The sequence below is a fragment of the Telopea speciosissima genome, chromosome 6 (assembly GCF_018873765.1).
Source record: "Telopea speciosissima isolate NSW1024214 ecotype Mountain lineage chromosome 6, Tspe_v1, whole genome shotgun sequence".
In the NCBI taxonomy this organism is placed as follows: domain Eukaryota; kingdom Viridiplantae; phylum Streptophyta; class Magnoliopsida; order Proteales; family Proteaceae; genus Telopea; species Telopea speciosissima.
In genome coordinates this window covers 44584834-44690596 of record NC_057921.1, presented here as the reverse complement: position 1 = coordinate 44690596, position 105763 = coordinate 44584834, and the positions used below count along the sequence as shown (strand labels likewise).

The following is a 105763-nucleotide window of genomic DNA, read 5'->3' as shown; positions in this document are numbered from 1 at the left end:
CATTGTAGATAGAAAGAAATGTAATGTTGGAAGAATGACTTAATGATAAGGTAATCAACTTGCTCATGTCATTTTCAGACAATCTACATTCATTTCTTGTAGATTATTGATATTTTGGTATGTTAAATGATAATCTTAGAGATGTTATATAGCATATTATATTATTGTGTTTATTTTAATGAATAAAATCATGATATTATTTTGTTTATTATGTGGTGAATGCATGTTGTATAATGAATATATGTCCGTTTTTTTAAAAGTATTATTATCGTCTATGTCGTATTATACCCGTATTAAACGCGTATCATATTATTATCATATGCGTTTTATGAAACCGAATTTTTTAAAAGTATTACTACCGTCTAGTCCGTTTAATTGCCGTACGTATCCGTTCCCGTTCAATTGCCGTTCCTGAATTTACTAACTAAGGTTACGACTAAACAAGACGAGGACAAATAAATGGTTTCTCGTTTGTGAGATTCCCACCTGCTTCTCTCTCTATTTCTTTTTTATAATGTACGCAGCAAAAAACCTGCAACTTCTTATAAAAGCTTAATATGTTCAATTTTTATCTCTAAAAATCGATCCGATGAGTAATCTACGAAGAACCCTCAAAACCATTCAGTTTTTTCCGCCCAAATCACTTAACCCATCTCATTTGATCCTTTACTCTCTTCAAAGCCAATGCTCTCTTCATCAAATCTATCCATCATCAATACCTGCAGCTTCTGTTTCTTCAGATCGTTCTACAATCGCCAATGAGCTAGTGACCATCTTCACCAAGCGATTGGTTATCCAGAAAAACCACGAATTACGAGCTCTGGGAGCAAAACTAACGCCTGAAACAGTTGAATCTGTCTTGGGCAGTCTCAAGAGTTGGAAGGTCAGTTATGATTTCTTCTCCTGGGCTACAGAACAAGATGGGTACAGACACAACTGTTATACATACAATGTCATGGCTTCAATCCTGGCTCGGGCCCAGAAAATTACCCAGTTAAAGGTTTTGGCAATGGATGTGGTGAAATCTCGGTGCCCAATGACTGCTGGAGCTTGTGGGTTCCTTATCCGCTGTTTGGGTAGCCAGGGATTGGTAGATGAAGCGAATTACGTTTTTGATCAAACCAAATTGATGGGTCTTTGTGTTCCAAATGGTTACACTTATAATTGTCTGGTAGAGGTTCTTGCGAAGTTTGGTTCGATTGATTCGGTTGAGATGAGGTTGAGGGAGATGCAGAGTATGGGTTGGCACTCTGATAAGTTCACCTTGACACCTGTGTTGCAGGCTTACTGCAAAGCTGGGAAGTTTCAGAAGGCTTTGGAGGTTTTCAATCAGATTACCGAGAGGGGTTGGGTTGATGTTCATGTGTTGAGTATATTGGTGGTTTCTTTCACCAAGTGGGGTGAGATAGTTAAGGCTTTTGAGTTGATTGAGAGGATGGAATCTCTCAATATTAGCCTCAACGAGAAAACACTATGTGTTTTGATTCATGGATTTGCCAAGGAGTTCAGGATGGATATGGCCCTCCAACTGTTTGATAAAATGAAGAAGTTGGGTTTTAGGCCTGACCTCCCAATTTATGATGCACTAATTGGGGGGCTTTGTAAGAATAAGGAGCTTAGGAAGGCTTTGGATTTGTATTTAGAAATGAAGGTGTCAGGGATCCTCCCTGATGTGAGCATAATTACTAAACTTATTTCTTTGTTTTGTGGAGATGGAGATCTGGCTATGGCAAGCCAGTTACTTGAAGAAGGCATGGGGCGGTTGGATGCAGAAGCTTCAGTTTTGCTTTTCAATGCTTTTCTACGGGGGCTTGTTAATCATTGTTCGGTAGATAAAGCCTTATTGTTGCTTCAGGCAATGGTAGGGCTTGGATCTAATTATGGTGGTGAAGCCGTTTTTGATAACTTAATTATTCTTAAGAGAAAAGTCAACCCTGATGCTATTTCTTTTAATATTGTTATTGATGGTTTATGCAAGAGCAGTCAATTGGATGTCGCTCTAATGCTCTTCCGGGATATGGTTCAAATGGGTTGTAAAGGTAATCAATTAATTTATAATAATTTAATTGATGCATTTTGCAGTTCGAATAGATTAGAGGAAGGTATGGAGCTTCTGAAAGAGATGAAAGAATCTGGATTCAAACCAACAGAGTTCACCAATAATTCCATATTTGGGTGCCTATGTAGAAGGGAAGATATCTCTGGGGCCCTTGATACAATAAGGGAGATGCGGGAGTATGGGCATGAACCTTGGATAAAACACTCTTCAATGCTAGCAAAACAACTGTGCAAGAATGGGAAGGTAGTGGAAGCAAGTAATTTTCTAAATGATGTGCTGCAAGAAGGCTTTCTTCCTCATATAACTGCATATTCTGCAGTTATAGATGGTTTTTTTAAGACAAGGGAAGTGGATCAAGCTGTAGAGCTATTCCAAGAAATCTGTGCACGTGGATATCGTCCTGATATAGTTGCTTATAACATTCTCATAAATGGGCTATGTAAAGCAGGCAGAATATTGGACGCCCAGAATGTTTTGGATGAAATATTGGAGAAAGGGCTTGTGCCCCCAGTTGTTACCTACAACTTACTGATACATGGATGGTACAAGAAAAATGATATTGCTAGGGCCCTCCTTTGCTTTTCTAGAATGATGGAAGGAGGACAGGAGCCTACATTGATTACTTACACAACATTGATAGCGGGTCTGTGTAATGCTGGAAGACCTGCTGATGCTCTCAGACTTTGGAATGAAATGGTGAATAAGGAGTGTACTCCAAATAGTGTTGCTTATATGACTCTCGTCCATGGACTGTGCAAGTGTGATGCAGCAGATGCAGCTCTAGACTATCTGCATGAGATGGATGAGCCCACGGTAGTTACTTACACAACTGTAGTAGGGGCTTTGTGTAATGCTGGAAGACCTGAAGATGCTCTCAGACTTTGGAATGAAATGGTGGAGAAGGGGTGTTCTCCAAATAGGATTGCTTATATGGCTCTCATCCATGGGCTATGCAAATGTTGTAGGGCAGATTCAGCCCTAGCCTATCTCCATGAGATGGACAAGAAGGAAATGAAACCAGACGCTTATGTCTATGTAGAATTAATATGTGAGTTTGTGTCCAACGACAACTTTCCCATTGCCTTTGAGATTTTGAAAGAGATGGTCCAAAAAGGAAACTTTCCTGATCCCTTGGACAAGAACTATCCAATTGCAATTGATGCACTAGATAAGTTGTCCAAGGATTCCAGTACTTCTACAGATGTAAAGAATCTTATTGCAGAGGGTCGCATTCCAATGAGTTGCAGGATTTTGGATCCTGGGAGCAAAGATGGGGAAGAGCCAGTAAGTTAATGCAGTGGTTCTTTACAACTAACCAGTCAAAAGTTTCAAAGTAAGGAGATTATTTTTTGTTAACCATCTATGGAGGATGGTTTAAAGAAACATTCTTAATTCTGGCTGGGTTGACAGACTGTTTTCCACATTGAAGGCTCATAATCCTTCTATTGCCTAAATGGTCACATCACGCTAACTTTGGCATTTATCTTCCTGCAACATCACTGAACAAGGTATGTTCATCTTTGAATAAATCATTGACTTAAATGGTTAACTGTCTGCTTGCCTATTTGAAATTGTTATTCAATTCATACTTATGCAGCACTGATGTAGTGGATATATGTGTTAGTCTGTTTGATTCCTTTGTACACTGGAAACATGAAGCTTCTGGTTCATAGGCACAGTTGGAACATGTGGATTATCTGTCCAACATATATAACCTTATGAGATGTAGCAATGTGGGAAAACTTTTAACTTTTAAGTAGACTTGAATTACTAAAAAAAGACCATATAACAATTGAACTCCTTAAGGACTTAAAGAACCTTGTTTAAAAACCACCTAACTTAGAACAATTCCCAAATAATTACGTTACTTTGAAATATAATAAAATTATAAAGGGAGAAGTTTCTCTAGGCTGCTTTCCTTGGAAGGAATCTTTTGATGGCCCACCTTGTAACGCCCCAAGAATACGGCTTAGTACCGCCTTGCCTGGGAGATCGTTGAGGTGTCCCCACCAAGACACGGCTGAGTACCAAGGGGTTTGGGATATCGGTGAGGGGGTGCAAACTTAGTCCCACATCGGCTAGGGAGGGAGATCCTGAGCTATTGATAAAGAATAGCCTCCTCTACTTGGTATGACGCGTTTTAAAGCCTTAAGGCCCATTGGGCCAGAGACGTCAATATCATGCCAATAGAGGGGCTGGATCATTCCAATGGTATCAGAGCAAACTCCTGACACCAGTGGTAGGGCCACAACGGGGACGTTGTGCCCGTAAGGGGGGGGGGAGAATGTAACGCCCCAAGAATATGGCTTAGTACCGGCCTGCCTGGGAGATCGTTGAGGTGTCCCCACCAAAACACGGCTGAGTACCAGGGGGTTTGGGAGATCGGTAAGGGGGTGCAAACTTAGTCCTACATCAGCTAGGGAGAGATCCTGAGCTAGTGATAAAGAGTAGCCTCCTCTACTTGGTATGATGCGTTTTAAAGCCTTGAGGCCTATTGGGCTAGAGAGGACAATATCGTGCCAATGGAGGGGCTGGGTCGTTACACACCTCATTTTTGTCATGTAGAAGGGTGATGTTGCAATTCTGACTGTTGGATATTTTGGGAATGATCTGGATTAGCCACATGCTAAGTTTCAGACTCAATTCAATCTTGTACCTCCCATGTATGTCCATGAACCCTCCCGTAGTCTAAGCTCCCTCTTTGTAGTCCCGAATTTTTCAATGCCTTATTTTGCCACTTGGAAAACTCCTTTTAGCACTGAAACTTGACATGTTGGCAAGGTACTTCGGGGTCTACCGGTCCCCAAAATTTGACCCCATCTAAGTTGTCATGTGGCAGATATTTTGGCCACCTGGAAAACCTCTTCCCAATTAACCATATTAACTCGATATTGATCCCACATATCAATTGTACAAAAATTAGATACTGCATGTGGTTGTGTTGATATACATTGCTGTGGTCCATTCCTAACAGCTTGAGCTTTGGGGGTAAGTGATTGTAACACTATCAGACCCAGGAAGTTGAATTTTTTATTCCTGGTATGTACATGAGTCTTGTGTGTTGTGCCCCTACGCTTTGTACCCCACTGTGCCACGTGATAGTGTCACATGCAAAGCCGTGTGTGTGCATGCCTGCACGTGCAGGGGAGTGTTGTTGTGTTGATAATTGATATACATTGTTGTGGTCTATTTCTAACAGCTCGAGATTTTGGGATAAGTGGTGTAACACTTCATATATAAAATTTTTAACACAATTTGAATCGTTTGAAAGAAAAATGCCTTAGAATGCTGAGTCTATTGTATTACAAGTCGTATATGTGATAAGGCTTTTTGGGTGAGTCATGGAGATCTCCTTCTAGATGATCTCTTCAGTTCCAGCAATGTGTATGGACCATCTGGCGTAATTATCTCTCCTCATCAGATACATGACCATATGGATTGACTATATGTTTTATTCTCTTGTCCAAGAATGCTGAATGTCATTAAAATAATTGGACTTTCCCCAAAGAATAACAACATTTTATTTTTGGGGAGGTGAAAATTAAAAACAATCCAGGCATTTGAGTTACTAATTCTATTGTAAACGCCCAGAGAAGTTCACTTGTAGGCCTAATCTTCCTCTAACCATGGGAAATTTTCATTCCAGAAGCCTTACACCCCATGTGGCAGAAAGAAATTCCTTTTATCTTTATGTGGTTAACCTAAAAATTTGAAAATTTTGCATGCTGATTCTGTTGGTAGAATAGACAATTTGACTAAAGTTTGAGTCTTTTATGAGGTTTTGTTGTACAATTTCTTCAAATTCTGGTTTTGCTTCCCTCTTTTTTATTCTGTTGTGATCTAAATTTCTGTTATTGAAATTTGCATTTGATGTACTATTTAAATGATGATTAACTACTTATTAGAGCCAGTATTTCAACTCCTTCCTTGTTATCAGATTGAATTCAGCAACCAAAGTTGACTCATACAGATCTGGCTGGGTCTGTTTCTGAGTGTTTTTTTTTTTTTTTCTTCCTAATATCAATTTCTGCTTGCTGATTCGACTGGCTGTTGCTTGGATTTCATAGAGCTGTGGAATTGCAACCTAGTTCTGAAATTTCACTTTGATTGGAGGCTATATGGTTGGTTGAGTTCTCTCAATCGGCATTCATGTGGATTACTGCTGGTTCACTTCTTCCAGTTTGAGGAAGAAGTTGAGCTCTTTTTATATTTACAATCAAGTCCCAATTGCTGTTATTCTATAAATACCATTATTTTCATGTTATGTTTCTTCTTTATCCTCTCCTTTTAAATTAACTTAAAAAAATGTCCTCTAAATGATCCCCGTGTATTGCCCATGCAACAGTGGTGCGAACTGTGAGCTCTCTCTGCACAACTGAATTGGTCTTCCGGGTTGATGCATAAGCAGTGACCTCTGTGAAGACTTATAGCTAGGAAATTTCTACAATGAATGTGATCAATGAACATGAGGTTCTAGCAAAGTTGGGTCCTTGTGTCTAGAATCATACATATCCATTTAGGAAGTATTTTTTTTACTTTCTAATACCTTCAGTTCATATTGTTGAATATTTTTTTTTTAAGATTTCCTATGTATAGGGATATTGACACTGTTATTTTATATAAACAACGCTATCAAAGCTGTTATATATCCCCCCCCCCCCCAAACCAAAAAGGAGTATATTTCTTTGTTGTCTCAGGATTTTGTTTTAGAGTGCAAGTCTCATCACAGCGCAAGGAGAACCCTGAAGGTCAGGCACCGTCAAGGGTGGAGTTGTTCTTGATGACACATAAGAAGAAGATTGGAGAGGCTGTAGAAGTGTAGATGATGCTTCGAAAGAAGCAATAGTAATTTTTTAATTACCTTCATGCTTGGAACATAATTTTTGGGTCTACTAACAAATGAATTTTGCATACTAATTGGGTTGAGTCTATAAATGTTTTATTTCAATTTCTTTTTAGTACTTCTTTGCATGAGGCCTGCTTATACAGTTATACTTGAAGGGTAAGTGTTCCTGTACATACAATTTGCTTTGATCCAAGCATATTATCTTCTTATACTAGTTTACAAATAATTGTAGGCTAGTTTTGAAGAAAAGTTGAGTCAGATGCCTGAACAGTCAAGGAATGACAAAGCAGCAGCTCATGAGGATTTATTCACTGAGGTTATGGGAAAGGATATCCATGGTTGGGTGCGCATGTATGGAGTTGGCGTAAGCCCAACAGACCTTGATCAGGAAACTGTAAGACGTGCGCAAGCCTTGCATGAGAATGATGGTTTGCGGGCTCAAGTGGCAACTTGGGAAGAAGAATGAAGAAAAGGACAAGAAGTATGAAGAAAAGCACAAGAAGTACGAAGAAAATATCACCGCTCTGCAGTCACAAGTAGCAATGCTCCAGCAACTCCTACTTGGGAACCGACAAGGAAATATAAGTTTGCAAGGCTCAAATTTGGGTAATGATGAGGTAACCATATGCACATTTTATTTTCCACGTCATGGTTAATATTTGACGAAATTCTTTATATCTGACATCTTGAATCATGTGAATCTACAGGCACAACACTAGATGAATACCTGCTTCCTGGGCGAGCCATTGAAGTATTAATTGCTCTTTAGGGACGACAACAGTGTTTCTCCTTTTGATAAAAGGAGACTTTAGTACATTTAAATGTAGCTTTTATCCAATATCCTAGTATGAAACATTGCTTTGAGCAATGAGCAGCTTTTGACATACATTATCTACTTTCTTGTTATTGTCATTATATGTTGCTTTAAGTTTACAAACTATCTCTCGTCTACATTATATCCTTCCAATAACTATTGAGGCAAATTAGTACCTAAAATTGAGCACTCTTCAATTATGGTAAGTTACTCTGCAATGATGGTTCCTCTGATCCTTTAACTTACAGTTTTAACTTCATTTCTTTCTCCTGCTGACATCAACTCTTATATGCAGATGACATTGAAAGGGCTAACCCATTGCCACAAGAAATGGGTTTTGCACATGATATGGATAATTTGAATATGTTACTAATTCTTTTCTTTATTATGACACCAGCTGTGGTTCGCTCCTATCATTTCTTGCATTCTACTTGGGTGAGTACCAACTTGTATTGCATATTTTGTTTGATTCTACATAATCTGACCCATTTTCTCCCTCCGCGAAGGGTAAGAAAAAAGTCGAATTTTTTTTTCTGTAAGTAGTATGTGAGACTTTACTTATGATCTGACCCATTTCCTCCCTCCCCCAGAGAGAACTCTTGCCCTTTTGATTATTAGTCCATTTCATAATTATGATGGTGAATTTTTCAGCCATTTTATGGTTTCACCTCAATCAATTTCACTTATGCATGGGAGACCCCTTCTTTCTTTAGTCCAAAGAGCTCTAATGTTGCATGTTCCTGAGAAAGAAGATTGGTTATGGAGTTTGGAAATGGAAATGCTTCAGTTGTTTGTTCTTGTGGTGTTATTATTGTTCATCAATAAGATTGGCTTGTTTTTATAAATCAGAAACGAAAACTGAAGATTGATGACAGTAGTTATTATATGCCTTAATGGTGCCAGTAATCCTCCAAGCTGCACTTTTTAATCCCCCATGGAAATTCAGAATTTTAATCCTGCATGGCAACTGCACTCTGTCTGCTTTTCTTATTTAATGCTATCCTTATCCTCCAATGGGTGGTTTTGTTTGTAACCTCCTTTGCCACTCTCATGGCTTTCCTAGCCACTCAGAGAGTTTGAAATCCAGCTCATTTGTTTGAATTCCCAAATGGGTTCTGTGGTTCAGCTTCTGGGCTTTATCTTTTCGGTGCTTTTTTTTTCTTTCAGAGTTCCATGACTGTAGTTTCTCAGAATGCAGGAGGTGAAACTGTTAGAGGAACTGTTTTGATTAATGGAAGAGCAGGCATTGGAAGGACGGATGAAGATTTCTTCTATGCCACATTGGATTGGTGGCCACCAGAGAAATGTGATTATGGGACTTGTAGCTGGGGTGTTGCTTCTTTGCTTAATCTAGTAAGTTAGTTCCTCTTTGGTTGGTTTTGATTCAATCTACTAAATTTGTAATCTCTTTCTCTTTTCTCTGTTTGTCAGTACAGATGAATAATTAAATAGTAATCTTTCTCTGCAGAAGCTTCTCTTCCATACACTTTCTTTATGTTTATCATTTGTTGATCTCAAATGTAATAGCAAACACAATGAATTATAAATTTATGCTTCTTCTAGTGCTCTGCTCTTAAGTGGTATATACTGTGCCTCGAGTACTTTGATGGTTTAAACTTTAAAGTGATGTAAACAATGATTTCTGAAAATTTATCTGTTTATTCTTTGGTTTTACATGCAGGATCTTAACAACAAAATTTTGTTAAATGCTGTCAAAGTTACCTACTTCTGATGGTGTTCAGACATTCTCTTACTCTTAATCTGATTTGGCTCTCATATTTTACAACTGTTCAAAGAAAGAATTCCTTAACTCCGTAAAATTTGCAGCTTTTAAGTCAATGAAGCTTAGATTGAGTGGAACCTTGCAAGATAAGGTCATATATGAGATTGGACATCAACAGCAATCCTGTCACCCATTTGTTAAAAACAGCTCTGAGATGTTTGGCTTCACTGGAGATTGCCTACCTATGTCTAGATGGGACGAACTGAACACTTTCTTCAAAGAGACTGAGTAACAAAAGCTTCTCATTATTTTGCAGTTTTGAAAACGCACCCAGTTCTTTTTAATAATGATATGAACAGGACTGGTGCTTTTTTTTGTTACAAAAACTATTTCCTTCTACATATATCTCACTCTCTGTTCCTCATTCAGGGCAGAGGTTATTTCTGTTCTCCTAGTAGCACTAGGAGCTGTCTACACAGGCAATATTAGACATCTTTTTTACTGAAATCTTCTGCAGACACATTCTGCTCATTCACATTCAGATTAACTCCCAACCAGAGAATTAGGCCTTTCCAGTCTCTCTGTATTGAGTAATTAATTTTCTCCCTAAGCTGCTCTATTTCTCTGTTTCGAGTGATCCTGGTTCTATTAATCAGTTCTGGTTCTTCTACTTTGGAACTGTTTGGAACGAATGGAACAGAAATATAATAGAAGACAGGTAACACAATGCCAGAGAAGAGCACCATGTTTAAAACTGGCCTTTCTTGGATATATGCTCATTCCTATGAGTAATCACATGATTAATGGAACAACTCAACTAGTAAAGAAGCAACTAGGAGGTAATCACATGATTAATCCTGGCTCCCCTAATTATTAACCAACACAACTAGGATTGATATTCACTCCACGTAGAAGACAATTGGCCATTGTTCATCTTTTTAATGATTATTGACCTTATAGGTACATGTAGATACCGAATCCATCAAAATGGACAATATTGAGAGAAATTTTACAGCTCATTGTTTAGTATGGGATCACAGAGCTTGTCATGAGAGCAACAATAGACAAACATTATTCAAAGTTGAGAGATGGATTTTGTTTCTTTTTTTGGAAACTTTGTACAAGGATGTTTTGGATACATTAACAAGGATGATTTTTCTTTTTTTTTTTGAAAATTGTAAACATTTGGTTGTATAGTTTATTTTGAATTGAAATGAAAAAACATCTGGTATGCGTTTAAATTTTTGTAATTAAAGTACATGTACTCTCTTACAGGGAACAAGGAAAAAAAGAGAAAAAAATTAACATTCAATATAATTAGCTGCATTAGTCAATTGCCACTAAAAGATAAGAGAAAAAGTTTTAGAGGCAATAGTAAAACACCTCCAATGTTAACGATAAAAAACATCAAAGGTGGTAGTAATGTCTCTAATATAGATATGAACACCTCAAAAAATCTTTTTTTAATTACTCAATTTGGTATTAGTAATGGTTGGGGAATGGTTTACAGGCATTTCACAAATGCCACTAAAAGCTTTATAGGGATTTCATAAATGTCACTATGAAACACCTCTAAAGGACCCAAAGTAGAGGCATTTCTGCAAACGTCTCTAAACGTCTTTACTCATTTGTGACACGACATATAGAGGCATTCATGTGGCATTAGTAACGCCCCTCAAAGTATAAGAGGCATTTATTTAAGCTTTAGAGGTGTTTCATGAATGCCTCTTAAAGTCAAACTTTGTTGTAGTGATTGGAAGAATGAAGGGGTAACCAAGAATGAATCATTTAAAGACAAAATAAAAATAATTGTTACCAGGATTTAAAAACTTTATAGGAAATGGTCGAGCATGCTGCTGAACTGCTTAGCCATGTGTTTGCCTCTCTCACCCTAATGAAAAAATCCCTCTGCCCATGGTTGTCCTTCCTTCAGTCCTCCCGTTCTACTGCCCACTGACTTACTTGGATCGGGCGGCATGCCCAACCCTCTCCCAAACTTTACATCAAGAATTTTTAATTCCTAAAGGGTAAATTACAGATCACCCCTGGTTTTCAATCGAAACTCAAATCACCCCCTAGTTTAGGAATTTTTCTCCTCTCAGGTTCCCTGCCCGGTTAGGTTTGTAGGTTCCTCTCATAGGGACGATGGAAATGACAACCTCACCACACCCGAGTAGTGTGTTCGGGTAGGGGGTGAGGTCATTTCCGATCCCCTATGAGAGGAACCTACGAACCTGACTGGGCACGGAACCTGAGAGGAATTAAGTCCCTCGTTTAGACCCCAAAATGACAAATTAGTCCCTAACTTTAGTTTTATGTTGTTAAGTAATGATGTCAGCTATTTAAATAAATTTAAATCCCTAAACTACCCTTGACCAATGTTGACGATGAAGGAAAGGTAGTATTGTAAATTTAATTCTAATGTTTTAATACAAGGGTACAATAGCCCTTTCACACCAATAACTAATAGCAGACTAACACCGTTACTGTAGAGGGGGACATTTGAGTTTTTTCAAAAACCAGGGGGTGATCTGAGTTTTGATTGAAAACTAGGGGGTGATCTATAATTTATCCATTCCTAAAACTAACAATAAAAGAACTAATAGTTCAAGTCACCGGCTGACTCAGTGAGTCCTGGTGCTAGTTGTGCAGCCAAGACCTAGGATTTGAGATCCTACTTCACCCTTACGTCACATGGGTTTTCCTAGGTGGCATGTTGCCCATTCCTCCAAACGAAAAAGGCTGTGTATGGTATGCATTCTTGGAATAGAATATGGGTCTAGAACACATTATGAAGTGAAAAAATAGAAAAGAATGGGGTTTCAAAATATGTTTGACCTAGAATCTATTCCAAGAATGCATATAATACACAAAGGGGCTTTCTTTTATATACATATGAGAAAAGAAATTAAGGGTTCTTTTGGTATGATTCTATTTCAATTTCATGAGGTCATAAATTGAAATTATGATGTTTAGTATGAATTTTTTCAGCTTATTTATGAAGAATTGAAATCAATTTCAAGTCTATTTTGCAGTCCACTTTGATGAGCATGTGTAAATAACAAAGGTAAATGTGTCATTTGATATATTTAAAAAGAAACGAAAGCAAAATCACTCTACTTTGCCACCACCACCAGCACGACCACAGCCTTCCCAGTCCCGGCCTTGAACACCCTAATCCCACTCCATATGCTGCAGATATTGGACGAAGAACATCTAACCAAATGACTACCAAACAGTGAAAAGTCTCTTGCATGAAAGCATTCAAAGGTCAACAAAGTCAAACCAGCTATATCAGGTTCGGCAGCTCACGACTAATGTTTGGTAGTATGCAAAAGTTCTCATAACAAGAACTAAAAGCAACTCAGTGCTGAGCTAACATTCATTTGAGTGCTCATCAAGAGGAAATTCTTTTTGAACCAGTTCTCCAGGAGCAAAAGAGTCCTATCGTGCAAATGCAGTTTCAGTTTTGAACGACTGCTGCACCAGAATGCAAAGGAGGCTATCGTGGCAAAAATCCATGACAGGAAATTGCAATTTCAAAGGCTATCATCCTTTCCCCTCGAGCAAAACCGTTGCGGTCGTAAGATGATATTTCATTAATATTAAGATTAACACATGCCTTAACTAGTTCTTCACCAACTCTTTGGGCTGCTTCCTGTAATCATGAAGTGGTAAATAACAATGTGCTTCAATAGTCAGTTTAGTTTACAGTAAAAGCAAAATTTTAAAATTATTAACACACAGAATATAGAGATGAAGCTACAGGATTGATGCATCAGGTGCTTTGGAAATGTCTCCAAATTAATTGGTTAATTTCCAAATGGAACTGGCTAAGAATGAAAGATGAGGAAGAATGAAAACCAGAAGGAATAGAAAAGATGAGACACCGAGGGTGATGACCCAATGGTCCACCAGAGTGAATGTTTTGTTCATCTCCCCCCCCCCCCCCCTTCAGTTGACATTTATAAAAAACATGTCAAACATGCAATTGGTGTATAATAGTGTTTGAGGTGCAATATGATGCTTGATCCAGCATCATTAACTTCAGTATAATCATAGAAGGGAAAATGGAAGGGGTTGGTGGTGGAAGATGAGGAATCAGGGGAACCCCTGTATGCATTCACCTCCTATGAGATCTTTAAATTACATTTGAACAACTGAACTATTTATTTCTCTTGACATCAGCATAATCCCCAGACAAACTGGCAAGTGTGCTGTCCATAAAAAATAATACAAATCAATGTTTTGATCTGTAAGATAAATGTGAGAAATCTTCTGCATAGCATCAGCCTTTGGACAGCAATACAATTGGCATTTGGTTACCACTTTCAGTTGTATTGCTGAATTTCAGAACAAACCTGCTTGATAGATCTAATGACATAAAATGGAAAGGAAATACTTACGACGGTGCTGCAAGAAGGATTATCTCGAATAGATTTCTGTAACGTGCTTGCATAAAACAAGCACTTCTTGTTCTGGTCATCGACCAACATAGCATACAACTGCTTGGCTGAACAGAAAACTGAGAGTCTTGGTCTAACAGATGAGCCATTGAACTGCTTATAACATGAAAAACAACAATTGGTCAGCATATAAAATATATCCAAAAAAGCTTACACAAATGGTAACTGTAGTGTGGCATAAATGCAACACTGTGAACTAATCAGCACCATGGGTTGCTTGCATAAATAGATTTCCTATGTTCATTGATTTGATTAGATGATATCATAACCACCCAATTCTACTGCATTTTTTCAAGTGATCAGAAAATATTTTTGACAGTTAAATTGTCCAAAGGTATATTTACAGCAAAGCTATAGTATAATAGGAATAACCTCCTTGACCCCTTCCTCCCCCGCACCCCACCTTTTTTCAGTACCTTTATACATAGGCAATGCCCTCAGGATCTTCTCAAGGAGTCTGGTTTGAGGGTCTTGTTCTTGGCCTGATCAGCCCAACATTGGACTGAATGGTTGAGTTGGTAACTAATTAAGAAGGAGTTTAAAATAGCCAAAGTAGATAAATAATCCTAAAACATATTAAAAATATAATATATGAAATTAATACACAATTAAATAAAGGTTGAGTGTTTGCTATTATAGTTCTTAATTATATTAGAAGACTTAATAAACCCCTTAAAAATGGACATTCATACTAACGTCGGGCTAGACCCGGTTGGAACCAGGCCACTGAAAAGATCATGAGAACATTATCTATACAGATAAACCGTCAGGGAAAAGAAGGCCGTGGGGGGGGGGGGGGGGAGGGGATTGAGAAAGTTCACAACATTTAGAAGACCTAGTAAACTCCTTAAAAAGAAAGACAGAAAAGGTGCCATGTTCAAACCACAAGCCAATGCCACATCAGGATAATGATTATATAGAATAACAAACTCTTAGCAATGAGTAGAATATAATTACAAATGGAATTCTCCAAACAAGAATGGCTCAAAATCTCAAGAAGGATATATACCATTAAAGACAATGATAATACACTTAATCCTCCAATTTTAAGTTTTTAGATGCTCTTTCACTAGTATTATACACATGTTGTAGATTTGTGTTAGTATTAAATATGCGATTTTTTTTTCGTATATAAATCACTAAGAGATATTTAAGTGAAGAAATAAGGATAGGTCCAATGGGTTCAAGGATTTGGGGGCATAGTTGTCACGGCGTCAAGGCAAACCAAGGTGTTGGAGGGGATCTGAACGCAAGGCGACACCAACAAGGAGACCAAGGTGACCAAAATGCCCGCCTAGGCGACCAAGGCAACACTAGTTGTTAAGGCGCTTGGATGCCAAGGCGGTCACCTAAGCGACCCCTAGGTGACGCCTTGACAATTATGTTTGGGGGACAGGATTCGCAAACATGTATACATTAATGTATCTGCTTTTCTTTCTCATATTTAACATACACATGTAACATAGTGACCATGAACACTAGGCCAGAGTTTGGCCTTTCAAGGTACTTGCCTTGGCTAGCATATGCATTTTGACAACAAGACTAAACTGATCAAATATCAATACTCAAAAGTACTTTCAGCACACCCATTAGTGGAGACGGTAAAAAGAAAAAGATGTAGACTTCTAAAAATGGTTATTGTCTTCACAATCATGACTACTCCAAATGTTGAATGAGAAATTTTTTCTGACCACAACCAGAACTCAATATCGAATCTAATTTTCTCTTTTTTTTTTTTTCTGAGGGCAAAAAATATATCATGACATTACTTCAATATTGTTATACTTATTTAGAAAACTCAATTACTGGTTAACTCCTAAGCTTTCCTCCAAATTGTAGGAAAAAGACTACCAAAGAAGCAAATCATTGCCACATAAAGAAGTTGCAGTCCCTCTCTCTGGCTCACTCTCTTCACACAAAGATCCCATTACTTCTTTTAAACAAAATCTACAATTTGAACAACACGTTTAGAAAATATAAAGTCTATCTTCTGAGAATGAGGAAAACCATGCCTTTGTTTGTAGTCTTCTGTTTCGGACTTTTGCACTTTCCTTTTGAGTGTTTGCTCTTGCTTCTATCATCAATGGCTTTGGAAAGGAATCTACAAGAGTAGGAAGGCAAACACGGTGAGTAAAAAAAAAAAACTTAAAATAGCTAAACAAGATTAAGAAAGACAATAATGCAAGTCATTTTATTCATTTCTGCCTACTTATTGATCCTTTAGTAAATAAAAGAAGGTAACACAAGTTAAATCGCAGATCCCACATATTAAGACTGAGGACACAATGTAAACATTATATTTTTTTGGAATTGGAAAGCTTTAATAGGGAGGGGGGGGGGGGGGGGGATAGGGGATGGGGATAGGCCCCAAGGTGGTTTGAACTCATGACTCTAATTTGAGGAGTTGGTCTTTTGCCAACTGAGCTGACCCCTTGGGGTAATGTAAACATTATATTGGACACGCACAATTACTCGCATTAAGTTGATTAAAGAATGTGTAGGAAGTTCCAACTACAAAAGCAAAGCAGTGGAGGAGGAACAAAGAACAGCCCCCCCCGAAAATAAAAAGGATAAAGGGATCCATCTGACTTACTTCTCCTGCTGATTGGAAGGCAATTAAAAGGATCCGGACGAGATTGAAGAAGACCTGAAGTCCTCAACTGAAATGGAGAGATATTAACAAGAGCCATGTCCTGTGTACCCTTCAATAAAGGAAAACCAAGAAGTTTGCTCGAAACAAGAGCCATGTCCTGTGTACCCTTTAATACAGGAAAACTAAGAAGTTTGCTCGAAGCCCAGACACTAACTCATAGTCTCCTGAAAGTCGGAAACTGAAAATCTAATTAGTAAACCCCTACAACAAGTTCTCAAAATGTAACTCAAGATCAACAGGTACCCATTGAGACCTATATTGAACTGCAAAATCGCAAGGAACTATAAAGTAGTAGAAAAGGAAAATGAACAGGAAACTACATCTAAAACGTGGGTTCTGTGAGATAATTCCGCAAACAGGTAATCGGTATGGTTTATCGTGCTCAAATACTTTCTTCCCACTTGGGAGTTGGGAAAACTGAAGTGAACACTCACCAGAAAAAACCGGAAAATCTACTGTTCTACAGATCATTACCCATCTCTATAAGATCCTTTTTTATTCTCCCATAAATGGAGGTGTGAACGAGCCATGGCGATTCTTTTACTTAGTTTATTTGGTTTTGCAGTTTTGCCTTCCTAGAGACTCAGAAAGACTGTAAGGCAGAAGTGAAACTCTTACAAACATGGACTTACCAGGATAGGAGCAAGTGAGCGACTGAGAAAGACTGATGCATGACTATTCCATTCCATACAGATATGAGTCGTGTCACTTTAGTTAGTCGCGCTCGGTTGGTCTTTAATCGGTCCTTTAACTATTTCGGATAAGGCCAAAATCGACCAATTATTTATCATCTGTTCTAAAATTCTAGAAATTTAATCGTTTTGGACCCATTTTGAGACTAAAATAAGCTCATATGCAGGCCATAGAAGTCAAGACTATGAGCCGTATGTGCCTCCCACATTGGTCTCCCAGAATATATAATACATGAGCGGGCCCCATAATCAATTGACCTCAAATAGACTCTTTTCGTTGCTGGGTCTTGTGATTCTTCTTTCTGCCGTCTTTTCTTCTTCAAGAGTTCTCTTTGTTTTTTCTCAGACATCATCAGTTTGTACCATGGCAAGCCAATCGGACAAGAACCCTGGATCCATTCACGATTTCACTGTCAAGGTTAGTATACTGCTGCTATCCACTCTACTGCTCTGCTCTCTGATTTTAAAGTTGTTTTTTTTGGTAAGATTTCGTTTCTGGGTTTAGTAGTTCCTGATGAATAATTTCCTCTTCTCACAATATTTGATTTTTCTAGATGTTTGATGGTTTTACTTTGTCTTTAAAATTTAAGTGGTGGGCTTTCTTCCTGAGAAAAATGTATGGAATGGGTTTTGAGAAGATTTTTCTCTTACTCCATCTTCTGAAATTCATGAATAGATTAAGAAGTATTTCTTAAATATGGTTTCTTCTGGGATCCGGAAAGTGATGAGTTTATCTTGGAGAAGCGCATTATCTGATGATGTATATTCTGCATATTATTTGTCCTGGTTTCTTTTGGATAATGAACACCTAACATGATTTATGAACTTATTGAGGTAGAAAATCTAAATTGTTACATCTAGGAGAAAGTTATAGTTTGGCAAGACTAGAGACTAGAGAGATTCTCTAGGTAAGCACCAAGTTTTTCCATGTGGAAGAGTGATGTCGTAATTTTAACATATCTAGGAAAATCGCCTATGGATTAGTTTCATGTCAAATTTCAGACAAATTCAATCATACATCCTCCCATGTATCGTCATATTCCTTGGTATTTTTAGCCGTTCATTTCTTTTTAGAAAAGCTTCACTTTTTCACTGGATTTTCAGAGCTTTATTTCACCAATTGTGGGCAGAGGATCTACCTTTTCCCAAAATTTCATCTCTAAACTAGAGAAACTCTCTAGTCTTGGCTGACTATGAAACCTTTTCCTTACATTATTATTCATTTTTTGTTGGGTAAGTAAGTGAAAACCTGTATAAAACGTCAGTATTAAATGATGCATGCTATTCAGAAGGATGTTATTCCTTGATCTTTTGCTTCTACGAGCTTGTCGAATGAGACTTCTCAACAAACATCAGATGCTGATTCATGCATCTGTGTCCAATTCAACACTTGAGAGGGGAAAGAGAGTTTCTTGCAGTTCTGCATCTAAGGGAAGAGGAAAGTAACTTTGAAGATTCCCCGTGTCCTTTAGTTAGACCTCTTACTTAATCCACTCAAGAATAATGTGGGAAAGGATGAAGGGGACTTTCAGAAAAATTCAATGTAGATGAACTGTTGCTCTATTTTTCCTAGAAACAAGTTGCAGTTCAGGTTTACCAGTGAGATTTTTCCCACCTGTGTCTGGATCAGTGGCTTTGTCATGATGGCCATTTGGGGATTTTGTTAATTTTCTTAAGTCAAAATTTCTCTTGCCCTCCCTTGAACATTCACGACTTTTTTATGTGCTTTTTTTTTTTTTTGCTTGATTTCATTTCATTTCCTGCTGTTATGTAAAATTTTTCCAGGATACTAAATGAGTTTTATATTATTTTATAGTTACATAAAGTATAGCTACGTAAAGAAGTATCGCAGATGCATCAGCTCCCATTTACTTTTGACCTAGCATTTTCTGTTTCACCCCTTAATGGTGGAGTTGGATTTTTTTTTTTTTGGCTGACCCCGATGTTGGTGGGATAAGGCTTGTTTGAGTTTCTTGAGATATAAATGTGAAATATACTTATTGCTTGCAGGATGCTAAAGAAAATGATGTAGATCTTAGCACTTACAAGGGAAAGGTTCTGTTGATAGTGAATGTTGCTTCCAAATGGTAGTGTTTTCTTTTTTTACGAACTTAAAAGTTAGGGCTTTATATTTGATAATCATTTGTCTGCTTTTTATACAATCGGACTCCTGTACTTCTGCCTGCCCCTACTGCCGTGTGTGCCCCACACACAAGCAAGGCGGAATGTACTGCCTTACCCCTGCCCGAATGCCTTGCCCGAGCAGGGGTAAGGCGGTACTTTACGCCGCGCTTGTGTGTGGGGGCGCACGGCAGTACTGGGCAGGCGGAAGTAGAGGAGTCGGATCCCTTTTTATATGCTTGTTTACGTACTTTTTTCTCTTTACTCTTGCTACTAATCTATCTTCTCAGCATGAACATGACCGTCCCTTGATGTTTTGCTGCTGTAATTTCTCTTAATTGCTTGTTGTAGTGGGTTGACAAAGTCAAACTATACAGAACTGACTAAGTTATATGAAAAGTACAGGGATCAAGGTATGGATTTCCGTTCATATGGTAGTTTATATTTTATGCGCACATGCATGCATGGGAGGGCGGGCCTTGGTGCAATGGTTAAGGTTGCTCCATTGTGACCAAGTGATCATGGGTTCGAGTCTGGAAACCGCCTCTCTGCGAAAGCAGGGGTCAGGCTGCGTACATTATGACCCTCCCCAAACCCCGCAGTGGCAGGAGCCTCGTGCACTGGGTACGCCCATTTTTGGCAGGTGGTTGGAGAGAGAGAGTGACTTACAATATGCATTGAACCAAAAAGGAGGAAAAGAAAGAACTAGAAAAGGATGAATAAAAAGAATTTGCATTGAATAGCATTTCACCAAAAGAAAAAACTTAGACGCAATCTTTTTTTCTTGTAAACACTAAAATGTTTGGCGTTTCTTTTGTTATTTATTTTATTATTTTGAGACTACAAACGATTGCTATATTTGTTTCTAGTGCAGGTCTAGAGATACTAGCATTTCCATGCAATCAGTTCAGTGAGGAAGAGCCAGGCAGTAATGAGGAGATCTTGGAGTTTGTATGTACTCGCTTCAAAGCTGAGTTTCCAATTTTTGATAAGGTAAGCCCCAAAATGTTTATGGTGATAGCATTGCTTCTAATGGTAATTTTGCAATAATCATCTCATTACATAAAATAAGAAATACAAAGAATTCGTCTTTATTTTCTCTGCCTGCAGATAAAGCACCACTAGAAATCTCAGGAGCTAATGCTTTCCATTTTGTTGCACTTGTAACGTCCCTGTTACATTCTGGTTCAAAAGACCTTATTGAAAAATAGTCTTAACGGAATAAACAAGAGAAGAGAGAGAATGACTATGATGAACACTTGAGTGTATATCCATCCAAAAGGTGAAGGGGAAAAAGAATAATAATAAGAAGCCTGTGTCTTTATCCTGTATTATCCAATTATCAATCTCTTCAGTACATCGATGCGCAGGTATTGCTGCAATTTCCTATTTGATGAATAGAATAAGCTCCAGAGACTTCTCAGATGTGTGGCTTCAATAAATAAACCTTTGAACTCCAATAAGAAATCTAGTTATGAATCTAGAGTATAATACAAACTTGCCGTACTCTTCACAGAAGTGTGTAATCATTTACTATATACACCACAAAACTAGTTTGTTCATTATTGCAAGTTTCATAAAATTTCTCTGACATGTTCTTTATCCAGCAAAACTATGTTCAATATGAACATTTTATGGACAATAATATTTGTCATTGGGTGGATAGTTGAGTTAAGGGACGGGGTGGATGATTAATTTAGGAAAGATCATGGTTGAACCCCAGCACGCTTTCAGGTCTCTAGCCTCTATAAAGAAACACACTTTTTACCGGTCACATTTGACAATTGATGGTTAACAGATCTTCCAGGTCAAGCAATATTATGAATAAAAGAAAGGCATGAGAATCCCAAAGTTATCCATCGTACAATGCTCCCCAAACACCAAAACTGATCCAGTTCAACCATATGAATTATTCTCTAGATGTCCTGCGTTAGAATTTAAAAGGTCATTCGAGATGATTTGGGCATGTACCACAAAGACCAACAAATTCACCTATAAGAAGTTCGTTCCAATTGGAGGTGTTAAAAGGAAAAGGGAGATTCAGAATGCCTAGGTTCTCAGCCAAAGTGGTGAGGTAGGACGCTGATGAATGATGAGTATCATAAGTTAAAACACAAATATGTTTCTCTCATAGAGTGTATGACAGAACAGGATTTGTAAAGCCAGTCCCAAATAATAAGGATAATACTTGGAGAGTTGAACTTTGACATGGAGGATTTCTTATAAAATGTATGGGAGGATCGCTTTTCTTAAACTAAGTAATATATTTATTTTTGTAAAAGATTTATATATTTTTGTGTATTGAGCTTATTAATTTAAAAATTTTAAGAAAATTTCTGTATTGAAAGGTGGACATCTTCTAAGATGTTTTAGAAATAATCTTTTATATTTGTTTTCAGTATTAGCGTTAACTTATTTGAGAAATCCTATGTGCTTTTTGATAAATACTGAAGAAAAAGAAGAAGAAAATGAAGAAGAAGAAGAAGAAGAGAAGCCGAGAGAGAGGAGGAGGCGAGATTCAGCAGAACTGGGAGAGTTCCACAATATGTGTAACTCTCCTCTCAATCTTCATTATATCAATCACTTAAAGGGTAAAATAGTAAACACCTAAATAAAATAAAAGAAACACCCGACCAACATATTAGACTGAAATACCCTTCTCATTATGATCTCGGTATTAGCTCTCTGCGCTAATACCCAGATCACGATAACACTCCCCCTCAAGCTGGAGCATAGATGTCAATCATGCCCAGTTTTTTACAAATATAATCCACTCTTGTACTTCCCAATGACTTTGTGAACACGTCTGCGAGTTGTTCTCCTGTACGGACATGGCTAGGAGAAATCAAACCTTGTTGTAACTTTTCTCGAATGAAATGACAGTCAACTTCAATGTGTTTCGTCCTCTCATGAAACACCGGATTTGAACCAATATGGACAGCAGCTTGATTATCACACCACAGTTTCATTGGAGCACCATCAACAAAGCTAAGTTCAGTCATTAATTGCTTTACCCACATCAACTCACAGGTAACATGTGCCATAGCCCTGTATTCTGACTCTGCACTGGAGCGGACAACAACTGTCTGTTTCTTACTCTTCCAGGACACCAAATTTCTACCAACGAAGACACAGTAACCTGTAGTAGATCGTCTATCAACTGGAGATCCTACCCAGTCAGCATTTGAAAAACCTATTATCCGCCCATGACCATGATCACTGTAGAGAAGACCACGTCCAGGAGCCTTTTTAAGATAGCGTAAAATATGCACAACAGGCTCCCAATGAGTTGTCCGAGGAGCAGACAGAAACTGACTCACCACACTAATCGGAAAAGCTATATCAGGCCTAGTCACTGTGAGATAATTCAATTTACCAACAAGCCTCCGATACTTTTCTGGATCACCTAAAATCTCACCATCCTCTGCAACAAGTTTTAAGTTAGGATCCATAGGAGTATCTAGAGGCTTAGAACCTAGCATTCCTGTCTCTGACAAAAGATCAAGAACATATTTCCATTGTGAGAGCGAGATCCCTTTCTTTGATTGAGCAACTTCCACACCCAAAAAATATTTCAGCTTTCCCAAGTCCTTGGTCTGAAATTTCTGCTGCAAGTGTGCCTTCAAACCATCAATTCCAGAAACATCATCTCCTGTGATGACTATATCATCAACATAAACCACAAGAAACAGTTTTCCACCTCCAGAATAGCGGAAAAATACAGAATGATCACTATCACACCGTGTCAGCCCAAACTCTAACACAACTTCAGTAAACTTGCCGAACCAAGCTCTAGGGGACTCTTTCAGCCCATAGAGAGATTTCTTCAATTTACACACCAAGCCAGACTCCCCCTGAGCAACAAACCCAGGAGGTTGCTCCATATAAACCTCTTCATGCAAATCACCATGCAAGAATGCATTCTTGACATCAAGCTGATATAAGGACCAATGATAAGTAGCAGCAAGAGATATCAAAATACGAACAGAAGTAAGCTTTGCCACGGGTGAAAAGGTATCCAACTAATCCACACCATATACTTGGGCATACCCCTTAGCAACCAGACGGACTTTCAAGCGAGCCAAGGACCCATCAGGATTCACCTTCACCACATACATCCAGCGACAACCAATAGCAGTCTTCCCCGAAGGTAAGGGAACAAGATCCCAAGTCTGATTTTCTTCCAATGCCGATAATTCCTCACCCATAGCAGCCCTCCAACTAGGACTAGACAATGCCTCTGCGACAGACTTAGGAACAGGATGATGCTCAACAGTATGTAAACAAGAATGAAAGGTGGAAGACAAACTACCATAAGAAACAAAGTTAGAAATGGGGTGTTGGGTACAAGCCCTAACCCCTTTACGACGAACAATAGGAATATCAAGATCAGAAGAAGGGTCCAAAGGAGGAGGATCATTACCTATCACAGGATCTGCCGGCAAAGTAGGAGATGGCGTAGAAGTCGATGTAGCATGGGTCCAAGGACGTACTTTCCATTGGTGACGTTGATACACACTAGGTTGAGGTGCCGGTAATGAGGCAGCCTGCGGAGCATGGTGAACAGTAGACCGAACAACAGTAACAGGAATATCATCATCTAAGTTAGACACAGTACTAGAAGAATGAACAAACGGTGTAGACTTAAAGAAAGATACATCAGCGGTAACAAAATATTTTCGCAAGTCAAAAGAATAACAACGATAACCCTTTTGAGTGCGAGAATAACCAACAACCATGCACTTGAGAGCCTTGGGATCCAACTTGGAAACGCCTGGACGATGATCACAAATAAAGCAAACACTACCAAACACACGTGGTGGCAAAACAAACAGTGGCTCAGAAGGAAACAACAAAGAAAAAGGAATACCACCACGTAAAACCGAAGAAGGCATACGATTAATGAGATAACACGAGGTTAAAACAGCATCTGCCCAAAAGGATTTAGGCACTTTCATCTCAAACAAGAGACAACGAGTAACCTCCATCAAATGTCTATTTTTTCTCTCAGCCACACCATTTTGCTGAGGGGTGTAGGCACAAGAGGACTGATGAATAATACCACGCTGAGTCATAAAATAGCAAAAGGAGCAGAGAAATATTCCTTAGCATTATCACTACGAAGAACACGCAAAGAGTGTGAAAACTGATTATTCACTTCATTCACAAATGCACAGAATATAGAAAATAACTCAGAACGATTTTTCATTAAATAGATCTAGGTAACCCTGGAATAATCATCAACAAAAGTTACAAAGTAACGAAAACCCAAAGTGGAAACGACAGGACATGGACCCCAAACATCCAAATGAACTAAAGACAGTGGTTGGTTAGACCGTTTATTGACTCTAGGTGGATAACTCGCACGGTGGAGTTTCCCAAACTGACACGACTCACAATTAAAACTAGAAATAGACCGAAAACGACCATTAAGAAGCTTCAAACTCTCCAACGAAGGATGACCCAAACGATAATGAATCTGGTGGGGTAATGCCACACCGGTACACGCCATAGATGAAGTGTCCTCAAGTATGTAAAGTCCCCCTGATGCACGACCTCTACCAATCATCCTCTTCGACGAAAGATCCTGAAATACACAAGAGTCAGAAGAAAATGTTACAGAACAGTTATGGGATTTAATAAACCGACTAATAGAGAAAAGGTTAAATGAAAAATCAGGAACATAAAGAACGGAAGACAAAGAAAGAGAAGGTGTAATATGGACAGTACCAGTACCAGTCACCTTAGCCAAGGAACCATTAGTTAAAGTAACACTTGAAGAGGATTGCTAAAAAGAAGAAAGTATACCTGAAACACCAGTCATGTGCTCGGAGGCCTCTGAATCAATGATCCAGGGACGGGAAGAGACAGTCGAAAGGCATATGCAGTGGCATTACCTGTCTGAACAAAGGTCGCAGTTGGAGGCTGGACTGGTTGAGAAATCTGAAACTGTGTATAACGGGCATATTCATCATCAGACATCTTCACAGTCTTACCCTCAGTCTGTGGAGAAATAGGAGAATCAGGTGTAGTAGAATTGGCAAACTGTTGCTGAGTTGGTTTGCCATGTAGTTTCCAGCAGAAACGTTGGAAATGTCCTGGACGACCACAATGATGACAAGTGCGCACGGAACCACCAGAAACATCCGAGGTACCCTGAGTACCCAAGGTAGGTGCCTTACTAGAAACACCAGCCCCACCACCACGACCACGGCCACCACCACCACCACCACCACCAGAACTGACATTACCACCACCACCAGCCCCACTGTTGGGCACACGGTTAGATGGAAAAGAAGCCAGGGCTGAAGTATCACCATCAGTAGTGTGTTCCCGAGAGACACGAAGAACCCTGGAAAAGGTTTCAGACAAAGTGGTTTCTTTGTCACTACCAAGAATTTGGGAACGAACAGAGTCAAATTCCTTCCTAAGACCTCCCAAAAAACCCATAACAGCAAGTTGTTCCCGCTGGTTCTGCATCTGTTCCACATTGGCAGTGATAGGAAGTAAGGAATTAAGCTCTTCATACATTCTCTTAAAATCAGCAAAGTACTGGGCCAAAGTACGAGCCTTCCTACCAGCCCTGTAGAACTCTTGGGACAAGTCATAAATACGGGACAGATTGTTTTGTCCAGAATACAAGATATTAAGATACTCCCACAACTCCTTCACTGTGTCAATGTGTGTCACTAGGTCCACAATTTGGTGATCCATAGAATTCAGCATCTGTCCCAATATTCGAGTATCAATTGTCTCCCACGAAGAATCATTCTCAGGCTTGGTTTCGAATAGATGTTTATGCTGATCACGGCCAGTTAACACTAGGCGAACTATTTTCTTCCACTGCAAAGAATTGGTAACCCCTTCCAACTTCTTCTCGGTAATACGATTTGAAGAGGAAGAAAAAATTTCTGTTGTGACTGACTTTGAACCCTCAACAGGTTTCGGCTCATCATCCATGATTTACTTGATGAAGTGAAGACAAAAGAGACTGAAAAATACTGAAAACAGGGACAGAAGTCGATCAAGACTGAAGAACCTTGATAGAAATCAATAAGGACAGCAAATAACTCCCTCAGATAAAACCTTGAAAAATCTGAAACCAACAGTAGAGACAGCAATCGATCTTCTCAACAAAATCCTGACAAAATCTTCACTTCATCTAATAACTCCTTCGAATAATCCTTAAACAAAAAAGGGAGAGACCTAGTTCTGAAATCATATAATGAACTAGTCTCTAAACCAATCCAGAAAACAGCATAGGGTGCTGCACCCCTTCAAACAGAAAATAGGAGAAGCCGCAAGTGCTGCAAATCTTCAAAAAAAATATTTCTTCAATCGAATGCTGTAAAGAAGGGAACCAATGATTCACGAAGTATGTAACAACCCTTACAGCTCTGATACCATGATAAATACTGAAGAAAAAGAAGAAGAAAATGAAGAAGAAGAAGAAGAAGAGAAACCGAGAGAGAGGAGGAGGCGAGATTCAGCAGAACTGGGAGAGTTCCACAATATGTGTAACTCTCCTCTCAATCTTCATTGGATCAATCACTTAAAAGGACAAATAGTAAACACCTAAATAAAATAAAAGAAACACCCTACCAACATATTAGACTGAAATACCCTTCTCATTATGATCTCGGTATTAGCTCTCTGCGCTAATACCCAGATCACGATAACACTTTTGATTATCAATTTTGCTTTTAATTGTGAATGTGCTGTAAAATATTTTAGAATTGTTTATTTTTAGTGAATATTTTGTGGTTAAATTTTTTTAAATCTGAGTTTATTAATATTAAAGAATGACGTGAAGTGGTATTGCCTAAACTTAGGAAGTGTTGAAGCTCATGAATGAACTCCCTAACTTGGTTGATCTATTATTTGTATGACTTGTTATCTGCTGCTAGTTGCTTAGAATGGGTGTGCAACTTTCTCTGGCCTCAATATGAGCAGACTAAACCAATTTAAACCTCAGGTCTGATTGGTCTATGTTTTTTGGCCTTAAGGTGTCTGGAAAATAACATCCTAACTAAATCATGTTACAATTTCGAGGGGCCTTTGGTTACCAAACCAATGCTAGCCAAGCAACATACAGTACATGTAATGTAGTACTGATTTGAAGACTTAAAACAGTAGCCAAGTAACAAGATCTTTTACAGAGAACTAGTCCAGATTTAAGGAGAAAACAAATTATAACAAATCAAGTGGTTAGAAAGGATGAAATTGAGGTCGAGTTTACTAATTGGGAAGGGGAAAATCTACTGAAAATCTGGACCTAATCAGATGGTCAGATCAGCAAGTATGGGTGAATCCTAGTAGCAATAGGACTAGGAGTAAAACAGTAATTTACCAAGGAAAACAGAATTTAAAAACTTGGGTTTGAAGTAATTAATCGATTCAATAAATTATGACATAAACAGTAGCTTAACAATAGAATCGATTCAAGTAGGAAGGTCTAAATAGTAGCTATAATGGAGGGTAGGGGCAGAATAGGAAAACTGAAATATCTCAAGATCCAACTGTCAGAATTAGGTCAAACTCAAATCGAGATTACAATTAGGGTTCATGAACATGTAGTTAAAATCTTAAGATGATCTAATGGCTGAATTGCTTAATCTCAAAAAATATATAGCTTATGATCTTCTAGAAACAAAGGTTCTAGTTGTAGAAACTTCAGACTAGAACTTACTTGTTAATGGCTGTGATTAAATCAGAAGAATCATAAACCAGTAAAACAGTAGCAGCAATAGAACACAAACATATAGAAAAACAAAAAAAGAACACAAGCATTAGATGATCCACCCGGGCTTCTCACCGCAAGGTGTCAATTGGATCAAAAACCAATCTCTTCCCATTCCACTAGCCTATGCTGATGTGGATTTCACTACTAATAGCTAAGAAATTAAATAAAACAATATAACTTAAATTGAACCAACATTGGACCAACATGGACCATTGTTCAATTGAAATTAAAACAAAACAAAGACATCAAAATAAAATTAAGAATGGCAGCAACTAGGACACGGTTTGGCCTCCCCCATTGGTCTTCTTCCTACGAGACTAGGTCTTCAGCTCTGCAGCAACATGACATTTTGTACATAATTGACAATATTTGGTTCATATGCTTTAGTTATTGTTCTGATCATAATATGTTATGATTCAAATCTCGCACTTTTACTTTTAATTACGATAAGCTGTTGCCTTGGTTTTCTCAAAGCTTTCCCCTGCAGCCTGGCACAGACATGGCTGGGTTTTTTCATTTCATTAGACATAGGTGGCCTATGATTGAGTATTCCGTTAAATTGTTTAGTTAGGTCCAGTTAGTGTAAGAAGTTTAATCATTCAGTTTCAGAGTTAGTGTTCGAAATTTTATACTCGGGAATGGGTTGTACGCTGACCTGCCTCATTGGCATTCCTAGGATCGATCGACATGATTTTCTTATGAAAGAGACTATTTCAGTAGATTTTTTTTTTATTCCTCAGCTTTTATACATAAACTTGGATGATTTCAATATTTCCTGATTTTATTCTTTTTTTTTTTTGGCGGGGGAGGGGGATGATGCAATCCAGGGTTTGGAAACCCTGGTTCGGATTGCTATGAGCCCACTCAAACGTTAAACAACTCAAATATAAGATGATTGGTGACAGTTCTGTAATTAACCAGAATGTTAAAGGCTTACTAAGGAAGTTAAGGGGACAGGGATGAGAAAGGAATTAGAATTTAAGGGCAAGGGCAAACTTGGAATGATACTAACTAATGTGCAAAAACTGAATAAGAAATAACGAAGTAAGGGTTTAAAGAAAACAACTTATGATTTGAGGTTGTCTTCAAACTCCAACCCAAATCTCCGTTTTCGACTAACAGGTACAGAAAATAATATTGAAGAAAGGAGACTCCATTGGAAAGGAGACTCCATTGCTCATGTAGATCTCCTGCCGGAAGTTGCAGGTCTGAAACTAATATTCCAAGGACTATGTCACGGTAAGGGAGTTGATGCGAGGCAAGGGGACCAGGGTCTGAACTGCTTTTGGGGTGTGATCTAACCCCTGAAGCTTTGGATCTTTCTGAGTCTTATCAAGGAAGTTCCATTGGCAGAATATCAGGCAAGGAAGGGAAAACCGTGATGAACAGAATATACATATATGAAAGTGGGACTAAATGATCGTAATAACAGAAGAGGAAGGAGAATAGAAGAAGATGAAAAACAGAAATAAAAAATAAGGGAACCAGATCAGAACGCGGGGAAGAGGGGAAGCAAAGAGAGGGAGAGAAATAGAAACTGTAGTAACTGTAGTAAACTATGTAACTACAAAAAAAAAAAAAAAGATTTCCTATGTAATCCTACTTTCCATAAAATAAAGATTACAAGATATAATCCCAAAAAATAATTAAACCTCTAAATATCTTACTGGACCAAAACTAAATTTGGACCGGTTCATCACAGTCTAGGCTTCTAAACGGGTTTGGACCAGTCCACGGAAGCGCTACTGCATCAAGGAGGGAGGGGCCAATGGGGGGTTTTCCAGTTGAGAACTGTTTCCCAAATAAACACATTGTTTTGATATGAATATCTTCAGGCTGATAGAAAACAAATACATGTCTCTCATCTTTTAGTCGGAACGTTTAATTTTACAAAATACAAGACTGTTTTTAAGGTTATTTCTTATCATCCACAAACACCAAAGTAGAGTCATTGAAAAGCTATGAAAAGGAACATAACGTAGGTTTTTTCAAGAAAATTTAACATTCAAAGTATGTTTTGGGAATTTCTATGTCACTCCACCTATGCTCAACCCCCCCCCCTCCCCCCTGCAAGAGAGAGAGAGGGCACAATGACATTAGCAGGAAATAAATTTGGACAAATTGATCCAATGGCTTGATATTTCTTCATACACAGCACAAAACATCTAACCATAACTAATATTACATGTTTAGGGACACATACAGAGGAATCTATATTGGAACTATTTTATGTCTGATGTAATAAAAATCAAGTCAACCCAAGCCTAGGCTTATCACCAGCTAATTTTCATTTGTTCATTGTGGATCATATTATGGGAAGCGTACCAATGCTGCAGTGAAACAGAGCAGTTAAATAAGTTCCATAGTTCATTTTTACTTTTCTTTTTTCTTCTTGTTTCTGTACTGATCATGCTTTAACGAGTCAGTGTGGTGGATGCTATCTTTCTTAGAATGAAGTTCTCACCTGACATACAACTCGACTAAATTTTCCCAGGAAGAGAGAAAGATAATAGAATTATCAGGAATAGCCTACGCTCTCCCTGGCATAGGCTAAACCTATGATGTTCACGATCTGCTACCCTGCCTTATCCTGCAACTAATTTTTTGGAATCCATCTCTTAACTCCATGGTCCAATCCACCCATGGGTCATTTGGGTGCTGAATGAGAAAATATGTTCGCATCACTTATCATCTTCTCTCTAACTCTGTACTGATGATTGGAGCTGAAACACTCCATGTTCATAGAGAGTATAACTGTTCAGAAGTATCCTTATCTGTTTTTTGTTTTGTTTTTGGCTTTAGATCGAAGTGAATGGTGAAAATGCTGCTCCAATCTACAAGTTCTTGAAGTCAAGCAAAGGGGGCATCTTTGGCGACAACATCGAATGGAACTTTGCAAAGTTCCTGGTTAATAAGGATGGCCATGTGGTTAACTTATTTGCTCCAAGGACTTCTCCTTTTAGCATTGAGGTAAATAATATGCATTTCTTTCCTTGGATTTCAATTACTGGTTAAAACTGATTGTGTTGCTCTTATTTATTTTACTACATACTTCGATGATTACATTTTGGCGAATGGTGTACTGTTCTTTGTCTATTTATTTACATTTTTTGGTATTTGTGTTGTATTCTGCAGGAGGATATAAGGAATGCCTTGGGTATCTCTTAGGTTCTGGGTTACAAAGGATGTACAATTCCTCGGTAAAACAAGAAGTGGATCAAATGATGTTTAAATATTAATGTTTCAGTCACCTCTGTGTTATATAAAGTTATAGAAAGTAGAATGTCATGTACTTTACGTAGAGGCTGGATTTTGAATTGAAGTTAACCTTGGTATGTTCTCAAACTCCTGTATCTGTTGGGTTAAAAAAGAATGTGAATTCAGGAACCTAAGCTTATGGACACAGCTTTAACCCAACTACTTAAGGGTTTGTTAGTTCTTTATATGGTTTAAAAATTAAATCAGCTGATATAACCGTGTTTAAATAGAAACGGTGCTGGCAGTAATAATTAGCCATCATTTGTTCAATACTCTTTATGTAAAAATTGCAGGGTACTGTCAATAATGACTATTGTTCAAAATCTGTATATATAGCCATTGACATGGTATGCAGATTCCAACACAACCCCCCCCCCCCCCTCTGTTTTTTGGGAAATTACATGATTAGCTACTTTTGGGTTTTCATTTACAAAACTGTCCACCCTATGTTTGAGTTAACAAAAATAGACAAAAACAAGTTTAGTTTTACAAAATTAGACAAAACAGTGATTCTCCTTCGTTCCTTGGTAGTTCTCTGCTGAAAAATTTCTTTGTTTTTTTCTCTATTACTTGGGGTAGCAGAGAATGGCAGTGGCTAGGACAAGGGTAGGGTTGTAGGGAATGGAGGATGCCTGGGCGAGAAGGCAATGACAGGGGTAAAAATGTCTAAAAAAGTATGTGTGGGAGGGAGAGACACTATCTTATCCAGTATTGTAAACCTTAACTTGTTTTTGTCTATTTTTGTTAGCACAAACATAGGGTGGACAGTTTTATAAATGAAAACCCAAAAGTAGCTAATCATGTAATTTTCCTTTGTTCCATTTATTTCTTTAGATATTTGTTTATCAAATAAAGTTTCGATGAGACAGTGGCACTTGAGTTGGTCGTATGAAGAAGTATCAAAATATATTTTGCAAAACAAATAGCAATCTAATTCCCCTGCCTGAACACACTGTCTGAGGGAAATTGTTATCCTCTCCTATTATAGCACGGTGTTGTACTGCATCGTGCAGCGCTGCAGAGGCCGTGTGGCATAGTGGATCTCACATGGTGCACATGGCCTGTGCAGCCATCGCACGATGCAGCACCGTGCTGTAACAGGAGAGGATAAAAATTTGTTTGAGGGAGGTTAAAATGTCATTTTTGTCTCCCTATGAGTGGAACTGGACCATTGTACCGGGCAAGGAATAGGACAGGGAAAAAATTCAAAGTTCATAACTTTTGCTATGAAAAAATCTCAAAAGATGTTCTACAAAACAAATAGCAATAGGTTTTGGGTCTTGGTGGGCCATATATTTTTTGAAAAATCAATACAATTCGAGTCCGTCATAATAGCAGTAAATTATGGAGGATGTGGACTGTGGAGTGTGATATGGTCCTATTAAGACTTCACGCATTAGGGTGTCAATTTAGAACTGAAACCAAAAATCGAAATTGGTTCATTTTGGTTTTGATTTCAAACTCTGAAATCTTTCATCGGTTTGATATGATTGAAACCGTCAAATCAAATCGAATTTAGCCATTTTGCACTGAATAAGGAATTCAATAAATTATATTATTTTTAATGTTTTAATTAATGTGAATGATAAATTTTATTAAATTTTAATGTTTGAAAAAGTTTAGTGAATTATGGTTCTACCAAACAAGGGGTTCTTTTGTCGTAAAAATGTAAAAAAATTGCCCAAACTGAATACATACCAAGGTCAAAACCGAATAAAAATCGAACCATGTCAATTCGATTCTAGTTTGAAAACACATGCTCTTATTCAGAGTTTTCACATGTTATATCTTGAACTGAATCAAAACCAGATCGACAAACCGAAATCAAACTGATTGACACCTTCTTTTTTTTTGTAAGACTAAGACCCTTGTTTTTTTGGTAAAAGACTAATACCCTTGTTCACACGAGTTTTTTTTTTTTAGAAAGAAATTTATTGAGGACAAAGATTAGGTCGTGACAAAGCCGAGGCATCTGAGGAACCCAACTCCTAAAGCCAATGAGAGAAAATGGGCCACATTGTCTTACACAGAATCGATAGGGTCTTCCAGACTAGGGAGTTTAATTTGCCTAGAAACATACAAAAAGGAACACTCTAAGAATAAGGGTGATAAGTGACGGATGTCATGAATCATGGGTGAAAGTCCAAAGGGGCATGCCTTGATGAAGAGATAATGAGATCAATCAATTTCTTATTGTCAGATTCCACCCACACTCTATCTATGCCCTATGATATATAATAGAGTGTTAAAGAATAGTATTCCAGGCAATCGGTATAAGACTTGATAGAATCTACTTGTATATAAATATATATATACCCGAATGAAATAACAAAATAAATACATAAATAAAACAACTTACAGTACAACGATGACTGTCTTCTTGTTTCTTCCAAAACAGCAAGCAGGAACACAAGTGGAGTCGTACAAAGCGTACTTTCCTTAAGGTGTGGAACGCCCCCTATTAGTGCAGATCTGGGTTGATCTTGGCGTTCTATCTCCAAGATAAAACCACTTCAATCACAATTGCCAGCACCCAAGAATGATTACAATACGGAGTACCCAAAGGTAATTACTCAGTAATCAGAAAGGAAGAAGAAGAAGGTAAGAAGCAAACAGAATGCAGAGCACTGGAAACACTTACACAAATTATGCTTTAAGCCCAAAGCCCATTTGCTTTTATAAGCCCAATAGTACCTATATGTATAGGAAAAAAGAATACATCATATGCCCCCGCCCCCGACCTCGGCCACGGCCCGGCCCGGCCCGGCCCGACCCGGCATGCGTGCGTGTGTGAAAAGCACCCCAGACCCCAACCTCACACATGGGACAAGGGAGACTTCCCTTAGAACCCTCTATCCCTTGTAAGCTACATGAGCTCATATTAGCTCACTTTTCTACTTGTCCCTAACCAATGTGGGACTAAACTTGAAGAGGTTCTCATGCCTTTTCAAGTCTCCTTACAAGTTTATACAAGAGGTCCTTGGTTCAAACCACCATGCACACACATATACAAGTGTTTCCAACAAAATCAAAACAAAGTGGAGGGAAGGGGTTTTTCATATTTGAAACTTATATTTCAAAAAGAACATTTCAAAAAGGAAAGTTTTGAAATTACTTTTTGAAAAACACAAAATCCAACAATCCCCCACAAGTTTCAAAATATCGATAAAATAGAACAGACTACTGAGTAAAATTTAGACATAGTAGGACACATCGTTGGAAGTGTCTTTCGGACTTGAACCTACACTAGGTCTGATGAACTACACTACAGAGTACGGGTGAAGTCAGACTTCTTGAACCTTTCCTCTTCTGTGTAGCTGGCTAGCTCACCAGCCATATCCTACCAGTCGACATTCGGACCTCGTCTTAAATATAAAATTAGACATTATATGGCCTTGTCCCCTATCTTGGTCTCATGAATGTTTAAAGAGTTCGCCTTTTAAAAACTCTTATCGGTAGGCGGCTCCACTCCCTACATTCATTTAGGTTAGCCAATGTGCACCACAGTTAACACACCCCCACATTTCGTAGGATTCGGCTAATTAAGAGTCTTATAATTCAACATCTTCTCATTGTGATGGTACTACTTTACCATCTAACCAGAATGAACAAATACATAGTAGTACTATACAGGTCTCTTAGTGACTTCGTTTGTACCCTTTGAACCTAATTCAGGATTAGTCCTCTTCACATAGGTTAGGTTTCCATCACATAACCTATGACACAGGCCTCAAGCTCATTCCTTTAGATGCTTCATTAAGAAGTACTGTAGGCATAGGTTTTGTGAACACATCCACAAGATTCCTTTCGGATTTCACATAGTCGATAGCTATCGTCCATTCACTTATATATTGCCTAACAAAATTATGACGTAGACATATATGTCTCCTTTTTCCATTGTATACCCTATTCTTTGCTTTTGCTAAAGTTGTCATACAATCACAGTGAAGTGAGATAGAAGGCACCGGTTTCGGCCACAATGGAATATCCGTCACAACATTTCTGAGCCATTCGACTTCAGTTCCTGCCTTTTCTAAGGCAATAAATTCAGCTTCCATGGTGGAACCTGTACTACACGACTGTTTTACAGATTTCCAAGAAATTGCTCCACCACCTAGCGTGAATATATACCCGCTAGTTGCTAAGGATTCATTCGTATCTGAGATTCAATTAGCATCACAATAACCTTCTAGTACAGCCGGTATTCCGCTATAATGAAGACCATAATTCATCGTACCTTTTAGGTACCTCATTAACCTGTTAATAGCATGCCAATGCTCTTCCCCAGGGTTATGAGTGAATTGACTCAATTTCCCAACGGCTAAAACAATATCCGGCCTTGTGCTATTCATCAAATACGAAACGGAACCAATAATCTGAGAATATCTCTTTTGATTAACTGATTCACCCAAATTCTTTCGCAAATGGCATCCCTGATCAAAATGTGTCTTTATAGCATTTGAATCAAAATAACCATACTTCTTAAGCATGTTCTCAACATAGTGAGCCTGGGATAAGATAATTTCTTTCTCCTTTGTAATGATTTTTATTCCAAGAATCACATCAGCTTCACCCATGTCTTTTGTATCAAAGTTAGACACCAAAAGACTCTTGGTTTGTTTCACTATATCCATACTAGTTCCCATTATCAACATGTCATCGACATAAACTATTATAAATACACCCTTTCCTTGATGAAATTTACTATACAAACATCTTTCTGCATCATTGATCAGAAAATCATTTGATAATAATACAACATCAAGCTTTTCGTGCCATTATTTTGGTGCTTGTTTAAGTTCATATAAAGACTACACCAATTTGCACACTTTTTGTTCGTGTCCAAGAACACTACAATCTTCCGGTTGTTTAATATAAATCTCTTCCTCCAAGTCACCATTTAAAAATGTTGTCTTGACATCTATTTGGTGTATTACCAAATTGTAAATAGACACTATGCCCATCATAACTCTTATAGTAGCAATTCTGGCTACATGAGCAAAAGTATCAAAATAGTCAATATTTTTCTTTTGTCTAAAGCCTTTGACCACTAGTCTTGCTTTAAACTTGTCAAGTGATCCATCTGCTTTCAATTTTTTACGGAATATCCACTTAGTATCTAACACCTTAGATCCTTGTGGTAAGTCAACAAGTTCCCAAGTATGATTGGATATGATTGAATCCAACTCACTTTTTATTGCTTCCTTCTAGAATACAGCATCTTGAGATGTTACTGCTTCTCTATAGGTAACAGGATCCTTATCTATTAGATAGACAAGCCAGTGAGGTTCACCGTTTATTAAATAAACGATCCAATCATGTCCGTAATACTTAGATTTCTTTTGTCTTTTACTTCTTTGTAGTTGACTTGTATCGTCATCACTTAACTCATGACCATCATCAATTGCATGATCATCATTTGACACTTCTTTTCTTAACATCGAATCACTACAATCTTTGTTATTAGCCAACTGATTTGACTTATAAGAAAAGATATTTTAAAAAAATTCAGCATCTCTGGACTCAACAATATCATATTCTTCACATACACCTTCTATGGTCTTTAGTACCATAAACCTGTATGCATTACTGTGCAGCGCATATCCTATAAATACGTTATCAAAAGTCTTAGAGTGCGCTTGGTAACGTTCAGAACAGTGTTCTGAATAGTTCTTTTGTTCAAAAAAACATGAAAAGGTATTTGGCTTTGCGGTTCATTTTTTCGTTCTTTTAGAACGAACCGGAGGTCTTGAGCACCAAAAGAATGTTCTTTACAGACCGTCTTCGAGATGGTCTGCAAAGAACAAAGAACAAGACGCAATAGACAAAAGTCACAAAACACGGGTTTTTTTGGAGAAAAAACACGACTCTCACATCTCTCGCTCTGCTACCACGAATTTGGGAGACGACGAAGGGCTCACTCTGCAACCCTAGGTGAGATCTCTCACTCTATCTCTCTCACTCTCTCTCCCTCTCTATCTCTCGCATGCTAGTAGCATTGTTTCCCTCTCTCTATTTCTCTCTCTCTCGCACTCTCTGTACTTCTCTCTCGCTCTTTCCCTTTCTCTATCTCACTCTCTCCTTCTCATATACTCTCTCTATGTCGTTGTTTTGGTTCATTTCCTCTCTCTGTCTCTCTCTCTCTCCCTCTCATACTCTCCCTCTCACCGTCTCTGTGTGAAGATTATGGAAGACTGATCCAAATTTTTTTTGATTTTGTCTCAGGAAGTAGATCTGCACCCTACAACCGAAAACAACAGACGGATCAGCACCCCTTTGCTTCCCATTTTGTCTTAGGTAATTTTATATCTCAGATCTAGTGGATCTGCACCCTATAACCAAAAACAACAGACGGATCAGCACCTCTCTATCTCTCGCTCTCTCTCCCTCTCTACCTCTCGCACTCTCTGCACCTCTCTCTCGCTCTTTCCCTTTCTCTGTCTCTCTCTCCCTCTCTATCTCTCGCTCCCTCTCCCTCTCTACCTCTCGCACTCTCTGGACCTCTCTCTTGCTCTTTCCCTTTCTCTGTCTCTCTTTCCCTCTCTGTCTCTCTTTCCCGATTAGAGAAAGCCCTTACCTTTAATGGTGTAAATGTATTAGATCTCTCTGACTATTTCCAAATGCTCTTCCTGTCAAAATTCAAGAGACACACCTGAATCTGAATCATTCATTCCTCTTCCAAATGAAACTCACGATTCTCTTTCTTCACGTCTCACTTCACCGACCGGCGGTTACTTTCTCTTAGGTTTTCTCAGTTGGGTTTCTCTGAAACGCAAGAAACCACTCAAGAAGTAGGAACTGGATACTTCACCTACAAACAATTCCATAGCTTCCTCAGATCCATTTCCTTTCCATGGGCATGCTTCCCAAGCCCAATGGTTCTTCTATCCTTAGCCTTCCTATGGTCATATTGGCAGTACAACAATGGGTGCCTATCTTTGATCCTTAGTAAGAAAGTTAAGAGCCTCTGTTTTGTGAAAAAATGATTTTTCTGGGATGGGTTTTCGTTGTTTCAGTCATTCTCTGCTTCCTGGCATCTGGGTCTTCTTCGATTGAGAACTTCCGACAAGCGTAAGCCGTTTCTTTCTTTCGCATTCTTTCTTATTTAATGGGTCTATTTTAGTTTGGACTGTAAATTATTGGTAATCGACATCGATGGTCGATTTTTATGCATACCTGCAACTTTGATATTTATATTTTCTTTCTTATTTCCTTATTTTTGGAAATATTTAGTACATTTATTTTAAAATGATGTTACTTGAAATTTTGATTGGAAACTGAATTTGTGGTTCTTTTTTATTTACATCTGCTCCTGTTTTTTTTTACCAATCTCGCGTATACGTTGCATATTTTTGTCCATGATGAGATCAAATGACACTCTAATTCCATGTCTCTAGACCTTGGTTAATTGGATCTATAGATTATGGGATGAGATGCAACTAAAGAATTCAAATCTATACAATGTTCATCAGGCTAACTGCTCCACTGAATTATTTGCTTCTTTGTGATGATGGTTATTAATGGTTTTGGATAGCTGACAAAAGCTATCATTGGCATTACTTAAAGCTCAACAAAATATTGAACTTGTTGCTAACTTCAAAATTAAAAATGGAACTGACATGTAAGGTAGGGAGATATGCCCCTTCCGGGCAAGTAGGTGGAGATTTCTATTTAAGTTGGATGGCAAGTTCTTTCAAGTTAGGTTCAATTTGAACAAACAATGCCTCTAAATAGATTTTGAATGGACTCAAAACAGATCCATCCATCTCAATTTCTTTTCATTCAGTGAGCTAAGAAATATTTGCATGGTTCTTGTGTCCCTCTTCATCTATTTTGATATGGTGAGTTGGGTTTTCCCCTTTGGATTTTATTTTCATTTTAAATGGAGAAATGTTAACTAGATACATTGAAATGTTGGGAGATTCTATCTCTAGGTTGTGTAAATATTTGTGGTACTTAGTCAAAATATCTCATGAACATTCAGTAGTTGGAAGATTGAATCACATACGCCAATCAGCGAAAATATATAGGAATTTGCATTCATATATAGGTGCAAATCAGAAATCCATTTATTTATGTTATGAAGCATAGATGTGAGGTTTGGTTTAGAATTGTGAAAAAAAGATGACTCTTTGTTCTGTACTAACAATCCAATATATCCATGTATTCATCATAAGATACCTTTCTGATGCTTGTTTTAAGCTTCTGATTGGCTATGTATGCATTAGGAGCAGAATCATGGATCCATACTCAAATCACCTTTATCACTGTTCCATCCTCAGGTAGTTGTTTTGAAGGGCTTTGGTTGATGTGTGGCACAACTCCTCCTTTGAGTTCTTATTCTTCTTCTTCACCTAATTGTATTTCTTTTTCAAAGAATGATGATGGAACATCTTTATAAACCTACATAGTTTCTTGACGTAGTAACTCCATCATCCAAAATTTTTCTGCCAGCAGTCCTTTGTGGTAATTTTGATAGTTTTTTAGAAGTTGTTATTCCACGTGCTTCCATGGATGTGGTAGAATAGATTGGTCTCTTCTATTTCACTTTATTTTTTTATACACAACAGTGGCTGAGGCCACCATTGAAAATTAAAATCACCTACAACACACACACACACACACACACACAGAGGAGGGAGGCCACCATTGGCAGCCCCAACCACAGACAACATACCTACACCATTGGCAACTCCCCCTCCCCCTAATCAATGAGTACTTGATGGGTCTTTAGCTCAAATTGGTAGAGCACTTGGAATATGAGCATGTTCCAAGGGGATGGTAGTTCAAATCCACTAAGGCCCTTTTTAGTCAATTATTCATAGCATAGCCAGTTATGGCACTAATCCACACAAGAACCCAATTTTTAATGGCATCTTTGAAATTTGACATACTTTTATTACTTTAGTTATGTTAATGAGATATTTTAATTTTTTGCTAAGGTTGGTAAGAGAGAAAATGATTTTGCAAGTATTTTTTGGTATAATTTAGAAGGAAATGGCATTATTGTAATTAAAATCAAATTTGAAAGAACAAGTTTTACCAAACACCATTTGTGTTCTGAACACGTTCTTGAGATCATTACCAAACGCTCATTTTTGGTCTCAGAACGCCATTCCAGACCAAGAACGCAAAAGAACATTCTTAGTCAAGAACGTGCGTTCTTTGTTCAGACCGTTACCAAACGCAGCCTTAGAACCAAGTTTCTTTTTCTTTGTTTCAGGTATTGCTACCTTTGCCAAACAGCCCCAAACTCTTAAGTGTTTAATACTAGGCTTTTGATTGTGCCATAACTCGAAAGGTAACATACCCGTCTTTTTGTGGGGGTACTCTATGAGTATATAACAAGCCGTTAAAATAGCTTTCCCCCACATTTCAAGAGATAATCCCGAACTTACTAGTAATGAATTCATCATTTCCTTTAAGGTCCGATTTTTTCTTTCGGCTATGCCATTCGATTCTGGTTGATAAGGAGCGGTAGTTTCATGTATGATGCCATTACTTTCAAGAAAATTAGAGAGATTAAAATACTCTGAACCTCTATCAGTTCTAAGTCTTTAATTCTTTTCCTAAGTTGATTTTCAACTTCCGCCTTATCTGAGATAAATGCATTACACGCTTCATCCTTTGAAGCAAGCAAATAAATCATAGTATACCTTGAATAGTCATTAATAAACGTTACCATGTATTTCTTACCACCTCTTAATTCTAGTGACTTAAAATCGCATAAGTCACTATAAACAAGATCAAGAAGATTACTTTGTCTAGTCATAGACTTATGTGGCCTCTTGGTAAAATTTGCCTCAACACAGGTAGGACACTTGTCCAAGGAGGTTTTGATGTTCCCATCAATTAATCCCAACTTGCTAATCTTGCTAATATAAGCAGCACTACAATGTCCTAATCTAACATGCCACATATCATAAGAACCAACAAAGTAAACAGAACTAGATACTTCATTCATAACATCAGAAACACTTAATACAAAGAGCCCATCACTTAGGTAACCCTTTCCTATAAATACATCATTCTTAACCAATATCATCTTGTCAGACTCAAAAGATAATTTAAACCCTGCCTTGTTCAAGAGTGGCACTGACACCAAATTCCACCTTATTTCGGGAACATGAAGAACATTGTCCAAAATTAATGTCTTTCTCGATGTCAATTTTAAAGTGACTTGTCCCTTGCCGACAACAATCGAAGTATTAGAATTTTCCATAAATACCCTTTCACCTGTGATAACCGGTGAATACTTGGAAAACATACTTCGATCCCCACTGATATGCCGAGTAGCACCGGTGTCGATAACCCAATCTTTGGGTTTATCAACCATATTCACCTCGGTTGCCATAGCAGTGAAAATCTCGCTTTCAATGAGATTGATTTTCTTCTCATTCTTTTTCTTGTTTCGGCAATTCTTTTTAAAATGACCTGCTTTGCCACAGATGAAGCAATTGCCCTTTTTCTTCTTGAAGCTCTTATCCTTCTTAGTTTGAAGGCTCTTCTTAGATGGTGATTGCTTCCCGGTTTCCACAAGGTTCTCTTTGAGTTTAGTCAACCCAGTTACCTTGTTAACCTTATCCTTTGCTCTATTTCTTTCCTCAATTTTAATTCGGACCACAACTTGCTCAAATGTCCATTCGTTCCTCTTATGCTTCATAGCCACTTTGAATTCATTCCAAGAGGAAGGTAATTTTTCAATCAAGGAACTGGTAACAAAAACTTCAGGCAAGACAATATTCTCTTTGGCCAATCGTCCAATAAGTACTTGGAACCTGTCAACCTGAGGAGATATTTCTTCTCTATCATTCATCTCAAAATTGAGAAAATTTGCCGTCACATATTTGCTGCTTCCCGCATCTTCAAGAGTATACTTCTTGGTGAGTGTTTTCCAAATCATATAACCAAACTCAAGTGAATTGTAAACATTGTACAATTCAAGAGAGAGAGCGTTTAATATACGATTTTTGCACTGGAAGTCTGCCTCCACCCATGCAAGCCTCTTTGCCTCAAGTGCAGCATCATCACTTTGGCTCGGTTTGGGTTCTGTTAAAGCAAACGCCACCCCAATTTGATTCAAAGCGAACGGCATCATTTGTTTCCAACGTTTGAAATTTTGACCATTGAACTGGTCAATTTTGTCAGACTCCGAAACAATCCTCATTTTCTCCATCGACGGTTGAAGAACACTCATGGAGGGCACAACATTAGTCGGATGAGAAAACATGGTAGGCAACACTGGATCGGCAGCAACATTTGGATCTGCCCCATTGGTTGGATTGACATTAAGTGCATCTGAACCAGAATCAGTAGCCATGTCTTATACCTAATCCACACCTTAAGCTTGTTAGAGAATAGTATTCTAGGCAATCGGTATAAGACTTGGCAAAATTTGCTTATATCTAAATATATATATATATATATATCCGAATGAAATAACAAAATAAATACAGAAATAAAACAACTTACAGTACAACGATGACTGTCTTCTTGTTTCTTCCAAAATAGCAAGTAGGAACACAAGTGGAGTCGTACAGAGAGTACTTTCCTTAAGGTGTGGAACGCCCCATATTAGTGTAGATCCGGGTTGACCTTGGCGTTCTACCTCCAAGATAAAACCACTTCAATCACAATTGGCAGCACCCAAGAGTGATTACAATACGAAGTACCCAAAGGTAATTACTCAGTAATCAGAAAGGAAGAAGAAGAAGATAAGAAGCAAACAGAATGCAGAGAGCACACTGTTTGCAGAGCACTGGAAACACTTACATGAATTATGCTTTGAAGCCCAAAGCCCATTTGCTTTTATAAGCCCACTAGTACCTGTACGTATAGGATGTGTCTCTACACACCTGTACATGTACAGACATGTACACCCCATATACAGACCCCTCTACGTATAGGTAGGTGTACATACCAGGTCCCTACGTATGGGTGCATGTATATGCATGTGCCTATCGTACTACAATGCATGTGCATGATGCCATCTCGGATAATGGGTGGATGTGCATGTATGTGGGTGCATGTACTTCACCAAAAAGAATACATCATATGAACCCACACCCACACCCACACCCACACCTCCACCCCGCCTCGACCACGGCCACGGCCACGGCCCGACTTGGCTCGGCTCGGCTTGGCGCGCGCGCGTGTGTGAAAAGCACCCCGGACCCTAACCTCACACATGGGACAAGGGAGACTTCCCTTAGAACCCTCTATCCCTTGTAAGCTACATGAGCTCATATTAGCTCACTTTTCTACTTGTCCCTAAACAATGTGGGACTAAACTTGAAGAGGTTCCCATGCCTTTTCAAGTTTCCTTACAAGTTTATACAAGAGGTCCTTGGTTCAAACCACCATGCACACACATATAAAAGTGTTTCTAATAAAATCAAAACAAAGTGGAGGGAAAGGGTTTTTCATATTTGAAACTTATATTTCAAAAAGGAAAGTTTTGAAATTACTTTTTGAAAAACACAAAATCCAGCATGGAGCAGTCCAGTCCTAACCGGGAGAGCTTCACCAAGAAGAATATTTGAGAATTGGCATGGTTTTGAGTAAGTGAACTTGCAGGCACCTGTATGATTGCGAACCGAAAAAACCAATACCTCCTTTCATCGAATAAGGTAGATGAGCCGCATCAAAATTTAGTTTGAAGACTTGAGGAGGAGGACAGTACCAACGCATATTCTCAACTGGTCTGGAAGGTTTGCAAACAACTTGATTAATTAGTATGATCCTAAACTGCTTTAGCTACTAGAAATTCAGTGTGGTCACGCTGGGCTGTTGAGATACTTCAATAAGGGACTAGCAATCCAGAGAACCAGCTTATGAAAGTAGCAAGTCACATAATCTCTCTGTTAGGTGACATGCTACTAGTTTCAAATATCCTTCCAACCTTTAACCCATAGATGAAATAGATCGAGGTTCCTCTGATTGTGGGGCAACATATGCGAGCGGACTACCAAACCACACCGCTCTAGCCAAGGGGCACCCCAAAAGAATATGATCATTGGTCTCTGAAAGAGCTTCACATCATTGGCAAGATGGATCAATGGGAACTTGGTGGTGTGAAAGACTTGCTCCGGACACCAACCGGTGAGCGTAAGTAAGCACGCCATATGAAATGCTTAATCTTGGGGAGGGTATGACAATTCCAGATGAGTTTCCACACGCTATCATGTACATGACTCCAGTGGGATTGGTTAGTTGAAGTGGCTAGGGAGGAGATGCAGCCTCTATTCTATTCAAAATGAGATAGTATGCTAATTTAACTGAGTAAACTTCATTCATCTCAACAAGTTTAAGAGGTGGTTTTCAAGAGTGCTAAAAATTAAGTACAGAGACGGACCAGCCAAGTACTTGGGTTTGCCTACGGAATTCGACATCTCCAAGTCTCAAGTTTTCAAATCTATCAGTGAGAAGGTCTCTGACAAATTCCAAAGTTGGAAGAAACATCTTCTTTCCCATGCGGGCAGGGAAATTATGCTAAAATCAATTGCATTCTCCTTGGCTAACTACACCAACTCACACTTCAAACTTTCATAGTCTATTCACAACCAAATTTGGAAATCTGCAGCAAACTTTTATTGGGGTTAATCAGATCAAAAGCCCAAAATTCATTGGATATCGTGGTCTAGACTTTGTAAGTCAAAATTTAAAGGAGGTCTGGGCTTTTGAGATTCAACTCTCCATAACTCTACTCTCCTCTCCAAAATAGCATGGGGGCTTTGGTCTAGGGGTGTCAATGGGTCGGGTTGGGCCGGGCCTGCCTAAACCCTGACCCGACCCTAGAGGCCTTAACCCTGACCCTGACCCTGACCCGACCCTGTCAGGGTCAAGAAACTCTCAACCCTGACCCGACCCTGCCAGGGTCGGGCCGGGTCGGGTTGGTCTTGATTTATGGCACCGTCCACGTGTCTCATTAGACCATGTTTTTGTAACATAGGATCTCAACCTATGGGACAACTAATAAATATGTTGAAAAAAATGGCGTGTGTATAAACTCTCTCTCTACAATTGTAACTGTGTCCCCTCAATAGGCCTGGAAGCTTATAGGGGCTACAACTAAATAACAATCATGTCAGTGACTCTTTTTATGGTCCTGATCAAAATAGTAGATGATCTACTCTTTTTATGGGTTCCCACTTCATGATGATGACAAAGCTAGTAGTTATCTCTGTACAATTCTCTTCTATTTTTTTTTTTTGTCAAGAAAATACTTATATTAAGTATATAATATATATATATATATGTAATATTATATACCTATAATTAATACAGGGTCGGGTCGGGCCGGGCCCGGCTAGGTCGAGGATCTAAACCCTGACCCGACCCGACCCTGCCAGGGTCAGACTATAACTAAACCCAAACCCGCCCTCAGGGTCAAAAAATCAGGGTCGGGCCTGGGCCGGGCTCAGGGCGGGTTCGGGCGGGTTCGGGCGGGTTCGGGCCAGCCGGGCTTTATTGACACCCCTACTTTGGTCTCAACCGAAATCTCCTTGGGCTTGTATCATCAAAGACATCTACTTTCCCCATACAGATTTCCTTCATGCTACCCTAGGCCACCATCCCTCTTGGACCTTGCATAGTGATAGGTCATAATTGACCAGAACCAATCCCCACATTACACGTGGACGAGCAGGTCAGCTTCGGCTCGGTTGCCTATAGCTCGGGTCGGATATTGACCTCGGGATAATCTTAGCTAACTAGAGGTGGTGCTTAACTCAACCCAGTAAGAGACTCCGATCAAGTGGAAGTCATACATTCCGCATGACCCCAATCACACTTCCCGCATGACCCTAGGTCACACGTGTCGACCGGAGATCATGCCACCAAGGATGACCTGAAATAGAGATTATCATCCATAAATAGGTAAAGCTTGGATGCCGTTTAGCAGCTCAAACCTATAAATAGCTATGCCAGGCTTAGGTATGGGACACTTCACTTTTGCTTAGTTTAAGCTCTCTAGCTTGAGATTTATCTGTTGCAAGCTCTGACTTAGGCATCGGAGTGCACTAACCGGCTCAGGCCAGCACTTCTTTGTCTTCCTTGTAGTTTTTCCTGTGCAGGTTGGTTTGAGGACGACCCGACCAGGCAAACCGCTGTGCGAGTCAGAATTTGTCACAACATATAGCACTTTGGAAGGAAGAAATGTTCTAATGGAAGGGCTCTTATGGAATATCAGAATTGTTGAGTCAGTAAGGATCTGGGAAGATAAATGGGTGCTGACCCTGGCTGGATTTAAGCTCTAATATCCAAATCTTGACAATTGTCTGTGAATCCTAGTCTTTCATCTCATAGACGAGGAAAATAGGAGATGGAGAACTGATGTTATGACTTTATACATGCATCCCTCCAATATCAATGAGATTTTAAAAATCCATCTTAGCTTATTTCCTAGTTTAGATGTTCTAGTATGGGGCCACTAAACATCAAGCTAGATTTTTTCATGTTAATTGCTTGCCCACTCGCCATGATAGTAAATATCCAAGCATTCTTTGAGGTTACTGACCTTCTCTAATTTCAATTCCAAAAAAAGTAAACAATCAGCAACAAACATAAGGTGAGAAATAGGAGAAGTGTTGGGATTAATCAAACCCACTTGTCTAGTGTGTATTGAAAAATACAATAATCCAATAGAAAATTATCAAACAAATATAGCCAAGCACATAACAGAAATAAAATTGCAAGCAAGCAATCACACAATCAACACCAAGAATTTTACGTGGAAAAATCTCCAGCGTAGAGGGAAAAAACCACGGGGCAAATATTGCACCAATCCACTATGAGAAAAATAGGAGTACAGTAATTCTCTCAAGTTCTTGCCCAGACTTGAGATGTATAAACAATTGGAGACAATACAATAGGGATTACCTCACAAGAAGCCAAACCAAATTCTCACCACAAACACCATCTCACAAAGTCACCTTGCTTAATAGAGATCTCAAAGTTGTAGTAGAATCACCACGGCTCCAAAGCCAATCCCAAACTCCCTGTTTCTTTCCTTCTCCTTCTTCTTCTTCGCCCTTCTTCTTGTCTCTCTTTTTCTTTCTCTGGTTTTCGTTTCTGTTGTTGTCAGTTCTTCTCTGGAGAACTCACCGCCAGTGTGCCACACACACACTATGACTTTAAAAACGAAAACCATAAAAAAAATAGAAAAACAAAAACAAAGCCTAAACTAGGCTCTCACAATTCCACTGCCTTAACCCCTTCTTTCTTAAGGTATGATGGTCCAAGTTCTAGGAACTTGGACCATGGGCTGGATAATTATGGGGCTGGGCCCCACCAACAATCTCCCCCTCCAGCCCAAGAGGAAGGAGATCCACCATGCACTCCTCACTTGGAGTCCATCCCAACCAATGCTGTGCAAAGCTCAAGCTTCTCCCTAGGAACAACCTTGATCATCATATCTGAAGGATTCTTCTTAGTATGAATCTTCTTAAGCCAAAGTAACTGCTTCTCCACAACTTCACGAAGCCAATTATATCTCACATCAATATGCTTTGTGCGGGAATGATACATAGCATTCTTGCTCAAGTCCATAGCACTCTAACTATCAATAAAAACCACATACTCTTCTTGCTTCAAACCCAATTCACCAAGAAACCGCTTCATCCATAACATCTCTTTTCCTACTTATGTAGCAGCAATATACTCAGCTTCATTTGTAGATAGAGCAACACATTTTTGCAACCTGGACTGCCATGACACAGCTCCCCTTGCAAAAGTAAACAAGATCCCTGAAGTGGATTTTCTACCATCAAGGTCACCTGCCATATCTGCATCTGTAAAACCTTCCAAGACTGGTTTAAAATCCCCAAAACTCAAACACAACTTGGAACTACCCCTCAAATATCTGAAGATTCACTTCACTACTTCCCAGTGTTCTTTGCCAGGATTAGACAAAAATCTGCTCACTACACCAACTGCATGGGCAATATCTGGACGTGTGCAAACCATTGAATACATTCAGCTACCAACTGCAGATGAATAAGGAACAATTTCCATCTCTTCTTTTTCTTCTTCAGTGGAAGGACAAGTCTTCTTACTCAGCTTGAAGTGACTCGCAAGAGGTGTGCTAACTGGTTTAGCACTTTTCATGTTGAATCTCTCAAGGACCCTCTCAACATACTGTTCTTGTGACAACCACAATTTCTTTGCTTTCCTGTCACAAACAATCTGCATTCCCAAAATTTGTCTTGCAGGGCCTAAGTTCTTCATGTCAAAAGACTTGAACAATTCATCTTTCAACCTACCAATCATCTTGCAATCTTGTCCTACAATTAGCATATCATCAACATAAAGAAGAAGTATAATGAAGTTACCATCAGGGAATCTTCTGAAATAAACACAATGATCTGCTGAAGTTCTTGTGTAGCTGTGGTCCATCATGAATGAATCAAATTTTTTATACCACTGCCTTGGTGCCTATTTCAATCCATACAAGCTTTTCTTCAACCTGCAAACCATATGCTCTTTTCCTTTCACTTCAAAACCATCTGGCTAAACCATATATATTTCTTCCTCCAAATCACCATGGAGAAAAGCAGTCTTCACCACTAACTGCTCCAACTCAAGATCCAAGCTAGCTGCTAAGGCCAAAATAACTCGAATGGAACTCATCTTCACAACTGGAGAGAAGATCTCATCAAAGTCAATTCCTTTCTTCTGACCAAAACCTTTTACTACCAATCGAGCTTTGTACTTCACCAAATTTTCACCATCTTTCTTGAGCTTGAATACCCATTTGTTTTTCAATGTTTTCCTTCCTTTTGGAAGCTCCACCAAATCATAGGTGTCATTCTTTTTCAAAGAACTCATCTCATCTTGCATTGCCTTAATCCAGTTGTCTCTCTCTTTATGAGATTGTGCTTCTTGAAAGCTTTCAGGCTCCCCCTCATCAGTAAGTAAAATATAATCAGAACTGGGATATTTGGTTGATGGTTGGTGTTCTCTTGTAGACCTTCTGACCTGAGGTTCTGTAATCTCTGGTGGAGGGGTTGCTCCCCCTGCTCAACACCTTCTGCATTTGGCATGTCTTCACCACCAACTGTCTCTGACTCATCATAATCACCATGTTCTTCTTGCACCTCTCCCCCATCTGTAACAGTATCTGATGGAGAAGAAACTGGTGTGGGGTTAGGAGCACCATGAGCCTTGATCCTAGGCTCTGCAGTCTTCTCAAAATCTACCAAAGTCTCATTCTCATGAGAAACCACATCTCTGCTTTTAATAATTTTCTTCTTTTCTGGATCCCATAATCTATAACCAAACTCTGCATCTCCATAGCCAACAAACACACATGGAACTGCTTTATCATCAAGCTTTGTCCTCTGTTCTTTGGGTACATGTGCAAAAGCTTTGCAACCAAACACCTTCAAATGAGAGTATGAAACATCTTGACCTGTCCACACTTGTTTTGCAGTATCAAAACCCAAAGGCACTGATGGAGATTTATTGATTAGGTAGCAGGCAGTACAAACAGCTTCACTCCAAAATGGCTTAGGCAACTTAGCCATTTTTAACATGCATCTGACTCTTTCCACAATGGTGTGATTCATCCTCTCAGCCACACCATTATGCTGTGGGGTACCAGGAACTGTCTTCTCATGTCGCATTCCATGCTCTGAATAGTAGCTTTCAAATTGAATAGATGTGTATTCACCTCCATTATCAGTACGGAGACACTTCAATTGCTTCCCTGTTTCTCTCTCCACCATGGCATGAAATCTCTGAAAATGCTGAAATACCTGGTCTTTTGTTCTCAAAAAATATACCCACACTTTTCGTGAAGCATCATCAATAAAAGTAACAAAATATCTATTGCCACCTAGTGACTCAACCTCAATGGGACCACAAACATCAGAGTAAACCAAATCTAACACATTAGATTTTCTAACAAATGACTTATTAAAAGATACTCTATGATGTTTCCCAAATAAACAGTGATCACAAGGATTTAGTGACATACCTTTAGCAAAGGGAATGAGAGACTTCTTTGTCAAAATTTGCAACCCCTTTTCACTCATGTGAGCCAGCTGCTTGTGCCACAAATTTGGTGAAGAATCATCATCAATTGCATTCAGCCCATCCAGACACACCTTCATGTATGTCTTATATAGTGTATGGCATGCTTCTCCTCTAGCAAGTACCAGTGATCCCTTGGCAAGTTTCCATTTTCCATTGGCAAAATGATTCTCAAATTCGAGCCGGTCCAAAGCATTGACGGAAATCAAATTTAAGCGAATGTCTGGAACATGTCGCACATCCTTCAGAGTTAATGTGCATTCAATACTAGTCTGAAGGCACACATCACCAATTCCAATAATTTTTGAGTAGCTGTTATTTTCCATCTTCATAGTCCCAAAGTCTCCTGCTTTATAAGAAGTGAAAAACTCCTTTATGGAAGTGGCATGAAAAGATGCCACTGAGTCAACAACCAACTCAACACCATGGTCTGCAACATGATTACATTCCTCTTCATCAAAAGAAAGCATCACCAAGTCTTCAGAATCAGGCACAGTAGCTGTAGTATTTTTATCATCTGAATTCTTTTGATTTTTCTCTTTTTTCTATTCCTTCTTCAATTCCCAACAGTTTTTCTTCAAGTAACCTTCTTTACCACAGTGATAACATTTTCTGCCTTCTCTGGATTTTGAACTGTCTCTGGATTTACTGCGACCTCTTGGTTCTTTACTTTTACTCCTCCCCCTGTTCTCTGTGACAAGAGCCTATGAGCAATTCAAACCCATATCTTTTCTTCTGGTTTCCTCATTGAACATGCTGTCTTTCACCACACTCAATGATAACACACCATCTGGAGCAGAGTTGTTCAGTGATACAACCAAAGTCTCCTAAGTCTCAGGTAAAGAACCCAACAGCAGTAATGCTTGCAATTCATCTTCCAAAGTCATCTTCATTGTAGCCAGCTGATTCACTAAACTCTAAAAATCACTTGAATGTTCAGCAACAGAACGTCCCTCTTTGAACTTCAAATTGACAAGTTTTCTAATCAGGAAAACTTTATTTGGTGTAGTCTTCCTCTCATAGAGACTCTCCAATTTTTTCCAAAGTGCTTGGGCATTGGTTTCTTTAGCAACATGATGAAACACACAATCATCTACCCATTTTCTGATAGTACCAATGGTTTTCCTATTCATCCTATCCCATTCTTTTTCAATTTTATTTTCTGGCTTGGCTGCAATTCCCTCAATTGGATCATACAAAGCACTGTAATAAAGAATGTCCTCCATCTTGGACTTCCATATTGAATAATTAGGACCAGTAAGTTTAATCATCGTACTAGATGACTCTTCCATCGCAATACACACTAAATACTGCAAATAAATCAACCTAAGAACCACAGCTCTGATACCACTTGTTGGAATTAATCAAACCCACTTGTCTAGTGTGTATTGAAAAATACAATAATCCAATAGAAAATTATCAAACAAATATAGCCAAGCACATAACAGAAATAAAATTGCAAGCAAGCAATCACACAATCAACACCAAGAATTTTATGTGGAAAAATCTCCAGCGTAGAGGAAAAAAACCACGGGGCAAATATTGCACCAATCCACTATGAGAAAAATAGGAGTACAGTAATTCTCTCAAGTTCTTGCCCAGACTTGAGATGTACAAACAATTGGAGACAATACAATAGGGATTACCTCACAAGAAGCCAAACCAAATTCTCACCACAAACACCATCTCACAAAGTCACCTTGCTTAATAGAGATCTCAAAGTTAGGGCTGCAACAGGGTCGAGTTGGGCCGGGCTTTATAGAACCCTAGCCCAACCCTAAGTCCCCTTAGCTAGGCCCAGGCCCGACCCGACCCTGACTCAGGGCCAGAAAAATCCAACCTTGACCCTCCCTTAGGGTCGGGCCGGGCCGACCCTGATTGGCCCTGATCATGGGGAGGGGGAAAGAAATGCATGGGTTGGAATGGGCTGGGAAGAACTTATTAACTTTACGTAAAATAACAATATAATAAATTATATATAACACTTATTGTCTTTATATATAATATATTATATAAAAAAATGTGGGTGAAATTTAAAGTCTATAATGTATAAATTATATCAATATATATTTTATAGTATAACTTAAATCAGGGTCGGGCCGGGCCGGGCCAAGCTTAGCTCAAGACCTCAACCCTAACCCAACCCGACCCTAACTCAGGGCCAGAAATTTTCAGCCCTGACTCGCCCTCAAGGCCAAATATTTCAGCCCAAACCCTGTTCGGGCTCAGGGCGGGCCAAGGCGGGTTCGGGCCAACAGGGCTAAACTTGCACCCCTACTCAAAGTTGTAGTAGAATCACCACGGCTCCAAAGCCAATCCCAAACTCCCTGTTTCTTTCCTTCTCCTTCTTCTTGTCTCTCTTTTTCTTTCTCTGGTTTTCATTTCTGTTGTTGTCAGTTCTTCTCTGGAGAACTCACCGCCAGTGTGCCACACACACACTATGACTTTAAAAACCAAAACCATAAAAAAAAATAGAAAAACAAAAACAAAGCCTAAAATAGGCTCTCACAATTCCACCGCCTTAACCCCTTCTTTCTTAAGGTATGATGGTCCAAGTTTTAGGATCTTGGACCATGGGCTGGATAATTATGGGGTTGGGCCCCACCAACAAGAAGTTCTACTACGGACCTTAATTCCTTTGATGATGCCAGCTTCCTCTGCGTGGGATATTATGGAACTCAATTCTTGGGCACGAAGAATGAAAATAGCAAGGGATAACGGGTCACCTTGTTGTATGCCACATGTAGGGCATATGGAGCCTCGAGCTGATCCATTGAGAAGCAATTTATAACTAGCCGAACTAATGCAAGTCATTACCCAATTGATCCATTGTTGATCAAAGCCAAGAGAAGACAACATCATCTCTATGAAACTCCATTCCATTCGATCACACGCTTTCTTCATGTCTAGGTTGATTGCCAGGAATTTTTTACGCCCCTTCTTTCTCTTCTTTATGTAATGAAAAATCTCGTGCGCCATAAGTACATTGTCGTAGATAAGTCTCAAAGGCACAAACGCCGACTGGAAAAGAGCAATAATGTTGTTGAGAACTTCATGCAGCATGTCAACAATGATTTTAGACATGATTTTAAACACCACACCGCATAGACTCTGAGGTCTTAGATGGTCCACTTTCTCTAGGTGGGTGATCTTTAATATGAGACATAGATACATGAGATGGGCTCACGTTCACGTACGTGAGCATATGAGAACGACTCCCAAGTCCCAATTGTTCAGATGGAATCCATCCATGTGAGACCCATAAAGTGGATTCCATTTGAATAACTGGGAGCCGTTCTCGTACGTTCACGTACATGAACGTGAGCTGGACTCTAGATACATTGCATTCATCTCCTTAGGCATATGACTTTTGTAACAAATTCAAAAATAAAATGAAACAAATCAGTGTTGATAAGGTCCCAATATCTTTGGAAGAACGTATGGGGAAGCCCACCAGGGCCCGGGGATTTAATAGGTCCCCTAGAAAATAGGTCCTTGTCAACTTCTTCTACTGTGGGGGTTGGGGGGGGGGGGGGTTTGGGGGAAGAGACAACATATCATTTATCGAAAAAAAAAAACATCTCCTATAGTTAGGGATGTAAACAGATCGGATTCGGCTCGGTTAGTGCTATATCCGTATCCGCATCCAATTAACTTTCGGACAGATTCGGATAGTGCTAAACGGATACGGACACGAATACGAATCGGATATTTTATCTGTTTACATGTAAGTATAGCTTTTTGGATAGCCTATCCATATCTGCATCCGTTTAACTTTTGGATGGATTCAGATAATGGTAAGCGGATACGGAAACGGAAACAAATTTTGACTATTCATTTACATCTCTACCTATAGTGCCTTAATTTTGCGATGCCTTACAGTTTGGGCCTGAGAGCTCAACACGTAGAAGATGCAACATCCAACAGTGCCAAACTCGAAAGAAAAAAAAAAAACAAAGGAAACTGGGTCAATCAAGCTCACACCGTTGGATGGAACATCTTCCACGTATCGAGCTCTCAAGCCGAATTGCAAATCCCCGCAAGACGAAGGAATTGCATAGGATTTTAATCGTCATTTATCTCTAAAGACACCATCAGTTGGACTGCAATTTTAATAAGCTGCAAAGCCGCTTCTTCAATAATGGGTTCTGACGTATATAATTCTTTGAATTATCGATCAGCAACTGTTGAATATCGGACTCAGAATCAATCCACTCCCCAACGTATTTTGTTGTATAAAGCATAAGACTTTTTTAATGGGCCATGAAAAAGAACTTTTCCTTTTCTCCAATAGGAAGGGAACAGATTCACCGTGTTTTCAAAGCTATTTCCACTTTCCAAGCATTAAAAAATTAAAACAAAAGTTGACTGAAGTTGACTGTTGGAGACTTCAAGTGACAACCAAAAAATCCCATTCTTGAGAGACCGAAGATCATTTTGCAGAAGCGCTTCATCTATCCATCCATCCCCAAATTCTTATTAGCAGTCTGTAAGTAAGGGGTTGTTCCCAATGGTGTACAAGAGATTCCGAGAAGCCGTCTCCTCCCCGTCTTCCATCTCTGTATGGAATCACGATGTCTTCTTAAGTTTCAGTCCAGAAGATACGCGCAACAAAATCATCATCGATGGCCTCTACAATGCTTTGGTCCATAGAGGGATTCGCACTTTCAGAGATGACGAAGACGAGGACAAGCGAGGAGTGAAACCTATTGAAGAATCGATGATCGCTATAGTCATTTTCTCAAGAAAATACGTTTCTTCGATGTGGTGTCTGGATGAACTAGTGAAGATAGTTGATTGCAGAAGCAGCAATGGTCTAACTGTTTTGCCTGTTTTCTGGGATGTCGATCCGTCGGATGTACGAAAACAGAACGGTAGTTTGGAGGAAGCGTTTGCTAGACATGAGGAGCGTTTTCAAGAGGAAAAAGAGAGGGTTCACGGGTGGAGGGCAACTCTTACTAAAGTGGCAAATCTCTCTGGTTGGGATCTGCAAAACGTTTCCAATTTTGGGTAATTATTCCTTCTTGATGAACCCCCACTCTTTTTTTAGTTTTAACTATTTAGTTTCTCTTCCCATGGACTTGTCTAAACCTAATTTCTTGGATGAGTCATTTGATTTGAACGATAGGAATAGTAGCAGAAAAAAAGGGGAGGGGTATTGGGAGCATACATAATTTTTTCTTTTTAAAAATTGAGTAAATATTCTTGGTTCCTCTATATATACTCAACACATCTTTTGCATTTGAGCGTGAATTTATAATTCTCTTGTTCAACATTACATAGGTCATATTTACTAAAAACAAACAAATTTAATTAATTGAAAAAAAAAAAAATTCCTTTAGCAGTGGTAAAATATGATTCTGGATACTCTCCCCATGTGGTGACCTCCCCACATGGGTGAGAGCCATCCATTGGGAATCTCTACCACATCTGACTCCCTCTGATCACCAGTCAGATGGGTTGCAGATTCCATCTGGATGGCTCTCATTCATGTGGGGAGCTGATCCGGAGTCGTAATATATTACCCTGCTAAATGTTTTTATTTATTAATAACAAAATAATTACTGTTATTAAAACACTTCCATTTAGAAGCGGTAATTACCAGGATTAAATAGCTGCAGCGTATTTCCCGACCGATTTCTGACGGTGAAAAAACCACCATCGATTAATGGCGTTGATTTTTTGCTTATTAAGTGGCTGTAATTACCACCACTGTTGAGTCATTTTCTTGGAGTGAGACTTATATATTGTTGTGACACTGATAAACAATTGTTCAAAGGCCCAACCAAGTATAGCTCACACAATCTCTTTGTAGAAGTGGTCTCTTCTTTTTTTTTTTCTTTTTTTTTTTTTTTCTTTCTGTAAAATTGGATTTGGCTTCATACATATTGGTATTCTTTTACATGAATTGCTATGATATTGCTCATAATCTTATCATTACTCTTGATTATTCAATTGTTTATTTTCTCTTCCAATGGACTTGTTTAAACCTAATTTCTTGGATGAGTCATTTGAACAAAAGAATAACAGGACACAATTTTTTAATTTGAGTAAATATTCTTGGTCCCTCCATATATACTCAACAAATATATGTAGCATTGTACTAATTTTTCTTTTGCACTTGAGCATGAATTGATGATTCTCTTGTTCAACATTATATAGGGTAAAAAACAAGTTTAATTTTTCATACAAAAAAAAAACAAACAAGTTTAATTATTGAAGAAAAAGATTTCCACACAATTCGGAAAGCTACTCCCACATGAACAACTTTTTTCTTAAAAAAATTGTCGTGTGGACTGATGATTTTTTATTAGTGCATAGGTTGGAATCCTTTGAAAGCCAAATGGAAGTTTATTGGTCCATTTTCTATCATTTTTCATATAATCAAACTTTAAACAGCAGTCCCAAATAAAATCATTTTTTTTAGAATAATTTAGAAACACAATATTGACACATAGAGAGGGTCCTATTGGTATTAAAATAACTCATTACTAGGTGATGATGTTTGTTAGGAAATAATCTAAATCAGCCAAATCTGGGATCATGGATGACTTCATATACCAATTGGACCTCCACCTTGGGTTAGACACCTAAACATAGTACCAAATCCACCACTGGTAGAATATATCTTGTATGGCTCATTTATGAAGGACCACATGTGCCTCATGTATGACCTCTCATGAGGGTCACATATGAGAGAGGGTTCGAGAATAACTCCACATGAATTAAGTCTGGGACCTTGGATGACTTTATATACCAGTTATGCCTCTCCACCTAATTGCTTAAGCTGTTGGGTGGATAATTCAATAATTTGGCTACAGGGACATACAACTTAGGTGTCATGTTCCCAAGTGGCAAATAAGCTGTTCTTATGGGAATAGCTTGATATACTTCCCACATAAGATATTGGCCCTAACGGTACCTAAATTTTCTTTCTAATCTATGTGGTATTCTTGGTTGTCCAAACTGATTACTTGTTTATTGTCCTTATAGTTGTTATATGAATCATTATTTGCAGGCAGGAGGCAAAATTTATTCAAGGAATTGTTGATGATGTTTTGATTAAACTAAGTCGAACACCATTGAAGATCACTAGTTACCTCATTGGAATAGATTCCCGAGTTGCGAGGATGAATTCATATATAAATCTTTCCCCATATGAATCTCGTATCATAGGGATTTGTGGTATTGGTGGATTAGGTAAGACAACCATTGCGAAGGCCGTATATAATGAAATTTATAATAGATTTGAAGGTTGCAGTTTTCTTGAGAATGTCAGAGAAGTTTCAAAACAACCCAATGGTCTAATTCATTTACAAGAACAACTCCTTTCTGATGTCCTAATGAAGAAAAACCTGAAGATAAGCAACGTTGCTAGAGGAATAAGTATGATCAAACAAAGGCTTCACTACAAAAAGGTTCTTATCTTTATTGATGATGTAGATCATTCAGAGCAATTAAATGCATTGGCTGTCAAGCTTGATTCGTTTGGTATGGGAAGTAGAATCATTGTCATATCACGGGATGAACATTTGCTAAACGAGGCTGAAGTGTGTGACATTTACTATCCTAAAGAGTTGGACTCTCATGAATCTCTTCAACTCTTCTGTTGGCATGCATTTAAGAATGATTCTCCACCAGATGACTACAAGAAACTCTCACAGGAGATGGTCGATAATGTCAAAGGAATTCCATTAGCTCTTGGGGTTGTGGGTTCTTTAATGTTCAGCAAAAGTAGCTTATCTGAATGGGAGAATGCATTAGCCAAACTAAAAAGTACTCCTCATGATCAAATTCAAAAAAAACTTAGATTAAGTTTTGATGATTTGGATGACACGGAGAAGGATATCTTCCTTGACATCGCATGCTTCTTTATTGGAATGGACCAAAGCTATGTATCTAAAATACTAGATGGATGCAACTTGTTTCCAGTTATTGGAATCCGCGTTCTCATTCAAAGATCGCTTATTACAATTGATGAAGACCATAAACTAAGGATACATGATCTTCTTCGAGAGATGGCCAAGGAAATTGTTCGTGAAGAATCTCCTGAAGAACCAGGAAGACGTACAAGATTGTGGTCACGAGAGGATGTCTGTGATGTACTGGCAAAACATGAGGTAAGAACAAACAACTCTTTCTTCTTCTTCAGCAAAAGTTTTTCTGCTCGGCAGAGCAGCAAAGGTGTCGGGAGTAATTAAGGGTCATAAATCCCCCTTATTGTTTAAAATACCCAAAATTCCTCTGCTCAAGAACCCTATGGACTGCCTTTTTTGCTCCGTCACCCAGAGAACCTCTGCACTTCTTTTTTACTTTAAAATTTGCAATTATTATTGAAAATTTATCTAAAGTTTTTTGAGATGAGTATGTCCAGATGGTATCTCTTGGCGCACAAGCTAGTGACCATGGATCTTAAATCCACTAAATCTTTATTGCTATTCTATGAATCGTACACATGATACACATTGCTACATAATCTATAAGTATTGTGTTGTTAATCTAGAAAAGTTATGTTGGCTTCTGGCCTAGTAAATGAACCCAGTAAAAATCCACTGACCGTACATGGACCTATCAGATTTTGGATTACTGTTGAAAAAATATTTCTGAATTGTTTTCCATTTTTAATTCATCACTGAAAGTCTAGTTTCCATGGAGCTGCTCTGTTTATAAGAAAGGTGGTGCAGAGCCCCAGTTTTAGCTTATAAGTGAGAGAGAGCAACTGATGGATCTCCATTTCTGCCTGAAATTCCTAGATATTTTTTTCGAATCCTTGTAGAAATTACTTTGATTTTGATGGAAAAAAAAGGGGCTGTGTGTTGATCCCAGATAGTCACTGAGAAGGGGGGGGGGTGAATCAGTGAGCACTAAAAATCATTTCTAACTTTCAACCTTAAACTGACCGGAAAAAAAAATTATCATCAGAGAAAGTCAAATGAACTTTACGTGGAAATTCACCACCAATAATTAATCCCAAATTCTTATTTACAATGTGAGAATGAAAGTTTAAGAAATTGTTGAAAGTCAAGATAAGGAAAAGATGATTTGACAGTTAAAAATACTAGCATAGTCCAATACAAGGTGCCTCTCTATCTCAATTACGACGCCTCTTTGAATGATAGCCAGTAGTTCCTACCACAAAAAAAAAAAAACAAAAACAAAAACAAAAAAGAAAGAATGATAGCCAGTAGTCATGCTGTTGGTGTCCTGGATATCAGTTCATGGAAATTGAGCAGATTTACTGTCAGTAGGATGGGCCGTAGAATCAAAAGATGGCAATTGGATTCAAGAGTTTTGAACTCAGGACTGATTGGGAGTGGCAATAGACCCAAATTGTGAAAATGGTGGAAAGAGGGAGAAAACTATTTTGTTTCATTAATATTAGTCCTTCGGTCTTTCCTCCGTCAAGTGGCTTGTGGATATTTTGGAAGGGGGAAAATCATTTGCTCACGAATTACCACTTGGGGGTCCACCCCAAAAGCTTAAGCCATTAGGTAGAGATAGCCCATTGGTATATGAAGACACATCCAATGTCCTATATGACCATGTTAGATTAGATATATGGCCAGAATACCATGGGGGTATTCTGGACCTCTTTTCTTTGTTATTTTATTAGTTTTGTATTATGTGGTTTAGTCCCACGTTGCTACCGTACATATGTTTGCTGTTTTATTACTCTTATAAATAAAGAGTGCTTGGGATGAATAGATCATCCAAGCTTTCCCTAATTTTAAATCTGTCCACATGGTATCAGAGCAGATTTCGAGTTAGGAACAAAACCTCTCCTTCGAATTTCAGTTTTCTTCTCCCTCTCTCTTTCGATCTTCTTCTCTTCTAGTTCTCTCTTTCTTCTCCCTTGTTCTTCATCCCCATACAGGGCAGCACTGATGAGGTGATCATGCGATCCAGTTGCTGCCCCCATTACCTCTTTTATGCACTATAATTCTGCTTGATAAGGACCTGCCAAGCCTGCCTGAGATATTGGATCTTCAGTTTTTTTTGGAGCTTGCTTCTACAACAACTACAAGGCATTAACTCCTTCCTTTGAAGACCACAAACTGCAGCAGGGTTCCTTTTTTATTGGTTCAGTTCTTATCTCACAGATTTGAAGACCTCCTTGAGATCGATCCTACTATCACAGGGTTTTTTGCAATACCCTGACACCTATCGATCTTGGAGTTGTTGCTGCCCATTGTTTTTTATTTTCTGCAGGTTATTTCCTCCAGTATAGAGGGTTAATTGACCTCAGTTGAAGCCACTTTTCTGCAGAATTTTGGACTCCTTATTACCCTCATTGATTTCAGCAATTCAGGTTTTATCAAAAACCCTGACATTTTCGATATAGGGCTATTCACTGCTGCTGTCTCTGATTTTTGGGAGTTAGTTCAGCCTTCACTTGAAGACATTATTGGACTTCTTTACTGGCAGTATGGGTGACTCTCTCGATTCTTCAACTACTTCAGATCAGCCACCTACTGATGGTCACCACAAGACTGACTACCACAGCTTCACACCAAATTCTATTAAACTTGATGGCTCGAATTACCTTTTATGGTCTAGATCTACCTCTTTTGCCATTGTTGGCCGTGGTCTCACCAACCATATTAATGGCACTAGTGTTCAGCCTACTACCCCAGGCCCTGCTCAGGATAGGTGGCTTGCTAATAATGGTGTTCTCATGTCCTACTTAATTGGCTCAATGACTACAGATTTGCAGCATAACTTTCTTCTTCTAGACACAGCTGCACAAATTTGGGTTGCTTGCAAGGAAACCTATGGGCAGCTAGGCAATGATGTCCAGGTATATGAACTTAGGCAGAAGGTCCTCCATACTACTCAAGGTGAACTTTCAGTTTCGAAGTACTATGCTACGCTACGCAGTCTGTGGCAGCAATTAGACCACTTCTTTGACTTCCACCCGTCTACAGTTGTTGATATTGCTTCCTATAAGCAGCATGTGGACAAGATCAGGGTCTATGATTTTTTGGCTGGCTTGAATGTGGAGTATGATCCAATTCGTGTTCAAGTGTTGGACCATAAGCCTTTTCCCACACTCGAACAATCTAATGCAGTGGTTTCATCTGAGGAGAACCGTAGGGCTGCCATGTTGCACCCTCCTATTACTGATAGATCAGCTCTCAAGGCTGCTGCCCCGGCCCCTTCTGCACCTAATGGCACTGCTTCTCTTGGTGATTCTATTATAGGGACTGTTGTTTGTGAGCACTGTCACAAGCCCTATCACACTAAAGAGAAGTGCTAGAAACTTTATGGGAAACTGGCTGATTTTGAAGCTAAACGGGCTGCCAAGACAAAGATAAAGACAAAGACCAAGGCCCATCAAATTGAGACTATTACTGCTGCCCCTACTACTGACACTTGTCTATCCCAGGATGATCTACAAGCCCTCCTACGTATGCTCAGGACTTCCGCTGCTGCTGCCTCTACTACATCAGCTACTGCCAATTCCTCGGCTCCTTCAGGTTCACACTTTGCCCGGTCAGGTATTCAATTTGGAGGTCATTGTGCTTCTGTGGCTTCCCATCCTTGGATCATAGATTCTGGAGCTACAGATCATATGACCGGTTCCTATAGTCTGTTTCATAGATATTCTCCCACTTCTGGGAAAGATAAGGTCAAAGTGGCTGATGGGTCCCTTTCTTCCATATATGAAAAAGGACTCATCAACTGCACTTCCTCTCTTCCCTTGTCTTCTGTTTTACACATAGTTGTCAAGGCGACGCCTAGGCGTTCAGGCGCCTTGGTCGACTTGGGCGCCTTGGACGCCTTGTTCGCCTAGTTGGTGTCGACTTAAACTTTGGCCCTCTCCACCGCCTTGGGTCGCCTAACCGCCGTGACAACTATGGTTTTACATAGTCCTAATTTTACTACTAACCTTCTTTCCATTAGTAGTATTACTCGTGATCTTAACTGCAAAGTCACTTTTTTTCCATCTCATTGTGTGTTTCAGGATCTGGACTCTGGAAGACGATTGGATTGGGTAAAGTGCATGGTGGTCTGTACCTGCTTGATGACGGTCGCTTCTCTTCACCACCATTGCCTTCTCCGCTACATCAGAACTCCTTGGTCTCTTCTGAACTTTACCAGTGACACTCTTGGTTAGGTCACCCCCCTTTAGGAATTTTAGCTCATTTATTTCCTAGTTGGGTCACCCTACATACTAAGGATGATTTTTTTTGTGAGGCTTGTGTTCTGGCCAAACAGACACGTTCAACTTATCCTATTTCAAATAAACGGAGTTCTTGTTTTAATTTGGTACATTCTGATGTTTGGGGCCCTAGTCGCAAGCTCTCTATTTTTGATCATCGTTGGTTTGTCTCTTTTATTGATTGTCATTCTAGGAACACTTGGGTTTATCTTTTGCACACTAAAAATCAGGTTTTCTCATGTTTTCAGCATTTTCATAAGATGATTCAAACTCAGTTCCAAGCTACTCTCCAAATATTGAGAAGTGATAATGGAACCGAGTTTACTGAATCACAATTTTACAAATATTTGGCTGATCATGGTATTATTCACCAAATTAGTTGTGTTGATACCCCTGCCCAGAATGGTGTGGCGGAAAGAAAAAATCTCCACTTGTTGGAAATGGCCAGGGTTTTGATGTTTGCGAGGAATGTTCCTTCTCAATATTGGGGGGATGCGGTTTTCACTGCCGCCTATCTCATCAATAGGCTCCCTTCTCGGGTTCTTAATTCCCGTACCCCCTCTGATATTTTACTGGGCTATTCCTCCTTTATTGTCCCTCCCAAAGTATTTGGGTGTGTGTGTTATGCTAGAGATACCAGATCTCCAGGCAAACTTGAGCCTCGAGGGCTCCGTTGTATTTTTTTGGGTTATTCTCTAACCCAGAAAGGTTATAAGTGTTACCATCCCCCTTCCCGCCGTATCTTGGTAAGTATGGATGTTGTTTTCCATGAGACCCACCCTTTCTTATTATTCTTCACCACTTCTTCAGGGGAAGAGTTCTAGTGAAGATGTGTCCTTTGAGATTCCTCCACTAGAGGTTTCTTTGGTTGCTGTCCAGCCTCCTTTACCACCACCCACGGCTGCTGCCCAACCTCCTTTGGATGATGTCCAACCTCCTCTGGCTGTTCCTCCCTCACCTAATGGGAATCCTTTACAGGGGGAGACCATAGAAAATAGTGTTGTTAATGTTCCTATTCAGGGGGAGCTGACTCCAGTCCAGAGAACTATTGGTGAATTTCAGAAGAGAATTGACAACTCCAACATACTCACCTACACTAGGGGCAGAACCAACAGAGGGCAGTTGCAATCCATTTTAGCACCAATACCCATCCAATTGCCGGCTCTAGATCCAGATCCTCCATCTCCTAGTAATCCCTCTTCTTCCGACCTACCTATTGCTCACCGCAAAGGTATTAGGACTTGTACTTTACAACCCATATCTCGTGTTGTTTCTTATAGTTCTCTTTCTCCATCTTTTCGTGCTTTTGTATCTTCTTTTTCTTCTGTTTCGATTCCTAAAATTTGGCAGGAAGCATCTACAGATGGAAAGTGGAAGGCAACAATGTTGGAAGAAATGAGAGCACTACATAAAAATAATACATGGGAGCTTGTGACTCTTCCCCCAGGAAAGAAACCAGTTGGATGTAAATGGGTCTTTATGGTCAAACAGAAGGCTGATGGTTTTGTGGATCGATATAAGGCACGTCTGGTTACAAAGGGGTTCACTCAAACTTATGGAGTTGACTATCAGGAGACCTTTGCACCAGTGGCGAAGCTCAACACTGTCAGGGTGCTATTATCTTGTGCTGTAAATCTTGGGTGGGATCTTCAACAGTTAGATGTAAAAAATGCCTTCCTCCATGGGGAGCTTGAGGAGGAAGTATATATGGACATTCCACCAGGCTTCTCTGATGACAGGACCAAGGGCTGGGTCTGTAGACTGAAGCGTGCACTTTATGGGCTGAAACAGTCACCTAGGGCATGGTTTGGCAGATTTCACAAGGCTATGATTTCAACAGGTTATAAGCAGAGTAATGCTGATCACACTTTGTTTATCAGACGAGTTGGTGACAAGGTAACTCTTCTCATAGTCTATGTGGATGATATTGTGGTCACTGGTAATGATGGTGATGCTATCAGGGATTTGAAGCTCCTCCTTGGCCGTGAGTTTGAGGTCAAAGATCTTGGTTCTCTGAAATATTTTCTAGGGATAGAAGTTGCTCGCTCTTCAAAGGGCATCTTTCTTTCTCAAAGAAAATATGTCCTTAATCTATTGACTGAGACAGGGCTGCTAGGCTGTCATCCTTCAGATATTCCTATGGAAGCTACTACAAAACTTAGGGAGAAAGAGGGTGAGCCTGTTGACAAGGGTGTTTATCAACGGTTAGTGGGCAAGTTAATCTACCTTTCTCACACACGACCTGACGTTGCAGTTGCTGTGAGTTTGGTGAGCCAGTTCATGCATGATCCCTATTCCTCTCATATGGATGCAGTCCGTCGTATTTTGAGGTATTTGAAGTCTGCTCCAGGAAAGGGAATCCTTCTATCTCCCACTGGTCACCTTAAGATTGAAGCCTATACTGATGCCGATTGGGTTGGTTCTCCTGACAGGAAATCTATCTCTGGTTACTGTTCCTTTGTGGGTGGGAACCTTGTCACATGGCGTAGCAAGAAGCAGAATGTTGTGGCAAGGTCCAGTGTTGAAGCCGAGTTTCATACGATGGTCCAAGGAATTTGTGAACTTCTGTGGCTTAGAGGATTATTGCAGGATATCGGTATTGCTGTCCATCTTCCCATGATGCTTTATTGTGATAATAAAGCAGTCATTAGCATTGCTCATAACCCTGTCCAGCATGATCGTACTAAACACGTGGAGGTTGACCGACATTTCATCAAGGAGAAGCTTGAAGCCGGCCTCATTTGTGTTCCCTTTATGAAGTCTACTGATCAACTGGCTGATGTGTTCACTAAGGGACTGAGTAGCAAGCTGTTTCATCCTATCTTAGTCAAGTTGGGCGTGCATGATAAATATGTTCCAACTTGAGGGGGAGTGGTAGATATATGGCCAGAATACCGTGGGGGTATTCTGGACCTCTTTTCTTTGTTATTTTATTAGTTTTGTATTATGTGGTTTAGTCCCACATTGCTACCGTACATATGTTTACTGTTTTATTACTCTTATAAATAAAGAGTGCTTGGGATGAATAGATCATCCAAGCTTTCCCTAATTTTAAATCTGTCCACAGACCAATGTGGGACTATACCTCCATAACTCCCAACATCTGATAGAGCGCTTGAAAGTTTCCTTGATAATGTTGAGTTGATTACTTTTTAAGCCTTCTGCTCGAGGGTGGGCTGCACCATTCGAAAGCAGTTTCATGAAGTTTTCAGGTCAGTACCATCCCAAATAACTTTGTCACTCCTAGTGACTTGCTTTACGGGTCAGCAGTTGATATTCATGATATTTGTTATTTTTTTGTTTAGGGAGAAAGAACGCTGCCAGACTGCATAGCATACACTAGCGCCTCCCTGTGTCTATCTTTCTCCTCCCACAATAGGAGCAGAGATGTCCTTTCATAGGAGGGAGGAGAAAGATATAGACACAATGAGGCGCTAACATATGCTACACAGCCAGACAGGAAACTCAATTTTGCTTAAGAAGGGTTAGCTTCTATTTTTATGTTGGCCATAGGATCTTTAAGGGATGGACAGCTGGAATTATTTCTCTTAGAGACAGATCTGAGCTTCTATTACTGAATCAGGAGCAGAGCTCTCTCTCTCTCTCTCTCTCTCTCTCTCTCTCTCTCTCTTGTGTTCATTCTGCTGCATTACTCTAGTGTGCATGGTATTTGCTTATTTGAGTGTTTTACTAATCCAAATCTATTTGTTAATAGGGAACTAAATCTGTTGAAGGCATCATCCTTAACATTTCTCAAAATGAGGATGTGTGTTTCAATACTGAAGCATTTGTAGACATGCATAATCTAAGATTGCTTCAACTCAATTATGTACACCTAAGGGGAGGGTATGAACATCTCTCTAAGGAATTAAGATGGCTTTGTTGGCATGGATTCCCTTTGAATACTATACCTTCCAATTTTGACTTGGAGAATCTTATTGTTCTTCACATGGAAAATAGCAGTGTTAAAGAGGTTTGGAAGGAAATCAAGGTAATGAAATAGCTTCTATACATTTTTTCCCCCTTTATTTAGATTGTTCAATGGATACTTATTTCTTCTCTTCTACCCCTTTTTTTTAATACGCAGCTGCTCAAAAGGTTGAAAATCCTGAACCTTAGTCATTCGAGGTACTTAACGAAAACCCCCAACTTCTCAGGAATCCCCAATCTTGAGGAACTGATCCTTGAAGATTGTACAAGTCTGGTTGAGGTTCACCGATCCATTGGGTATCTTGACAAGCTTATTGTCTTGAATTTGAGAAACTGCAATAACCTTATGAAGCTTCCAGACAGCATTGGTATGTTGAGATCTCTTGAGGAACTGATCCTTCTAGATTGCATAAGTCTGGTTGAGGTTCACCAATCCATTGGGTATCTTGACAAGCTTAGTGTCTTGAATTTGAATAACTGCAATAAGCTTATGAAGCTTCCTGACAGCATTGGTATGTTGAGATCTCTTGAGAAACTCAGTCTCTATGGTTGCTCGAAACAGGTGCGATCTACTTCATGGTTTTCATTCCCCCAATATTTCAGTTCACTAAAAAGGCAGCGGACTTCTACCACTTTGCTTCCTGCTTCTTTCTCTGGTTTATCCTCTTTGAAAATTGTAAATCTCAGTTACTGCAATCTGTCAGAAGATTTGATTCCCAATGATTTCTGGAGCTTGCCATCATTGACACACTTAATATTGGATGGGAACAGATTTTGCACCCTACCAGCCAGCATCAGACATCTTTCTCATCTTGAATGGCTTACATTGAGAAATTGTAGAGATCTGAAACTAATGACAGAGCTTCCTTCAAGTTTAGTGTTTTTGAATCTTGGAGGTTGCTCAACAATGGAAACATTACCATCCAACATCAGTGATCTCTATGGACTTTGGTATCTTGATTTGAACGGATGTAAGAGGCTACAGTCAGTTCCAAAGCTTCCATCACGCTTAGGCGAGTTGCGAACAAGCGGTTGCACATCTTTGCAAGGAGTAGACATTAATAAGGACTTACAGTCTTTACGAGATTTAGTTATCAACTACGATCACTTCTGTAGTAAATCGGATGAAATAAGTTGCCTTCCTAATCTTGAGCATGAAATTTTGGAAGGGTATGAGAGGCCTCAAACACTGCCAAAGCTTCCATCAAATTTGCGTTCCTTGTTTGTAGAAGGTGACCCATCGAATTTGCTTGTCAATTGCCAGGAGATTACTAGCATGGAAACTTCTCAATCTGTACAAGGCATCCACACAGAAGGTTGCCACCATCTGGGGAACACTTTGAGGAAGAATAGCCTTTTTCAGGTTGGTTCTCTCTCTCTCTCCCTCATATATGTATATAAATGTTGTTAAACATCATGACTTCTGTGGATCAGGATATACATAGGAGATTTGAAGTATGGGGTAATGGGAGTGAGATTCCAAAATGGATCAGCCATCAAAATATGGGGTCTTCGATATCATTTGAGGTATCAGACTGTTGTTCGGGTTGTAAGATCCAAGGGTTGGATGTATCTGCTGTTTTTTCAGCTGGGAAAGAATCTTCAATCTTCCGTTCTATTGCTGTAATTTGTAGTAAAACCAAAAATATTCAATGGGGGCCCGTTATTGGACAGTACCCATCTCCACTTCCACTAGATCAAGACGGATTGTTGTTACGCCATATTACAATTCCTGAGCTTTGGGGTTTCTCAGGACACGAAGATGGATTTGGCGATCACTTTGAAGTAGGGGATCAATTGGAGGTTTCAGTAAAAATTGAGTATGACATTACAGGAAGTTTGCAAGTGATCAAGAAGTGTGGAGTCCTGCTGGTCCACAGGTCAGATGAGGAGGAGAAGAACCCATCAGGTGATCACTTGGAAGATGAGAAACAAGAATGCAGCCACAATGAGGGCGTACTAGGTTGAATTCTAAACCTATTGATGGTGAGTTTTCATCTCCTAACAACCTTTACTATCAATTTCGACTTCCTTTAAACCACTTGCCTCCAACAAATTAAATCTTGGATTACCTGATACAGCCAAGAACTGAAGTGTTTCTAAAAAATTCAGCCCGTAGAAGTTCTCATTCACATTTCTTAGTTGGGTTTTCTTTTTGTTTTTTGTTTAGTTTTATGACAAGGAAAGTGAGAATTTGTGTGGATCCAGTGCCTAGCGCTGGTTGCAGCTTCTGCTTGAAGAGAAGGCGCCAGGGGAGGTCAGTGGATCGATTCCTGTTACATGTGTGTGTGTGTGTGTGTGTGTGTGTATAGTGTGCCCCCCCCCCCCCCTCTCTCCCTATCATTCCCCCCTACCCCTCTAGTGTGCGTGAGTAAAGTCCCCTTGGCTGTCTCTTAGATAGGTTAGAAAAAAAAAAGTGAGAATTTGTGGATTTCCTTGCCTTTTTCAGTGAAAACCTTGATTGGGAAGTATCAAACCATGGCACAAATCTTCTTCAGTATTACTTTTTTGGAAAGGCAGACCACATAGAGACTTCTTTGTAATAATTAATTTGTAAATCATTCATCCAGTAAAAACTCTATTTTGCTTTCTCTAGTTGAAACTTCACAATTGTAGTGCATGATCCATGATATTCAGTGTTGGTTTTGACATAACAAAAATTGCCAAGGCAAATGGGTGAAGTAACTCTCTAAAGTGGTGTGGGTGAGCAAAGATGCATCACATGTGATACTTTTTTAATAAATTCTAAATATATTCTATTTTTTTTTTTTTAAATTTGGGGAAGGACTTCTTCCCACGCCGCTTGTGTGAGGGGAATCTCCCACGCCTAACCAACCACGGCAATGGAGGAAATGGTTTCATCAATAGGGAGCTCACATGGTCAAAATGTTGGAGGGCATATTTTTTAGTTATCATTTCAAACATTTTCCCTCACATTCTAAGAACCCTTTTTCAAGAACTTAATGACCTATTATTAGACTATCATTATAATTAGTTGACATTGAATAAAGTCTATAATCCATTCCAGATACAAAAAAAGTTTTGTAATTAAATCTGATGGTATGGATCCCAATCTTGTTATCCTCAACACTCAGAGAAAATTAATACCAACAATCTCACTACTCTATTGAAGTGCCAGGAAATTGAAATTATCTGTTCTTTAAATTTGAGTGTTTAATTGAGGAGGGAGGTGTGGATGATACAAGTTAAAATTGATCACGGGTAAAACAATCCTTGCACCATATATTATATTCTCCCACAAAGAGATGGAGGTGATTACAACACTTCCTGAGTTGCATTGACAAGTTTCTTGAGACTCTTGGACTTCCCAGATCCTGCACATTCGTGTCTTGTTAGTAAACATAACAATAAAAATGGCTTGGAAAGATTAACACAATGAGTTAGAAGATAACAAGAAGGGCTAAACTGGGCCAGTATCATAAAGGCCATAACTGACCTACTGGAATAAAACATGCATGTGTCTCACGTAACTAACAAGGTCATTGGAGCAGGTGAGGTACTCAAGATTTTCTTAAGAAGGCTCATATTTTACTTGGACTATTTTTTAGGTGTTGTTGGGGGGTGGGGGAGGGGAGGGGGTACTCCCTTTAACTGGCCCTATTGCCATCTGTAGCAGTGTTTTAAAAATCGTCTGATTGATCAGGATCAACCGATCAATATAAATTTCATGAGAGAGGGTTGGGATTTGGGATGCCGCTAGTTTTCAGTAAGCTAGTAACATGCACCAATCACAGGATTAGACACAGAAGGGCAAAGAAGTCGGGGAGGAGAGAGAATGACACATGTTGGGCACCCTGTTGATGTGGCCAATCTTTTCCCTTCTATTTCTTTCCACAATGAATATGTGACTGAAGATTCCCATTTGTTTCCAATCACGATCACTCTTCTTTACAAGATTCACCTTTGTTCAGGAGGAGAGAACTAGAATGGCAGATCTTCAGAAGGAGCGAAATTAAAAATATCAGCAGAATAATTTTATGCGGTGAGCGTGGATCGAACACGCGACCTTCAGATCTTCAGTCTGACGCTCTCCCAACTGAGCTATCCCCGCAATGAAATTTTATGTAATATAAATACATTCTCTACCTTAGTTCTTCAACCAAAAGATAAATACCAATAGCACAACTACATGGCAAATACTTATGAGGTTGAGTTAAAACCTTGACCATCGATTAATAATTGGTCAAGACAGTCGGATTTCACAAACTTAACTGTTAAAATTGTACCTCTTATGGAGTAGCAATGTTAATTTCAATACATGCATTCTTGAGTCTGAGAGTAGAAATAAAATAAGGTGAGAGAACGCTGCCTGGGCCTCTAGAGCCGAATGCACACATTCGTCAATGAGAATGCGCGTGCAAGCATCGATCTGGACAGGATTTCCACCTTTCCACGAGGGCAGAGTGATACTTTTCATAGGGGCAAGGCGAAAATATGTCTAGACACAGGAACACGTTGGCCACGTGACCAGGTAGCATTATTTTTTCCATATAAAATAATTTCAGATTCATTCAATCAAATACCCACCCACCCATGTAACCATTTTTTGAATTTTTTGTGATAGAACTCCACTCCCTCCCAAACCACACCCAAACCCTCAACACCCCCCCCCCCCCTCCCCCCTTCCCCCCAACCAAAAAAAAGTTGAAAATTTTGCTACACCCAACAGAGGACAACTTATATGAACCACCACCTGACATCAAATATCTACCAAGTGGCAGTTTATAGGGCACACATTTTGTGTATAAGTTGAACCCTAGATTCCGTGCTCACATGTCAAGTTTCCTTTCGTCTTTTCTGCAGAGAATTGTAATTCCCACTTAAACCTTCCGAAAAACCTATTGCAAGCCTTCCATGGAAATGCAAATTTGTTCTTTTCAATTTTAAGAGCTTTCATAATGTTAAAAGGCTATGGTGGTTCTTATCCTAATAGATTGTAGATAGTTTGCCTATTTAGGACGACAAAAAGAAAGCTACTTATTAGCAAAAGAAGCTGAAATAATCACAATAAAGGAGAGTGTGAAGCAGGCCTCAATCTTGGGAGATTCAAAACATGGTGGTCTTATAGATGCCAAGGGAGTTACTCAGTTTATTTTGTCTGAAAATGAAACTGAAGTCACTTGGAACATTAGATGATTAATCTCAGACTAGGACTTAGCTTCCACTATTGCAAACCCTAGCAGTCTGAAGCAAGAATTAATAATATTACAATCAAGTTTCAAGATACAATTGACCAAAATAGATTCTACTACACCGATCCATTGTATTCAACAAAACTAGTATATTCTGGATCTTCATAACCCAAGCCTATTTAATCCCTCCATTATTGCAAACATCTCAGCCTCTTTAGTCGAGTAGAAGCCGTGTTTCCTTCTTGTACCTGCACACATCAACCTATTAAATTGAATATAGAAAAACTCAAATGCACCACTTTACCTTCACAAAAACATCGATCTGAAATCAAAATAAAATACTCAAATGGGATACTACAAATGGATCTCCTAGAAGAAATATGATTAGAAAAATTATGATCTTTAATAGGGAAGAGAGGGTCATTGCAGCAGTTCTCCTCAAAAAATACTCAAGGTCAGGATTTTAAACATAACAACACATATTGTTCCTTGCTTCCCAAATAGGCCAACATATGACTACAAAGAATCTCATAACAGAAGACGACAAATTAATTCCAACTACTAGTTCGAACTAACAATTCTACCATTCATCAAGAGAATAATCACTAAATAAAACAATTTTAATTAAGGCCTAATGGTGAAAGAAACCATGTAGCTCTAGAAAAAGAACAATAAAATAAGAGAAGTCCAACTCTCTATACATGTTCAAAACTCTCGTCATTCTTGTCACAAATTGGACAAGTAGAACCTATACCTTGGATGAAATTGGAAAGAACATCCTTATTAAGATACCTTTCCATGCACATTTCTAAGTAAACAAAGGAATCAATAAATTACCTTAACTTGTCAAGAGGGCCTCTAACTCTTCAATTTACAATTTGAAAAAGATTAATGTTGACAAAATTAAATTCGGTTTAGAAATCACAAACACAACCTTAAAAAAGGTAGCAATAGATTGAGGCCTCACGTAACCAAACACTACCTCTTTCAATGTTACTATGACTTGATATCACAAAATTAAGAGAGAAAAGTCACAAGAATAAACTTTGTTCCTCATTGCAAGGTTAATGCAAATCGATCAGAGGATCTGTTGGTGGTGAGTTTTCCTTTAAGATGGAAGGAAAGAGACTGTCGGCAATGGAACCGCAAGGATAGGGAAGAGAGGGAATCACAAGGATGAGGGGGAATGGAGGGGAAGAGAGCAAGGAGAGAGAACATGAGAGAAGAGAAGAGAAGAAAAGAAATCGAGTTTGGATACCAATCCCATATATCAAGCTCAACAGCTCCAAAAACTCTTTAAAAAAAAATTATTCTTTACTCCAATTATCTCCAATTGATGGGTGTGTATATATATATAAGGACCTTCAAAAATTCCTAAATTGAGTCATAAAAGGACTCCTAATCACTTTAACAAACTAAATAAAGTAAATAGACTTAAAAAGGGACTCTATCTAACTATTAAAGTATCCTTATCTAAATATTTGACTAACAAGGAGTTTTCTAGATAAATTAAATCACTTAATTGACCCAGCACATGGAACCCACACAATCTTATCTATATACTTAATCCCCGTGTACAGAATTAAGTCCCTATCTAAGCTTATAAAAGAGGCCCAACATGTGTACAACCCAACCCTAGCTTATTCCTAAGCAAAGAAGCCCAGTTTGGTGATAAATCTGCATCAATGTTGGTTCATACATATAAACTATTTAAAATGGAGTCCACCAAACCATAAATGAAATGTATGCTAGGTTCACAAATATTGTTAATGATTTGAAATCTTTACGAAATGCGTATCCCTCTGTGGATCTTGTGAATAAAATATTGTGGTCTCTACCTAAGACTTGGGAACCCAAGGCGACTGCTATCTCAGAAGCCAAAAACTTAAGAATTCTGACCGTAGAAGAGTCGATTGGGTCACTTATTACACATGAGCTATGACCGGGGGGAGGGTAAGGAAATTGAAGCTAGAACCAAAAGGAGTTTAGCCTTAAAAGCTTTATTTGATGGTAATAAAAGTGATAATTACGGCTTAGCTTTGTTGACCAGACAATTTAAAAAAATCCTCAGACTAAGAAGAAATAGGAAGCCATAAAAGAATAGTGCCCAATGCTTTAATTGTAATAAATATGGACACATTGCCAATGATTGGCCATCTAAACATCATGATGAAAAATATAAGAAAATGGCAATGACAGCCACTTGCGTCGAACTTAACTCAAGTTCATCTGAAGAGAACTCAGACAGTGAAAACTGTAATCTTTGCTTCATGGGCTTGGATCTGTCTGATGAAAAGACTGATCTAAAAGATGATGAGGATTTAACTTTTGACAAGCTAAGACAAGCATTCAAGGACTTACTCAGAATATGAAAAGGCCCTTAGAAAGAACCTTATTTTAGAAAAGCAATTCTCTAAACTCACACTTGGAAATGATTCCCTAAAAAATGATAAAATGGAGTTATCTCTCAAAGTAGAAGATCTCAATTCTTCACAAGAAAAATTCAGCCATAGAACTAGGAACTAAAGTTGCTTCTTGGCCAAGGTAATACACAGTCCACAAGACTCAGTATTGTCCATGTAAACAAACCAAAAAGTACCATTGGGTACACTCATAAATGGCATAAAAAGTTATCTAATATTATTTAAGGAAAAAGTTCTCTGTCTGGGAGTGTGGCCTACACCAGCACTCCCATGAGTCTATCTCTCTCCTCCCCATGTGAAAAGACACCTCTCCCCCCTTGTTTTAAGGAGGAGAGAGATAGACACATGGGAGTGCTGGTGTAGGCCACACTACCGTACAGAAAACTGCTTCCCTATTATTTATTATTGTTGTGGAAAAAGAGGACATATTAGATAGTATTGTCCTCAACTCCTCATACGACTAACCATCATGGACCCAAAATAGAATGGGTACCAAAGAAGACCTACAAATGTCTATTTGCATGTATCAGTTCTCCTAAGCTCAAAGTGAATACAAGGAAGAACAAAGCCATGTTAGCCACCACACGTGACATGTGGAGAAAAAGAAGAACAGAAGACTATGTAAAGAATGTGAAGAAAGTTGAACTGTGAAAATCTCTACAAATTCCAGAATAGTTTAATTGGAGATTAAATTGATGTTGGCGACTCCATACATGAGCAAAAAGATACACTTTTTGGTGTTTGCGACTCACCCTTTACACACTGACTTAAAAGGGTTAGTAATAAAGGACATTTGCATGCATTTTTCCTGTTTAATTTTATTTACCTAATTTCATGAGATAATTTGGTCATACCCATGTGTTCCGCAATTGTAGAATATTGCACATGTTTTGGCATATTTAGTGTTATTTTTCTGCATACATATAATTGTATGTGCATACTCAGTGCATGTAGTATTTTTCAGCATTTTTAAATTCAGTTTTTTTTTTGGTGTGCATTAGAATTTTAATTTTGCTTTAAGTGTTTGCTAGTATTCTAGGTTTTCCATGATTTTTGTGTCATTATATGTCCCTAGGATCTTTCTTTCTACCCCTCTCTCTCTCTCATTTTTTTAATTTTCTGGATTGAACAGGGACGGTTGACATCGAGTAGGTATAGTCAACCACAAGCAGCAGAAACATCATTTGCGACAGAAGTCTTATTCTTCCTAGGGCTTCTATTTTTCACTCAATTCACTCTCTGCTTGTGCCCTAGAGTTCTCCCTTGACTTCCTTGGTTTCCTTTGCTACATCTTGGCAAATCCTTGCTTTGATCTTTCCAACCCTCTCCATATTCATCTCTAAACTTTTCCAGTCTTTTCAATGGCTCCAAGATCTCGAAAAGGAGGTTGAACCTTCCAGTGGCCAAGGTGTAGAAAAAAGAGGATACTATGATGCACATTTATTTGTCTCTAAGATGTCGCCAGACCTTTGGCCTTCATACAGAAATGATCCCATTTGTTCTGGTAGGTTTGTTAAGCTTGATGGTTTTGCCAGATATGGTTTGGGGGAAAATTTTGAGAACTTGGGTTGGAAAGTTCTTACTTGTAATGAGAGGTATTATCCTAACCTTCTTAAACTCTTCTATAGTAATATGAAGGAAAAAGACTAGTTCCCTTGAAGCTCCCACTTTGGTAGCATTTTGGGCATCTCCTCTGTGGGAAGTATGATTTATTCTACCAAGGATCAAATTAGTAAGTTTGTGAATAAGGAGAGATTGTATGCAACTATTTGCAAACCTGATGTGCACAAAACAAGGGTTAAGCAGAGTGAGTTAAAGGATACCCAGAGAATATTAAGCAATTTGATTGGGTATAACATTCTAACAAGAAGTGGTGATAGAGATAATGTTTTACCATTTCAAGCCTTTTTGGTTTTCTGTCTGACAAAGGGGAGACAGATTAGCTTGCCCTACATTATTCAGAGATACGTGATGGGGTTTGTTGGGAATTTCTCACATGGGTCCCTACCTAATGGAAAATTTATTACCAGAACTTTGAAGTATTTCTATGTGGACCTAGAAAATGAAGAACCTGGAAAGGAGCCAGAGAAAGTAGACATAGCAACTATGGCTAGGATGAAAGAGAAGAGTCTGACAAAGAAGAAAATGACAGTAATGATGCACCTAGAGATCTTCACCCTGCTCCTCCACTGTAAATCTTCTCTCAAGGGAAGGAAACATAAATTATTCTCTTAAAGCTGACGCCGGGTTGGATATCACTAAGGCTCAAAATCTTCAAATTCTAGAGCATCTTCAGCAGATGTAGAGGGATATGCAAACCCACTTCCAATCTTCTCATTCTTCTCCAGATCATTGACGCGGAATTTTTTCTGTTTAGTGTTCCTTTTGATTGAATGAATGATTGAATATATGAACACTAACTCTTCGTTATTGTTGTCATCAATCTGCTTTAATGGATATTATTCTGTAACAGATTGAAGATTCTTATTTTGCCAATATGTTTTAGTGGGGTTGGGCTTCTGTGTGTTGGGGAAGAAAAATACAGTTCTCTTTCGTTCTTTTTTTTTTTCCCTTTGTCACAGCAGGGAAGAAGGAAAAGGGAAGGTGGGGTGTTGGGAGATGGGCTGAAAGGGGTTTGCTGTTGTTACCGTAGGACAATAACGAGAAAAGGGGTTTGGGAAGAAGAAGAATGAGTTGAGAGTAGCAGGGCCGGGGAAGAATTCACACAATCACACACTCTCACAGAGCAAACCCAGTATTTTCTATTCCATTCACTATTTTTATTGTTGGGTTACAATGCAAGTATTTAAAAGAAAAATAAAGACTCCCATTCCAACTTTAAAACTGAAATAGAGTTCAAATAAAACAACCAATAACCAGTCTAATCCTACATTTCCTACATTGCAAATAAGACATAAAATAAATTACCTATTAAATAACTACTTCCAACCCTTAGTGGACCAATGAACCCGGGTTGGACCAGTTCTTGGTTGGCCTCTAAAGTGGGTATTGTTTGTCTAACCAGGCTAGGGCAACTGCATCACCAAAGAAAGTAACATGAGCAAAAAAAACTGCTCCTGTAAAATAAACTGAAAATTAAAACCAAGTCCGCGGCAGTAACTGAAATAAAAACTAAATGCAGGGCTGGTAGGGCTTGGGATTGGGCCTGAGACGGTATCCCTTGGAGTATCTAATTGGGCCTGGGCTGGGGCTTGTAGGAGCAGCCCCTAAATTTCCTGCATCAAAACTGCTTTAGAGGAAAAATTCCATACATTCTTCATCATCATATCTCGGCAGAAAAGATGATCAATATCCCCTTTTGTGTCTATTTGCAACTTACACAGACAGATGCCATTTGGATCCCAGTTCTCACTACCATATCAACTGGTGTGCAACCATTTCACATAAAGAATGAAATCTTCAAAAGCCTCTTCATATCCCAAATTATTTTCAGCTGATTGTTGCTCTCTGATGAAAACGCATACTGCACTACTTGTTTCTGGTCCCCACTACATGGATCTCTACCCATATCACTCAGCACATATAGGCAAACAGAACCATTTATAACTTCAGATGATTGGCCCCAAAGGCAACATTGCTACTAGACCTCCAGTCTCTTCATCATTCTCTCCATTATTGGATCCTGGAACTCTATAAATCTCGGATTTCCTAGAGTTCCAGTTATTCTCATATACTGAGTATATCAGAATATCTCATCAGTTCATCCATAATTTCATATATCCCTCACATCCCACTCTTTTCTAGATGGATCTTTATTTGATCCTCTCAAAGCAACTCATTAGTATTTTCAAATTCCTAACATAATCTTCTATTACCTTGCAAAATACAACTACATCATCCACAAAATTCCTATTCTGAGCCTTCCAAGAAAAAAATGACACAATTGTGAACAAAAAGATTATATTTTTCTTTCAGGCAACCACCTAGCCAGCTAGGTATAAGTGTGCTTAAAATTTGTAACCACCCCAAGAGAAACAATGAATAAATCAGAGACGGAGACAAAGACAGGTTAGGATGTCATACATTACAGTTAAGTTAATACCAGTTCCAAAATTCGAGGTCTTTAAAGTCTACAGTGAAACCATTCTGGACAGATTAAAAATCAAGAACAGGCAGCATTACTTCATTGAAGGTGGTGGTATTGCTAGCAGTCCTCTACAAAGTTACATTATATGAAATCAAGATCTACTTAAGTTTTAGTTACTCTCCAACTACTAAACAATAAATATTACTCCACACCTCATCTATTGAATGGGCTATCTCTAACGATTAACCACAGAATCGACAACCTAATATCTTAAACAACCAAGTGTAGCCTTATTTTTTTATTTAGCCCAAGCTGTGGAAGCTAGGGTGGGTAGTTCATAGATTTTTGTGAAAGCCCCATGCACAAATAGATACATAAGTACCCATGTTCAGATAACAAGAATGGTCACATTGTTGTGTGTTCACTACCGTTTGTTAGGAAAGGGCAGTGTAAATGTATACATCAACACTCCCCCGCACGTGCAAGGCAAGATCCTATGGTCCTTGCACATGGAACTCACGCAGCTGTTCTAATACCATATTCGCTACCATTTCACCTAAAAGCTCAAACAGTTAGGCAATGGCAGCACAATTTTATACATCAACATTGTGGTTTAGTATAACTATTCAAGAGAGAGGCTACTGATTTTTTTTTTTTTTTTTTTTGGGGGGGTACAAGAGAGAGGGTGATGATTGAAGAGTCCAAATTGATACAGACATGCCCATTGTATGGCAAATTAAGAGACCATAAGATCCAGAAATTGTATGAGACTTGCTTTTTATAGTCTATTGAAAAAAAAACAAGAATGAATAACTGATTAAAATACAGAGACCTGCCTATAGATATTCACAAGACAAAGTATCTGAGACCAAACCAACCTTTAACTTCTCCCAGCTTCTTGTGGAGTTTTTGCCACTATTGACAGGGCATGCAACCCAGACTGAAGCTCTTCCGCCAAGAGATCATACACCATTCGATGGCGTTTCACCAGGCTTTGCCCATCAAATTTGGCTGAAACGACTTTCAAATTATAATGGGTCTCATTCGCGTCTCCCTTAACGGCCGCATGGCCTGCATGCTTATAAGAAACATCTTCAATTTCCAGAACACTTGTTTCCAGTGCAGACTCAAGCTTCTGCTTGATCCTGCTGGCTCTCGAAAGCAACACATTGGCCCCTCGTGAGCTCATTTTTTTTGCTATGTCTCAATTCTCCAAGCCCCTGAAATGCATATTTTAAGATCATGTTCCCTGAAACAAACAAGATCCCTTATCTAAACCATGTTTACACGTTCAAACAAATAATTGAAATCCCTAAAAAATGCAATTTTATCTTTTTACGTAGACATCAATGATCAAACAAATTCTACGAGAAACACCCACCAATGCTATTTTACTCCCCGCTTACAATTGAATTCTCTTAAGTAAACATCAAACAAATCCTTCCAGAAACACCCACCAATGAATGCTATGTTACCCCTCAATTAGAGTTAAAGCCATAAAAAATAATCCCAAAAAATCATTCCTTAATATAATATTAACTCACAAGTTTAGTGTTGGGACTGTTTATTCTCTTTTACATTGTCTTTTGATTTCATGTTAGAGGATAAAACACAAGTATTTAATTGCTTTTCTGAATCCAATTAGGAAATTCAAAATCCAAACATACTCTCTAACGGTGGCAACAGCCCCTCAACAAAGAAAGATATTGAACTTCTCATAGTTTCCATTACCTTATCCAAAGACAAAAATCTATGTAGAAATCAAGCTAAAAATGATAAAACAACAAAGATGTCATGAGAATATGAGCCGCGTGCGAGAGAGAGGAGAACCTACCGCGTGACACCGTCGATTGAAATTCAGACTTCAGAGTCTTCACTCTTCACGAATCAAGACTTCACAGTATTTTCTCATTACAAATTTTTGGGTAAATTAAACCAGATATACCCGGTAGATAACAGTCCGTTTTAAGGTACTTCAGGTTGTAAAGTGACATTTAGGGTTCCTTGTGAAGTTTGGGGTGTGACGGGTGTCAATCGGGCGGGCTCGGATGGGTCTAATCGGGCCTTACCAATTTTGCAGGTTGCATCGTGTCCGACCGTCTCAGCATTCGGGGTGGGCCTGGACGGGCTCCGTCGGTCTTGGGCTATAATCAGGTACTAAAATCTGGCATTAACCGGGTTGTAAGTCTATTTAACTCTTGTCGATCTTTAAACGAGCTCTAAACTATGCAACCCTAAAATTGGTTTCTAAAGTGAGCTAGAGGGAAAATGACAAATGGTTGCCCATAAATTCTCATTTCGCAATTCGCAGCACTCATGGGTTTAGGAATTAGAATTATAAAATATTTAAACTTATGCGGCCAAATACATCATAATATACACAAGCCCTCAAATTATTGTCAGCTATTCTAACCATCAAATAAAATCAAGCCAATAAGATGATTGTAAATTTTTTATCAAGTTAATCTGCATTTTATAAATCCCACACACACAACATAGGCATGTGAGTTATGAAGAGGCTTCTCGGCTTTATGGCGTTTAGTATTCTCCCCCCCCCTCTTCCACTTTCTTCTCTCTCTTATTGAAGTCGTGCTCAATTTCCCCTCTTCCCGCCTTCTCTTTACTGTTTCATTCTCATTTTCTCGGGCCCCGAGCTAGGTAGGTAGCTCTAATACACTCTGGGGAACGAGGGGTAGGACGTGCCTCATTTAATGCAACATCCACTCCCTTACGTTACACTCCTCTTTCCTATTCGCTTCCTGTCCTTTAGTTTCCTATTCCCTTTCCATTTCCTGCCTGTTTACTGGCTATCCTTCTCGTTATCCTTCTACTCTTCTGTCTTCTTCCTGTTCTTCTCTTTCTTTTGGTTGTGGCTTCTCTGTTTGGTTCTTTTTGGGTTCTACTGGTAGCTTTACTTAAGTATGACGCAGGGTGCCTTTTCTTCCCACTGTCATTGTTCGGTTTTTGCTGGTACTAGAAGGGTTTCTTCTAAATCTAGCACTGATTGTGTGGTATCCCCGTATCGACGTTAGCCTTCTACTGTCTGGCGTGCTTCTTCGACGGTCCCTGTCACTCAGTCTGGTGATGTTAGGGCACGACCGCTTTTTGCTTCCAAAAATTTGTATGGCTTTACATTGGGCTACCCTCGGCCCTCTCAAGATTCTTTATGTTCCAAGTTGGTGGACCTGTGGCAATCGATGGGTGCGATGTACCTCTGTTGTTATGAGAGAGGAGGGTTTATGGTGGAGTTCAACACTTGTCTAGAGCGTGACAGAGTTTGGGCTCTGGGGCCATGGTGGTGTGGCCGTTCGTTGATTAACCTTGTTGAGCATGCGCTTGATGATGACCGTTTTTCTTATGAAAGAAAATTCTTTCTCATTTGGGTACAACTTTGCGATGTCCCGTCTGATATTTGTTCCTTTGACATGGTAAAACAGACTGTGTCGTGTATTGGGAAGTTGCTGGACCTCCATCTCCATGTTGGTGGCAATGACTCCTCGTCTACTGTGGTCCCTACTAAGGTCCTGTTCAGGATCAAGCAGCAAGTCTATTTAACTTCTATTATTCGTCGAGCATCTGGGGAGTCTATCCCGATTTCTTTTAAATATGAAGCGTTCAAAATCTGTTATCGATGTGGTCGCTTCTTTCATGTTGCTGACTTCTGCTCGTTTCTCAAACCGTCAACCGGTCGACGTTCTCCTTAGGGAAGCTTTGATAGGGCCCTCACTCTGCCCCTTTTCATCAACTCAACTATTGCTCATTCCTCCTCCGTGATGGATGTAGCCATGTTGGATCCCGATATCACTTCCTCTGATGAGTTTGGTCTGTCGCTTAGTCTTGGCATTTCTGTTTCCATGGAGGTGGATGAATCGGTGCCCCCATCTTCGACAGATGCTTTGTCGTTATCTCGTCCACTGTTGGAGTCCTCCTCACAGTTTGGTGCTCTTCCTTCTGATGTTTTGTGCGGTGTATCTCTGTCTGGGCCTAATGTTGCCTCTGAAGACCGTGTCTTTATTGCGGTCCTAGAGCCTTGCTCTACTCTGAAGGATTCTAGCCCTTCTGTGAAGACACTTTCATTTCTTCACTGTTTGTTGATTTTCAGACCCTCCCCCTGACTGGTGATCTCTTTACGGATATTGTCTCTGTGGAAGCTATGATTGCACCCTCCCCTGTTGCTGTTGAAGGAGATTTTGTCAAGTCTGTTGTGCCTATCTCCTCTGTACCTTCCTGGTCGGCTTCTGATGGCGGGAAGCCTGTCTTTCTTGGTTCGTCGGTTGTTTCTCCTCCTTGCAAAAAGCGCAAATTCTTGGCTGTGGATATTCCCCCTCACCTTTCCTCTGCTTTTACTTCAATTAAGGATTTTTTTGAATCTTCTCTGGCTATTGTGTCTGACCCTAATGCTCTGCTGTCCCTGGCTAAGGAGTGGATGAATGAATTTCCGTCTCGATTGTCTTCTTCTGATGATACTTTGTCTTTGTCTGGCACGTCCTTGATCTCAGACCCTGGAGTGTTGCAGGAGTCGTGGATCCCTAGCTCGGTACACTTCTTTTTGCTACACTCTGATTTCTTTAATCTTTGCTTGATTCTGCTTACTTTGATGTTTTGTGCTTCTGTTAGTTTATGTCCGCTTAACATTTGTTTCCTATCTCGTTCCTTTATTCCTAAATGACATTTTTAATTCTCTTTTGGTACTCTTGTACTTTGTATTTTTTATGTTTGTTTTTTTACTTTCTTTTACTTTGTCTATCATCATGATTATCCTTTCTTGGAACATCCGAGGAATTAACAATTCCTTTTCACGACGATGCACTGGTTTAAACGCCAAAATCTTTAACCCTGATCTTATTTTCCTCTGTGAGACTAAATGCCATAACCACGAAGCCCTCCGCATTCCGGGTTTATCCCCGTACTATACTTTAATTACCTATTCTGATAGCCCTGCTGATGCGAAAGGTAAAGGGGGTCTTTGTCTTTTTGTGAAAACGTCTGTTGCTATTTTGGATATTGTCCATGACCCTTTTTTTTTGTGGTATTAACACGCTGGATAAAAATGTGGGCACCTTCTGGTGTATTTTTCCTTATGCCCCCCTCACCCCCAACAGCGTGCTGGTTTTTGGATTAAATCTCAGGACTTTGTTGGTTCCATTTCAGAACCCTTCTGTGTTTTAGGTGATTTTAATGAAATTTTGGATCAATCTGAGAAACTTGGAGGCAGCCCCTTTCACCCCACCCCTTCTTCCTCACTTCTTTCTGATTTGATCCACCTCTGCGCTCTTGAGGAAATTAAACTTTGTGGGTCCCCTTTTACCTGGTCTAATCGTCGTAAACCGCCCAATTTAATTACGGAGTGCCTGGACAGGGCCTTCTATTCCCCCTGTTGGTTTCATCTTTTTCCCTTGACTTCCTTGAAAAAGGGTTATTCTATCTGTTTGGACCACAACCCTATTATTCTAAACACTTCCCCCCTAAGAACCTCCTTCAAAAAAAAATTTCATTTCTAGTTGGCTTGGACCCAACATCCTGATTTCAACAACTTCGTCTCTAACTTTTGGAATAAACCATCCCCAGACTCTTTTCCTTGTCGATTAACCTCCTTTTCCAACCTTTTAAAATGCTGGAATAGAAATGTTTTTTGGCCATATAGACACTCTTAAAAGACAACTTGTCTCTGAATTCAGATTTTTGGAGGACCAATCTCAGTCACCTAGGGACGATCTTCTTTGTTGTTCCAACAAACTTAGTTGGATTTTGGATGCTGATGAGTCTTTTTGGCTACAGAAATCGAGACATAATTATATTATGTCAGGGGACAGAAACATGAAATTTTTTCATGCCTTGGCTAAGCAGAACATTCGGCATTGTAAAATTGATTTCATTTATTTGGAGAATGGAGATAAAGTAACCAATCCTAATGATATTGCCTTGGCATTCGCTGACCATTTTCGTAAAGTTTTTACCACCTCGTCTCCTCTGGATGCCAGCTTTATCGAATGTCTTTTCTCCCCCTGTGTTCCTACTTCTGTTGCTGGTTCTTTGTGTTCCCCCCTCCCCTCTCTCTCTTGATGAATTAAAGCAAGTTGTATTCTCTCTCGGACCTCTCAAATCCCTTGGAGTTGATGGCTTCCAAGCCTGTTTTTTCCAGAAGTATTGGGAAGATGTTAAGGAACCCCTTCTCAGTTTTGTCTGTAATTTTTTTCCTCTTTCTATACCTGCAAAAATTAACCACACTCTTCTATGTCTCATACCTAAATCTCACTCTACTTGTTCTATTAGTGACTTCAGGCCTATTAGTCTTTGCATGGTCATGTACAAATTTAATGCCAAAATTATTGCCAATCGACTGAAAACCTTATTAACATATTTTATCTCACTTTTTCAAGGTGCTTTTGTCAAGGGCCGCCAAATTTCGGATAATATCATTATCTCCCAAGAAATTTTTCACTTCCTCAACCATAAGAAAGGAAAGATGGGATGGGTGGCCATTAAAATTGATATATCCAAGGCCTATGACCGAATGGAATGGTCCTTCATCACTGCCATTTTTTCAATTTCTTGGGTTTGAGCAGCAGTGGTGTAATTTTCTTCTGCAACTCCTCTCCTCTCCGATGTTTTCTGTTAAGATTGATGGCACCCCTTTTGGTTTTTTTAAAGGATCGAGAGGCATGAGGCAAGGCTGCCCCTTGAACCCTTATCTGTTTATAACTGGGATGGAGGTTCTTTCCTGTCTGATTGCTGCTTACAGGGATCTTAATCTTTTCAGGGTATTTGGGTGGCTAGAGGAGCTCCTGAGATAACTCAACTTCTATTTGCTGATGATATTTTTATATTTTGCAGAGCTACTTCCGAGGATTTGCTTACCATTAAGGCTGTTCTTGACCTTTTTTCTGGCCTTTCGGACCAGAAGATTAATTTACTTAAGAGTGGTATGCACTTCAGTAGTAATGTCTCTACAGCTGAAAAACTCCATTTATGTAAGATTTTGGGAATCCCTGAGATGAAGACTGATTCCTCTTATTTAGGAACTAAACTCTTTACCCAAAGACCCTAGGTCAAACATCGGAGCCATTTGGTTCAAAGAATTAACTCCAGGCTTTCCTCCTGGAAATCTAACCATCTCTCTTTTGCAGGACGTAGTGTGCTCATTAAATCAGTTTTAAGTTCTCTTTCTGCTTACCTTATGAGTTGCTTCTATTTTCCTAACACTATATGTAAGCAAATTGATTCTGTTAGTTACAAATTTTGGTGTGGTGGGATTGATAAGTGTAGGAAAAATTCTTTGGTATCTTGGAAAGTTATGTGCTCCCCTATCCATTTGGGGGGTTTGGGTTTCCGTCCTGCTCTAACCCAAAACTTGGCCCTTCTCCTTAAGCTAGGATGGCATTTGTTAGCTGAGCCTCAGTCAATTTGGGCTAAGATCCTAAAAGCCAAGTACTTCCCTCAGACCTCTCTCTTTGACCTTACAACCATGCACAAAAAAGGGTCATGGTGCTAGAACAGTATCTCTAGGATCATTGAACCCCTCTAGGCTATCTGCTTTAGGAGGATTGGTAATGGTATCAACACTTACTTTTGGACTGATCCCTGGGTACCCTCTATTCCATCCTTTACCATTAAACTTGGTTCCTCTCAAAGGGTGTACCCTGAGAAAGTTGACCTGTTTCTCTCAAACTTCATGTGGAAGGAGAATCTTATCAGGGATACTATCCTATCTCTGATGCCTCACATCCTCAACATCCCCTGTTTAGACTCTCCTGACTCTTGGTGGTGCACTCTAGCCAAGGATGGCCGCTTTAAAACAAAATTAGCGGCTTCTTTTCTTTTAAGCAACTCTTTATCTGATTTTGCTTCTATAGCTTGGTGGAAATTTTTTTGGAAGCTCAAACTTCATCCTAAATTTAAAAATTTCTTCTGGCGTGTATTACATGCAGGGATTCCGGTTAAGGATTATATTTCGAAATGGACTCAGATCGATCTCACTTGTGCTCTCTGTGGCACTTGTAATGAAACCCTTTGGCATATCTTCCTCTCTTATGACTGGGTTAAGCACATCTGGGTAGCTAGTCCTTTGGGTCTGAGGACTAAATTCATTTCATTCTCTTCTCTCAAACAATTCTGCAGTTCTGTCTTGCTTGGCCGACAGCTTGACAAGGCCTCTCTTATTTGGTTTTTTCTGTTTTTATTATTACTTGCTAATTTATTTGGCAGGTTAGAAACATTTCTGTGTTTAATTATGTGGGTCCTAACCCTGGCCAGGTGCTGAGAAGAATAAACCAGTGGTTAATGGACATGAACATTACCCCACCCCCTCTTTATAAAATGGATGTCTTCTCTTCTCCTCATTCGGATATTACTAACATTACTCCCACTCTTAGGTTTGATTTACTTATATTAGATTTTCCTGTTTTGTTATGTGCAGGGTTTGATTCCAGAGACATAGGTAAACCTGGATAAGCATTTGGTTTTTTGATAGATGGGAAACTTCTTTTTCTAACAACTGGGCAAAGTAAATGCAACCATTTTTTGGAACTAGAGTTGACTGGAATACTCAACGGATTAGATTCTGCTGCCTTGAGAGGTTTGAAGCTGAAAGAAGTTTGGTGCTCTAATGAGGTGCTACCTGGACTTCTTCCAACTCCATCCCTTTCTCCCTGGCATTTTGAAGTCCTTCCTTACTTTTTGAAGATTCTGGATCGAACAAATGAAGTCTCTTTTAAACAAATTGCTAATCCCTCCCTCATTACTTGGTTTAAATGCTTTATTAACTGCTCCCCATACCCCTCAGTGTCTGGACTACTGTACAAATGTTATCCTTTAATTTTCTTATAAAAAAAACATAGGCATGTGAGTTGCAAATTCCCATAATATACACATCAATTCAAGCAGTCCAGTTAGGCTCAATTTGGTTCATATTTCATTTCTCCAACTCAAATCCAGCTGGTTACACCCTTAAAATATACCTAAAGAGCCAACTGCAGCCTCATTTTTAACCAACTCAGTCATCTTTTGACTAAGTTCATATGTAACATTGAGCAATCTAACTCTAGAAATCAGATTAATGATGGAGTGGGAAAGCCAAACATTCTTAAAGGTTCATAATTGGTCGGGCCTTAACCGGACCATAACAGAGCAAGCTAGGTCGAGCGCACAACAGGCTAGAACCCTACACTAGGAACGTCCAATTATTAAACGTGTCGGGCTTAACAAGGTGGGCTCAGTCAAGGCTACCAGGTCAGGCCTGGAATTGACACCCCTACTTGTGATATTACCCCAAACCAAACATATTTTTAAGTTTACGCTTCTCAATCCCATTTCCACCCATATCCCATAGTTTGATAAGACGAAAATGACATAAAAACTTTGTTTGGTACGATACATTTAAAATGATTTAAAAATCAAACGAAAAAGGTTTTAAAAAAAATCAAATTATTTGAAAACGGCAAAAATTAAAATAAAAAAGGGATAATATGAGTTTTAAACATTTAGATTTGAATAATATATAACCGAAAAAAAAAGGCTCTATTTTTGTTTTGGTGATCTAGCATAGTTTAAAATCAATTTGGATCCTCCACTGTCGAGCTGCATAGACACGGCGAGGCGTGCAATGGTCGCCTTACCCCAGCCTGAGCACCTTGCCCGAGTGGGGGTACGGCGGTCATTGCACGCCTCACTGTGTCTGGGCAACACGGTACTGTCGGGCATCTCGGTAGTAGAGAATCTGGATCCGTTTCAAATACCAAGGAAATGCCCTCTACGGCTCTCTTCTGTAGTTTCGAGGAGCAGATGTACAAACTTCGAGCTCATGAAGGTTTTTTATATTCTTGTTACTAACAATGATGATGCAATCAACATAATCTAATTAACTACATTTGTTTTTTTATGATTTATAGGTTATGTGGGTCGATTTTTTTTTTTTTTTTGGTATTACAATTCTTTTAATTCAATGGTCTAGACTCTAGTCACAACACACACCACATGCACGCACCGGATGTGGGACTAAATCTATGCACCCAACGCACATAGCGCAACTCTTTTTGATGAAAGTATAATGAAAGTGTAATCAAACAAACCACGCACCAATCCCAAAAGGTTAAGTAACTTTTATGATCATGGAATGACGGATATACACAACACACACCACATGCACACACCCGATGTGGGACTAAACCCACGCACCCAGCCAGTTGATACTATTTATAAATCCCATTTCACCTTGATGCCTAATCAGTCTTCCTAGACCATACTCTTGTTGTTATTTGTTGTTCTTTTATGTATCTAATATTCATGAACCTAATTAGGATAAGTAGAACGAACATTTTAATCCTAGTTACTAAACCTAGGTTAGGTATTTAAATGCATTATGAATCATAATTAGTCTAGTTAACACAATTTACCCTAAGTTAGAAATTCTAACTCTAAGGTCTCATAAGGTTGACTTCACAAAAAACATAAATGAAACCCCCAAGCTAGGTTTAATGCAGTGAAAAAACATAACAACATCTAGCTTAAAACAAGACTAAGCACTAGAAAAAGTTAAAATGACAAAATTGCCCTTAAGGGCCAAAATACAAAGTAAGCACATAAATCTGCATTTAAATTTAAAAATTTACGAAACATGCTTTGTAAAATTTAAAAGCATGAAAAAGGAATAAAGAAAGTGTTCACAAAGATGGGACAATAAAACAATGGTGAAATTACCAAAATGCCCATATTAGGCCAAGAGTGCAAACATGCATGGAATTAAACATAAGGTACAAGAAATTCATCAAAAAGAATTCTTATAAGTTTTGAAACATCAACATGAGGCATTCTATGGATTTGAGAGTAAAGTTAGACCCGATTATTGCAAAATGACCAAAATGTCTTTCTAGGGTAATGATGCACAAAATACACAAAAACCTCACCGAAGAGGCCATTAGGAAGTTACAAAAGAAAGAATGCTTCGTGTTGATATTAAACAATATTTCTTTATGATTGCTATGTGATTCTCCTTTCTTAGTTGATTTTCTATCTTTATCATGATTTATTTGGTTTAGGAAACATCTATTATTTTTAGCACAAAGTTTTTCTCCACCCATAGAGGATGGTTCACCCACCATCCTAGAGTTTTAGTATGTTCCAAAATACCCTCCCAAATATCCATTACCGCCCTCTCCTGCCCTACAGTGAATGGAATCCCACTCACCATGTGTGGAGGAAAACTCGGTAAAAAAAAACCCTCTTAAAATTAATAAAAAATGATGAAAACTTTGAAAAGTACAAGGGGGGGGGGGACTAACCACTAAAAAAAAAGGGATTTTCTTATTGATACCTCTAACGGTGTAAAATAATTTGTAACATTACTTTGTTTTGTTGCGTTTCTAATATTATAAATAATTGGAGAAATAATTCTAGGGATGTTAATGTCATTGCACATTTCCTAGCCTAGAAGACCTTGTGTGTGACATGCAAGACAAATTGGCCTATCTATCTCCATTCAATGGCTCTTGAATCGACCTTGTGTGTGACATGCAAGACAAATTGGCCTATCTATCTCCATTCAATGGCTCTTGAATCTTTCTAACCGAGAGATGAGATGTCAAACCCTTGTGACTAGTGGGCAATTGACTTAAATTCATAACATACAGAATTAGGGCAAAAATGAAAAATGCCCCCATGCAGGATCGAACTACAGACCTTCAGTTTACAAGACTGACGCTCTACCACTGAGCTATAGGGGCTTTGAATGATTACAAATCACGTGCTGTAATTTAATAAATTTTACATCTGGCTTGTAATGGTTGATGGAAGAAAACTGCGAAAGAGGCACAAGGGAGAGACAGAGGGAGAGAAAGAGAGAGTGGAGTTCCAATGGCGTCTAAGGGAGCAGCAGGAGTTGTTAGGGTTCCAGAGATGGAGAAGTTGAGTTTGGAACAGCTGAAAGGTCTGAAAGAACAATCAGACCTAGAGGTAAATCTCCTTCAGGACAGCTTGAACAACATTAGAACAGCCACCGTTCGTCTCGAGATGGCTTCCAACGCCCTCCATGATCTCTCTCTCCGTCCTCAAGGTCTCTCTCTCTCTCTCTCTCACACACACCCACACACACACACACACACACCCACGCACGCACGCAGACTGAGGCTGGTTCATCCAACTCAGTTTATTTTGTTCATTCGATGTTATGCAAATTGGGCCGCCTTTTACTCTGTTCTTCTTTTATTTCAGGGAAGAAAATGTTGGTACCTCTAACGGCTTCGCTCTATGTTCCGGGGGCACTCGATGATGCAGATAAAGTACTTGTCGATGTTGGCACTGGATACTTCATTGAGGTTCGTCAATAGTTTCTTATAGATTTACTATTTCCATTTTATTTTCATTAACCGGCTGAATGTTTCGCGTGCGTGTGGTTAGAAGTTAGAACATTATTTATTTAGTCCCTCTCTGGAACTCAAGTACTGTATTGATGTCCAATTTCCGTTGTGTATCTGAGGGTTCTTCATGTTGGTGCTGGTATTGTTGTTGTTCCTGTTTTTCAGTTCCTTTTATTTGTGTTTCTGCATGTTCTCTGTTGCTGGAAATGAAGGTTTTGAAAGTCTTAACACTTTACCAAAGAAAAAAAGAAAGTCTTAACACAGTTATTTTGCGTTGTAACTTAGAATTTCAAATGTCCCAATCAAAAGCCAAACTGACATCCGACCTGTTCAACTAATTAGGTTTAGATTTTAGACAAGATTGGGCTGCTTTAGCATTATACAATACATGTTTTGTTAGTCCTTTGCATTTGTCTCTTTCGGTAAAACTCTTAAAATAACAACAATAATTTGTTTTTGTCCTTAAAGTGCTATATACTGTGACTGAAACAGAGCGTTTACACCAATTCATCATCTTCTCCATAATGCCTCATCGTTATAAAATATTCTATATCTGAATCCTTGTGGTGACTAATTAGCTTCTGTTTCTAATACCGAATACTTGCATCAATTTCTATTTACAAGTGAAGTGGTTTGTCTTGACCAAAAAAAAAAAAAAAGTGAAGTGGTTTATGTTCATGGGTATGCAAAGCTTTTGTCTTTGCATCCATTCTTTTCTGTATCAGTTGTGCTACCCATTGAATGAGCCCCAAAATCTTACTGGTTGGACCAATCAACCTTATGCTGAAGGACTTTCTTTTGTAAGATTGTAATATGTACATTTATTTATTTATCAGTGACTATGTTACAAGATATTGTCGTTGCTGTCTGAAAGTCCATGTTGTCATTGAAGAACAACACTTGTCGCCATGTCTGCTGATCATTGACTATAATAATAAATAAAAAATAAAATAATTGCTTTGTCACTACAACAGTTGACTTAGAATTTCATCTTCACATCTTTCATGATTTATTGTTTTGCTTAAGGCAATTACTTGAGAAGCTAAGTCTTCATAAAATGTTTTCTCAACTGGTGTTTTAGTGAAAATCTGAGGGATCATATTAAAAAAAAGTAGAGGTTACATCATTCTTTTTGATGTTTGTTTTGCGTAAAAGCGATGATTGGTATTACAAAAATGGCACAAGTTTTTCTAGATCAGCAAGTCTTGAGGGTTCTGTCAACCTGCACCAAGTTTTGCCATATGGAAAGGTGATCTGGCAATTTCGATTATGTGGGTATCTAAGACATGGTTTTAATTGGCCACATGTTAACTTTCAGACTCGGTTCCATCATATTCCCTCCCAACTCTTTTTCGGCTGAAACTTGACATTTGAGCAGGGGATTGGGACCTGGGGTCTAGGTGTTCGTAAAATTTCTGCTATATCCAATCTGCCTTGTGGCGGATATTTATGCAACTCTAGAGATACCTTCTAGACCTCTCCCAAAAAAATATTCTTAACCTTTCTATTGGCTTTTTATCATGTATAGTTTTCTACAGCTTCATGAGATAATTTCAACTTTATGTATGAATCAGAAAACAATGGCTGAAGGCAAGGATTACTGTGAGCGGAAAATAAACTTGTTGAAATCTAACTACGAGCAGCTTATTGAGGTATATGTGCTTGAAAACCTTTCGTTAAATTGCTAATATGCAACAATTTCCTTTTTATGTTAAATTGCTAATTGTTAATATTTTAGTTGATTCAGTGCTTCTTTATATTTGGCCTAGATAATGGGCCTTGATTTGGTAATGATTTTCCGTGTTTATTCATGAGCAATGGCAAAAATTTTTTAGACAAAAATGATTTGAATTGTATCATCATTAGCTCGTAATGTAGAATTACAAAGTATAATCTGAATAAATGAAGTACAGTCCTTATTGGATAAAGACATTTTTTTTTTCCATTTCTTTTTAATTTTATAAATATGGGAAGGATTTGTTTTCTTTTAGGGGAAAGGGGTACTACCCCTTTATGAAAATTACACAAGCTTGTGTTTAAAACCCCTCTACTGGAACCTCAAAAAAATTTCTTTCAATATTTGGTCAAAGATATTTCTAATGTAATTGCTCTTCAATAAGGCATCCATTAGCCCCTAAATTGCTTCATAGATATGACCAGGAAATGGTGCTCCTTCAATCCTTTGGATCACCACAACCTTTGGGAAATTTCTATTATTAAATCTTTGCTGCCTTCTCTCCTTCCATTCTGCTTCATTTGTTGAAACTTGAAATCCTATCCATCTGATGATGAGGCCCTTTTGGGTCATGAAGAGTGACCAAAATATGGCTGATCATGGGACAAAGGAGTGACAGATCTTATGAGAGGTTGGAATCACAAAATCATAGAACTCGCAATCTAATTAGGCATCCTAAAAGTAGAATTCCATCATAGATCAACAGTCCATTCTTTTGTAAATTGATCATAAATATCCTGATACAGGTTGGAATCACAAAATCTTGGTCTGACACCAATATCAAGCAGAAAAGAGAAGTTTTGATCATCCAAAAATGTCCTCAAAGAACAGTGATGGAAATAACCCAATTTCTTGTGTATAGTCTTCTCACCAAAAACTAATCCAATACTCTCTAAAGATTAGCCATACCATGCAATTGGGTCATTGGGTTGCTCTTGCATTAATTATATGAGAAATAATAGATAAAATTCTAGCACAAACAATACTCTGTAAGGAACAGTGACGGAAATAACCCAAGACGGAAATAATCCTATTTATTGAATGTACTGCTCCCAAACACCAAAAAGTAATCCAATACTTCGCATTCATACCCCTCGATTGGCCATTGGGTTGCTCCTGCATAGTTATACAAGAAACAAAAGAGAGTGATTCTAGCATGACATAAGAAAGCTTGAACTTCTCAAGCATGTGGACCAATTGCTTTGATTAATCAATTTGGTAGTGATACAGAAAAATCACAGAAGTGGGCTTATTTTAGTGGAACTAAGCCTTTGGTCCAATTGGTTTTCATTGTAATAGGACATTTTAATGGCCTATAATTTGGGTAGAATCTAGGACTACGAGATCAGTCAAGTAGGATTAGTTTAGAGTCTTGTTTATGTTAGAAGTTAACCAAGTTAAGTCCTAGAATCATTAGGGATTTGAGTCCAGATTCCATTCTAAGTATATGTTCTGTCTTTAGAATAATAGTTTGAGGAGTGTCAAATACTAGTCTAGTTTGACTATTCCAAGTTGTAGTTTGAATTCCAAGTCGGTTTAGTTAATTTATGAAATATATAGATATAAATGTAATAATTTATAAAATATAGCTTTCAGTTTTCTGAAACTTATGCCACTCTGGAATCGGTAGATGCTGCTGTGGATTCAGTGGTGTACTTGTTGGATTCCACATGGGGCTTACGTGGATTCCTAGCCTAGTTAGTTCCTTTCTTTCTTTCTCTCAGTCACAGGCTAGAATTTTCTGTTCTATAAACCCTGTGGCATATTTGATATTGTTCTATGCAAGGTTTAAAGTATCGATATCGGGTATCGTATCGGTCGGGTGATTTTAAGAGACGTATTGTATCGTTTCGGAGATATGTATCAAACAATACAAATACACATAGTAATGGTCAAGATACACATGGAAATACACTTTTGGAACAAAAAACAATATAAATAAGCAATATATAATAAGTGTCATGCATAAAACCTAAAATGGTGAATAATGTATAACCAAACAAGTGCATTAAATTGAAATTGTTATTAAAGATAAAGTTTCTCACATGTTGTAATCGTCTATAGCCATGAAGAGTATTGAATGATGCAAAGGATGATGTTGTAGCACTCCTTGATTCGTTTTTAGTTTTAAAGTGTGAAAAACCAAGCTTAAATGCAAGATTTTAGACTCTTGGTTGAGAGTTTTCCTTCCATTTTTCGTTAAATTAGGAATTGTATAAAGTCTGTGAGTGAAAATGGCTTTTTTTATGGAATGTATCGATGGTATCGGTACGTATCGGTATGTATCGAGCCGTATCGGCCGATACGTATCGATACGCATTAAACCACCCACTGAACCCTTTACTGGACGTATCGATGGTATCGATACATATCGGTCGTATCGTATCGTATCGGGCGATACATTTCGATACAATTCGAGACAGTTCATTTTTTTTTAAAAAGGAGATGTATCGGTATCGACCAATACCGATACGTATCGGTCGATACTTTAAACCATGGATCTATGCTCACTTTTATTTTGTTGCAAATAGAATACAAATTACTGTTCTGTTTTGGCTCTAAACTGAGGTTTGACATTCAGTTACGTTGCTTTCTGAAGTTCTGTTATCAGTGTTAAGATTCTAGTCGATTGGTACTGGTTCTAGTTCTGCTAGTGTGTGTCTTAGTTGCGCTAGGATTATTCTAGGTTTCTCTATTCTGTTATCAGGCTTCGCCAAAATTCTTCTGTGGATCTTGTTAGCAGAATAGATATTCGGGTTTGGTACTGGTTCTAGTTCTGCTACTGTATGTCCTAATTGCACTAGGATTATTCTAGATTTCTCTATTCTGTTATCAGGCTTCGCCCAAATTCTGCAGGTGGATCCTGTTAGTAGAATAGATATTCGACTAAAGTTTCATTGGGTTCTGAGATTCCTGAGTTCTGTTATTGAAGTTCTTCACTTCTTCAAATTCTGGTTTTGCTTCCCTTCCTCCTTTCCTTCTCCCTTGGTATTTAAAAAATCCTACATTGCAGGACTTCAAATTCTTCATCTCTTGACAGTAGAATGAAACAGAGAAGTCTGTATTCTTGAAACTTCAATATCCCCCGACTTATTTAACACTGTTTGAAGAACATTGGAAAATTGACAGAATTGTTATTTTTTAGATAGGATTCCTTAATCAAGCCCCAAATCTCTAGACATAAAAGCACAGGGGCGAAGCCATTAGAAGGAGAGAAGAAAAAACAAGAAGAAGATGTGAAGGAGTGGGTGAATGAAACAAAAGAGAAGAATCATCTATTCATTGCAGAAAAAAACAAAAAAATTCTACAAATGTACATCGAACCAGTTAAATGAACAAAATTTTTTGAAAGGGCCTCAAAGCCCGACCCCTATCCTCTACTCACTTGGCTTACCCAACTACCAAACCCTTCAAGTCCTCATATTTCTGGAGTCCAAAAGAAACGCAGACTCTCACATACTTCAATCAAAGTTCAACAGAGGAGAATAATGGGTTTGTTTGGGATGTGCGAAGTGAGCTGCAGCAGTATTTTCATCAGCACAGTCTATTGCTGTGACTGTGAGAGAAGAGGGAAGCGAAAGAATGGGTGGGTCAACCCTATAGCTATCCCGGCCTTCACCCATCCCCTCTTTGGAATTGGTCACCTTGAATGAGTCCTTGGTGTGAAGCTTCTTCCGTTCATTCTTCGTCGTCCTCGCACCAGGATTGTGCGGCGTCACTAGAACACTCTGGCAGGTGGGTGAATCGGGTTAGGTTACGGTTGGGTGGGTGGGTGAATGCTCCAGTTCAAATCTTACCGTGGGAGTGGAATACGGTAGAAGAGAGAAGGGTACCAGGGGCAATGTAAGGTTTTTAAAATACCAAGGGAGAAGGAAAGGAGGAAGGGTAAAACAGTCATTTCATGTCCAGTTTAAAGCCCACATCATCACTTAACGTTTACTTGCTAACGGACTGTTATATTTTGTATTATTTGAAAAAGAGAGGGGGTGTACAAGTGCGCTTTTTGAAACTTCGGGTTTATTATTACTTTAGGCAAAGTACAGAGGGTGTATGCGTAATTTTCCCCAAAATTTTTTGAAAGCTAGGAAAACAGCTTTGCTCCATAGAATTAAAAGGGTATATACTTTTACTTAATCCACATGTTCATTGAAACTGGAAATTCCTCTGGAGCCTTGCTAATGGCTATTTTACTGTTTATATATTGACCACCGGTAATGAAAAACAACTGAACTTTACTACTGTCATTTTCTTTACAAACAGGGACAAGGATTGCATTTTACTCCTCTTTGTCGATCTTCTGATTTGGTCACTGATGTGTCTCCAGCTCCCGCTCTATAAACACCACTTTGTTCCACCCTCAAAATGTTCTGATTCCTCCCTGGACCATCTTCCTGCTTTTGCATCCCAGATTCTAATACTATTTTTTGTTTTATGAATTTCATCAGCGGAATAGATTTTCATTTGGCTGCATCACTGCCTTTAATAAATTGCTTCTCAATGAGTTGGCTACTCCAGCAAGGTGGAATGTCATGCTGAAAACCACGCATCCCTAGACCTCTTAGGTTTGCAATCTGCACAGTACTTTAATTTCCTTAAAATCTTATATATCAAAGCTTTAATCCTGTATCCTTGCCTCTATTCTGGAAACTCCTGCTCTAGGCAATGGGACAGCTGTGTTAGCCCTGATGCAGTCAAGACCGCCTGATTGAGACTAGGAAGACTTTATTATTGGCCATGGATGGGTTCTATGGGCCTTAAGTTACATGTTTATAAGTTATTTGTCGTATTGGTCCCAGGCTTTTAAGTATCAATTCGTATTGTCTGGTATTGGCTATGACATTGGTGGATATCGATAAGATACAGTACTGATACGACACTTAAAAAGAAAAAACAATTGTATCTTCCCCATTTCGACCGATATGGAACCAATGCGGTACTGATACTGGACTGATATGGATCGATACAAGTAAGATACACTCAATACACCTCCATTAAACCTGCAAAATAGAAACCGTGACTGAGATACGAAATCGAGAGCAACCAAAGAACTTTGAAACTTGTTTTTCTTTTCAATTTGAGTTGGGGGAAATCAGCTAGCATAAAAAACAACCCTAATCTTCACTATTTCAACAAGTTTTGGGGATTTGCAGTGCTCAAATCACGGATCAAAATAGATTTGTGCGGAAAAGAGGTAAAATTGTAGATCTTTTTTTTTTTTTCCCTCTTAAATTTTTTTTTTGGTTGTTGTGCATCACTAGATTAGGTAAAAATGATTCAAATCCTTGAATGGAACTGATATATATATTTATATATTGCATAATAAGGTGTTTCATGTTTCAAAACTGTATTTTGCATGTATTGAGCATATCCATGTGTTTATTGACTGTTTCCATGCATATCTGTAGCGCATCTTGCGTCTTTGCAATACGATAAGATACGATACGTCTCTTAAAATCACACTTCCGATACGATACCTAATACCCATAGTTGTCAAGGCGTCTCCTAAGTGTCCAGGCAGATTTTGGGGGGTCTAGGCGGTTGTCGCCTTAGTGGTATCGAACCCCTTGGCCCTTATTTATGCCAAATATCATTTTATTCATAAATAAACAACCTATTTGAATCCAATAAAAATAATTTAAAAAAAATCAAATTCCAAAAGGATAAAAAGTCAAACCCCCAATTCAAGAACAAAAATTGGATTTTTGACGGTAGGTGAAATTTTCAACTTTCTATTTTCTCGAATCTAAAAATTCCCTAAATCTCAATATGGTAAAACATTACTAAAAACCAAAAGAGCAGTACAATATTCATTTGTTTTGATATCTAAAAAATATTTTTATTCAGAGCGATTTTGACAGCATTTGCACACACCAAATAAGGTTTGATTGGAACCAACCATAGTTGTCATGGCGTCGTCATGGCGCCGCCATGCCGTCCTGGCGCTGGAGAAGGTTGCATGGCGACCTACGCCATGGCGTCCCTCTTTGATTTCTTCTTCCTGTCTCTCTTTCCCTCTTCGATTTCTTCTTCCTGTCTTCGATTTCTTCTTTCCCTCTTCGATTTCTCCTTCGATTTCTAAATTTTCTTCTTAAAACTTGAGAAACAATAGAGAAAAAATAAAACATGGCTTGAGTATACATCTATTAAAACATTAAAAATAGAGAAAATAAAAAATAAAACATGGTCGACATGCTCGCCATGGCAACGCCATGGCGGGCGACATGTCGATATATCGACGTGACACCCCTCCACCGACTTGGATCGCCGTGACAACTATGATTGGAACTTAACTCCTTCAATATAAATCATATTTAAACAATCTTGGATTTGTTAGAAAGCTGGTTTTATGCTCTACTTAATACAAAAGGTCTCATGTAAAAATAAAATCATTTGACCAGTCAATCTTCTTAGAGAACAAGAAAATTTCTCTAAATCGTGAGCAATTTAATTACTTATAGATAAGATCATATTTTCTAGGAGCGGTACAAACCAAATGTGAGACTAGGTATACCATGACATGGTGGTGGGCTAGTTAGGAGAAGGGGAAATTTGAGAAGAAATTAGAGTTCAGGGGGAGATAAGAAATCGCACAAGAAGAGAAGAGGGGGGGGGGGGGGGAGCTCGCGCACAGCCCGCAGGCAATTCAAACCATAACTCAACTATTCCATTCTATTCAATCTCTCATTTCATCCTTATACAAGCTATTTAAAAGAAGAAAACCCAACTAGCAAAGGAAACCTAATAAACTTGAAAACAAACTTTAACAAGGAAACAACATCCTAAGGTTCCTAATCAACTCTAACACTTGCAAACGTATCCCACTTTCTAAAATTGACTGAATAAAATAGTATCTACCTAAATAAAATAAATTCCTAATATCCTACTAGACCCAAGATTCAAACTAGACCCGGTTCATCTTTGTCTAGATACCTAATTGGGTTTGGGTTGGTCGAAGGTAGTGTATCTGCATCAATTCCCCCGGTGTTGAGAAAAACTCGTCCACGAGTTTTGTAAAACAAGAGAATCATCGCCACTCGATTGACATCAACAAATATAGACTTTAATGGGGTGATGATCCAGCGCATCTCATGATCAACCGTCACGATCTTTTGATGGTCGTTAGACGTTAGCAAACGATATCTCTTCGATGAGAATCTGATCATGGGATTTCACAACTGAAATCGGACCATCGATCAAATCTTCAATTGCAACCTTGATCAGAACGTTAGCTCGATCGTCACGTTCGTTGGCCACCTCTGAATAGCCTTCTGAAGATTTTATTATGATTTTCACCTTATCATAGAAGCAGTTATTATTATTGGCAAGCTCCTGACAACCTGTCTTCAAATCAAGAAACCCTGTATGGAGATTATAGAGGTTGGTTTGCAATCTAGGGGAACCATCTGTAATCGAAAGGAGTAAATCGTACGATCAACCTCCATGATGTAGTGGATTTATGGGTAAATAAACGGAAGTAAATAGGATAACTGCAGAATTGGAATTAAAGGAATCTGGAAGGGTTACTAAGGCAACCTAAAGAAGGGATATGAAGAGTAATAAAAATTAAAGGCTAATGGCTAACTTGGAACAAATTGAAAATAATGGGTGAGCCAGAATTAGACTAAAAGGGGAGGGTAGTTTAGGAAATTAAAGAAGATAAAGTAACAACACAAAAGGGGACTCGTGAGTAGGTTACTGTGTCCGACTTGGACAGGGGGAACCAGGGGGTTTGGCTGCGCAGAAGGGTTCTTCCACACGCAACCTCTGCGGAGAAAAAATGACGGAAGGACTTTGATAAGGAGGGACGATGCTGCACGACTTTGACCAAAGCTTTGATGTGAAGGAGGGAGTCAATGTTAACGAGAACAGAGGAGGACTACTGGTCGTCTACCTCTGTCCAACGGTAATGAAAACAGAAGACTGGCCTACTGTTTGTCGTTCGTTCTTTGAATCTGGAGATCCCAATCACGGTGGAACAATGGAAGATTCGAGCTGTGATGACGATCTTCCAAAACATACTTTTATCTGCTCCCTGCTCCATTTCCTGCCCTCGCCATCCCCAAGTTCCTCTAATAGAGGGGGTGGACCCCACCCGGGCAGGGGTAGGGTGGTCATTTCCGCCCCCTCTATTAGAGGAACTTGGGGAAATGGATCTGCCCAGGAAATGGAGCAGATAAAGGTCCCTTCCAATACCAGGTATGACTTCTGCTTCTCTTCGGTTCTCTGATTTTTGCTCTCTTCTTTCTTTTCTTTGTTTTTTTTTTTGGTTCTCAGTTCACTCGCTCTCTCTTCTGTTCACCCTTGTTCTTTTTAATCGGTGGAACCCTAGAGTCAGAGAGGGGGTTCGATCGAAGAAAGAAAGAAAGAGGAAGGGTTACCTAGAAGGGGGAATTTGGGAAGAAATTAGAGTTGTAGGGGGAGAGAAGAAATCACACAAGAAGAGGAGTGGGGGGGAAGAAATCTCGCACACAGCCCTCTGGCTACTCAAACCATAACTCAACTATGCTGTTCTATTCAATCTCTGATTTCATCCTAATACAAGCTATTTAAAAGTAGAAAACCCAACTAGCAAAGGAAACCTAATAAACTTGGAAACAAACTTTAACAAGGAAACAACATCCTACGACTCCTAATCAACTCGAACACTTAAAATTGACTGAATAAAATATTATCTACCTAAATAAAATAAATTCCTAATATCCTACTAGACCCAAGATTCAAACTGGACCCGGTTCATCTTCGTCTGGATACCCAACTGGGTTTGGGTTGGTCCAAGATAGTGTATCTGCGTCATGACAGTGATCAATTCCAAGAACAGTATAAACCAACTGTATATTTTGATTGTTTCAAACTTCCAATAGCTTGCGTGTTCAGTTCTACTGTCTTCTAGTTCTATGTTGATTTTTAATGACTTGATGTGACTCAATATTGATTTTTGATGACTTGATATGGCTTAATGTTGATTTTTGATGACTTGATGTGGCTTAATATTGATTTTTGATGATATAAGGTATATATTATAACATACTAAATAATGTTAGAAAAGAGGGGAAATAAGTTCTATGTTGATTTTTAATGCCTTGATGTGACTCAATATTGATTTTTGATGACTTGATATGGCTTAATGTTGATTTTTGATGACTTGATGTGGCTTAATATTGATTTTTGATGATATAAGGTATATATTATAACATACTAAATAATGTTAGAAAAGAGGGGAAATAAAAAATAACACTTGGGCGCCTTGGTCGCCTAAGCTCTTAGGCACCCCTCCACCGCCTTAGGTCGCCTTGCCGCCTTGACAACTATGCTAATACCGATGCTGTAAACCTTGATTAGTAGTTAGGTGTTTGGGTGATTAGGATACTTATTATTTAGATAGAGTTCTGTTTTGAGGCTCTCACGATTTCCAGTACACCAACTGATAAAGCTTACTATGACAATTGGCAATGGTCTAACCGTATAAGTATGATGCGCATCAAGGCTAATGTTAGCAAGAGCATCCAGAGGGTTGATTCCTGAATGTGCTAAAGTAAAAGATTACATGAAGGCAATCCATGACTAGTTTGTAAACTCTAACGAGTCTATTGCCAATAGTCTAATTGAGAAGTTCAGCTCCCTTAAGTACAATGACAGTAAGTGGTGTGCGTGAGCATGTCATTAAGATGAGGGATATAGCGGCTCTGCTTAAGTTCTTGGATGTAGGGATGTCTGAGTCCTTTCTGGTGTACTACGTCCTCAACACTCTCCCCAAGGATTTTGGACCTTTCAAGGTCTCCTACAACACACTACAACATAAATTGTCAATAAATGATCCGATAACCATTTTTGTCTAGGAAGAGGAGAGACTGAGGTTGAAGTGGATAATACTCATCACAGTAATTGGTGGATTGACTTTTCTACAATCCACATTGTCCATACCATGCAGAGTTAACTGCAGACAAGACCACTGAAAGAAAGTGAGATGCGTTTAATTCGGTAATCGGATGCAATCTCAAATTGAGGCGGTCGGGGTCTACAATCTAATCATGCAGTCTGAGTATGTATAGATGCCTTTATTTTCCATCTTTTGCTTAGTTTTGTTGATCTGATTATGTATTGGACTTGGAAAGATGCCTTTATTTTCCATCTTTTTCTCAGGTGTGATCTTTCTTTTATCCTATATTCTATTTCATCTTCTTCTTACTTCTTAGTTATCTTGATTCCACACCAGGTGGAACCCTGTTTCTGGTTCAATTTTCAAATTACTAGAGTTGGTCATTTCTTCCTTGTTCTAGTTCTGTTTCTTTCAATACTTGATATTTAAGATTTCATTACTGATATCTCTTAAATTCTGAGATTACTTTCTAGTTTTGAATTGCTGGACAGAATTCCTTACTCTGTTTTTGGTTTTCTCAATAGCCGTTGTCCCGTACACCTCATAATTCCCAGTAAACATATAATTTTCTGTATATTTATTGTCCCTGCTCTGCCATTGATTCTGCATCATCCTGGTATAGTAGTAATAGTTCTTGCTTCTAGATTCTTTCTAGAACTTTGAACTGAATTAAGTCATTGTTACAAAAGTCAGCAAGTATACTCATTATACTCTTTCCTACTGTACAAGAAGTCATCCAGTAAAAGAATCATTTTGGACAATTCTTCCCTGATGAGTTTAAAGGCCATATGGCATAGAATCTTATTTGATTGTCTGAGCTCTGAGGTACCTGCTGGCCCCATTATGCAAAATCTCTAGGTCCCAACGTCACCAATGGAGTGGTGCTGTCTGGTTGCTAAAGATTAAAGAACGATACGGAAGCCTCTATCTAGAACGTCAGATTGGCTAATTTAGACAAAAAAATCAAAACAATTCTATTTTTGTTTCTCGTTTCAAGGTGCTCAGTTGAACCCGAGATAAAAATAATTGAAGTTAATTTTGAAAATATCTTTTCGGTTTTAAATATCCCCGTTGAGCCTCTATGGTTACTTACAAGATGTAAGCTTCTATCGCAGGTTGCATCCAAGAAGAAAAGTATAGCAGATGAAGCTGGAGTTATGTTACAGGCAAAGTTGAGGCAGGTTGCTCCAACCACATAGGTAGTCCATGTATTTTATAATTTTTTTTTGGTTAACATGTATTTTATAATACCTGGTTTGAAATATAGGAACTTCAGGCTTTCCCCAGTGAAATAGTTTGTGAAATCAGAATTTGCTGTTGCAGGAATTATTTATTATTCTCATTTCTATCCAGCATAGTATTATTTTTTGTTTATATCTTGGTGTATGCTAGGTGTTTATAGGTTACAGATTAAGGCATGTCTCAATTAAGGCATTACAGAATACAGCTCTAGGCAGCATTCATAACCACTACCAAATTTATTTGCACAAAATCATGACTCCAAAAAGCCATCCGGAATCACATTGAACATGGAGCTGATAACATATACCTACAAAGTGCTCGAAAAATCCATTGAATATATCCTGAACCCACAAAAGGGTTTTTAAGATGCGTAAAGTAGCATCATTGTTCTGATCATAGGTTGATGGGTTATTGTACCCATATCTACTAATTACTCAACTGCCCCTAATAGACTAACCCAACACAAATTACTCATCTACCCCTAATAGGCTAACCCAACACAATAACCCATCTACCTATGATCATAACAATCATGTAGTGGATGTTGAGATTGATGCGTGACAAAAGTAGGATGGTTAAAGTAAGAAATGATCATATATTAGAGCTGATGTGGATGTAACTCCGACACATGATAAGTTATGAGAAAGTCATTTGAAGTAGTATGATTATATTCAACGGAGGGCTTTGGATACTTTAGTACGGAGAAATAATTTGATTCAAATTGAAAGGATAAATAGAGTCCAGCAGATTTAAAATGACCTTAGGATAAAATGGTAAAAAAAGATATGCATACCTTAGGCCTTGTATTACGTATGCCACAAGGTTGTTTTGCTGTTGTTGGTTAAACACGGCATACCCTGACTAACCCCTAGTGGGGCAGACCCGCTATAATCAAGATGAAGTCTAGGGTATAGGTTTGGAGCCCCATCGTAGTTGTCTTGTAGAATTTGTGAGTTTAATGGGTCGGAGGTTTTAGGTTTGGTGTAGCGAAAGTCATTTTTTTTTGGTTTTTCGGTACGATGGCTAATGTCATTTTCTATTAAATTCAACTTCACTGTGGACCTCATGAAATGGAGGTTTTTGGGCAAGCAAACTGATAGGGGGTTCAAGTTAGGCCGGCCCAATGTAAAGCCAGATCACTTCTGTAGACCTCCAAATAGGGTATGGAAACAGCATCAAATCAGCTGTTTTGTCCCGTCTCGCCCCACTTTTTCAAAGTTGAATTCGTGTACGTCAACTTGATAGGTTCATTTCCGGAAAAACAAAAAACTTGTCATGAGAGTGTTTTTTGATTGGAGGAGGGGTCGGTGGTAATGAAACTTAAGATATGGTATTTTAGGAGTCGTGGAGAAGGGTTCACCCACCCATTTGGGTCATTATTATTCTCCAAAATAGGCAAAGGTCGAAACTACCCTTTCCCTCATATTGATGCTTATCCCACTATTGTAATGATTTACAGTAAAAATCCTTTGCAGTGCGGACATCCGGTGGTACACTGCGTGGTCCTGAGAGCTTGACACGTGGAAGAAGCTTCATCCAACGGTACGAGCTCGATGCAAGGTAGTTTATTTTTTTCTTTTCTTTTCTTTCTTCTCGAGCTCAACACTGTTGGATGTCGCATCTTCCACGTGTTGAGCTCTCAGGCCCGCACTACAATGCACCGCTAGATTAGGGCATTGCATAGGATTTTTTTTTCGAAAAAAAAAGGAAAAAAGAACCTATTCGAGAGCGGAAAATCCCACCCTTATTGATGCTTCTGTGTGCATTCCCATTGGTCCCCGTGTTGGCACAGGATAACGTTACTAGACAAAAAACTTTTCTTCCCCCCCCACTCCCACCCAAAAATAAAAAAGAAACGGGGAAATTCTAAGCCACCTAGTTGTGCCATACAAAGGTCCAACGAAATTAGAAATTTTTGTGATAGATCTCAAGGTTCCTTGTTCATCTGTTAAGTTTCAACTCAATGAAGTTGGTCAAGTGATAAAATAAAACATTGAAAATTTGACAATTACGAAGAATGTGCATGTCAATGCTTGGACTACCAATAGGGTACATGCCAATACACAATAGAGTAAATTAAGCCTTAAATTTACCAATAGGGTCCAATAAACAAGAGACTGAATTCTTGTGATTGAATTTACGCCTTTAACTTGACACACGGTTAATCTTAATTATACAACAGTTGGAATTGCCACATCACCTCGACATGGCACGAGTGCACGACTATATATTCTTGTCTAAAGATGTCCTTTGGATCGATCCAAAAACACTTATCCCAAAATAAAAAACAAAATGCAAAATATTTTTTCCTAGTCTTGCTAGACTGGAAGGTATGTCTTGTCTGACAATAAGTTGTCCTACATGGGAGGGTAATATGGTAATTTAATTGCATGGATATTTAGAAATGGTCTAGATTAGTCATATGTCAAATTTTA

At 38.8% G+C, this 105763-nt stretch overlaps 6 protein-coding genes, 1 long non-coding RNA gene and 2 other non-coding genes across 11 annotated transcripts; 5 read left to right on the top strand and 4 right to left on the bottom strand.

The window, feature by feature from the left end:
* The first annotated feature begins 527 nt into the window (after nt 1-527).
* On the top strand, nt 528-3737 carry LOC122665098 (putative pentatricopeptide repeat-containing protein At5g08310, mitochondrial). Its single transcript, XM_043861161.1, has 2 exons — nt 528-3359; nt 3401-3737. The coding sequence occupies exon 1, from the start codon at nt 590-592 to the stop codon at nt 3350-3352; it is 2763 nt and encodes a 920-aa protein (XP_043717096.1). The 5' UTR covers nt 528-589; the 3' UTR covers nt 3353-3359; nt 3401-3737.
* Nucleotides 3738-8696: 4959 nt separating this feature from the next.
* Nucleotides 8697-9793, top strand: LOC122665245 (heparanase-like protein 3). The gene is made up of 3 exons (XM_043861335.1): nt 8697-9072; nt 9401-9437; nt 9547-9793. The coding sequence occupies exons 1-3, from the start codon at nt 8893-8895 to the stop codon at nt 9732-9734; spliced, it is 405 nt and encodes a 134-aa protein (XP_043717270.1). The 5' UTR covers nt 8697-8892; the 3' UTR covers nt 9735-9793.
* Nucleotides 9794-12612: 2819 nt separating this feature from the next.
* LOC122666221 (50S ribosomal protein L18) lies at nt 12613-16969 on the bottom strand. 3 transcript variants are annotated; one of them, XM_043862370.1, is made up of 6 exons: nt 16685-16968; nt 16502-16627; nt 15929-16009; nt 13853-14009; nt 13155-13158; nt 12613-13100 (listed from the first exon to the last, which is right to left on the bottom strand). In XM_043862370.1, exons 2-6 carry the CDS (start codon nt 16596-16598, stop codon nt 12945-12947), a joined length of 495 nt encoding a protein of 164 aa, XP_043718305.1. In that variant the 5' UTR covers nt 16599-16627; nt 16685-16968; the 3' UTR covers nt 12613-12944. The 3 variants fall into 3 exon arrangements, with proteins under 3 accessions (XP_043718305.1, XP_043718307.1, XP_043718306.1); XM_043862372.1 differs by lacking the exon at nt 13155-13158 and having other exon boundaries at nt 13849-14001; nt 15921-16009; nt 16685-16969; XM_043862371.1 differs by lacking the exon at nt 13155-13158 and having other exon boundaries at nt 13849-14009.
* Nucleotides 16970-17529: 560 nt separating this feature from the next.
* LOC122666220 (probable phospholipid hydroperoxide glutathione peroxidase) lies at nt 17530-31467 on the top strand. The gene is made up of 6 exons (XM_043862369.1): nt 17530-17671; nt 19264-19340; nt 19726-19787; nt 20249-20367; nt 30920-31087; nt 31253-31467. Exons 1-6 carry the CDS (start codon nt 17618-17620, stop codon nt 31283-31285), a joined length of 513 nt encoding a protein of 170 aa, XP_043718304.1. The 5' UTR covers nt 17530-17617; the 3' UTR covers nt 31286-31467.
* A 23432-nt stretch (nt 31468-54899) lies between these two features.
* Nucleotides 54900-75726, top strand: LOC122665793 (disease resistance protein RUN1-like). Its single transcript, XM_043861929.1, has 7 exons — nt 54900-55417; nt 57426-58527; nt 66286-66561; nt 66658-67863; nt 67935-68320; nt 68454-68456; nt 75672-75726. Exons 1-7 carry the CDS (start codon nt 54918-54920, stop codon nt 75724-75726), a joined length of 3528 nt encoding a protein of 1175 aa, XP_043717864.1. The 5' UTR covers nt 54900-54917.
* TRNAF-GAA lies at nt 70500-70572 on the bottom strand. The gene has a single exon. It is a non-coding gene; the product is annotated as a tRNA-Phe (tRNA).
* A 3288-nt stretch (nt 75727-79014) lies between the features above and the next one.
* LOC122664872 lies at nt 79015-79622 on the bottom strand. Its single transcript, XR_006333391.1, has 2 exons — nt 79506-79622; nt 79015-79344 (listed from the first exon to the last, which is right to left on the bottom strand). It is a non-coding gene; the product is annotated as an uncharacterized LOC122664872 (long non-coding RNA).
* A 10147-nt stretch (nt 79623-89769) lies between these two features.
* TRNAT-UGU lies at nt 89770-89841 on the bottom strand. Its single transcript has one exon. It is a non-coding gene; the product is annotated as a tRNA-Thr (tRNA).
* A 77-nt stretch (nt 89842-89918) lies between these two features.
* On the top strand, nt 89919-103438 carry LOC122663714 (probable prefoldin subunit 5). The gene is made up of 4 exons (XM_043859344.1): nt 89919-90170; nt 90329-90432; nt 92049-92126; nt 103202-103438. Exons 1-4 carry the CDS (start codon nt 89972-89974, stop codon nt 103283-103285), a joined length of 465 nt encoding a protein of 154 aa, XP_043715279.1. The 5' UTR covers nt 89919-89971; the 3' UTR covers nt 103286-103438.
* Nucleotides 103439-105763: the final 2325 nt, after the last annotated feature.

Coding starts and splice junctions, on each gene's coding strand:
- LOC122665098 (XM_043861161.1), top strand. CDS start 590: ATGAGTAATCTACGAAGAACCCTCAAAACCATTCAGTTTTTTCCGCCC.
- LOC122665245 (XM_043861335.1), top strand. CDS start 8,893: ATGACTGTAGTTTCTCAGAATGCAGGAGGTGAAACTGTTAGAGGAACT. Junction 9,073..9,400: donor TTGCTTCTTTGCTTAATCTA/GTAAGTTAGTTC, acceptor TTTTACATGCAG/GATCTTAACAACAAAATTTT. Junction 9,438..9,546: donor TTTGTTAAATGCTGTCAAAG/TTACCTACTTCT, acceptor TAAAATTTGCAG/CTTTTAAGTCAATGAAGCTT.
- LOC122666221 (XM_043862372.1), bottom strand. CDS start 16,598: ATGGCTCTTGTTAATATCTCTCCATTTCAGTTGAGGACTTCAGGTCTT. Junction 16,010..16,501: donor CCTTCCAATCAGCAGGAGAA/GTAAGTCAGATG, acceptor CTACTCTTGTAG/ATTCCTTTCCAAAGCCATTG. Junction 13,101..13,848: donor ATCCTTCTTGCAGCACCGTC/GTAAGTATTTCC, acceptor TCATGATTACAG/GAAGCAGCCCAAAGAGTTGG.
- LOC122666220 (XM_043862369.1), top strand. CDS start 17,618: ATGGCAAGCCAATCGGACAAGAACCCTGGATCCATTCACGATTTCACT. Junction 19,788..20,248: donor TGAAAAGTACAGGGATCAAG/GTATGGATTTCC, acceptor TTTCTAGTGCAG/GTCTAGAGATACTAGCATTT. Junction 20,368..30,919: donor AGTTTCCAATTTTTGATAAG/GTAAGCCCCAAA, acceptor TTTTGGCTTTAG/ATCGAAGTGAATGGTGAAAA.
- LOC122665793 (XM_043861929.1), top strand. CDS start 54,918: ATGGTGTACAAGAGATTCCGAGAAGCCGTCTCCTCCCCGTCTTCCATC. Junction 58,528..66,285: donor ATGTACTGGCAAAACATGAG/GTAAGAACAAAC, acceptor ATTTGTTAATAG/GGAACTAAATCTGTTGAAGG. Junction 67,864..67,934: donor GGAAGAATAGCCTTTTTCAG/GTTGGTTCTCTC, acceptor TCTGTGGATCAG/GATATACATAGGAGATTTGA.
- LOC122663714 (XM_043859344.1), top strand. CDS start 89,972: ATGGCGTCTAAGGGAGCAGCAGGAGTTGTTAGGGTTCCAGAGATGGAG. Junction 90,171..90,328: donor TCTCTCTCTCCGTCCTCAAG/GTCTCTCTCTCT, acceptor CTTTTATTTCAG/GGAAGAAAATGTTGGTACCT. Junction 90,433..92,048: donor GCACTGGATACTTCATTGAG/GTTCGTCAATAG, acceptor TGTATGAATCAG/AAAACAATGGCTGAAGGCAA.